This window comes from Danio aesculapii, chromosome 4, assembly GCF_903798145.1.
Source record: "Danio aesculapii chromosome 4, fDanAes4.1, whole genome shotgun sequence".
Taxonomy (NCBI): domain Eukaryota; kingdom Metazoa; phylum Chordata; class Actinopteri; order Cypriniformes; family Danionidae; genus Danio; species Danio aesculapii.
In genome coordinates, this window is record NC_079438.1 from 39,028,903 (window position 1) to 39,171,994 (window position 143,092).

The 143,092-nt window shown below is 35.0% G+C and overlaps 11 protein-coding genes across 22 annotated transcripts; 7 read left to right on the forward strand and 4 right to left on the reverse strand.

The window, feature by feature from the left end:
* Positions 1 to 3,639: 3,639 nt before the first annotated feature.
* On the forward strand, positions 3,640 to 17,415 carry lrrc17 (leucine rich repeat containing 17). Its single transcript, XM_056455613.1, has 4 exons — positions 3,640 to 3,881; positions 9,703 to 10,541; positions 13,824 to 13,979; positions 16,765 to 17,415. The coding sequence occupies exons 2-4, from the start codon at positions 9,806 to 9,808 to the stop codon at positions 17,190 to 17,192; spliced, it is 1,320 nt and encodes a 439-aa protein (XP_056311588.1). The 5' UTR covers positions 3,640 to 3,881; positions 9,703 to 9,805; the 3' UTR covers positions 17,193 to 17,415.
* Positions 17,416 to 21,078: 3,663 nt separating this feature from the next.
* cep83 (centrosomal protein 83) lies at positions 21,079 to 32,562 on the forward strand. 2 transcript variants are annotated; one of them, XM_056455617.1, is made up of 16 exons: positions 21,079 to 21,153; positions 21,803 to 22,008; positions 22,948 to 23,098; positions 24,883 to 24,975; positions 25,417 to 25,548; positions 25,629 to 25,880; positions 27,198 to 27,329; positions 27,439 to 27,553; positions 27,627 to 27,771; positions 27,871 to 28,020; positions 29,669 to 29,744; positions 29,825 to 29,982; positions 31,066 to 31,195; positions 31,306 to 31,409; positions 31,648 to 31,816; positions 31,904 to 32,562. In XM_056455617.1, exons 2-16 carry the CDS (start codon positions 21,803 to 21,805, stop codon positions 32,057 to 32,059), a joined length of 2,169 nt encoding a protein of 722 aa, XP_056311592.1. In that variant the 5' UTR covers positions 21,079 to 21,153; the 3' UTR covers positions 32,060 to 32,562. The 2 variants fall into 2 exon arrangements, with proteins under 2 accessions (XP_056311592.1, XP_056311591.1); XM_056455616.1 differs by lacking the exon at positions 21,079 to 21,153 and having other exon boundaries at positions 21,794 to 22,008.
* A 1,677-nt stretch (positions 32,563 to 34,239) lies between these two features.
* On the forward strand, positions 34,240 to 48,470 carry si:dkey-159a18.1 (sortilin). Of its 2 annotated transcripts, XM_056455615.1 has the most exons (21): positions 34,240 to 34,546; positions 35,511 to 35,573; positions 35,751 to 35,827; positions 36,025 to 36,127; positions 37,782 to 37,949; positions 38,068 to 38,141; positions 38,881 to 38,927; positions 39,077 to 39,213; positions 39,341 to 39,424; positions 39,686 to 39,746; positions 40,310 to 40,465; positions 44,029 to 44,126; positions 44,625 to 44,724; positions 45,092 to 45,263; positions 45,378 to 45,571; positions 46,876 to 47,062; positions 47,144 to 47,251; positions 47,339 to 47,465; positions 47,605 to 47,711; positions 47,825 to 47,930; positions 48,149 to 48,470. In XM_056455615.1, the coding sequence occupies exons 1-21, from the start codon at positions 34,319 to 34,321 to the stop codon at positions 48,161 to 48,163; spliced, it is 2,412 nt and encodes an 803-aa protein (XP_056311590.1). In that variant the 5' UTR covers positions 34,240 to 34,318; the 3' UTR covers positions 48,164 to 48,470. The 2 variants fall into 2 exon arrangements, with proteins under 2 accessions (XP_056311590.1, XP_056311589.1); XM_056455614.1 differs by lacking the exon at positions 48,149 to 48,470 and having other exon boundaries at positions 47,825 to 47,951.
* Positions 48,471 to 49,323: 853 nt separating this feature from the next.
* fam3c (FAM3 metabolism regulating signaling molecule C) lies at positions 49,324 to 56,312 on the forward strand. The gene is made up of 10 exons (XM_056455620.1): positions 49,324 to 49,393; positions 50,172 to 50,233; positions 50,481 to 50,585; positions 51,439 to 51,465; positions 52,714 to 52,837; positions 52,990 to 53,048; positions 53,218 to 53,268; positions 54,437 to 54,521; positions 54,622 to 54,748; positions 54,829 to 56,312. The coding sequence occupies exons 2-10, from the start codon at positions 50,218 to 50,220 to the stop codon at positions 54,916 to 54,918; spliced, it is 684 nt and encodes a 227-aa protein (XP_056311595.1). The 5' UTR covers positions 49,324 to 49,393; positions 50,172 to 50,217; the 3' UTR covers positions 54,919 to 56,312.
* A 235-nt stretch (positions 56,313 to 56,547) lies between these two features.
* On the reverse strand, positions 56,548 to 76,239 carry ppp6r2a (protein phosphatase 6, regulatory subunit 2a). The gene is made up of 24 exons (XM_056455618.1): positions 75,916 to 76,239; positions 73,504 to 73,651; positions 72,058 to 72,321; positions 70,662 to 70,848; positions 70,434 to 70,571; positions 70,012 to 70,077; positions 69,777 to 69,889; positions 69,521 to 69,634; positions 69,263 to 69,389; positions 68,026 to 68,178; positions 67,685 to 67,909; positions 66,475 to 66,539; positions 66,215 to 66,330; positions 66,041 to 66,126; positions 63,363 to 63,443; positions 63,185 to 63,282; positions 62,974 to 63,031; positions 62,757 to 62,884; positions 62,529 to 62,668; positions 62,312 to 62,447; positions 62,118 to 62,170; positions 61,492 to 61,666; positions 59,777 to 59,878; positions 56,548 to 59,686 (listed from the first exon to the last, which is right to left on the reverse strand). Exons 3-24 carry the CDS (start codon positions 72,282 to 72,284, stop codon positions 59,638 to 59,640), a joined length of 2,637 nt encoding a protein of 878 aa, XP_056311593.1. The 5' UTR covers positions 72,285 to 72,321; positions 73,504 to 73,651; positions 75,916 to 76,239; the 3' UTR covers positions 56,548 to 59,637.
* A 923-nt stretch (positions 76,240 to 77,162) lies between these two features.
* Positions 77,163 to 88,668, forward strand: dennd6b (DENN/MADD domain containing 6B). Of its 2 annotated transcripts, XM_056455624.1 has the most exons (21): positions 77,163 to 77,382; positions 77,580 to 77,618; positions 77,749 to 77,791; positions 77,891 to 78,003; positions 78,869 to 78,949; positions 79,080 to 79,185; positions 80,061 to 80,140; positions 80,371 to 80,433; positions 80,522 to 80,577; positions 80,668 to 80,790; positions 82,087 to 82,182; positions 82,801 to 82,895; positions 82,977 to 83,042; positions 83,332 to 83,396; positions 83,496 to 83,585; positions 84,446 to 84,499; positions 84,595 to 84,698; positions 84,822 to 84,924; positions 85,994 to 86,030; positions 86,120 to 86,194; positions 87,240 to 87,327. In XM_056455624.1, exons 1-20 carry the CDS (start codon positions 77,230 to 77,232, stop codon positions 86,164 to 86,166), a joined length of 1,614 nt encoding a protein of 537 aa, XP_056311599.1. In that variant the 5' UTR covers positions 77,163 to 77,229; the 3' UTR covers positions 86,167 to 86,194; positions 87,240 to 87,327. The 2 variants fall into 2 exon arrangements, with proteins under 2 accessions (XP_056311599.1, XP_056311598.1); XM_056455623.1 differs by lacking the exon at positions 85,994 to 86,030 and having other exon boundaries at positions 87,240 to 88,668.
* Positions 88,669 to 89,887: 1,219 nt separating this feature from the next.
* Positions 89,888 to 96,645, reverse strand: gcc1 (GRIP and coiled-coil domain containing 1). Of its 2 annotated transcripts, none has more exons than XM_056455622.1 (3): positions 96,534 to 96,645; positions 93,633 to 94,775; positions 89,888 to 92,023 (listed from the first exon to the last, which is right to left on the reverse strand). In XM_056455622.1, the coding sequence occupies exons 2-3, from the start codon at positions 94,725 to 94,727 to the stop codon at positions 90,707 to 90,709; spliced, it is 2,412 nt and encodes an 803-aa protein (XP_056311597.1). In that variant the 5' UTR covers positions 94,728 to 94,775; positions 96,534 to 96,645; the 3' UTR covers positions 89,888 to 90,706. The 2 variants fall into 2 exon arrangements, with proteins under 2 accessions (XP_056311597.1, XP_056311596.1); XM_056455621.1 differs by having other exon boundaries at positions 93,633 to 94,778.
* A 2,167-nt stretch (positions 96,646 to 98,812) lies between these two features.
* LOC130222472 (gastrula zinc finger protein XlCGF8.2DB) lies at positions 98,813 to 103,437 on the reverse strand. Of its 2 annotated transcripts, none has more exons than XM_056455037.1 (3): positions 103,215 to 103,437; positions 102,889 to 102,939; positions 98,813 to 100,082 (listed from the first exon to the last, which is right to left on the reverse strand). In XM_056455037.1, the coding sequence occupies exons 2-3, from the start codon at positions 102,932 to 102,934 to the stop codon at positions 99,259 to 99,261; spliced, it is 870 nt and encodes a 289-aa protein (XP_056311012.1). In that variant the 5' UTR covers positions 102,935 to 102,939; positions 103,215 to 103,437; the 3' UTR covers positions 98,813 to 99,258. The 2 variants fall into 2 exon arrangements, with proteins under 2 accessions (XP_056311012.1, XP_056311013.1); XM_056455038.1 differs by having other exon boundaries at positions 103,182 to 103,437.
* Positions 103,438 to 106,185: 2,748 nt separating this feature from the next.
* On the reverse strand, positions 106,186 to 108,912 carry lamtor4 (late endosomal/lysosomal adaptor, MAPK and MTOR activator 4). Its single transcript, XM_056455039.1, has 4 exons — positions 108,807 to 108,912; positions 108,539 to 108,619; positions 106,979 to 107,096; positions 106,186 to 106,388 (listed from the first exon to the last, which is right to left on the reverse strand). The coding sequence occupies exons 1-4, from the start codon at positions 108,807 to 108,809 to the stop codon at positions 106,291 to 106,293; spliced, it is 300 nt and encodes a 99-aa protein (XP_056311014.1). The 5' UTR covers positions 108,810 to 108,912; the 3' UTR covers positions 106,186 to 106,290.
* A 260-nt stretch (positions 108,913 to 109,172) lies between these two features.
* atp6v1f (ATPase H+ transporting V1 subunit F) lies at positions 109,173 to 110,959 on the forward strand. Its single transcript, XM_056455040.1, has 2 exons — positions 109,173 to 109,429; positions 110,494 to 110,959. Exons 1-2 carry the CDS (start codon positions 109,272 to 109,274, stop codon positions 110,693 to 110,695), a joined length of 360 nt encoding a protein of 119 aa, XP_056311015.1. The 5' UTR covers positions 109,173 to 109,271; the 3' UTR covers positions 110,696 to 110,959.
* A 2,775-nt stretch (positions 110,960 to 113,734) lies between these two features.
* Positions 113,735 to 117,320, forward strand: zgc:193726 (uncharacterized protein LOC561161 homolog). 7 transcript variants are annotated; one of them, XM_056455047.1, is made up of 4 exons: positions 113,735 to 113,846; positions 116,798 to 116,875; positions 116,952 to 116,987; positions 117,148 to 117,320. In XM_056455047.1, exons 1-4 carry the CDS (start codon positions 113,773 to 113,775, stop codon positions 117,263 to 117,265), a joined length of 306 nt encoding a protein of 101 aa, XP_056311022.1. In that variant the 5' UTR covers positions 113,735 to 113,772; the 3' UTR covers positions 117,266 to 117,320. The 7 variants fall into 7 exon arrangements, with proteins under 7 accessions (XP_056311022.1, XP_056311018.1, XP_056311019.1 ...); XM_056455043.1 differs by lacking the exons at positions 116,798 to 116,875; positions 116,952 to 116,987; positions 117,148 to 117,320 and adding exons at positions 113,932 to 114,006; positions 114,092 to 114,115; positions 115,006 to 115,397; XM_056455044.1 differs by lacking the exons at positions 116,798 to 116,875; positions 116,952 to 116,987; positions 117,148 to 117,320 and adding exons at positions 113,935 to 114,006; positions 114,092 to 114,115; positions 115,006 to 115,397.
* The last annotated feature ends 25,772 nt before the right edge of the window (positions 117,321 to 143,092 follow it).

Sequence of the window (143,092 nt, forward strand, 5' to 3'; positions counted from 1 at the left end):
CATGAACAATTTTAAACAAATATTCCCACTAGTTTTGGAGAAAGCAAAGACAAGAGCATGTATTTTTTGTCTCTAATTTACCAATTCAAAACAAATGTTGACCTGATTTTCCCCTTACAATTTCACAAGTTTAGGATAATTCATTGCAAACTTCACTGGTTACAATTATGGTTCTTGTCCCTCCAAAATGCTGAAGCAAAAAGTAATGAAGTTTTGTGGATCTGAATGAAATTTGCACAAAACAAAACAAAAAACAAGACAAGACAAGACAAGACAAGACAAGACAAAACAAAACAAAACAAAACAAAACAAAACATGTTCTAACATACATTTCATTGTGCTTTGCAGGCAATGTCCAGGCCTGTTTAGGAATGGGATTTAAAGAGAATGTCTGAATTAATCTTCATGCCAAAAGGTTCCTATTCCTGGGAGTGCATGTTTGATTACATCATGTCTTGAGCAACTAAACGTGGAGGAACGAAAAATCCATTTTCATTCCAGCTGGGATCCGGCCACAGTTTAAACCAATAGGGTATTTTTACACATTAGTAATTATAACAGTACAGTAAATTATGCATTACCATAAATATGCTTTTGTGCTGTCTACCAGACTGTCTGCCTTTAATTTTCCAGATTTCAGTATATTTTAATAACCTCAGATGACCATTAATAGAGGCTATATAAATTAACCATATCCCTATGGCTGCACTGTATCCATGCCAACAGCAGCAATACAATACAGTTACAATGGGCTTGTGAATAAACGCCAACAAAGGATGTGAGAATATTTTCAGAGAAACATGAAGGGAAAAAAAGAAAAATATAATTTGGTTTTGATAAAAAACATATTATGATCTAATCATTTTAAACATTACTGTTTGCATAAACAATTGTTCTTTCCACTAACCATTGAACTACACACTATAAATGATGAACAGCTGCTCGCTCAATAGTAAAGTCAAAATCTGAATCAACAAACATCTATTCATATTAAAACTACATCTGAAGACAAAACTTATAAACACAAACGTAATGTAGACTGACAAGATATCACTACATTCCAACATCTGGTTCATAATCATTTTGGGAATTTTACATATAAATTTGTCAAACGATTGTATCCAAAGTGACAGTGTATTTCAGATATGCATTTTAATCAGTTCATGCACATCCTGGGAATCAAACCTATGATGACCTTACTTTTGTTAGAGAAATTGTCAATCTCTTAAGGAGAATTTTACCCATAATTACAGCTTAAAAACTGCTGGCAGACTGCAAAGGGAAAGATCTAGCCCTCTAAATTTCTAGAGAGATTTTTACCCTGCACCGGATGGATATTACGACTGGCTTCAACTGTGAAAATGAGTCTGCCGTAAATAAAACAAATGGCTACAGAAGATAAAATCAACGACTAAATCGGATATAAACATGCATATGAATAAGTTTAGATATATGGCACTCTAAATTGTAATTGGTAAATTTAGCAAAAAACAAACAAACAGTCAAACAACAAAATAAAACATTTTAGGACAATTTATAGCTAAAAAATTGTGTAAATAATTAGCGTGACTATATTTAATTAAATAAATTTTTATTTATATAGCACTTTTACAATCTAGATTGTGTCAAAGTTGAGATTCAGTTCAGTGTAATATACTGTAAAAGTCACTGCCGAAAGCCCTAAACACTAAAAAGCAAAATCAATGATGCACAGCTCCATAAGTGCCAAACCAAGCAAACCAGTGGCAACACAAGCGAGGAACAAACTTCACCGATTAATAAAAGTAAAAAAAAAAAAAAAAAAAAAGGGGGGGGGGGTTACTTGGCATATATTTTGTAAATCATGCTAAAAATATGTGATAGCAGTTTTTTTGCAAATAAATAAATAAATAAATAAATAAATAAATAAATAAATAAATAAATAAATAAATAAATAAATAAAATAGTTATGATGCATGTAAAAAATCCTTTTCATCGTTGAGCCATGACCCATGAACATCTTATAAGGAACTATTTTTATTTGGTCCAATGAAAGACAGATACAAACATCCTTTGGGAAGAAACAGATCAAAGTTGTCACTGCAGGGCAGGTCGTATTTCTACACAGTGGCCCAGTAATGGTAGTAAGTGCTGCTCATTTACGAGGTGATATTAACAAACTTGTTTAAAAGTCTCAAGGGCACACCATAGATAAAAGCAAGTAAGTCTCCCAGTGCCTCAATCACTATTTCATTCACAAAAACAAGACATTTAGAAATGTCTTTTCATGTTTATGCAACTCTCAAATGTAAATCTAATAAATGCAAAACAAAACTGTCAAGTTTCTCAAGACCATCAACAGATGTCAACATTTCTGGCTCAAGCAATATTTATTCAACAATTAAAAACTTTTGTGCAAATCCAAATTTATGACATTTTCTCTTCCCCTAAAGTATGCATTTTGAATAATTTACTGCTTGTGAGCTGGTTAATTAAAACAAAAGAAAAAAATAATCAAAAGAACACATTATCACAACTGCCCTAATAAACATCCTAAGAAGAGTTAGGAAAGATATATGATGTTTCACTTTCTTAATAGTTAACACATGGTCATTCTAGGTAAACAGTACCCTAGTTTAACTAGATTAACATTTGGTTTTATCAATTAGCAGAGGTTAAAGGGACACTTTGAAAATAGGCTTATTTTAAAACTCCCCACACACAAAAATGTCTCTAGTAATAAATTGTTCAGGCACTATATGTAATATCATTTCAACTGTTGTAGCCATGGTACGGCAGCGAAGTCCCTTGATTATTATGCAGGAATGATATTTGCATACGCAATGTAACTACATATGAGTCAAACTTTAAATTGGAAAAATATTGAAACTGTTTAGTTATTTTTGAGTGAGATACTAATGGTCTAATCCAATTCAATTATATGCCGGTCCTGAAGATCAGCTAAAAGGATTTAAAAATGGTTAAACTCAAAGTTTTAACTCTAGCAGTGTTAAAAAGAGGAGCGTTCCATTAAGAATTAACCTTGGGTATTCTTACTGTTTCACACTTTCCAATTCTAAAATTGCAATTTATAAACCTTTCGAGTTTGCATATTCACAGAGCTATCATCATTGACAGAACAAATGCACAGTTAACATGTTTACATTAAGGCTCAAGTGCTGTGCATTCTCATAATATACAATGTATTGCCAGCTAGTTTATCCTAAATGGACCTAACGATTAGAATGAAGCACTGTCTTTTTAATAAAACTGGCATGTTTTTGTCACTATTTGAAAATTTCCTCCTCAAATCGTGAAATATCCTGCTTATGCAATTTACGCTGTTTTCGCTAAAGTCTTAAGCACAATAACATGATGTAAGTGATTGACTGTTCATTTCTAAGCATCCAGGCATAACATTAATTTCCACAACCTGGGTAAAAAAAAGCTATTTCAATCCCACTTTTTAAAATGTGAAACCTTCTGTTACCTTGGGTTAACAGGGTTTTATCTCTGATTTGAGAGAAGCAATTACCCATTAAACTGTGTCCACATCATTTGAATTGGGCTTCCTCATCCTGAGTAGACATCAGAATGATAAAGAGGCTCTAAACGCGCTGGAAGTTTGGAGGCGGTACAGTTGTAACAGGGACATGTGGGTCTGCTCTCCTGCACAGAGACGCAGCGTGTAATTTAAAACCAAGCACAAGCTTGGGGGCTGCACTGAACCTCTCTCACACACACACATATGCTCGTGCACATACACACACATACAGTCAGACCGAACGGCACGCTAAGTTCAGGCATCCAGCGCTGCAAAAAGCTCATGACAGGACAAAAAGCTCAGCCAACAGGACATATCCACATTGGATGAGATTTCGGATGCATTCCCCTGTGTACAGGTAAATGATGGCTTACATTAAACTTGTCCATGTTTGCATGTCTGTATGGTTAGCCTTTCTCTCAGTGCCAGTGCAGATGGACGTACAGTATGTCTGCTCTATTAAATGGACTGCAGTTTTGTAACAGAGAGCTCGCATGCCTGATTTTGGCTGGGACCTGGGCATTGACTAAAGTCAGTTTGTATGAAAATTTTGTTTAGCAATTGTGTCAAGATGCACCGTCCAATTCCACATGCTTGTTCCAAAAAGAAATACTGGGTGATAGGTCAAAAATGCATGTTTGTGGTCTTCTGTTAACAAAAAGCAAGTTCAAGTATTGATTTTGGTCAGTGTGAGTCCAGAGATTCCTCTGTCTAAATATATTCAGTAGGTATTTTATTTGAAAAGCAAGATTTGATCATTACATCATTTTAAAGCTAAGTTCAAGAATACTCTTTGATAGAAGTAAAAAAATGAGTCTTTTCCTCCCCGGGCAGGAAGTTCAAATGGTTTTAATTAAGCACTGCTGGCCATGTAAGCGTGTTCCCTCACAGACACACTGTGAGGAAGGGGGCTGAATTCTCTCTCTCAAGGTTTCTAACCTGAAAAACTTTTCTTTAGACCTGAACTAATCAGAAGCATTTTTTTAAAAACATGCAGGGTGACCTAGAATATGGGTGGCATGGGAAATTAAAAAAAGGAAAGGAGATGAAAAGAAAATACACACTCCCCCTCTGATGTTGGACAGTGAACAGTCCCTGCGTTCTGCTCCATTTCCCATTGACGTTTTCCATCTCTTCCTTCTCCTTTCTTTCTATTATTGAAGTAAACTAATGTCATGGTGGCAACCACGGTCTCACACAAGGCTTGCTTTATGCTGGATCATTCACCTGAAATGCTGACCACTTCCTGTTAATATCTGCATCATTAGAAATTCTCCGAGCCAGCTTTCTGCACAGCAGGCTCTTGTTATAACTGGAGTTACCCTGCATTTCTACCATCAAATTTTAGAAGCTAATGGTCATTGTATTATGCTACTGTATCATAATTTTGTCTTGTGTTGCCTTAAATTATAATGTGATCATAATATAAATACTATTTATTCATAATTGTGACCTTTTTTTAATAGACGAGAGATCATTTTCATTTCAGAGATCATAACATTTTCACCAGCATGGACCATGCCACACATTGAGGCAGTCTTTATTGTATGGATATAGAGATGAAAAGGGATGGAGGAGGGATGGTAAGGGGACAATGGGATGGAGGGAAATGGAAGTGGCAGAATAATGTAGGTAGTAGGTATAGGTGGGTTGGTTTGAGTGTCCTACAATGATGCCCAGAGACTCAGAATGAGGGTACCATCTCTGTAATATTTTGGTAGAGTGACTAAGACCCCCAGCTTCCACCCCACATTCAACCTAGGAGGGAAGAGAGGGTTTTAAGGATTGGTAATGGGAAACAGTGAAATAGAATGAGTGAGGGTGAGTTCGAGAGAATGAGATGAACAGTGCTAGCAGGCTGATCCGCCTTAAATAAGTTTAGGGAGTAGGTGATTGGATGAAGTGAGGCTTGGTCCTGCTCCTGAAATTCTGTTAACATATCAGCTCCATTACTTCCAGTTATCAACATTTCTTGATCTTACTACAAAAAATAACGTGACCTCGTTTTGAAAGAACAAACATTTTCTTGTTGTTTTTATCTTGTGAAGAAATTTCAGCATCAGTATCATTATATATCTGATCTGACCACAAACATGCAGGCAAAACCCAATTAAAAACATAAATATGACAATATGTAAACTCACATTTTGTATAATCTATATCACAGATGCCCAAACTAGGGCTCGCGGGCCAAAGTTATAAATGGGATTGTTTATGTATTTATTCTAATAAGTTATCATTTAAAAAGTTATGCTGCATTAGTTTTTAGTATGATTTAAATAATGTTTTCTATTTATTCTGAAATATTATGAAATAAATTAGGAAATAACCCATGGAAACTTTAATCTAGTATAGTTATATAGAATAGCCCTACATATAAAAAGGTTTGGGCACCCCTGATCTATACCTTTCATTCCATATAATTTTTCTTTCAGCTTTTAGTTTGATACAAGTATAAAAGCACAGTATTATGTATAAGTATTATGTAAAGTGACCTGCATAATAAAGCACTGGGAAATGCACCTTTGTACAGCAATGCATCACATCTATTCCCACATTTAGAAAATAGAAAATGGAAAAAATAAAACATAAAAAAAGTGTTTTGTGATTATCACACAGCATGTTCACATGATGTTTCAGTTGAACCATTTTGTCACTGGAAAGTGAAAACATGGAATTGTTCCTGCAAATAAAAAGTTGACAATTTAATTACATATTACATCTGTGAAAATAGCTGCAAAATAACGTAACTGTAAACTGGAAGAGTGCTGCTTGTCAGAGGTACAAGTCTTGCCAAGACCTGTTAGTAATTTTACAGTGTCTTGAAATACAGGGAAAGCCCCGAAGCCCCAAAATCCATCTGTAAATGACTGATTTTTACTGATATCATCAACTGTGAAGGACCAACGAATGCTACAGTTGTGGATGGTTACACAACAGTCTTTTCATAAAAGATTTTTAGGCAGATATTCAGCATAAAGATCAGGCTGGTGTTATGAGTACAGTACAGCATCACAGTTTGATAATTGCACTGGCCTTCCAGCTCACCCCATTTCTTCTGTTGATGAATCAAAGGCGTGCTCAAAATAGCAAACTGTTGTCTCATAGTCATAACAGATTGTGAAAGTATCTGTTAGCATTCCCATTCATCTTAATTGACATGCTGGACCACTCAAAACAAACAGAGCAATGTTTTCAGAGTGCTACAGAGCCACAGTCTTTATACTTTTGAGGAAGTCAATCAACAATTGGATTACATAGAAGTCTCGGCACAATAAAAATGGGAGCACAGCACACAGCACTGAATGTCTAAGAGCCAAGTCTTTGGAAGGTTATTATAACTCTAATACCGAGAGAAGAAAACATCAAGGAAATAAAGAGCACTTATTTGTCGTTGTTATTATATAATAGTAAAAAATGTAAAATGTCTCCCCACAAAGCAAATACTGACTTAGCAGGGCGTGAGCTCGTGAAAGGGATTAGGCCAGAAATAGGGTTGTAGTTCGTTCTGTCTTTATGAAAACACTGGGGAAATCATTCATCCAAATGCATTAGATCATTTTCAATTGTAATTAAAACATTACGCAGTCATGATCCTTGACATACAGTAATTAATTTTAAGACATTTTCCTACTCTAAGGACCTATTTATGACGGACTATTAAATTGCTGAACTTTAATACATAGCCAAGGTGAAAATTCAGCCATGATGTCAGGAGCCTGTACCATCAAGCTGAATTGGCTTACTAGTCAGTTGTTTCAGTTTAGTTTGCACCAATCTTGGTGTATTTTAGGTAGCAAGAAGACTTTAATCACTCTATGCTGACATGGTGTTAAAAAGTAGCTGAGCTGAGCTACCTTCATCTACCTAAAATCCAGAGTTGGTGAAAACTAGGCCACTTAATCTTGCTTTATGGTACAGGCCATAAAGCCCAGGTGTGCATTTATTTCAATAATTAAATGCCTATTCTAAATCAAATTATAACCTGCTACATTGTCTACAGAATGTGTTCATCTTTAAATTTGTTCCAAGGGGTTTCATTACTTTAATGATTCTGTATATAAGGGTATATATAAAGTTTCAAAATAATTATGGTTGTTTATTTATGTTTTGGGGCCTGAAAATGAAAAACTAACCCTTTAAATAAATATTTTCTTTTAGCTTATTCTTTCTTTTATTAATCAGGGGTTGCAACAGCGGAATGAACTGCCAACTTATCCAGCATATGTTGTACGCAGCGGATGCCCTTCCAGCTGTAACCGATCACTGGAAAACATGCATATACACTCATTCACACACATACACTACGGACAATTTAGCTTACCCAGTTGACCTATAGCGCATGTCTTTGGACTTGTGGGGGAAACCTGAGCACCCGGAGGAAACCCACGCCAACACGGGGAAAACACAGAAATGCCAACTGACCCAGCTGAGGCTCGAACCAGAGACCTTCTTGCTGTGAGGCGATTTTGCTACCCACTGTGACACCGTTACACTCTGAATAGTTCATATAAAATTTAAAATTCCGAAAATAGCTACTCATCCTCAAAATTTTCCTAAACCTTTGTCCAAAACCTTTGTTTGTCTTTGGAACACAGATAAAATATTTTGGATAAAATTCGAGAGCTCTCTGATTCTACATAGAAAACAATGGTCCTAACAAAAAAAAATCCTCAAAACAGTTCATGTGTCTTCAGTGGAACGATCAAAATATTATCCAAATACGAGAATACTTTACTTTACAACAATACAAAAATAATAACTAAATTCAACAGTTTTTTCTCTTTTTTTCTCTGGTAGTATAGGCTGCTATGTTCCTCTGTTTTAAACAAAGCATAGAAGCATCTGAGGTATAATTCAGCAGCGTTTCTGGTCTCTCATGAACACATGCCCTATACTGACACGGAGGAGAAGAAATTGTTGAATAAAGTCAGAATTTTAGTTTTTTAAGTGTGCAAAATCGTATTCTTGTAGCTTGAATATATTCCAGTACCAATGAACCCATATGGTCTGTTTTAAGGAGATTGTTTTTCGGGATTTTGAACAAGCCAGGACTATTGCTATCTATGGAGGATCGGGGAGCTCTCGAATTGAAGGTCTCAGGGGTTTGGAACAATCTGAGGGTGAGGAATTAATGTTCTTAGTTTCTGGGTGAACTAATCCTTTAACTGTTATCCCATTTTTGAGATTGAAAATGATATATGATATATGCATATTATATAGTAGTAGATAGTGCTGTCACCTCACAGCAAGAAGGTCGCTGGTTCGAGCCTCAGCTGGGTCAGTTGCCGTTTCTGTTTGGAGTATGCATGTTCTCCCTGCGTTCACATGGGTTTCCTCCGGGTGCTCCGGTTTCCCCCACAGTCCAAACACATGCGGTACAGGTGAATTTGGAAGGCTAAATTGTCCGTAGGATATGTGTATGAGTGTAAGTGAGTGAGTGTGTATGGATGTTTTCCAGAGATGGATTGTGGCTGGCAGGGCATCCGCTGCGTAAAAACGTGCTGGATAAATTGGCGGTTCATTCCGCTGTGGCAACCCTGGATTATTAAAGGGACTAAGCCGAAAGGAAAATGAATGAATATATTTGCTGAAGATAATCAATCAATAAATAAATGTACTGAAAACATCTGTAAACTCTGTAAACTACAAAAAAAGTGATTTTTATAAAAATGTGTATGTGTGTGTGTGTGTGTGTGTGTGTGTGTGTGTGTGTGTGTGTGTGTGTGTGTGTGTGCGTGTGCGTGTGCGTGTGCGTGTGTGTGTGTGTGTGTGTATGTGTGTGTGTGTGTGTGTGTGTGTGTGTTTGTGTGTGCGTGTGTGTGTGTGTGTTACATGTTCAGTCTGCAAGAATACTTGAAAACCAAGAAAACAATGGCAGATACTAGAGCCAGATGTGCTTCAGTAATGACTTTTGTATATTTGTAGTAGTTTTTGAAGATATGTGTAAAAGGGGACTGGTCATTGTCTCATCATATGCAGCGCTGTTATTAATTTGGAAAGAAACTGACAAAAGTAACATTGAATTGTAATGTGGTCAAGAAGATGAAATACTTTTTTATAGTTTAAGTTTAACTTGCACTGGTTTTACAGGAATTAACTGCCAGACAAAGGCTCTTTTCACTTGTGTGTGCATTCTTGGTTGTTTAGGAATTAACATTTTGTTTGCCTTTTCTCAGGGACTGTAGCGGTGCCTCCACACTCTGATTAAACAAGCTCTCGGTTTATTGAGATTGTGCTGAGACTCCACTTGACTGGTTAACCCAGCTGCTGCTTTTTGCCATGCGGCTGCTTTGCGGTCTGCTGTTGCTGTGCCTGGTAGTCTGGGCAGCCGAGGCACGAAAGGGTGGAAGGGCGCGTCGAGTACGGAGTCGAGACCATACCACCAAGCGATTTGCTGCAGACTGCAAGGAAACTTTAGTCAATGGGGAAAAGTACTTTGACTGCCAAGAGCGTCACTTGACAGCTGTACTACTGGGCTGGCCTGAGGATATTCACCACCTCCTGCTGGCACGCAATAGGATTCAGGTGCTGCGAGACAATACCTTCAGTCACTTCCGAAACCTAAAAAGCCTGGATCTGCAGCAGAATGAAATCTCCCGCATTGACGAGGGAGCATTTGATGGCCTGAGCAAACTCACCACTTTATTGCTGCAACACAACCGTCTGCAGGTGGCGAGCGAAGGCATGCTGATCCCAATGCCACAGCTCAAGTACTTGCGGCTCCATGATAATCCCTGGAGGTGTGACTGCCAGCTGGACAGCCTGGTCAGATTCATTCAAGTGCCCAGTAATCGTAACATCGGCAATTACGCACGGTGTGCAGAGCCCAGGGAATTCTCAGGGAGGCAACTGAAGAAGCTGGATGCAGAGATGCTTTGCTCCCCTGAGCAGGAGAAAGAAGCAATCCTGGATCCAGAGAACCAGCAACTACCGGCTCCCCAAAAAAAGTCTGACGCAACCTCTTTATGCCACACCTACATGCACCCTGTACCCCGCATGGACTGCAGGAACAGAGGTGAGAAACCGATTGCTCTCTATTGTCAGTTTTCTCTTGTAGAAGGGGCAGTGAAATACATTTGTAAAGTGACAGAACATTACGCTTGTTTAGGAAAATCCAATCATGCATAAACTAATTTGGCAAAACCACGGTGACCAAAATGGGGAATACAGTGTTTTCTGTTTATGCTGCGATGTTGAAAGTGTCTAAAAACAGGGGGTTCACAAGACAAAGTGACATAATTTGCCTGCGAGTTGTGTTAGCTCATTGATGTATCATGAACAGTTAGCTCTACCCAAATGAATTTGTTGGCTGAATGAGCTTATAATGGTTACTCTGTATTGAAAATAAAATGATTTTAAAAATAATATTAGACCTCACTAAACCTCACTGAAATGCTCAGTTTATTTAATTTATTTCTATTTCAATCATTTACATAGTTGTTTCATGAAACATAAATATGGAAAGATTTGTAAAGAAGGCAGCCAAATGAAATTAAACACTTAAGTCTGACACAAAGATGAAGGAGTTTAATTTGAAAATGTGTGGTTTCTTTCAAGCTAATTTAAACTCAAATAGGGTTATGGCAAAGTGTTCCACAGTAAACACTCACAATAAGTAATGCTTTCCTTGGATCCCTAGAAACTCCCTTTTAATCATTTACAATATTTATTTACAGTACTTTTGGCACACAAATTCTTTTTAAAGCTTTGTAAGATCATAGTTGAAATACCAAAGTCATATGCAATGTTTTGACAATGTTTTTGGTATTTTGGTATCTGGACTTTGAACATTGCTGCCTATGGAGGATGAGGGAGCTCTCCGATTTTATCTAAAATATTTTAATTTGTGTTCTGAAGATAAACAAATCTCTCGGGGGATTGAATGGGGGGATTAATTAATAACTACATTTAAACTTTGGGTAAACAAATTCTTTAAGAAACATACCAAGACATGCTGTAAAACTGAAGGAAAAATGACAAATTTGTCAACTTTATCTATCAATGGACGTATATTATTGATTTCTGAAGAGACATTTGTGAAACATTAATCATTTCTGCTGACTCAGCATGTGGTGAAATTCTCTAATTCACAGCAGAGTGGAACAAACGTCTGCTAACATGAAATATAAGATACAGGGAACTAGAGGAAAAGAAAATGAGTATCTTTCCAGCTTCAACATCTGGAGAGCCCTCTCTAGAGACACATTAATGCCATATTCAGACTGTTATCAAGACACCGTAACTTTTCTGAAACTTGAATCTCTGTATTATTTTTCAAAAGTCTGCAAAACTAAAGCAACGCTCAAATAAGATTCGCGACTCTGTCTTTCAAAGGCTCATTCATCTTCCAAAAGCTTATAGGAAATACCACATTGTTATGGCAATGCATGTGAATCTCCATGGGAATTTGAGGACAGTGCTGGTCTGTGTTTTATGCATGTCTTATAGCATTTTGGGGAAGAATTTGGGACAAGACGGGGCTTTAATAAAGAGCTGGCTGTAAGATATGACAAAGAAAGCATCTCTCAGATTTCACTCATAAAAAGACAGACATTCTGTAAAAGAGCTCTTTGACGCTGCTAAAAAGATTTCTGGTCCCACTTTATATTAAGTGGCCTTAACCAATACGTACTTACACTGATTTAATCAGTTGTTACAATGTACTTGTGTAAATACATGTACTTATGCTTGATTAAATACCTGCATGTAATTACAACTGCAATTATTTTCTGTAATTACATTTAGAATTACACTGTTAACCCATCAGTAGATTCTGGTTATTTATATATTGGGCTTCCGGGGAGCCCATCTCAAGCATGTTGGTTGTTGCTGAAAATGAAAACTTTTTTAAATTCATATACTGAACACTGAGAGCGCACATTTCTGTTAATAAATTTATTTGTAAAAACTACAAATATATATTATATACATTATAAATATACATTAAAAACACATTTTCAGCACATGATTCTTGAGTTCTCCATCTTGTAAAGTGAGGTTCCTTATTTTGAAAAATGAGCTAAATGTGTTTTGACAACCATAACAAGACTGAATACAGTCAAGCCAAAGACAAGTCATGTGGGTTAGATGAGGCAAGCAAAACGTGCGTGATACAAAACAGTCAATGTGAAATAAATGAAGTCAGATGGGTTTTGAAGTCAGTGGGATTTGGACTTGTTCAGAAATAGTGAGTCAGCAGTCTGGATCTGAGGGGGGCATTCTGAAACACTCCACTATACAAAAAAATTCACACTTTTATAGCATTACATCATCTGTTTCGGGACCTAAGGGATAACTGGAAATTTCTTTTGTCAGCATTAATTGCAGAAAGCTCATACAGGAATGTTGTGGCAAGAGCAGAAGGCTGAATGCCAAGTATTAGTGATCTCAGCTTCTGGGAAGGCTTTTCCCTGAATTAGTTAGTCACAAGAATAACGGCAGGATCATTTTTTGAAGACAATTTAGTCTCCATGTCCCAGAGACACAGTAAAATAGTGTAAAATCTCCTCTAGGAGTGGCTGTGGATAAAATCTCTGTTGATATAGATTGTTGAACGTAAAATCCAAGCGAGATCTCTTGTTGAAGGCGCTCTGGGGTTTAAAACAGGTGCTCTGGCGGATTCAAGCAGGAAGTGCAGCTGTATCTGTTCGGCATGCTGCATTGCTTTTGCACATGTCAAGCTGACGAGTCCCACGATAACATTTCCGAATATAACACAGACAGTGATGCCTCACAGAGTTTTGAGTGTTGCCACAAAACGTGTGCCATGTGTACGGTTTTAATAGCTCTCTCCGTGGTGATATAAATAAATATGGCCAGGCATGGTTTGCTGGAGCCCGCTAAAGTGTTGCTTTCGAGTGCCCAGAATCTTCCAAAATAAATAGTGCTCCCATCGCAACGATTACTGTCACACATGCTTTGCGTACAATTTAAGATCCATATACAGATACTACTTAGTTTGAATACCATCATCAGTACAGTAAGTGTCTGAGAAAATGATGTTAAAAGACCACCAACGAGGAGGCAACTGTTCAGAACTTCCAACAATTGTCATGACAGATGTTTCCATGTATGGTTAGCCTGCTGGAAATCATTTAGAAATATAGAAAGCTCATCAACGTTCTTTGTAAGCACATGGGGAATTTTGTACAACACAATATTCCTTTGAGAATCAAAGAGTGAAGCAGCGTTTGTTGCTGAATGCAATGCACTGTCAATCAGTCAAACCGTGCTAAGTATGAAAGAGCTGTTTTCAAAGGCCTACGTAATTACAGTGATTCGACTCTCTCTTCCACAGATCTTAAAACTGTGCCGGCTGACATCCCGCTGGATATTGTGAAATTGGATTTATCCAGAAACAACATTAAGCAACTGAGACAGAGGGAGTTTGTCAACGTTAAAGAACTTAAGCTCTTGAACCTGAGTGGAAACAGTCTGGAAAGCATCGACACAGGTAAGTTGAGGCCTTTTTTAAAGTTAAAAGAATAAAGAATGATGGATAAAGTGCAAGAAACATTTAGTCGCACGGTATGTTGGCTAGAAAATCCATGGTATGTCACTTAGAAAACATTATTTTTCCACTGGACCCAGAAAAATTCACATTTTATGTACTCCCATATGAAAAAATCCCATAGTAATTGAAAGTAAGTACTTTGATGCTTTTGAACCATGCTATAGTAAAGTACTTTAATTAAACTGTTGTAATATTTCCATAGTTGCTTTATTAATACAGCTTTATAACAGCTATATAATTATAGCTATACAACTATAGGTAATTCATTAATTCGTTTTCTTTTCGGCTTAGTCCCTTTATTAATCTGGGGTCGCCACAGCGGAATGAACCACCAACTCATCCAGCATTTGTTTTATGCAGCGGATGCCCTTCCAGCTGCAACCCATCACTGGGAAACACATACACACTTATTCACACACACATACACTACGGACAATTTAGCCTACCCAATTAACCTGTACCGCATGTCTTTGGACTGTGGGAAACCGGAGCACCCTGAGGAAACCCACGCGAACGCAGGGAGAACATGCAAACTCCGCACAGAAACGCCAACTGACCCAGCCAAGGCTCGAACCAGTGACTTTCTTGCTGTTAGGCGACAGCACTACCTACTGCGCCACTGCGTTGCCAACTATAGGTAATATAATATTAAAATACACTGCAGTTTACTGTAGTAAAAACTATAGTATACTCCATTGCTTATTACAGTTTTCAGTTTACTATACAGTTAATAGCATTCAGTAAAATACTGCTGTAAATACTATAATATATACAGTATAATAACACTTTATCATAGTATGGTTCAAAAACACAGTATTTACAATAAATAACTATAGTAATTAATTTTGTTATGAGGGCTGTATGAATTGCAGGGAATCAATGCTGGCTTCTACAAGTTTCAGAGGTTTCAGAGTCCCATGATCATTCTTCAAATAGTTTTGGGGGAAATAAAGAAAAGAAGTCATGAGAAAAAATCTAAGTGTACCTCAACTATGCAGCACAACAATTAGCCTTTGTTATTGTGGAGAAAGCAATAAAGATCAGCATGTTAAAATTCAAGCCTTTCAAGCAATTAAAGCAAACAGAGCAGAGGACTCACTGAATACAATTACTTGTAAACATTTGTAAGCATTTTTTTGCTGAGCAAACACATTTAGCAGCTTTCGGAATCCTGTAATCTTACTTCCATAAAGTACAAAAGGATTTTACAGCCTGTTTTCAACAAGTAGAATCTCTTGAGATGATGTATAATTTGAATAGACATTTGCTAATGATCTTAATGATTGCTATTATAAAGGTTTACCAAGACAGTAAAACTATGAATGTTTGAATCTGTTTTCGTTTAATTTTATTTCCAGAGTCTGTCAGATCTGTACTCCACCATGTTTGGTTATTCAAATCCATTTCAAATTTCCTCAAAGTAATTTTAAATGACATATGTTTAATCAACTGATCACTCTATTTCCCATTCCTGCATTTTTTCTAATTAAGTCCCAAAAAAGCTTCTGAAAACGTTTGTTGCGATACACAGAATTCACATTATAGTCTTTCTCTCACCATAGAGAAAAATACAAACAAAAACTGAGTACTTGCTGATGTTGCTATAATTATAAGACACTTAAGCCTTTCTAAACTGCCTTAAAAAATGCACTTAATCGCAGTCAGTTGGGCTCTGATGAACAGACCAGCAGGGTGGGTCGACTAATGGTTCCCTAGAGAGGGATGATAACACTGACTCAGGAGCCGCAGTCTTCCTTCTGTTGACAGCTCAGAAAGCAGACTGCATTTACTTCAGTGTTAAAGATACTTCAGTTAGTCATATATCCCTACTGAATAACTTAAATGCACAGTATGCCATTTTCGCCACTGTAGTGCGGGTTTTCATCAAAAATGTAGTTTGATGATGCCGTGACTGAGTGTGGAATCATGAAAGTTGTCATTTTCATTACAATCTTTGGGCAGGGGCGCTGATAAGCGGGGGTAAGTTAGGACGATTCTAAGGGCCCACATACTTTTGGGGCCCCCAGAGATACTATCATAGATACTAATCATACCCTGTTATGATTAACATGTTTTTTAGGCTTTCGTTCTGATAAATGATCAATGAACAACATTTAAATTTTATCACGTAAACTCAAGCATGTTTGCTTTGTGTTTAAAAAGCAATGAGGTTATCTTTTTGTGAGCTTTACATCTGATTAACATTGACAGTGATTGTATCTCTTTTTAAGAGTTGGGTTGATTCACATTAATTATTTTTATTACTTCTTAATATACTTTTGCCATGAAAATTTTGTGTGAATAATAGAAGGATAGAAATCTCTCATATTTGATCAAAAAATATAATAAATTGTTCTGAAGATGAGTCAAAGTCTACTGGGTTTGGAATGACTATTTCATTTTGGGGTGAACTAAGCTTTTAGGCAACATATACGTGTTGTTGACAGCATCAGAGACCATTTTAAAAACATGAATATAATGATTTCAATTTATTTTATTTATAAAATTACATTACCAGAAATCTGAATAGCATAATGTGTTTTGTATTATAAGTTTACTTCATTTTGGTAAAATAAAACATGCAGTCAATACAGATTAATTTGTACTTTGTCCTCAAATATTTTATTATTGTTGTTGTTTATTATTATTACCTTTATATATCAAAAGGTAAGAGTGTGACGTCTGTGTATTTATTGTTTCTTTTTTGTTTTTTCTGTTTCGGTAGCTGCCTTCACAGGCCTGCTGTACTTGGGAGAACTGGATCTGTCCAACAACAGCTTGCAATATTTTCAATATGGCGTTTTGGAGGACCTGTACTTCCTGAGGCGGCTTTCTTTAGGGGACAATCCCTGGATTTGTGATTACAACATCCATTACTTGATCTACTGGCTGAAACATCACCCTGGTGTATCCCACACAGGTCTAGTGTGCAGTGAACCAGAAGAGTTTCGTGGTTGGCCGGTAGAAAACTATGTGAAGACATACAACGCAGAGTGTCCTAAAGACAAGCAGCTGGGCCACCTTCCTGACACTGACTCGGCAGGCAACACACCTCTTGAGCTCACTGCTGAGATAGACGAAGAGGAGGTTACAGACTTGGGGCCCAGACCTTACAGAGGGCACAAGAAATTTGAAATCATCCGTCTGAATTAAACTGTGATGCTGCTGAGATTTTTTTTTTCTTTTTTTTTTCAATAATGTTGTGAACAAATGGTTTTCCCAGCAAAATTCACACTACAGGAGATGTCAAACTTTAACATGTTGTCACGATTTCAGGTTCTTTCAGAATCAGAACAGCTGAAGTTTACGTGTTGTGTTTTTATGCTATTTTTTCAATTGAATCATGATTAATAAAAGTACATATTGATTTTTTTTAGTTCATTGATGAGTCTGATGTTTGTCCACAATCACAGATGTGCAATAATTTAGCTAAAAACAAATATCTGTTTCCACAATATTAGCGTTTCTAAAATTTGATTTTAGTATGTTTGGGACATACTATGTCAATGCTACTATTTTTCTAAAACTTTCACTTTGAACCCAGTTTTCTAAAGTTTTAATTTTAGGCCCTCATTATAGTATTGTTTGAAATATAAATGAAATTTAAAAAGTGTTAATCTTTTTATATTCTTATCTTATTAATATCTTATTAGAATTTTAAAATTGATAACATAAATGTATATTTAATTCAATTAATTTGAAACAGTGTCAGTTTTCAGAGTTTAAGTTCAGTTTAGCTCAATTCAGTGTGGTTTAATATTCAGTACTGAGAGTCGAAACACTGAAGAGCAATCCATCGATGCGCAGCTCTACAGGTCCAGAACCATATAAGCCAGTGGCGACAGCAGTGAGGAAAATACTTCACCAATTAAAAAACCTCGAGAGAAACTAGGCTATATATTTTCTGAGAAACTCACATGTTCATTTGTAGCCCAAAATAAATCTTCAACATCTTGCACAAAAACAAACATGTACTGTCTAAAAATTGAAGACATGCATTTGCACAGAAAGTTAGTCATGTGATGTATATGTCTACAGAGAACATTGACCGTAGGTGACTGAAACATTAGAAAAGCATTTTTTCAGAGGGGGAAGGGTAAGCATAGTACCACAGATTCTCTCTAAGGCTGTTTTTTTTCGTCCTGTCTGAAAAGAAACAGATGCGAGAAGATTACGGAGTTGCAGTTTCTGTCACTGCTTTGAGAGAATGCATGACTGAAATATGTGGGGAAAATAATCTGCAGTTCAGGTTGAGGGCCATATGGGGACTCTATGCATTTGAGTAAAACATGGCAAAGAATCAAAGTAAATAAATGTCTGAAGAGCTCATCATTTGAATTTACTAATTGTTCTCAGCGGCACAGATGTTTTCAGCATTTCTGTGGCGTGATTCTGCTTAACTTTCCACCATTTGGAGAACTGTTGTCTTTTAACTCCCATATTCGTCCTGGTTTGTTCAATTGAATCTTGACTCAAAACTAATTACTGATCCTATAAAGACATGAGGGCAGTTGCTCTTACATGCAAAGCAAACAACGGGTTTGAGTGATAAATGCCCTGAGTAAGTGAAAACTGAGGCGTTGGTTAAGCTCTCAGTGGGAGTGAATACTTACCATCATACCGTGACCCACGATGCAAAGCAGAAAATGAGAGCAGCGAGTGCTGTTACATTTTCCACAGAGGCTTACTGGGAAATGGAAAGCTGATTCACACAATGACGGGAAACAATCAAAATGGGAAAAAAGTCAACGCTGTGCATTAAAAGACTTGATTGATAGAATAATCTTAACACAGTTATTGTGTTATATATTTTGTTTGTTCATTTTTGCTTTTTCTCATGCTTAACACATTTATATTAAATTTGCAAATTGCATTTAAAAATTTGGCATATGCATTCATCCAAAGCCACTTATGAAGGAGAAACAAATAAAAAATGGCATAAATAATGGCAATTCACAAATTACGCTTCAACGTCTAAAATTTAGGAGCTATTCTGCTGTAATATTTTTATCAAGTCATAAAATCTGAGCCATATTTTCAGACCAGTCTATGGTTCAGACAGTTTAAACAATTTCTCTTATATCAACATGGTTAAAATCACGTAAGCATGAGCACAATTTGCCTCCCAATTCGTGTCCTTGCGCCATTTAAATATGCTACTCAAAAATATAATAAAAAATAGAAGAAATGTGCTCCATCTATCCTGTTTTTGCACTTAATTAACCAAACAATCAATTGTGAAATTTTCTTAAGAAGCTTCAAAGGCATGTTTAATCCATTTGGACTGCAATGAATAACATTTAGCATACCAGAAAAAATACATAACCCAGTTTTGCACTTGAAATGTTTTGTAATAAAATAAATCTCTTCAATTCTTTATATATCTTATGTAACAATCAGCATCGCAAGCGCTTATACTTCTCTGAGCACCTGAATAAAAAAGAAAACACTGTCTCTCTCTTCACTCGCACATAATATATGTGTGGGAAAACAGCAGCTATTTCAGGAGTGGTTTAATCTCATGTCCTTTTAAAGATAAAGTATTACCAAAAGCTATAAATAACTTTCATAACAGCATGAGGGTTGGTGTGTGCCCAAAGATATCAAGAGGTTCAGGGATTGTAATGCCAAAATAAAACCACCAATGCCAATCTCAACACATCATTTTATAAGCCGTGTACTGAAGGCATTGTTGAAGGGACGATGACTACCCCTGAGATGTCAAAGAAGAAACCTCAACAAATACTAAACGCACGCATTGCTAAACTGGGCTTTTACTGTGTCCTGCAGTTAATACCACCCTGCACAATTCCAATACAACTTTAAAGTTATTTGTATGAATGAATATATCTGGCTGGAAACCCAGAGCAGCCTGTCACATTAAAGTTACACCAATAAAGAAAACTGCATATCTGAATGAATGAATTCATATACTGTTCATTTTCGCCCCCTTTGGCAAAATAGTGCTATTGCAAATACAAAATATTGCACTGTTCATCCAGAAAGAAGACTGCATAATTTTTTCACATTATCACATTGTTTCAAACTCACATGCCTTCTTTTCTTTACAGAAAAAAAGATTTGAAAGAAATCGAGTAAAATAAATAGTCAGCAATGATCCCTTTAAAAGAATGTTTTATCATCAAAGATTTTAGTGTAAAATTAGTTCATATGACTGATAAGATATTCTGTTATCGTTATGCACAATAAAATGTTGTTAAAATACATTCTAAGTTTACCATTTAATATTATTTAACTTTTATTACATTTTTGTAATGAAATAATGTATTACATATTACGTTTTTGAAACTTTAATGTTGAATAAAACGTAAAATATTTGGGAAAATTCATTAGGCTTGATCTATCTATCTATCTATCTATCTATCTATCTATCTATCTATCTATCTATCTATCTATCTATCTATCTATCTATCTATCTATCTATCTATCTATCTATCTATCTAGTTTGTCTGTCTGTCTGTCTGTCTGTCTGTCTGTCTGTCTGTCTATAAAAATAAGTGTAAATCAGCTTTTATTTGTTCTTCATACATTCGAACTACTTATTTATTGCTTCTTAGCAAAAAATATTTTAAAAGTAACTATTATACATTTAATCGGGATTTACATAAGCAATCAATAGTAATTTAATTCAGTATAATAACAACAATATACTGCAAAGTTAAGGATCCCAATGCAACCCCAAGAAAACAGATTTTCCAGTTTCCTAGCTGCTACCCCACAAAATAAAACTGAGTATGATTTATAGACTGTAAAAATAGTGGATTACTAATTATTTTCTATTAGTTACACTATTATTTTTCTACATGTTTAATTTTTTTATTTAAAAATTTTCGCTAAATGACGACGAACATTAGAAAACTTTCCATTTAGACGATATTTGTTATTTGAAACGTTAAACTAGATCCTTAACTAACATAATGTATATAAAATCACTTCTGTAAGGTATGAAAGCGTATTACTTCAACGGACAACAAAATAAGAGATCACAGCCCTTATCCCGTTTATAAAACACGAGTCTTTTATTTTGAAATGCGACTCCGGCCGCCATCATCAAAACGTAACTGTGCGTCGCTGTCAGTGAGTGTTGGATCAGGTAACTTCACAACAGCTGATCAAATTGTTTACTTTTTTCCTTTAATGCACGACAATATTTCAGTGTTTTGTACACTTCTGAGCGCATGGTGTGTGTTGCGTTCAGCGGAGGTGTTTATTTACGAAATAAGTACATTGTTTATCAAGAACTGTTTGCATGACACTCCAAGTTTAAACTCTCTATGCAGTGACCTCCACTTACAACCAGCACGAAATACATCATCTTGGGGCTGTTTTAAATGCACGAGGTCTGCTTCCCCAGTGGCTCGGTTGCTTTGACAACATGCACAGCCGTTATATGTTTATGCTGGAGTGGATCTGTATCTACAACACAGAGTAAATCACTGGAGACCAGCCTGAGCTTCACTTCTAATCACTTGAGAGCAGAGGAGCAAAGCAGGACTCTTGTGCTGCACATGTAGTGATTAGATGATTTGTTCGTGCTCTTACAAGTGATTTAAAACAGTCAGTCTTGATGAGATGTGCCTGCATCACTTGACTTTGGCTGTCTGAAGTGGAGTCATTTGTGCTGATTGAGATCTGTGTCTTTTTAAAGAGATCCCTTAAGGTTTTAGTGGTTTCAGAGGGAGGTATAAAATCTTTTGCCTTTGTTCCCTTACCCCTTTTCTTCTCTCTCTGCTATGGATCAGATGAACCCTCCAGCTTTAGGGCAGGCATCTGCCCTGTTCCCCAATCTGGAGCCTCCAGGAGGAGTTGGGAAAGCCACGGTCCTTTTGGGTGGCTCTACGGGACTTACCAGCTCTGATATGGAGCTCCAGAAAATGCTCATTGATGAGCGCATGCGATGTGAGAACCACAAGACCAACTATCAGACACTAAAAGTGGAGCACACCAGGTGAGGGACTGATTGAGGTAAAGTTGGTTTTATATTCGCACATTTGTACATTTTTGAACAGTCAGTGACAACTTCTGACACGGCCCCTATATTGTTTACCACGCTACTTTGAATATTCGGTCTAAAATCAAATGCAAGTATGACTTCAAAACAACATTAGCACTATTTGATTGACTGAACAATGTTGTACTTTGATAGTCATTGGCTGCTAATATGATTTTCCTATTTATAACTTGCAAAGAATACTTTTCTGAAATTATATTATTAAGGAGAAAGTCTGAATGTGCGAATAAAAGCTACTTTACTTCAATGAGGGACTGTGCTTGAATTTGGGATGGGATTAGGCATGGGCTATATGGGATAACCTTGAACAAAAATATGTTCTTTTTAAATGTCTTGGTAAAAAAAACTACAACTTTGTTCCCCATTAAACACAATATATTGTTTTTTAAGACGCATTTAAAATATTTTGGAATAGTAAAACATGTCCGACAAAATAATTACAATAAATAATTGACTTTTGTTGTCTTCGTTAGTTTCAAAAACACAGATTTCCTTACAACATGTAAAGGCATCACTAGGTATTTTTTTCCTTTGGCTATAAAGTAAGCCACTGCACTGTTCAGGTCTACAGTATGCTTGGATGTTGGTATATAAGTGATTTGTTTTCAAATGTTTCCTGAATTGTGGGCCGACCAGTAGCTTTTGATGTGGAGGGTTCTTTTTCTGTTGATAATGTTGCCCTAAAAAACCTTACATATATAGGAACTGTATAACAGCATTTTTTTTGTGCATAATTTAACATGCATAATTTTAAGTGGTTTTAAATATTGACTTTTCCAAACTATGGTAAACCTTGAAACCGGTTATCGCCCATGCCTAAATGAGATGCATTGTTGCATTATTAAGTTGTGTAAATGGGTGCGTGTATGTGTACAGACTGCAGGATGAATACACGCGTGCACAGAATGAACTTAAACGCCTGCTCAGTGATCGCCAAGTCACTCAAGAGAAGCAGCAGCTTTTGCTGGCTGAGCTGAGAGGAGACCTGCTGGATAAAACACGAGAGCTAGAGGAGCTCAAATTACAGGTACATATAACTGGCCTCTTTATATGTTTATAAATCTACAGCTGTGGGAAAGAAATAAGATAAGTGACATTTTGAAAATGATCAGTTTATCTGCATTTACTGTTTTTATTAGGTATGGGTTTGAGGGAAGATGTTTATATTTGTTTTATTCTATAAATGTCTGAAAACATTTCTTCCAAGTTTAGGTGAAATATTGCCATTTAGGGCAGTTTTGTTTTAGTAAATGAGAGCTGGTCAGATTAACAAATGTGAGTGTTGTGATTTGGAAAGCCGTTTTATTGCAGCAAATGCTGATTTCTTCTTAAGTTTAAATAATGGTATTGTGTTGTCTAACAATTAATTTGCAAAGAAAAAAGTTGTCAATTATCAAACTGCAATAATAAAATAATGTATATTTCCTGTATTTTAGTTAAGCTTAGGATGGTATCAAATTTCTTGTTGCGATTAATTGCAAAAGCTTTTATTATGGTATGTAGTATTATCACGATAATGACCTATGCTGCAAAAAAGGTTACTTTAGCAGGTACAATAACAAAAATAATTGGTGTATTGCTTTATTGAATATACATGTTCAGAATAAACAAAAGTTTCAACCAAATTCATTTGCAAAAGGATTATAAAGTATAACAGGTAACATTTTATATTAAACTTTTATTAGTAAATGTTAGATTTTTTTAAATAAGTTTTTTTTTTAGAAATTTGAATTTCTCTGGATTAAAATCAAAAGTTAAAATACAAATGAATTAGTTTATTAGTTATTAACTCCATTTAATAAAATTATTTCGATTTGTAATCAGATTACAACTACAGTTTTAACAATTAAAATAAAAACTCGAATTTAACTTCATGGGGCCTTGAATGTTTAAGTACTAAACATTCAAGGCCCCATGAAATTAAAATTGAGTTTTATTTAGATGTTAGTATTGTTTGTTTTTAGGATATCTATAAGCTACTATGCTCCAAAACAGTGACAAACTTTGCGATATGAAAATATAAAACTGATATAAACATGTAAAGCTTGTAGTTTGTCATTTCTGCCTAAATGGATCACCGTTAAATCTTGACCAATCAAATGCTCTCTAGTGTCTGACATGCCCCGCCCCCTTCAAGATGCTTTTCATTTGATGCGCTTGAGCTCAACCACCCTCACTGGCAGAGCTGTGGTAAAACAAAATGCTATTGGCTGTTTTTTTAAAAAGGGGAAGAGCTACACTATTCCAACCGGTTTCGGTTAAGATTACTTCAAACATCAAATAAAAACACAAATTTCAAAGGAGTTCACTGGACCTTTAACCTTAAGAATTTAAATCTAAGATTATTATTAGCTTTTGTAGTTTTCATTGTCAGTTTAGTTTAATTAATGTAACTGGTGTTAACGTACAGTAGACTTATAAATAGTCAACTGTATTTTCAATTAATATTTCAGCATGTAGTAGGCCAGATTAACAATTATTTTTAACATTAAGCTATCTAATTAAGTGTCATCATTTAACTCATTTGCACTATTATAGACATCACTGAAAGTATAATGTGAATATTGTTTAAAAAGCATTCTAAAAGTTTTAATAATAAATAATTATTAACTGTATTTTGAAGTACAAACAATATAAATATAGAGCATGTTTATTATGATGTATCAAATTAACGAATATCATATCATAAAATATGTTAACAAATATGTGACAATGTTGGTACTGCGTGCAATCATCTAAACATGCTTAATTTAGACATTTCACTGACAGACTAGCATTTGTTGTTGTGTTGTGTGTTTGTTTATGTGTAAGGTGCTGACCCCTCAGCGGCTGGAGCTCTTAAGAGCACAGGTGCAGCAGGAGTTGGAGGCTCCCATCAGAGAACGCTTCAACAAACTCCAGGAGGTAACAGATGCCCCTCTACACCAGCTGACTCCTATTAACTCCTATTGCCATGACAATCACATAAGCACATGCTATATGTCCATCCCAGATGAGAAACAAAGCGACTGTTTTGCTTTCACTGCCTGTTACAATATATGTTTAGTATTGACCTTATCCTTCACGTATGAGTGTGCACAGCCATTGGAACCTTATTGGCTTGAGACTTTTGGTCTCCTTCACTTGTTATGCTGCTTGATGTTGATGGAAATTTGTATTTTCTTAATATTTTATTTTATTTTTATGCATCATCATAAACACAACTATAGAAGTAGTTTTACTATTTACTCTTAGTCTTTTCTCCCATAGACAACTGAATCTGAAATTCTAAAACAATCACAGAAATACCTTACTTTTACACTGCAGGTCAATAGGTTTAATCCTTGAGATGTTGTTTTGTGACAGGAGGCAGAGCATTACAGGTCAGAGTATAATAAGCTCCGTTATGACCTCACATTCCTCAAGTCTGAGTTTGATCACCAGAAAGAAGAACACGCTCGAGTACTGGAGGAGAGACGGATACGGCACGAAGCTGATGTATGTTTTATCATTTTGATATTGTATTTTGATTTAGTACTGTCTCTTTATGAAGGATTGTTATGCATGTCATTCTGCAGGTGGCGCGACTGGAGCATGATAAGGAAGATCTGGCCACTCAACTGCAGAGTGGAGACCCGGCACGGGACGGGAAGCGGGTTGAAGCCCTGCTGAGGGAGAAAGCTCAGCTCCACCAGCGGCTCAAAGGCCTGGAGGCAGAGGTCACTGAACTCAGAGCAGAGAGAAATAACTCTGGTGCTCAAGCTGAAAATGTACAACGAATACAGATCCGACAGCTGGCCGAATCACAGGCTGCAGTAAAAGCCCTGGAGGTGAGCAGATATAAGCCAAGTGTAAGAAAAGGATCGTAGGTTTTTGATGATACAGGAAAATCAATTCTATTGAACAAAACAACTATACAAACAGTGTAGTTCAGTTTAAAATATCAGACCTTTTTTAGTTTTTCTGCTAACAGTGAATGTATTTTGGAAAAAAAACATTTGCTAAATATACCATTTCATTTTCTGCATTTTAATAAAAGCTTATTTTTATTAAAAACAAATTTTAAAAACTGGTTATACAAATATTATAGATATAAAAAATCATTAATATAATTAAGAAGTCATTAATATTTAATTTGAAATATTTAAAGAGATGTATTTTCTTCTTTTATGTTGAAATTAGTAACAGAGTATCTAACTTCAAATCTTTAAATCTTTTCCATAATTTGTGTTGCATTTTTTAAGTTTTTTTTTTAGCCATGTGTGAAATCTGCTGTGAGTTATATTCTAAAGCAACTTATATAAAGAGATTGAATTAGGTTCCATTTAAAGTAACATTAGCAGCAATTAATAAATACTATAATGAATGTATCGTTCATAGTTTGTGTACGTGTTTATTTAGATCCCCATTAGCCATGACCAATGTAGTGGCTATCCTTCCTGGGATCCAATAAATAAAATGACAAAATACATTACATTAAATACATTAACATTAAATGTGACCAATGCAAAATTACATTCTCACATGCTGTTAAGATTAATTTAAAATAAATTTTTTTAAGCTTTACATTTAGAATTTAGGTTTCACATTTAGACTTTTTGTTGTTTGATAGTAAATGGCACTATGATTTCAAAGAATTTTAAGAAAATAACTAGATTTTTTTGTATTTTTATAATTTTATTTTATATTATATCGGTAGCCTATTATCTTTGTTTTAATCACAAAAAATGCAGTTTTTACCCTTTCAAAAATACAGTACACAATATAAAAACATTTTGATGTTTCATTATGGTCTAAAGATTATTTAGCTCACATTTTTGATGTTAAGGCTGTTGTGGCAATTTTAAAATTTTGTCACTGAATAAGAAACAGACATGTCCAATTATATTTAAAGATGATTTTATCCTCTTTCAAGAGGGTCAGACAGTCATACAGAAACAAACACAGGTCACTGTAGAGGTTCTTCAAGGTTACATTACAAAACTGCTGAACTTTTCCATACAAGACAAGGAAATTAACAAAAATATTTAAAGACGTCATACATCTCATGCTAGGGCCACCCAAGCAATATCTATAGATAGAAACACAATATTTCATAACCATTCAAGTTTGGTAAAAATTCATAATAATAATTTTTCCTCCACAAGGCTGAGAAACAATCTATTCGTATGCAGTTGGACAGGACGGAAAGTGAACTTCGTTTATCTCAGGAACAAAACACCCTCCTCACAGGCAAACTGCACAAAGCTGAGAGGGAGATCAACTCGCTCAACAGTCAGGTACTTGAATACAGCCTGAATGACTGAATTAGTCGGATCTATGATTCATGTGCTGATGCTTGATATCTGAAATAATGCTAATGTTATAAGTGTGTGTTTTATCTGTCAGGTTGAAGAGATGAAGCACACACACAAGCTGGAGTTAAGTAATGTAAAGCTAGAGTGTGTCCGATCTAAAGGAGAAATGGAACGAGAACGAGATACGCTTCAGTGCCAAGTAGAGGGTAAACATCATCTTCCTATTTTTTGTTTTACATTAACTTGCTTTACAGTATAACAGAGATGTATTTCTTTCAGGTCTGCAGTCAGATATTGAGGTCATGAAATCAGCGCTGGAGAGAAATAAAGAACTGATATCTGAAAAAGAGCGTGAAATGGTACGCAGGGTTCAGGCAGCAAGAGAGGAGGAAATACACAAGATGGCCGCCCTTCAGGAAGAGAAGTTCGCATTACTATATTATCTGACGTGGAACTGATACAAAGCATCATAGATTGTTTTAGCATCTTTATGAATGTAAATTTGATTATATTTTGTCACCAGGCTGGAGTTAGAGAATCGTTTGTCCGAGCTTGAGCAGCAGAAAGCTCTTCAAGAAGCGACAGGAAACTCGCAGAAGGAAGAGTGGGAGGAGCGTCTCCGTGCCGCACAACTGGCGGAGGAGTCTGTTCGTAAAGAACTGCAAAACCTGAGGCAACCTCCTTGATTTATATAATCCACATGAAATCAAACGTGTACATTCATCCATTTATTCATTTTCCTTTAGCTTGGTCTCTTTTTTATCAGGGGTTGCCACAGCAGAATGAACCGCCAACTATTCCAGCATATATTTACACAGCTGATAAATTACTTCCAGCCGCAACCCAGTACTGGGAAACACCTATACACTCTCTCATTCACACACCCACTTATACATTTAGGCCAATTTTGTTTACCCAATCCACTTAAAGTGCATGTCTTTAGACTGTGGGGGATACCGGAGCACCCAGAGTAAACCCACGTGAATATGGGGAGAACATGCAAACCCCACACAGAAACGCCAACTGATCCAGGCGGGACTCGAACAGATGACCTTCTTGCTGTGAGGCAACAGTGCTAACCACTGAGTCAACATGCAGCCCCAAAATAGAACATAATTATTGAAAAAAGTTAAGCCCTGCCGTTTTCATTTATGATAGATTTAGGAACATTTTTTTTTTAATATTGTGAGGTATGAAATCAGAACTGACACTTTTTACTTTTGGTCAAATAGCCCACATAAGGACGGGACACTTAAAGGTGACAGTCAGCTGTTGAGCAGCTTCGGGCCATTGACCCGACTAGTAGGTTTCATATGTTTGTTGGGTTAATATCAGATCGACTTGGCCCGATTCAGCATTTAGAATTGGTGTTGGCCATTAGCTGAAAAGAGCACTCTAATTGGTTATGATTCAGAGCTCAAGAACAAAAACTGAAGTGACCTAACAAAAGTAAACAATTCAAGTAAAGAGAGAACACAAACAGGTCAGCTGTACTTTTGCTACATTTCTTAAGTGTTTCCAAATGATATGGATTATCAGACATATTTGCATGAGTGAATCCCTCTGTGGTGAGTGACAATTACCATGATTATGGTACTAACCGCTGCTTTGTTTATGGTTTGTTTATGGTTATGGCGGCTGAAAAAACAGACTATTAGCCCCCACGGGTACGGAAAGACATTCAGTCTTTTATGCAGGTGCAGTGAAAAGGCCGGCCTTTAAAATTTCACAGTCTCCTTTAATGTGTTGTTTAAAATAAAAACTGACCATATTTACTACCTATTCTTATTGACTAAACTGTTCTGCCTGAAACGTAAGTAGTGACATCTTCTAATTGTGACATTTAAAATAAAAACTGGCCCTAACTTACTTACTAGTCTTTTTGGGAAAACTAGGTCCCATCTTTTTACTTTAAAAAGTATTGATGAGGCAAAAGTAGTAACATGTCATTCTGTTTGTATTTTAATATACATCTATTGTTGATGAATGATGATTGCGATGAAACGAAAGTAGCGGCATCTTCTTATTTATGTATAAATTACAAACTGACCATACTTACTACATATTTACGCATTTACTTGCTAATCTTATTGGGGAAAATTAGGTCCTGCCATTTTTTGTTAAAGTCATGAAAACACTGTGTAGAAGCATCATCTCTGTTTTGATAGATGCAATAAAAACGGCTCTTTTTTATATCCTAGACTTCCCACTAGGTTTTGATGAAACAGAAATAGAAAACATGTCATTTAGTCTGTATTTTGATCAGAGAAGAAAACATCTAAAAAAACAATAGTAATTCAATGTGATTGTGTGTTATACAGGGCAAAAGTTCAGCAGCAGGGCCAACAGTTGGAGGAGCTGGAGACTTTGAAAGCAGAAAATGCTGACCTGAGACGAGTAAGAGTACAATTTATGAGAATAAAGTCATAAAGTATCATATAATTCTAATAACTTGTTTTGTAAATTGTGTTTATTAGCAAATAGCTGAGCTGAACTTACAGATAGGAACCCTCTCTCACTCTGAAAGCGAGTTGCTGGACAACAACAACAGACTGAGGGAAAGTCTGGAGCGTTTGAGAGAAGACCTGCGCAGTGCTCGAACACAAATGGAACGGACCCAACAGGAAGCCGAGAGGTACACCTTATCATAAACCCGGCCACTAGCATCATTGTCAGTTCAAATAAGGACCAAAAATATTTCAGAGAATGCTGACACCTTGCTGAGTGAGCATCAAAACAGCTTAAATGCTTAAATACAGATCAATTTGGTTTCAGAGAAGGGTTTAACTTAACTATAAAAGTGCTTGATAAACAATTTTCCCTTCAATGACAAATAAGGGTGATTTGTTCATAATGGTATTAGATTTTTTTTAGTTAACACAAAATCCTACAAAGGTGCCAGATAATCATATGTGAATATACACTGGACGCAACCCTTGGTACTCTCCTCACGCCACAATTGTTTGTCATTTGTGTCAGTATTTGATATATAATGAGGCATCAGTGAACTGTCTAAGATTTGTCTCTTGCAAGATTCCACATCCACTGTATGCAGAATAAGGGTTTAAATTAAGGTGTAGAAACAGTGTCAGTACCATGGCCTAATATTTACCACATATCTTTCATTTTGAGTCTTGGACTGGTGGGCAATGTTATTCAGATCCAGCTAGTGACTTTTCCTGATTCCATTATTTCCTGTTTACTGACTAAACAGAAAAACATTTTGAAACATTTGAAGAGAACGCATAATTTTTAAAAATAAATGTTATCTTTATGTTTGTGTATCATGTATTTGTTTGTGAACATTTGCTTTGTTAACATTTGTTAACAGTTTTGGGATGTCACAGTGGCTCAGTGGTTAGCACTGTCACCTCACAGCAAAAAAAAGTCGCTGGTTCGAGTCCTGGCTGGGCCAGTTGGCATTTCTGTATGGAGTTTGCATGTTCTCCCCGTGCTTGCGTGCGTTTTTCCCAGGTGCTCCAGTTTTCCCCACAGATAATGCTGTATAGATTAATTGTAATAACTAAATTGGCCATATTGTATGACTGTGTGTGACTGCGAGAGTATTTGGGTGTTTCCTAGTACTGGGTTGTTTATTGTGGCAACTCCTGATAAATTAGGGACTAAGGCGAAGCAAAACAAATGAATAAATAACAGTTTTTGTTTAATTTTGCATGGTATTAAAAAAATTTTAAGTTTTAATGCTGTATTGTTGCAGGTTGGTGGAGGATAGGCGAGTTGAATGGTTAGAGGAGAAACACAAGCTGCAAGACAGAGAAGCAGAACTTCGGGAGAAATACAGCCAGGCCAAAGAGCGCCTACAGAGGGCAGCATTTGCTCAGAAAAAGGTGAAGTTTACAGTTTTTCTTTTATGAACAAATAACAGCTTGACTCTCTTTTTGTTTGGTACAGTTATTTTTATAATATATTATATTTATTTGTCTGTTTTCTTATCCAGAGGAAAACAATGACTGAACTGAAAGAAAACAAACTCCAAGACAAGATTCAGCTCCTGGAAGCCAAGATAGCAGAACTTGAAATTGAAGCAAGTGCAGAAAAGAAGTAGGATACTTTTGTTTGCATATTGCTTCATGCATTCAAAACTATCTAGAGGTTTTATTTTAGTCAAATAAACAATAAAAAATATATAGGTTGATCATTTATTTTAAGTTTTTTATAAATAATTGATTTCAATGTATTGTTATTAATTACATTCAAAATGCACAGTAAAATATGGTATTAAATATTTACATAAATGTGCTGTTTTAATAGTGTTTCTAATGTATCTGTGTACGTTCAGGAAATCCTCATATTCTGAAGAGCATGCTCAGCTCAGCAAGCGTTTAAGGGAGCTGCAGAGGAGGCACAATGAGTTTCGCCGACTGTTGCTGGGCAACCAGATGACCTCCTCCACCCCCCTGGCCCAATCCCTCCTCATCCCGAACGAATCCATCTTTTCAAACATACAGGTGTCTGCAAAATGGAATACTCTCTAGTCAGCCATAACCAAACCCAGCAGATAAATCTAACTCTTTCTCCTTCATTTCCTCTCTCAGGAGGAGCAGCACCAGAGGGAGTTGTGTGTGTTGCGGAGACGCTTAGAAGAGCTAGAAAACAGTCAGCAACAGCAGCTGGAAGAGCTTGCTGCTCCTCTGGACCGAGATAGAGAGAGACTGTCAAGCCCACGGGACGCCCTTCCAGACATTTCTTAACCGATACCTGTGTAATTATGTTTACCCTGTGCCAAAAAAAAAATTCGGACATACTGTGACATTTACTGTGACATTTTGCTTTAAATGACTCCTGGTGCTCTGCAACAGTAAAGGTCAGAGATGTTTTAATAAAAACCTGTTGCATTATTTATAATTTATTTGTCTGATGGTATTTTTTCTAACTGGTTGAGAGGGTGGGTTCTTAAAGTTTACATAAAGTGTTGGTTTGTGTTGCAGTTTTTGTTGTACATATTGAGAATGATTTGTAACAAGAAGCCATGTTAGATATTTTGCTTTTTTGTTTCTTAGAAGACCTTTCAAGTCCAAATATACATTTTATAAAAAAAAGGAAACAAAACAAATAAAATGATTTGTGCGAACCTGAATTTCACAACGGAGTGACTGTGGTTTTAATGGATATTTGTGGTAAATTAATTCTGACAAGCATGTCTCTAAAAGCACTCAGCCATGAAACATGGTTTTAATAAAGATTTTTTTAATAATTGTGCCTTCTCTTGGTTTTTTGTTTGCCCTGGTTTGAATAATGAGTAAACTATGGATATAGGTGTATATATATATATATATATATATATATATATACGTAAAATCAGAATTATTAGCCCCCACCCCCCTTCATTTTTTTTTTTTAATATTTCCCAAATTACATTTAACACAGCAAGGAAATTTTCACAGTATGTCTGATAATATTTTGTCTTCTGGAGAAAGTCTTATTTGTTTTATTTGGCTAGAATAAAAGCAGTTTTTAATTTTTTAAAAACCATTTTATGGTCAAAATTATTAGCCCTTTAAGCTATATTTTTTCCGATAGTCTACAGAACAAACCATCATTATACAATAACTTGCCTAATTACCCTAACCTGCCTAGTTAACCTAATTAACCTAGTTAAGCCTTTAAATGTCACTTTAAGCTGTATAGAAGTGTCTTGAAAAATATCTAGTCAAGGATTATTTACTGTCATCATGGCAAAGATAAAATAAAAGAGTTATTAAAAATGAGTTATTTAAACTATTATGTTTAGAAATGTGTTGAAAAAATCTTCTATCCATTAAACAGAAATACATATATATGGGACAATTTGAATTGAATTAAAAGGTGTTTTAGTCAAGTGGCTGTTAAAAATTTAGCGAGCTTCCTATGTTGACTGTATAAAGTTCAAAGTTTACTTCTTTGTTCATGCATCATTGAACATGCAGCATTTCAGAGTAGCATAAGGCTATGCTCTATTTGTTTGCAAGTGCACGTTGTAAGCAGGCCCTCATGTACTGCATAATTAAGCACACTTAAGCTCCCCAAATAAACATGAAACATGCAAAGATTAATTTTTGTACTATTTATCAAATTTGTTAAATTTGAGTCATATGATTTCCTAAATTTGCCTAAACAATTTTTTGAAAATAACAGCAATATTTGTTTTAGTTTTTAGCAACCTCAGATGTTCAACCTCAAAGCTAAAACACAATATGTGTCAATTTATAGTTTTTTTGTGTAAAATGTTTTGTGAAATAAATGTACAATTTTCATTTAAGCTTTTATAGATTTTTTGTGATATATATATATATATATATATATATATATATATATATATATATATATATATATATATATATATATATATATATATATATTCATATTCTGCATTTAAGTGTAAATTGTTCTCTTTTAGCATTCAATATTTTTACTTTGGACATTTAATTGTCTAAACAAAAAATGTGCAAGAAAGAGGTCTTCAAGCATTAAAACTACAGCAAAAATATAATTTAGTATCATAAAATCTGTTAAAAATACAAAAGGTCAAATAAAGATATTGCAGTAATAAAGTGCAATGTAATAAGTTATCCCAGCATGTCTAGAGCATTAGGTAAGAATAAGTTTTAGTGGAGCATATCGTTTAAAAAGAAAACATACGAATGACATATTACATGTATACTATAGCCAAACACACACTAAAATACAAACTGCCATGAAAAGTGCAGAATACGCTCGATTTCTGCGAACCTTAAACATTTACTCATAAATCCTGCACACATAATATAGTATATACAACTGTACGCTCCAAAATATTGCTTTGCTCGACATTATAAGCACGTGCAGTAGATTTAGCTGTGCTGTGCTGACTCGGAGTGATGCGGTGGACAGATCACAGTCACTTTCACTCACTTCTTCTGAGCGCTCAGTCCTCTCTCCGCGCGCATCTTCTGAAGCATCCAACAAACTAAACTCTTTCTGTCATAACAGTCATGAAGTGGACCCTGCTCGTGCTCGGCAGTGTGTGTTTACTGGATCTGGTTGAGAACTCGTTCGTGCACGGCAAGCGCAACGCAAGAACAGTGACTTTCTCTCGGACTGGCCGCGGTCAGTCGAGACGCAGACGGGACTCCTGGACGACTGGACAAGTGCGGTTCACCGAGTGCAAGACTCCACTGTCGGCCAAAGACAGAGAGCTTCTGCTCAGCCACACACACGAGGTGAGAAGTTATTTATGTTGCCATTGTGCTTTTGACATTGAGAGGAATGTCAAAGAAGTGGGTCAATTTACTTTTAGGGCGGCAAAGGCTTGATTAGCAATTAACGATGATTTCTGTGCATACTTAGTGAGTCATTATATAATGTAATATATATTATATGTAATGTATATATATTAGTGTAATTTTGTATTTATTTGTATTCATTTTGTATTCATAATCATACAAATAATAATAAAGTCCTCATATTGCTTTGAAACAGCATGAGGGAGATTAAATTATAAGAATTCAAATTTATGTGAACTATATTGTTGTGTGTAAACTGTACAAAGATATTAGATACTTTACTTAAAATAGTGAGTAAACCTTTTTTACCTTTGACCTTAAAGGTGACTATTAAAAAAACATTGTTACTTGGAACTGTAAAGATGATTTAACCTAATTTTTACATTATGCACAAAGTTAATTAACTTAAATTTAAGGCAATAGGTTAACTCACTTTTTAAAAGTAAAGTCAACTAATCATTTTAAAAGCAACACGTTTACTCATTTTTATTTAAAAGGGGTAATTCAACCAAATATGTCAATTCCGTCATCATTTACTCATTCTTTACTTCTTTACTTGTTTCAAACCCTTATGAGTTTCTTTCTTCTACACAAAGGAAAATATTTTAATGAAAGCTGTAAATCTTTACCTATTGAAGTCTATAGTATTTGTTTTTCTTTCTATGAAAGTCAATGGTTACATATTTTCAGCTTTCTTCAAAATATCTTCTGTTTAACAGAAGAAAGAAACTCTTAAAGATTTGGAACCACTTGAGGGTGAGTAATTAGTGTGCAAATTTTCGTTTTTGGGTGAACTGTTCCTTTAAGTATTGTCAGCTAATCATTTTTACATTGTACTGATCGAACAGGAAAGTCCACCTAAGTAGTACGTGTGCAACTTTGTCCTCTGGTTATTTTCCAGACTGGTTTTCATGGGGATGATGGATCCAGTTTTACCCTCACATGGGCTGGAAATGGAACTGGGGTTAGTCTTTCTTGGCAAATCTTTCAAAATGATACAGATGTAGATATGATATTGATATTACACATCAGTTCTCTATTTTTAAGATATTGTGCTGATGGTAGAACATCGCATCTTTTCACTCATATTTAGTCTGTTTATCAAAGTTAATTTCATATCAAAATTATTTGTCGATTTTAGATAATCTTCGTCCTTTCCACAATCAGTGTTCCTTCTGATTCATTTTATGAAGGTGGTTCATCACGCCTTTATAGGAGGTCAGTAGTGAATTTTTTATAACTGTTCTCAGATCAAACCCATCTGGCTTTTACTGTACACTTTTAAAAATAATATAGCATACACAATAATAGGTTGATGGAGATCTCAAAATAGCCTGCTTTTTCCTACATGATATATTTCTATGCAACCAATTTCAACTTTCTTACTGTACTAATAACTTTAATCTTGTTTATAGTCAAGACTATGGGAAGTCTTTTCATGATGTCTCTCGTGCCATCAACAACACATTTTTAAATAGCTACTTTGGGATAAGTGCTGGACATGGGAACCCTCAACCGGTAAATAAACATGTTAACATTCCATTTACATTTATTGATGTAGCAGATATGTTTATCTGAAGTGATTTACAAAAGAGCAACAAAGCAATTCAGCAAAAAGAAGAAATGCAGAATAGATTGTATGTGCGTGTGTGTATGTGCATATGCATTGTGTGCATAAGTTCTTATTAAGGAGGTGTGTCTTCAGCTGTTGAATGTAAGGCGTTATAGTTTCAGTAAAATTAAGTCTGTATGATGGCTGTAGTCATCTCTGGGAAATGTATCAATAGTCTTTCATAGTCTTACACATACATTTACTGGCCTCTTTATTGGACTAAACTGCTCAACTGCTCATTACCCCACATATCTAGTATAATCCACTGATATGGCAGCAGCTTAATGCATTCAGGCATGTTGTGATAATGTGTTCAGTACACTCTGCAAACCCATCATCACAATGGTGAAGAAAGGGGATTTACAGTAAATGACTTCAAACATGGCATGTTTGTTCGTACCAAACAGGCTGATTAGGACAACCTAAATGCCTTGTTGATGCCAGAGGGAAATGATTAGGCTGCTTGAGGAGTCTTGATTTCTGCTACAATATTCAAATGAAAGTGGATTCTCTATGAATTCTCTATGGATTCTTCCTGCCATGTAACAAGGCTTCAATCTGGTATTGATGGTGAAACTGTATGGGTCATTGTTTTCTTCATTTCATATGGATTTCCATATGAGATGCAGCTTTTAAGCTGCCATCTCCAAAAAAAGCCTTCTATATAAAGTATTAAATACATTTCAGTAGTTCAGTACTTTATCCTTGTGTCATTACCCATAACTATTGTTTTGGTTTTTACCAAAACCTGGTCAAATTCCATGTCAACAGATCCTTTAAACATTCATTCATTCATTCATTCATTTTTTTTTACGGCTTAGACCCTTTATTAATCTGGGGTCGCCACAGCGGAATGAACCGCCAACTTATCCAGCATATGTTTTATGCAGCGTATGCCCTTCCAGCTGCAACCTATCTCTGGGAAACATCCATACACACTTATTCACACACATACACTACGGACAATTTAGCCTACCCAATTCACCTGTACCGCATGTCTTTGGACTGTGGGGGAAACCGGAGCACCCGGAGAAAACCCACACAAACACAGAGAGAACATGCAAACTCCACACAGAAACGCCAACTGACCCAGCCGAGGCTCGAACCAGTGACCTTCTTGCTGTGAGGCGACAGCACTACCTTCTGCACCACTGCGTTGCCCCTTTAGAAATATTATTCCTCCAAAAACATGATGTGTTTAATACTTATTTCCCCCACTGTTTGTCATGGCCAAAGTCTCTGATGAATGTTTCCACCATTGTCAAATACATACCAGGAAGAATTAAAGCAATTCTGAAGGCAAAAAGGTAAAACCATAGTACTTAGCAAGGTTTACCTGTTGTGTCAATTTCGTGTAAATGTTATATTATAATATGATCTTTGTTTAAAGTGAACTTTTTTGTTTAAATATGAACTTTCTTTAAAGTGGCTTTAGTGTGATGTTAGTCTCCTGCTGTAGTGCCATTGCTTTTTAGAGTAAAAAAATGTCATGACATAATTTTTGTTGATAGATTTTTTACTTATTTAACCAAAATGGTAAACATGTTGTTGCCATCATAGGTCATTTTAACAGCCAACCTGCCTTTTACTAAGGCCCCAGGAGGAAAGATTTTTACGTCGATGGATGCAGGTCTGACGTTTAGATCAGTGCAGCTTCAATTCCACCCAGCACAGGCCATTCAATTCTCTTTACAAGACCCAAAATACCTTGTGGTCATCAGCATAGATGTGAGTAAGGTTTCACCTCCTGTTTCATCAAGCTCCCTTAACTACTTGTGAGGTCTTTACCACTCTCCTTATTGTATTTTTCACTTAGCTGTCTTTATGTGGCATAATCTCTCTTTAGGATGGGCTATGGCTCTCAGAAGACTTTGGGAACAATTGGTCTAAAGTTCATGAAGGAGTTCACACATTCACATGGTGAGAACGATTAGTAAGAAGAGGCTATAAACATCAGAGAAACTGTTTTTAGAAAGAAAATATATAGTTGGGTAATATATAAATGATTCTAGAGATGTACCAATATGATCAATTTAAATCATTGATCATATATTGGATATAGTATGAAAAAGGCAAATATAACATACCAATATTTTATTCATTCATTGTGTGAAGGCAGAATTTTTGCACAAAATAAAATGTTAAATAGATCCAATCAGTGAAAATTGATAGTTTCTTTAAAATTGTATCAGCCAAAAAAAGCAAAATCCTACTGTATCCCTAAGTGAAGTTTTCAAACTAATTTCGAGAGGAGCACGTGATATGATTGACTGCAGCTGGCCACTCATCTACATTCACTAGTTAGCCAATCAGATTAACCCCAACTCACTATAAGTAGCCTAGCTAGAACTACTCTCTTATCTTCGTTTTCCGAAGAAACCCCCCATCCACCCCTTCTCCTCCTTTTTTCTTTTACCACGGGGAGCTCTCGAGAACCACCTGATCTCGTACTCCCCTCATATGCTCTATGGACCAGGCGGGAGCCCTGGGCTCACCTATCTCCGAGCTCAGGGTTCTCTCCCGGGACAGCATGCCAAACTTGCTAACAGTTGTCAAACAATATCTAAGTGTGAACTCTTGAAATAAATGCCAGTTATATATGTATAATTGTCTTTCATATTTTTAAGTAAATATAATTTTCATGTTTATTCTTTTCAAGGGGTTCTGAGAACACTCTTTTCTTCAGTTCCAGCCCAAATGGAACAGGTGCATCTATTTATTTTTTTTGTAAAATAACATAATACCAGTTGTTGTATATAATGTGTGCTCTTTGAGATACATTGTTTTATTTAGCAAAGAAGAATGTTTATTCAATATAATATTTATTAACTGACTACTTATTGGGTTTGATCTAGTGGAGGCAGCAAGACGAGGCGAGCTTATTCTGAGACGGACATGTGATTTTGGCAAAACCTTTGACACCATTGCCGAGAACATCTTCTCGTTTGGTCACATTGGTGGCTTCTTGTTTACTTCCGTCATGGAAAAACTGGTGTGGAACTTTATAGACAGCATGCATACTTAAGCATGTGTTAACCCACATGAACACACTCCATTTCACTTTCCCGTCTGTGGGAATCATCATAGCATGCTTGATTTATGAGATGTTGTGTTTACAGGGCTCTCCTCGTGTCATCTATGTGTCCACAGATCAGGGTGCCCATTTCAAAAGAGCTCAGCTACCATCAGCTACTACAGAGCAGGTGTGAAGAACAAACAATTAAATATATTAAATATTATATGAATAAATGTACGAATAATTTTTTATTATTATTATTATTTATTTATTTTTTATTTTTTTAGATGTTTAGGGTAATGTAGGCTGTGCCATAAATCTTTCTTATTTCTTCACATAGGTATTGTAGATATTGCTGATTTGGCAGAAAATACTGAACACACTCACACACACAAACAGACAGACACACTATGCAGCTCTATGACTCACTATTGATGCCTGATTGCAGTTCTACTCTGTTTTGGATGGCGATGAAGACATGATCTTCATGCATGTGGACAACCCTGGAGGTGCAGTTTCATCTCTATCTCCTCTATATCCTCTATCTCCATCATGTCAGAGCTGCAAAAGAGAGGTTCAGTATAATACACTGTAACAGCACCACCGCAGATGTTGTCAGTTTAACAGTGTGGTGGCAGAACTTGTCGAGCGAGTTCCCATTTGTGCTGACATTTCATTGAACATCTCTACAAGTTGCTAGATTCTTTTGAGTCAGTGTATATGCTATTCATCTTTCAGTCTGGAGATCTTTGGATGATCACTGGAAAGAGATAAGAGTGAGGATGGTGTTGTCTTTCAGTCACGCTACAGAAAATGCATGCAAATACACCCTCATTGTATTTACATGCATTCATGACAGTACATAGCTCAAATGAACATTTATCTTACTTCCCACAATGCGTTTGCATAATCTGTTTTTCACTGACCATTCGATTCTCATTTTGTCCTAGTTAGATGCTTTTGCAGTGTGTTTGAATAATGATAGCTTGGGCTAATCTCATCTCTTATCTCATCTAAGAGAAAGCTGTGTTGGTGGAGTATTTATGTATGATGTGATCTCAAATGATTACAGAAGACACATATTATGGGACAGTCTATGCCTCTGATGAACAAGGAATCCTGTACTCAAAGTCTCTGGAGCGCCACTTATTTGGCGGGGAGGCGAAAAGTGACTTCACTAACATCACGTCTTTGAGAGGGGTCTATCTGACCAACATACTGGAGGAAGGTATGAAGACTATTTTCATTCTATTTTAAGTGTTAAAGGATTACCCAAAAGATTTAATTTTTCTAGATCTATGTTCAAGCTTTCTTTTACCATTTTTGATTTACATGTTAACCAAAATTTGTTGTTTTTACATTGTATTTATGAATGTTTTAAAGTTTGAATCTACTGGTGCAAAGGACTTTCATTGGAAGGCAGTGGTGGAAAGAGTACTGAAAAATCATACTTGAGTAAAAGTACCATTACATGCCAAAAATTGAAAAAGGAATACTACTCAAAACATGAGTAAATAGTAGCCCTTCTAAAAGCACTCAAGAGTAGTATCATGAAAATTATTCCACCTTTTATTCCAAATTTCAAACTCTTGCTCACATCAATGCTATTCTCTGTTCTAAGTGTAAGTTAAATTATTTGCCATTCACTCACTCACTCACTGACTCACTCACTATCTTTGCTTTATCAGAGGTTACCACAGCAGAATGAACTGCCAATTTCTCTGGCATACATTTTATGCCGCAACTCAGCACTGGGAACACCCATATACGCCCTCATTCACACACACATTCATTCACTAGTGTTAGATGAGGATTTCAATATTAGTGGAATGTGCTTTTATAATTTAAGCAAATCCACCACCATTTACTCATATTCATTTTTTTTAGCAAAAACCACTTGAAAGAATCATGTGAAAATGACTAGGTTTTTTTGAGTGAGGGAGGATGACTTTAATATTTTTAGTGGAATATGCTTTTATAAATTAAGCAAATTAACCACTTTTTACTCAAATTTATTAATGTAAATTACTCATTTATAAAATGTAAAATATATAATCTATAATGAAATACATACACAATGCATTTTTTGCAAAATATCATTTTATTACATGTTCCACTGGTAACAAAATGGTACATACAATTTGTTAAACAAATCTATTTAAAATTTACAGCAATGTTAAGCTCTGAAAAAAAGTTCTTTAACCATGTCATGGAAAAAAATGTTCTATCAACTTTCTTTTGTAGGAATAATCACATTTTAGACACAATCTGACAGAATTGCACAACATATAAAACCAGTGTAAACGCTGTATCTCAAAATATTAGCAACACAATCAGTCAATGCAGTAAAAATTCCCCAAAAGTTTGTAACTTTTATTGTAAAAGTTTGTAAACTTATTATAAGTTTGTTCTTGGGTGATGTTAATTTGAGGAATACTTGTATCCAGTTCAGCAATTCTAGATTTTCCAAGCCAGCCATGACTCACTCATCCTCCAAGACAATGCAGAAGTCCTCATTGGTCATACCTCTGGCAGACAGCAATTCTCTGCATTCCCACACTGTAAAATAAACATTACGTTTATTATTATGAAATTATGCAGTTGTACACTGAAAAAAGTGTTGCATGCAAAACTGTTGCAAACAATTTATTTGTGTTGAATTTAAACAAACAAATTAAATTGAGCAATGTTCAACTTAATTTGTTTGTTTAAATTCAGCCCAAAAAAATTGTTTACAACCACTTAACGTAAAAAAATTCAGTGTACATTTCAAAATTTCAGTGTATATTTCAAATGTTTAAGGTATACTAAAACACATTAAGGAAATACATTAAGAATATAAACAATTTCTTTGTATCTCTGTGAACAGTAATTCTCCAAAGTGTTTGAGTAGACGTTGCTGACTGTACACAAGTACACAAGTATTTTGACTAATAATGGACAGGCTGTTTTCAAAACGTATACTAGTGTACAAAGAAATAAGTTTATAAAAACAAACCATATTTATACAAGGAATAGTGTGTTTAACAATGTAGTGTTTGTGTTATATTTTTGTTTTTTGTAAAAATACAAAAATATAAAAGGCATTTTTCTAAAAACTATAAGTATCTGAAACAGTTTAAGACACTTACATTGCACTCCTGGATGAGCTCTTCCTCTTTTTCTTACAAATACACCAGCAACAAAGGACAACATCTCTCATCTCGTTCCTGATTTAATGTGAGGTCTGATGCAAGAAAAATGTATAAATTAGTAATATTGCCTAATAATAATAATACACAAATAACATTATAAAAAATACCTGCTGTATGGCACCCATAAACTGCTCCTCTTTAGTAGGAAAATACTGTGAACATTTTCTTCATTAATTGGAAAAAAAATAAGCAAACAAATATTAGTATTTATATTCAGTATTATATATAAACACAGTTCATTAAATTACATCATCAAAGCTGTAAAAGGAACCTTATGAAATGGAAAAACACTAGCTGTGCATAAAGCCCATTAAATAGCTATACAGCTAACATACTAGCTTAGGCTAACCGACTTCACTGTTGCTTGTCCACCTCACTTAAATGCTGCCTGATCAAACTAGGCTCCCGAACAGGCTTGAACAGCATGTGTCTTTCCTGAAAGAGCTTATTTAAGACAATAGAAATGATAAACTGTTAATGCTTACCTCCTAACATGCTCGCTGTCGATCTGCTCGTTCAAAATATTGTTTGATCACTGCCGTTGTTGAGATTCAAATGCAAACATCTCAATCAAATCCACATAATTGAGTCAATTTCATTAAAATAAACTTGAAGCCATCTTTCCTCAATTTTATTAGCTTAATTGGTTTCTCAAATTAAGCCTAATAATTGCACTGGTTTGCTTAAAGATATAAGTAAAATTTATCTCTTGATTTTATTAGCAAAATCTTCTCAATATTTTATAATATATCCAGAATATCAAATTATAAAAGAAAATATGTTTTCTTTTTAATGAACATCGACTTTTTTAATGAAAATTACAAGCCTCAAGATTCATTTTTTACAGTGTGGGTGAAACCGCCCTATTTGCCACTCATGGACTTTAAATTTAAAATGTTAGATTAATGTGAGAACGCATTACATCATTATATACACCTATGAAAAGCTGGCAGAAATCTGGTTGATGCATTTACCTGTGGAGCAAAATCTGTGTCTAAGGGGCAAAAATCTAACTGTGACCATATTTTAATACTTAGGTTATGCGATTTGAAACCTGACGAACAACATACGAGTGTCCAGCAGTGGAGCCACAAACCACACTTGTTCAGCTCTGATAGAATACATGCAATTTGTACAAGTGTTCGAAAACATGGCATTTTGTATTGCATTTAGCTGTTGTTTAAGGCATTTGGTCATTTGGTGATTTCAGTCATCATACATTAGATATCTTCTTATCAGAAACAAAAAGTCGTTGCATGTAACAATTTTGCATGATCTTAAAAACTTGTAATGCCTCCATACCGTAGATGTTTTCTGCATTTATAAAGCATCTGTGTCTTGATGTTGGTCTGTCTGATGTGATTTTCTGTGCAGAATTTTATTGGTAATTTGAATATTTGTAATTTGTTACTTTTTTTGTATTTTTCAAAGATGATTGAAAGATTTATGGGTTTGGAATATCATGAGAGTCAGTACATGACAGATGACAGAACTTTGATTTTCTTTGAACAATCACTTTAAAGACTGAATGGCCAATCACAGTTGTAGTGGTGCTGATGTCATTATTAAACAGTGTCAAACTGTTCTTGGGCTGCAGATGGATGCATTCGTTCAGTCATCTCGTTCAACAGAGGGGGACGATGGAGATATCTGAAAAAGCCAGAGAATGTGGATTGTCCAGATATGTCGAAAAAGGTAATAACATATGGGTCGGACAGATGAGATATTACAGCATCTGCCAAGAAGTCTTGGAAGAACATATTAAATATTTTTGACTATTAGCCAATACTGGAAGAATATTTCTAAATTATCATGTATAAAAGATTTGTGTCAATAGCAAATGGAATGTAATATGAGTGTTAACATATTTTCTTGGTTATGCACATTGTTTGTTGATTAAATTTTGTATATGTTTGGCATACAAAAATGAAATAAAAAGATAAAAATGGAAAATAATATCACATTAGCCCTTAAACTTTCATTTCAAGATTTTTTTGACGAATTTCTTTGGTTAAACTCTGGTCTTGACACCACTCTAGTTTTAGTTTTTATTTTAATGATAACCTATGGGAAAAAGGTCAAGCAGGCAGTAGTATGGTGCCTGTTAAAGTGTTAGAAAATATTTGATATAGAAAATAAATATGGTGAATGCCACCTTTAACGGTTGCTGTAAATATATGTTTTCTACTCCAGTGTAACCTGCACATCCATGGAGAGCACAGTCATTTTAGTGGAGTCACTCCCATGACGCCTCGCTCTGAACCTACAGCCATCGGTCTGGTCATCGGCCATGGTACAAGCCCTTCCCTTGTATATCCACAACTTTCCTCAATAAAATAACATAAGCCACTGTTTACATATCTTGTATTAAGATGGATTTTGGTCAATCAGGTGCCCAAAAAGACACAGATTAAATATGCCATATATACCTGTTTTTACCTTTTTGTTCACTTTGACCATTTTTCAGATATTGGAAAACTCTAAAGTCTAAATACTGATTTCATCCACTATAAAAGCAATCAGATCAAGTGCTTTTAAATAAGCCCTGGAAACACTTTTTAGACCTCATTTACATCTGAATTAAGCATTGTCAACTTGTAAGTAAAAAAAAATTGAAATACCTGCTGTAATCAGAGCCTACATGTTTAATATTATTACAGGCAGCGTTGGAGACTCCATTTCAGCAGCCCGCCCTGATGTATATGTGTCTAGGGATGGAGGTTACACCTGGTGGGGGACTTTAAGAGGACCTCACCACTACAGCATCCTGGACTCTGGAGGGCTGATAGTGGCAGTGGAGGCGCGCAGAGACAGAGGGATCAGCTCCATAAAGTAACATTTATTTAAAAAAGTCCCCTTTCATAATAAATGGAGTGGTTTTAAATATCCTGAAAGTCATTTGTGGCTGCTGCCTCATAAAATTGTCATGCATCTGGATGTTTACAGATTTTCCACAGATGAAGGGCAGTGTTGGAAGACATTTAATTTCACAGACCACCCGTTCTTTCTGGCAGGACTGGCATCAGAGCCTAGCAGCAGGACAATGAACATCAGCATTTTTGGCTACCGCCTAGATGACAATCATCAGCCTATGTGGGTAGCTGTCACCATAGACTTTGAGCACCTGCTCACTAGAGAGTGTAAGGAACTTTTTAAAAATTATAGTCAGAATTACTGTAATAGATAACATACAATGTATTTAGGGACACTAAACTGTGATGTTGCCTTACATTGTCTTCTTTTGTGCAAATTAGTTGTGGTTATTAGTTGTGGTAATTAGTTAAACACACCACCTACGCATTTGTTCGGAACTTGATAGCATGGAAATTACTCTCCATACCAGCAGGTGGCACTAGTTGTATTCAATATTGCATATAAGCTAGGAATGTGGCTATACAAACTTTAAAAAGTTAAAAAGCTGATAAGCAAGCTGAAGACAAACACATCCTGAAAGCTTGACAATGTGGTCTCACCTTCAGCTGTCACACCCACAGATTTTCATTGGTATGCAAAATGGGAATTGGTTGAATTCTACAGGATTTCTGGTTGATATTGTGTGCATGTCACATTCTTTCACGGTCCACCTAAAAATAAAGATGTTGTGATGTCAAATACCCTCATGGAAGAAGAAAGCTGTTGTGTTTACAATTAGCACTTATAAGGATCAGCTAAACACTGGATTATCAAGTATGTGAAGTTCATGACAGACATGACGACTGAACACAACATTCCTAAATGAATGTTTAATTAATTATGTTTAATGTATGTGGTCTGTTCTTGTGGGGACATCAACTTTATACTTTCACACCCCTTAATATGAAAGAAATGTTTAAAATAGCCTTTGATTGGACTTTCAGGCAGTCTTTTGGATAGTTCTTAGCCTATGAAAGCTGGGATCAGTCTCTTGAAAATGAGTAGTGTGTGCCAGTATATATAGTTGCTAAGTTTTTCTAGGGTGTTGCTAGATGGTTGCCTACTGGCTAAAATCTCTATACTGTACTGTATACGTCTCATTTATAAAAAGAAGTCTGATTGCTTAGAAAATTAATGGTATTACAAACACATATCCACTGTAAAAGTGTATTACTTAAAGTCTGCATGAACCTGAAGTTGCTGAAACTTTTATTTCAGTTTTTGATGTACTTCTAACTTAAACAGACTACTGAGTAGGGGGTGGGGCTTATTTGAGCATCATTCCCTTGTAGCAAACTAATGAGGGGCGTAGTTAAGAATATTGAGGTTGAAGACATCAAACTGACATCATCAGACTCTTCAAATGTGTAAGCAAATGGTCAGGCTTGTTGATTAATAAAACAAACTTTTTTTCAGTGGATTAACTTAAGTAATTGTTCATATTAAGACTAACAATGTGTGCTAGCAAGATAAACATTGTAAATTTTGATTTATCATGGACTTTAAGGGTTTTTAAAATTCATTTTTATAGGTAATGATCAGGATTATCTAACGTGGTTGGCACACTCCGATTACAACTCTGACCCGAAAACAGATGGATGTCTCTTGGGCTATAAGGAGACATTTAGGAGACTTAAGAAACTGTCTGCATGTAGAAATGGCAGAGGATATGTGGTCAGTCGACAGCCGTGTATTTGCACCAGTGAGGACTACATGTGGTAGGAAACCTACACCATGGTTAGATTAATACATTTGCTTGAGACTAAATAAAAATGCTTACTGAACATCTCTTTCAACAGCGACTATGGATTCTATTGGCATGAAAATAGCTCAGCGTGTCTCCCTCAGCCCGACTTTCTAAATCAAACCCAGGATTTTTGTTTAAATGTAGACCTGCAGACTACAGGGTGATGAAATACATCTCCATTTCTGTGTTACACATTCTTAAACACACGTACACACATCACACTGTTATAATTCTACCATTTCTTTAGATATCGCAGGATCCCCGGAGATAAATGTAAGGGGAGTTTCAGCCCTCCAAGAAATGAAGAGGCTTTCCAAAAGCTTTGTGGGAATGTCAATTCATCTACTTCCTCAAGTTCACAAACTGAGATACCAGTGAGTGGTCCATTTTTCATAAGAATAATCATTCACAAGTGGGTAATAATCATGTACAGTGGCCAAAAAACACAGATATTCATAGTTGTGTAGAGAGACATATTAATCTAATAAAGGATTTTTGTCTTATCATTTGCAGCCAGCCATACTGGCTCTTATAGTGGTGTGTTCATGTGCGGGCGTCATTGGTTTGGTTACTATAGCAGCTTTCATGATCACTTCAAGAAGAATAAACTGTGGCCAAAGGTAAGGTCATTTGATAAAGTCTTGCCCAGCCTTTTGTCACATGTTACATCCATTTGAACTATTTTCTGTATCTCACATACTAAAGATTTCTGTTCAACTTCTGCCACCTGCAGGTCGCCTGAATATAACTTTTCTGTTCTGCAAATCCAAGAAGATGACCTGTCTGTTAACAATGAAAGCACCCCCAATGGTTTCCAGGTCCAGGAGGACTCAGATGATGTGAGCTCGATCAAACAATAATATCACGCCTCCATTTAGTTAATGACTAACGAAATAATTAACCCAAAAACCTACTTAATCTACTTACACTCCTCATTCCAACCTTTGTGTATTACTCGAGTTTTTATTTTGTAGGAAGTACTTTTAAAAAATTAAATTATTGCATTTGTTTGCTTTTATTTTTCTCTATTTTTCTTTCTTTTTTTGGTCTTCTTTAGGATCTCCTTGAATGAACAACATTTAAACTGTGGAAACTACTCAGGCTTTGAAAACATGTGTTTGCAGCCAGATATGCTTCAAATAAATTTCAATCCCAGTCACTGTAACTGGATGATTAAACACCTGAAACTAACAGCGAACTGCATTTATCAACCTGAGGCTCTTGTTTTGTCCTATCAAGTGTCTTATACAAGGATCTGAGGATAATGCATGTATCATTGAAAGGGAATTTACTTTCACCCTCTCTGTCTTTTGCACTGGATTTCAAATTCACTCAGGCTGCTGCTGGCATTACTCTTGAGCTCTGGGACTATGTATCTAGACAAGTCTACTGTTTTTGTTTGTAAATTAATTAAAATGAATTTAAAACAAACTGCATAATTCATCATTTTTCACTTTTCACTTTTAAAAAAAATGCAGAAAGTATTTATATATAGTAAACAAGTAAATGTTACTCAGCAATTTGAAAGTAGTTTGCATTAATATATATATATATATATATATATATATATATATATATATATATATATATATATATATATATATATATATATATATATATATATATATATATATATATATATATATATAGTCATACACACACACAAGATATTATAAAGAATCTTGGAAACAGGTAGACATTGACTTCCATAGTTTTACTATGTCAAAAGCAAACATTCTTTAAAATATCTCAATTTTCTTTTTTGATGGGTGAATTACCCCTTTAATATAACCAATACTCTAATAATAACATAATACCACTACAGACAAACGAGAAGATCAATCAGTTCTCACACAATCTCGCACATACTTTGAATACCACACCACCACGCAACAGAATGTCACACCTATTCGCTGAAACACCAGTCACTCTAGATTAGGGAATTAAAACAAAAAACAGGGTAACGTTATGCAACCTAAATGACATGTGTTTTCAGCCCATTGCATATGTATATACTACTTAATCATATTTAAACTTAAAACAATATATCATTTCATATTTAATCATAGCCTTCTTAAAAATGGATCGTCTAAATATACATATATTTTGAATGCCTTGAAAATAATGACAATTTCGTGGTCTTTCGGGATATATATTTTTAGTCCGTTTTGACAGAACTTAAGATCGAAATTAATGATTTATAGAACACGCCCCTCCCTTCTGACGTTTTCTCAAACACACACGTAGTGAACCCGGATGTGTCGGGAATAGGATATTAAGAGCTGTGTCGCCGTGGCACCAGGTCCGTAAACTTTCCTTCCTTCTTTAATTAATATTCGTCTAACGTTAATTGTAGATTTGCTGGTTCATACGGTGGTTTGCAGTTTTTTTTTTTATGTGTTTAAAGTTTTATTCACGTGTTTGTACATACGTTTCATGCTAAAAGCTACTACTAAAGTCAGCTAACACGTACACCAGTGCTCTTGTACAATGTTCTTAATTGTTTTACTTGTTAGATAAGTTAAATTTAAAGATAAGTTAGATAAGTTGGATTTGTTTAATGTTTTATGGGGAGAATTATTTCATACATCATGACAGATGAAAACTAATACAGACATTTATAATCTGTAAACACAAAAAGTCGTTGTTCAATATGATTTTTTTTTAAGACTAATGCTGATATTATCATCTTAAATCGTGTTATTCCAACCTTTGTGAGTTACTTCCTTTTTAATTTGTGTTAAGTATTTTTAAAGATTGGTCTATTGGATTTATTTGCTTTTATTGCTGTTCTTTTCTCTCTCTCTCTCTCTCTCTCTCTCTCTCTCTCTCTCTCTCTCTCTCTCTCTCATATAAGATGCTGAAAACTGGTCTTACACAGTATTTTCATGATAAAAGCACAATCCATTTGCCCATCATCTATAATAATAAGCATAAACATGATGACTACAAATGTGATCCATGATGCTAAAGCAGAGTTTTAATCAGCCTGGCAGTTGGTAGATTCAATAATGTAGTGTAGCTGCAATATGTAGGAATTAGGGGCTTTAGTTACATAATGATATTTGATATCATGTCAGGTGTTTGGATCTTATTGTGGTGACTGGTGCCTGCTGATCCCTCAGGATGATGCGAGCAGGAGGTGTGTCCTGTTTACTTTAATTCATATGCATATATCACAAGGCAAATATTTGCTTTTAGTCCATTTTTTGTGGCATAGTAGGAATAAAAGTAGTGGTAAAATATTTCAAACATATAATTAATCCTAGTAATGTTTTATTGTACAAAAAAATGTAGGTAATGTAAAGTATAAAACTATAGTTTTATTGAAGTAACGTTTGGTTTTGTCATTGTTGCTATCTAAACAGAAGTTATGTCTGTTTTAACAGGACTTTTGAAGCTGGGGGTGCTGATTTCTGTCTTATTTGTAGCTGTGTTCCTGGCCTTTGAGCTGTTGGAGAGCAATGTGAATTTTAATTTGGGAAAAGTTTTTAGTGAGTTCAAGAATGCAGAGATCTTCTGCCGTATCTATCTCACCAAATGCACATCCATCATGTTCACATTACAGCTAATTTTAGTTGACAGTTCACCTTTTACTGCTTAATCCTGTTCTGTGCACACACAATTCTGTAACATATCTGTGACAACTGCACTCAACAGTTGATTGAGACCTAACCTAAACCTAAAAAAAAAATCTATGCGATGTGTACAGAATTGAACTGATAAAAGAGTTTTTAATTACAATTTTATGTTTAAATGCATATCTATCATACATTAGGTGACTCTTTTATTACACAGGAATCAGTGAACATCTTGACTCTTTAGTGTTGTCAGATCTTGCTAGAAGAAACAGTGAATAATAAACTAGAACCAAAACGCTTTGTCATGGAAATATTCCACATACCACAAAATTACAACTTGAATCTGCCTGCTTTATTAACATCATATCCTGAATGGCTTAAGCCCAAAGAGGCTTAATAATCATCACTTATGATAAGTGGATGTGGTGTGGCAACACTTAAAGTCCACTGTATGCAGTCATCAAAAAGAAAAAAAAAACACACACACCTCTGTCAGTTGTGGCTTATTTAAAATCATGTCGATAGTGAGACCGGTTCAATCTGTACACACAAAACTATTTAGAGAATTCACTTTAGTATTTCAAAGTGGTTGTCACTCCTGAAGTGTGTAAGTGGCCTTTGAGCCGAAACTGCACGCATTTTCAGTTAGTAAAGTAACATAACATGATGGTTTAGTTAAGAAATATCTCAGAGTTACCATATCACACATCTTTCAGTGTTGACATGCCACATCACTATTGACTAATCAACCTCTGTGTCCCTACAGCACGATACGCACCTCCAGATCCAGTCCGTGAGTACATTAGTGTTTTTTAACTGCATATGAGAGCTAATTCTTAATGCACCTCTTTAACTTTTGTTCATAATTCAATATAAAATTGATCTAGAAAGGAATATGTATCAAGGGGCTGTGAAGAACTCAATCATTGCTGAACATTTTAAAACGATAAGAGTAACTTACTTAACTGTAGTGGGATTTTTGTTCTGGAATGTGAATAGCATGAAGGTGATACTTATGGAGATCAGGAACAATGGCTTCCAACAGGAGGTGTTGGATAGCTCAAACATGATAATGTAGGTGTGTTTAGGTGTGGTCTACATTTTAGCTTCACGTTAAGGGTGCTTTCACACCTGAGGGGTATTGCAGATAAGGGAATAAAATGTTGTTGTTGTTGTTTTTTAGTTTTTCTGGCTAAATTTAGGCCTGACTCAGTTCCATGAAAGCAGGCTTAATTATTCTGTTATTATGCTGTTCATGTGGCTGTCAAAGGTTTAATGAATGCATATTATTGCAGTTAGTGAGATTGTAAGAAATGGGCGATGAAGTTGCAAAGGCAGTTTCAATTAAGTTTAATTTGATATAAAAAAAACTGTTTCTCTTGCTGGGTCAGAGATAGTGTGTAAATATTTTTTTCAGTAATCAATTCACTTACCAGCCTGCAAAATGTTCGTGCAGTTAAACTCAACTTGCTGCCAGGTCCTTTTTAGACCAGAATTGTTTGTTCTTTATGAAATTGGTTGATAAAATAGATAAAGGATTAGAAAGAAATAGAAAGAAATAATAATAAATAGATGAGAAATTACAAATACCTGGTGGATCTTTAGTGAAAATATTTGTTAGTGAGTGAGCCCATTATTGTTGTTAGTGGATTTTAAAAAATGTTTTCCCATCAAATCCTGAATATTTTCTCAAAATGGGAAATTCATATAATGACCGATGACCTCTTATGTGTGTAATCCTGTAAAATAAACCATGAAACTCTGACCAATGAGAGGGCAGTTTCCTTACACATAAATTGTATAAACAATTTTGGCATGTTTTTCAATTTTGAGATAAGCAAATAGAGAATAAAAAGTAACATTGTAATAATTTTAATCCCTGTTTAAGAATAAAGCAATTGATCTACAGGTGTGAAAGCACTCGGTGTCACAAGACAAGTTGATTCATAGTGTGCATAGACATGCAATGAAAACAGAAGAGAAGAACATGATTAAATTATTCTTCCTAAATAAAAAACACATATTTTAATTATGTTTTTAGCCACCAGACCCCCACGCCACAAATGCGGCCTTTCAAAATCATGTCCTGAGGACCATTTTGCCTTTAAGATAACCAGTGGAGCAGCCAGTGTCGTCGGCCCAAAGATGTGTTTTCAGGACAATGTGTAGGTCTAACATGCTTTTCTTGCACAATACTATTGCATAAGCACTATAGAAAGGCACATAATACCTTGTAAAAGTATTCTAATGTTAGCTTTGTGCATCTTGAGTTGATTTTTTGATGGCTGCTATCGATTTATTTTTTCCCTTTTATCAGAATAATGAGCGGTGTGAAGAACAACATTGGACGGGGTATAAACATTGCTTTGCTCAATGGTACGCTAAATTTTTGTCCTCAGAAACATGTTGATGCTGAAACTTTTAAAGACTGAGGGTCGTCGGAAAATTTGTTAATAGTGATTAATAGTCAATTAGTGTGTGTATTTGTATATAGATACATTCTGACAAAAATCAGAGGACATTTATTAATGCAGTGTATTTATAGGGAAGACCGGCGAGCTCACTAAGAGTGACTCATTTGACATGTGGACTGGAGGTAAATCTCTTTTTGCACCCTATATCTGTTTTCCCTTTGCACATTTTGCATTAAAAGTGTTTTTGTAGTTTTTTTTTTTTGTTTAACCCTTTAACTGTCAAGCATTTACACTATTAAAGTAATACAAATGTGTTTATGACTACTTTTGATAGTGGTCAAAATTTGACATGATCAAAATGTTTTAGAGCCCATTTAAACATGTACTTAGAATAGTCCACTTGTGATCGGATCAATGAAAATGCATTGTATTACCTTATAGGCTGTTAAAAAAAACATGGATGTCGTGTCTGTGATGTCAGTCATAGGTTTGTGAAGAGCATTTTTGAACCACCAAAGTAGGCAGAGCTGGCTGTCACCATCTTGGTAGCACATGAATTACTCTCAGATAACAAGGGACAAGATGCAGGACATTGGTGGAGTTAGAGATCCTCAGTTTAAATGCTTAAAATTTAGATACGTTATGTATAAATAATATTTACTACAGTTTTAATACATTAAACCATGTTAAGTGTCATAATGGTTTTATAGAGAAAAACACTTATTGAATAATTACTTTTACATACTTTCAATATAGTCTGCATTAGTAAATAGCTTAGGCTATTTATGAAATTCAAAAAGTCTATGGTTTCATTATATGCTTCACTTATTTTGTTGCATCATAAAAAAGCTGCAATCTTGAATGTATATTTACTTTTTATTTAGCAATATTTTTATTTTTATGTTGGACCGGTAATCATATGAGTCATGCAGTTTTGAGTATATGTAAAAAAAAAAAAATATATATATATATTTTTTTTTTTTATGTTTCTCTTGGTTTCTCATGTTTATACAATTTTTATTTAATATTAATTAATAATTAATATCCCCCAACATATTAATTTGTATGTACTAAATTTTGCACTGTGATCGATTAGTTCCAGTTTTGACTTTGGTACTGCCTAATCTGATATATATGCACAAATGTATTATTGTATAGCATCCTATAGAAAATATTTATTTAAAAGAGAGAATTGTGAGGGGTTTACTCATTTATGCTTTCAGGATATGAGATGATAGCTTGTATAAGGATATGAGATTTTTGTCATGTCACTCAGCCCTAGCCATTTGCTAGTCTGTGAAATGTCAGTCACATGCAGTTAATCTTTTTAAATGATCTTGTATTGTCTAGATGTGAATCTTCTTATCAAATTCTTGAAGGAAATAGAAGATGGAAGCATTGTCATGATGGCCACTTTTGACGACCCTGCAACAAAGTAAATTCCTTAACAGTTTTTTTTTGGAGGGGGGTGGATCTTTACAGATCCGTCTGGGGTCTTTTATTAAATGCATGTAATTTTAATTTGTTCTGAACAGGATGAATGACGAGGCCAGAAATCTGATAGCAGATTTGGGCAGTTCAAGCATCAGCATATTAGGCTTCCGAGATAACTGGGTGTTTGTTGGAGGCAAAGGGATCAAGACAAAGAGCCCATTTGAGCAGGTAAATTCACCTTATATCTTGTTTTTAGATTCATATTCGGAGTAAAAAAGTATTTAATAAGCCGTTGCATACCTTTCCAGCACATCAAGAACAATGCAGAGACTAACAAGTATGAAGGCTGGCCAGAAGTTCTGGAGATGGAAGGATGCATTCCTATAAAACATGACTGAAATCAACCATATTTTAAAATAATTTTGCGGTTCCTGGTGGAGTTTGAAGGAAATTTAATGAGCAATGTGTTGTTGGATTGGCATTTTTAATGATGCAAGTAAGTGTAAAATATAGACTTTGAAGGACTGTATCTTATATCTTAAGGTTAGAAGTCCAGAGCATTAACTGCTCTCCATTTATATTTATTTTATGGGGTTCCCACTCCTTTTGACCAATGCATTTCCATTACTTCTCTGTTGTACATGATCGCTAGATTGAGATTTTTTAAAAATTAATTGCAAGTACAATATGTAGCCAGTGAAATATTTGAAAACTTAAATATTAAACATTTTTATTAACCATCTCAATTTCAGCAACTTCAAAAATTGTTGTTTACCACCCATGGAAAACATTATTTAAATTCCATGCTTGCGGGAAACCTGATTCGTAGGTTTTCTTTCTTTCTTATAACTGGTCCATAAACTGAGTGTTCTGCCATTTGTGAACCTCCAGTGTCATAAAAAGATGTTTGAATCAGAAGGTTTGAGTGCCTGTTGTCTTATACAGTTTTTTGTACTACAAATAGAGAATTAAGAAAGAGGGTTTGTGCTCATTTTAATCATAGCACCATGAAAATGATGATCAGAATGGATGGAAGATGCACCAAAAGATTTTTTTTTTTTTACATTATTTATTATTTTATGTTTATCGTAATGTTTCTACTTGCAAAGGCAGTTTGAATGTTGAATGGTAGATAATGAAGATTTTTCGCCCCACTTTGCATTTAATTTATAAGATTGTCTGTACTAAGAAACTACTGTCTTCAGTTTTATGATTTTATTTTTAATAGCTTCAGGGAGTGTTGTTACATTTTGGTGAGCTGAGCAGATTTATTAGTTGTTTTGTTCGTCCATCTGTTTTTTTTTGTTTTTTGTTTGTTTGTTTTTTGCATTTTGAACAGCAGCTGTTATATGCAGTTAGTGCTGATATCAAACTATTATAATTTCATAAAATTTAAGTGCTTTTATCCTTTATTGTGCGTTATGCAGTATCTGTAGTATGTCCTGTAATTGTGAATTTAGAAAGCCAAAAGATCACCTTGTTAATATTAATGATTCCCTCTATGATTTTAACTTTACTTACACTGTGAAGTTGTGCATGATACGTTCTTTTGTAAGAACCAGCTGTGTGCCTTATTTACTACCGTGATAAAATATGCAAAGTGATTTTGTCTAGACTTTTGTGTGGAGTTGTTGATTGCACGTCATGGCCTTAATATGTATAGCCGTTTTGAGTGTAAATTAAATTTAAATCAAGTAGATTTTGCATTTTGTGATTGTAGAGTCTTTCCTTATTGTTATGATTATAGTTTTTTTTAAAGGCGTTTCGTAATAAAACAAATGACTTGCTTTCATTCCTGGGTTTTGTCTTACCTTTTGTTTAGATTAAAGCAGATAACTCCCCAGAATAACCCTAGCATCTGTTCAGCCTCATCAAAGCATGATGCACACATCCAAAATGGTACATGTGTTTATAAAAGAGTTTGCAGATTCCTGGAAGGCGTCCATTGGCCTAAGAAAAGACCAGAGAAGGTTTCAAAGCACACAGCTGTGCAAGAAAAAGATGATGAACTTAGCTGATAGCTTAACTGATGAAGCTCATTTCACTCAACAGATTTATTCCATTCTGAAAATATCAAAATATATAGGTACTGATGTAGGCAACAACATAATGTACAGACACGGTCTATACAAATGTCAACTTGTTACTGGTTTAGAATTACCTTTTATGCCATCAGTGAATACCTTTTATTCTGACTAGTCACATGGGAAAATTATATCTCATCTTAATTTTGACTAGATTGAAGTGCTCTGAAACTTGACAATTCATTTATCCTGCAGCATGTGTCCTCGTTTCCCTGTTCAAATCCAGCATAATTATAATGGCATGTAGATATATGGCCACTATTAAGAAGTGCATGAAACGAAGGCCGTTGTATCCCTCATGAAAATCAACAATGGTTTTACCACAAATTAAGATACAAAAACATGATGACAACAAATTCAGCAGTTTAACCATGGTATTTTTCGTACTGTTTATAGAAATGTTGATAAATATACACAGGAAAAAACATTGTTACTAACGTTACACTGTTTTAATAAAAACAATGGTTAATTTTCATAAGGGATTTCAGAGGGAGAAATATTTTGGAGCTGTAACGTTAAAAGTTTCAGGTTTGACTCTGTTCGTTCCTATAATAACGTCAAGTTGACAAAAAACCTAACATTTATGCCAAACAAAAACGTCGATATCCGTTATCGTCGACTAACGTTATTGTTTATCACCTTGAGCAACGTACGTTATTGTGCTACTCAAGTTAACCACCGTCTGACATCATAATGTTGGCTTTAAACACGATACTCATTACACGTAAGTGGCATACTATATCGAGTTTTAATTATCTTTACCTGAATTTTGTAAATATAACGTTGTTATAACGAACACAAGATGGCGCCAGCCAGGTGTGCGACTTCAAAACGAACCTCCGGTTAAACACCGCTGCTAAATGGGAACAGAGATTGGCCAATCGCAATCAAGTATTTCAGGTCGCCCTAAATTTACATGGCTTATATTCTCGCTTAAAATTCAAATTAATACCAATAACGCAGAGAATGTAAGTGTATGCATTCAAGAGTAAAAGGATGTGAACATAACGCCTGTTTATATAGCCCGAAGAACGACTCAAAGTTGTTTTCTGTTGAAACAGAATCAAACCCGAAACAATATTAAAAGAAAAAAATATAGAAAATCTATAATGATTATTGTTAAATATCCTTAGCTGTGTAGCTGAAGATTTTCTTGGGTGAATAATAGGCTTTAAATGTACAGAAACAGTCCGGACACATGACCAGAATTGAACAGAGCAATATTTTGGTTGCTGAAGATCACATAAATTAGAATCTCTGCAATATGTAAAATAATATTGGTTAAAGTTAAAAATAAGATTTTTTTAAACGGTTAAAAGAAAGAAAAAAAAAGGCAAATACATACTTTTGGCTTCAGAAACAAACCTATTTGAACATGACATAAGATATAAGAAGCAGTTCATGGAGAATTTCCACTCCAGAGGCAAAGGTCATGAAGAGCAGAAGAAATGAAAACATGGTGTTCCAATGAATGATGGGAAACTCCATAGTAACACCTTAACCAAAATAAATAATGCAATATCCCAATCCTGTGATCCAACAGATTTGGTACCATCATAAGCTTGCAGAGATATGATGCGTGAAATGAAACAGCCAAAAAATTCCTGGAGGAAGAAGTGATCACATGATGTTCAAGATGAAATATTTCAAGAGGTGGATCTTGGTATTTCCAACATGAGCTACCGGAAGGTTCTGAGACAAGTTTGCAAAGTCTTTCTGACAGCATTTAAGAAGAGTTCTTATATAAAGAAAAAAATATCTGATGATGCGTAACACTGTCCTGTGGAGAATTACATAAGGGAGGGTATACTATGGACTTGGGGCAAATTTTCTTGGCCTCTGAGAGAAAAATAAAATATATAATTTAAGTTGACATACAATAGAGATATGAATAAAATTGTGGGGGCGCGGACCCGCTGACATTTAAAAACAGACAAAAAAGCCTGTTTGCTTTGAGTCAAACCCTTCTGTCCTGTTACAGGAATTCTGAAGGATTTGTAACTTAAGGCAAAGTTTATTATGATTAATTTTAGCTTTTAAACCCATGATTTAATTTTTGGAAGGCTCAAACAGAAGATGCACAAGAAAATTAGGTAGAAATTGCTTGGTTGATCCGATGGGAAAGGGGGTAAAAACTAAACAAATGTAATGCAATACAATCAGAAGGTCTTGACTGATGTTCCAGAATGTTCTTGGAAAAACAGCTGCTTGTATATGCTTGATAAATAATGTTACGCATGCAATGGAAAGACCAAAAATTCAAATAGGCACACCCCCACCATGAATGTATAATTTTCGAATGAGTCAAATTTAAATTAAAAGGCTAAACATTATTGCACAAGTGCCAACATGGACACCATGTCAAAGTATCGACTCTAAATTCATACATTTCCGCCCCAAAGCACTTCAGAACATTCAAATACATGATTCAATGAGAGTAGGCCATAATATGTTAAAAGAAAAAAAATCATCAAAATGAACTTGGCGGGGCGGTGACCTGTGCAGAAAAGTGTCAAGCATTACAGAACACTTCAGTTGTGCTTCAACATACAGTAAACTGTCACAGAGGCTGTTGTCAGGCAACGAGGCTTTCAATTTTGCATGGCGATGTTCAAGACGTTATGCCGTGAAGGATGAGCCTGTGCTTTCCAATTAGACCTTCACATCCCTGTTTTACATCCAAGACTGATCATGAAAAATAATCCAGAAAAATTATGTAAGGGACACAATTTGAGGGGGAGAAGAAAAAAAGGTCCTGACAGATCCTGTAATCACACGGTCACTGCTACATTTAAAACTGTGCATATCTCATACAAAGTTGAAAGGATTAAAAGACTAACACCTCTGAGCACTGTACTGGTTACTGGTTTGTGTTACATGCCCCTTTCTTCCTCCTCCAATGATGGGCTGATTGGCAGTATCCAGGACCAATAACATGGCAGCATTCTTTATTTAAACACCAAAAGTGGTATTGAGGTTTGGGGGTTCAGAATGGAAGAGGTGGAGAGTGGGTCAGACTCCAATCCAGAGCCTTCAGACCGGTCCGTTAGGCATGATCTCAGCTGAAGAGGGAGCTTCGACTCTGTGAAAGAATGAGAGAGAGAGAGATTAAGAGAGGGTGGAGGGAGTTTGTTGTTATCGTATAACAAGCTTGATATGTAATCACTGTTACCTTGTCTCTGTCACAGTGGTGGCATCTGACTCTTCTATAGGCGCTGAAGACTGACTACTGTCTGTAATGGTGAGCTTCTTCAGAGCTTCGGTAGGCACATCACTGAAAAGTGCAAAGGGTCAGAATCAGAATACTTTCAGATAGTAAAGCTATTGCTGCTATTTACACTACAAAAATCTGTTTGTAGGCGTAACTAAACCAGGGTTTCTGCAGGTTTCTTCAAGTCAAATTTAAGACCATTAAGATAGAAATGTATTTATATGTATATATATATATATATATATATATATATATATATATATATATATATATATATATATATATATATATGTATATGTATATGTATATGTATATATATATATATATATATATATATATATATATATATATATGTGTATGAGTATATGTATATGTATATATATATATATATATATATATATATATATATATATATATATATATATATATATATATATATATATATGTTTATGTATGTATATGTATATATATGTAGTATATGTATATATATATATGTGTGTGTGTGTGTGTGTGTGTGTGTGTGTGTGTGTGTGTGTGTGTGTGTGTGTGTGTGTGTGCGCGCGTGTGTGTGTGTGTATATAGCTGTTGTGAATTGTATCTCTTTGCAAAAAAAAAACAACCTAAATATAAAAACAAAAGTTTTGAGATGGATTTTTGGTAATTAGGTGTTGGCCTTTATTATTTTAAGACCTTTTTAAAATTATTTAAGACCTACAACTCAATATTTCAGGGATTTTAATACTTTTTAAGGCCTAAAATTATGTTTTTGTACTTATGTTGTTTGCGGACACCCTGTAAATAATCACCACAGCTTTTTACTGACAACATTTAACACTAAAACCATCAGGGGTTGCTAAATACCCAAGACCGCCTGTGCTGGTAAATTTTACCCATGCACGAATTCTGTTTAGTAATGGTAAAAACAACAACAACATTATTTCCCAGTATTATGCTACGGTGTTAAAGAACTGCCTAGAGTCATGAAAAGATCATTTCTAGTGATTAATTCTAGGATCTGGATCAGCTATTAGATAATATATTGATGCGACCCGGATAGATAACTTATTTCCCCACCATAAGGCTCTACATCGTTCAAGACAAGACATTTTGTGGTTCTAATACCTCTAAAAATTATTTTATGCATTATGACTTAATTTACTATAACCACTTATTTAGTGAGTGAAAGAAATTGGCGAACGAGTTCTAGTGTTAAAAATGGGAACATTATTCATTTCCCAATGTCATGAGAATCCTTTTGTTTCTAAAACTATTGAGAAAGAGTAGGCCATCCACACATAATGTGTTATTCCATTCCAATATGCTTCTTTTCTGTTGTTTTTCTGTTTCAAGTGCTAGATGGACATTTGGGACTGTTACACCGGCTTGCATCTAGCAAACGCAGCATTTTTATGACACTGTGTTTAGGTTAAAAGAATTTCAAGTTTTACAAGCAGCACTGCATATCAATGCCAGTCCCAAAGTAGTGAACTAATCATAAAAACCCTGTGATATTTCAAGCATTGCAAGCTTCTGTTTACAGTATTGAGTTAACATGAAAAGCAGGTGCTTTTCATTTAAAACCATTCCTAATCACTGCGTCTCATATTTTAAGACACTAAATTGCATTCTGTTTGAATGGCTCCGAATACTGCTATTGGTTTGCGAAATGTTCTTACCTTGAGGATGCTGTTGTCTGGTTGGCAGGTGTCTTAGGAGAACCCTGTGTCTTATTTTCTCCAGGGTCCTCCTCACTGTCTGAGCCACCAGACGAGCTGCTGTCTGAGGCCACCAGAGGGGCTTTTTGCCCAGAACTTTCTTCCCACGCTCCTGTAGCTGACTCACTGCTGGCCACTGCAAAAGAAGCAGGCAAAAATCACATAATTTCAATTTTCATTTTAGCTCTTTAACTGCATCTGCTTAATTTGCATTACTAAATGATGATAAAGACAAGTAAATTCTGAAGTATGCTTTCTTAATGCATATTATGTATGGAACATGTAACTTTCTTATAGTTATTTCACAAGTCTGAGTCCAGTTTTATTATTAATTTTACAGTCAATAGCTTGTGCTCTTTTTGGCCTTTAATGTAGCTGATATGTTAAATATCATGGTTTAAAGGTTTCTATTTTTTACCTGATGGTTTTAAGAGTTTGTTCATAAGAACATAAAATGTGATTTCTGTTAAATGTACTTCATCAGGTAACTTTAGAAAAGCACTCTGAAAATGGGCAACCAAGCACACAGTTTCCAATGTCGTGTAATAACTGATGTTATTCAGACAGATGCAAATGGAGCTACTCACAGTTCTTATCTTCTCCTTGTTGAGGTTGTCCCTCAGTTTGGCTGGACTCTGTGCTGTAAAGAAAAATCCAGTGGATCAGCACAGATAAAGGCATTCCCACAATTCAAAGATTCAAACCATCCAATAATTGCTTCTTACTTTAAACATTTCAAAATCTTAATTAGGAACATTATACAGAGGAGTGTTTTATTTACCTGCTGAAAGGCTGGAACTCAGTGAAACTAGCCCAGCCGGTGTCCTGCTGACCCTCACTGCCCTGCTGAGGGGAACCACCCCAGGAACCAGAGGAGCTCACCTCTGCCTCACTAAAACTCGCCGTCCAGCCTGGGTCTATGCACAACAAAAATAGGAACAATAAATGAAGGTAGCAAGCAGAAAGATTTAGAGTTAGGCAAATATTTCAGCACTCACTTTGAGTCTGAGCTCCTGTAGACTGCTGAGGACTTGCCTCTTCCTCAACATCCTCTTCCTCTGAGGCCGACCCGCGGCCTCCACCCCCATTCCTTACAGCACTCTTAGGTGAACTATCTGAAGAAAGAGACACCCCGAATCTGGAAACAAGAAACAGACAATGGGAGTACAATAAACTAAACAGCAAAACCCCAGCATTTCCTCAAGCATTTGATCTGTGTGCTGTACCTCGATCTGGATTTGATTTGTGTTGCATAGTTAATTTCTTTTTCATCCCAAATATCCTCCTCTTCCTCACAGTCATCAAACTGCTGGATTCTTTCTTTACAACACGCCTCAAAAGCTGCAGCATTGGCCTGCAATAACACAACGAGCAAAATAAAGCATCGGAACAAACAGATACACAGCATGCTTATGAATAGTGTTTTCAGTGGCAGCCACTTACACTATGATCATCTGCGTCTATATTGAAGTTAATTTCAGCAATCCGATCAAACGCAGCACTGAAAGATTGAAAGAGGTCTCTTAAAGATCACTGACAATCTTCACAACACATATCAAAGCAAGTCTATGCAACCTACTGCAAAACCTATCATTTGATCTGAAAAAACTCAAACATCTTAGACATGCAGACGCACAACCCATTTAGCACTCACTTGATATTTTCATCATGTTCACTGAACTCTTCATCATTAAAACCAAACTGATCCACAAAATTGGCCGTCATCTGCTGTATCTGGTAATCAGAGAATGCCTGAAAGAAAAGGCAAATATATATTAGATTACAAACGCTTAAAACACATTCATGCTAACTCTTAATGTCTTGCTTCTTACCTGTTGGATGGACAGATCATTGGGGAAGGGGCTCTCCATGTCATCATCTTCACTAGATGAGTGCAAGTTATGGGTGCTCACCTAGAACACAAAATTAAACCATTCGGAAATCAGCATTAAACAACAAGCTCAGAACATGACAACAATAAAGACTGACACTAAAACAAAAAGCCATTTGATTAAAAACTCTGAGATATTTTCTATTAAGATTAAAATATAATAGTATTATAAAAAATATTAAAAAATAAAGTATTTTACAATTAGACGATGGAGGAGGATTCCACGACCAATATAATTATAATTTACAGCAAAATCATACAAATTATATTAAAATATTATAAAAAATAAACATAACATAAAAAATTATCCAATATTATTCATCCATCTAATCCAATGGCTGTATAAAATATGGATGATGCGACAGCGCCATTTCCCATTGAACGCTTTGAGGGCAAAACACCTCCGTGACGGGTACAACTGTCGCAAAAGACTGCTGAAATTGGAGCCCGGTATGCGCAGAAGGACAGTCTAATGGAGCCAGAGGAGCCGCGGAATCGAGCTTCCAACCAAACGCTTGATGTAAAATCAACCACGCCCCATGCACTTCTCACTTGACCGCCGGTATCTGCACTATAACAAAGGCTTGCTGATGTAAATATAAGCATTTACATTTAAAAACAAGCAGTAATATACGGTTTAAAAACTGTGTGATGAAAGCTGTTATAATTTAATAAAAGCAATGCATGTTAGACTGCAGAAATAAACAATCTTTCATACACTCTAGCCTGAGTTAGACTAATATGAGCACAAAAAATATTCTCTTATAACAGGGTTGTTAGTATTTGTTATCTTCACAGGGGAAGAAATAACACTTGTAAAATATGAACAATAACATATAAACAACACATACATTTTTAGAAAGGTTTTTATTTTTAATTGGCAATCAACGGAACTCAAAATATAGCCTACACGCCATTTCCCGACTTACCATGCGGGAAAAATCATGCGTTTAAAAGATAAATACAGCAAGATTTCTAAATATAAGTAGGATATTTACACATCCCAACCCTGCAATTCATCAATTTGTACAAAAAACTTTGCAGTATTAATGCATCAACTGATGTCTGTCAGCTGCTGCAACATCGTTTGTATTGTTTATTATTTTTTGCTTGTTTTGTATTGTGCTTGTATATATATATATATATATATATATTTTTTTTTTTTTGCCTCCATTTTCATTTGGTTTATTCGATGCCTTAATTATATCTGGCAAAGAGGAATTTACATTCATTTTAATGTTTATTAGCAGTTTTCAAATAAAAAGCCATCAGTAAATGATGTATATAATTAATATATAACATTTACAGCTCTATTTGTTATATAAGATTCGGATTCAGTAGATTAACTCAACAACATGCCAAAACTGAAAATGCAGAGACGTCCTGTAAATCAAGTTCAAATAACCTTACAGGAGATCAACGTGGAGATCAGCTAACATTAGTTTTGCCTTCCTAATTATTATTTCAGACCCATAAAGGAATTACTGCTAGATAGCAATCACCTGTATTTTCCCTGTCATACTTAAATTTGTTTACAATGTGTCATTTCTCATGCAGCTTTTATTGTTATTTTTATATTAAAATTCTTGATTCTTGTGCACTTCAAAATGTATTCAATTTTATTATTATTTAATACTTGTGCAATCAATACAGGTTTATTATTATTTATTTTAGCCTTTATTTGAATATTTGCAATATAGATGTATGCTGTTTGCATTTTATTCAAAGGTTAACCTTAGTGCCTACAGTTTGCATTTACATAGTAGCCTGCGTTTGCTGTTTTATCAACACAAATGGTTGTAATAACGTTAACAAAGGTGAGGTTTTATATAATGAAGATTTAATCGCGCCAGCTCCTCCGGGCCGCAGCCCACATACTTTCGGGCTGATTCCAGCTCGGATGCGGCAGGGTCGGCTCGCTAACGGCCGCCGCATCTGGGCGAGTAGATACAGCAACGGAGTCGGGACGAGGGGTAAGTCTCCGGCAGGCGAGGATATAGCTAGCAGGAACTGACCCGAGTGTATTTTGCTATCAGGGTGGTTAGGCGTGCAAACTAATAAAGCCCAAAAAGCCCTGACCTTACCAAATAAACAGTGTTCCACCAGATCCTGTATGTCAGAAACTAGGGTTTACTGCTGAACTCATTTTATCGTGGTAAAATAACACCGAAATCGAATAATAACACTTCAGTCTCCTGCCGAAGCAGGACGGTCTGCTTTGAGAAACTGTCAATCGCAGTTGTCAATCACGATGACACGCCTAGCAATAAATTACTGTTTACAAAAATGAAGATCTGCACCTATATCAGCACGATAACCAGTGCCTTAATTGACCAGAACCATCTTTCGAGACATTTTATAGCAAGTGTAATTAATTTTTTTTATTTGGGCTCAAGTCTCCTTCATTAACACGATGGAGACAGGCTTTATGACTTGTACTGCAGCCAGCCCCCAGGGGGCGATCTAACGGCTGAGACCTTCACTCAAAAGCAGGCTTGCGGCACACTTGATCTAATCCAATTAAATGTCTGTGTGTGTGTGTGCGTGTGTGTGTGTGCGTGTGTGTGTGTGTGTGTGTGTGTGTGTGTGTGTGTGTGTATGGTTGAGTGCATTCCTCACCAAATCTACTGTGTTTCTTCTGTTAGTCTCTCTCAGTGTTTCACCCACAAAACTCTCCCAGCGGCCTCTGCAGTCTTCTGGTAGCTCTGTGGATACAACATGTCAGTAACCACACTTTTCCATTACCATATGCATAAACTCCGTGGCTCCTTTGACATAATTTACACTACAAACCTTTAATTAGGTCATTAATTTGAGAGTGAGCCAACCCTTTTTCTAGGTTTTGAACCACAGTGTTTGCAATTCTTGTCAGGTGACCCATGTTTCCTCTTCGTCTGCCCCCTTCAGTCCTGGAGATTGAAGTTAGAGAAACTTCATTCAACCAACAGACAGACATAAACAAATACTGACAGATGAGCTTCATGATACTATCACACATATTAAAGGGGGACAGCACATACAATCAAGACAGGGAATAAATAAGGGTGTCTCACTGGATTTTGTCATTTTCCTCCCAAGCATCCAGAATCCTTTGCACCAGCCGGCAATGCTGGAAGAGCTGAGGAAAGCATAATTATAATAATAATGAAGAAAAACAAGAAATGTGAGTAAGGAAAATGACAGACAATACAGGCAGAAAGCAAAAGTGATTCGTCCTTCCTCAACAAACCAAGAATACAAAAAAATCTAAAGTCAATAAAGACTTGGTAGTTTGTTTTAAAAAATTCTGTGTACTGCATTCACATTTTTACATATTAATGAGATTTTTAAAAATCCTTTGCATTAGGATCACTGATTTGAGCATATTTATTTGATTAAAAAAACAGTGTAACAGTTGTGTATAACAATTTAAATATTACAATATTACAAATTGAAGTGAAATTACATTTTCTTTTTATTTAAAAAACATCACTAATATGCTCTTATTGCTTATTTTTTATAGGTCCCATGATGTGCTTTGAGATGTGTATTTTTATTCAATGTTTGACGTAATCTCAACTAAAACAAGCAGAGGGTGGGACATAATAAGTAGCTCCTCCACTTTTTAAAAAACAGGCAATAGCCTTATGTTTTTAAGCACAGTGAGTGTGATTGAGCTTAAGCGCATCAATAGAAAACCAAGTGTCTTGAAGGGGCCGTAACAGATACTAGAGAGCATTTGACTGCTTAAGATTTGATGAGAAACTGAAGTATGAGGTGATAAATATTGATCCATTTAGGCGGACGTGATGAACTGCAAGCTTTGGATGGTCATATCAAGATTTATATCTTCTAAACACGCATTTTTTCACTGTTTTGGAGCACACTTTCTTATAGATATCTTTAAAACTATGATATTGATACTAACGTCTAAAAACTTTGGTTTAATTTCACTGGACCATTGATTAAAGCAATATTTCTGTTGCTACAGAAATCATAATTCTGAATCTGAGAAACATGTCCAATTCCAACGAAGTGTTACCACTTCAAAATTACAGTAATTATGAGATGGCAAAATTATTTATAGCTTAAAATGAAAAGTTCCAGATCCAGCTGATCAAGTTCTTCTAGCCTATTTAGAAAACAAATGTATGTTTTCTGAAACAAGGTTGAAACTAGGCCAAAGGGCCTGATAGGAGTTTAGTGTTAAACTAAATAAAACTAATCACAAGAAGAAAGCAGAAATGTCTGTAAAATAAATATGGCTTATAGCAAATGACCTACATTGGCAACAAGAGCATCTTGAATGGGTGTGTTTGCTGGATCTAAGCTGCTGTTTTGGCCAGGCGTTCCCTCCTCTGCCTGGATGTCTGTAGCTGGTCTTTCCTCGTGGTTCTGCAGACCTGGGTTCTGGACGTCTGATTGGGCAGAGTGGTTTAAGATAGATGCCACACACAGCTCCACTTGCAAGTGCAAGAAATTATTCCAGGTGTATTTAAAGAATAAATCCTGCAACCAGAGATAAGAAGTGGAGTGGAAAAAAAAATATTAAAAACAAGATCGCCCACCCACAGCCAGCTAATGATGAGTCTGCGATATTCAATGTGTGTGCGTAAGTGATTTACCAACAGCAGGTCCATGGTGTTGAGTCTGCAGATCTCTTGGCAGATGCTGAGGTCGCAAGTCTGCAGCAGGGAGGCCACCAGTCTGGCCACATGAAGGCGGGCGCTTCCCAGGGGCTGCTCCAGAACGCCCACTGTAGTGAGTATTGCACTTCTCTGTCCACAGCAAAATAAAGAAGATTGACATTGTTAGAGGCCTGTCAATCTCAGCATTGCACACTGATTGTTGAGACAGCAGCTCTGCTCCAAAACATAATGAGCTGCCAACACAGATTGGCACACTGACGCATCATTAAAATAAAACATAAAATCATGTAGTTATGCGGCAAATCATTCTACCTTAAGACACCTTATATTTGCAATGAAACAGAAGCAGCAAGAGCATAGACAGCATAAAACAGCATAGCATGTTTAACTATGTTCACTATATTACAACATGCATGTGTATTGGATTATTAAAAAAAGAGATAAAAATGTAGAACAAGGACTGAGTTAATAAAATGGGCAATGGTAAGAGAACATTGTGGGTTTTTTAGTTGCAATTTTTTAATTTATGTTGTCTAGTTTAGAAGGCAGAGAATATAAAAGCATTCGCGTACATAAGCATTTACTCTTCAAAAGCCATCTAGGGTAAATGTGATTTTGATTACGTTTATACCTGTATCTAGTGTCGTCTACTTGTGTTCAGATTGGCATGAACATCTTATTAATAGCCTTAAACAGGGCCCAAAATTGCTATTATTGTAGGATGATATTATAGTAAAACTAGTTATTGATATTATTATTTATGATATTATTGTCGAACTAGCTATTATTGTAGTAGGATAGTATTCTAGAACTGTTTATGGGCTTTAAATCCCAATTTAACTGCCAAACATCTAAGTACTTTTATATAGAAAATGTAAATACCCAACAATTTTGTGTGAGGCTTACAAGTTGATGTTCATTGAAATTGATGTTGTTGGCATTGAAACAAGCTGACACTGGATCACAGAGTCTTTCAATGAGCTTCTCGTGTCATGGTTTATTTAAATGACAGGAAGTGGTAGTCAGCTATGAACAGTATTTAAAACCAGTCACTTGTAAGGTTTCACTTCAGTTAAGTATGCAACAAAGCCGCTTATGTCTAGCAACAGAGCTGGTGTCATCTGTGCAATATGCTTTAATCTTACAAAAGACACAGTCAGAACAAATGGATCAAAAGCCTTAAGATGACATTTTTTGTTATGTGCACTGGTACCGTAGGAGGGTTCAGTAGGAGCTGTTGGAAGTCCTTTAGATGAGGCTCAATAGCACGTAAAATACTGCTGTTGACAGTGTAAGACCTTTCACATCCCTGAGAATACAGGTCCATCAGACCCTCCAGCCTAAAAAATGCCAGACAGAGATAATAGAGGGATCATAAGATATTTAAAAAAGAAAAAAAGAGAGAACAGCGAGTGACCGACTACAGTTGTTTATTTTAAGTTTAATTAGGCCTTGTAATGGTTGAACTCACCCTGACCTTCGTGACTCCAGTAATGTAAGAAGCACTTGCGTTCCATTGACGACAGATGCTTCAGTCCTTTCCCCTTCAAACATGTTCTTTAAAAGCTCAGCCACATTCTCTTGTCTACAAAGTCATAAATATAAGTGAATGCAATAAAAAAAACAATGACTACAGAGAAGAAACAATGTCTGGCACACAGTTTTTATTCCACATGGCTCAATTTAATGCATACATTTAATCTTAGCTAACCAATATGGACACTTACGACTCCAGGACAGCGAGTAAGGGGTCTGGATCTGTGACCTCTGACAGCTGATTGGCCTGGTCTCTACTGAGTCGGATGATGTCACAAAGAGTCTGGGATGCATTAGATTTTCTCTGCACAACAATAAAGTTAAAAACTATATTTATATATTTACTTGGTCCATTTATTAAACTTTCATAAGTGAAATCATATGGGCCTGGGGTGAAAAGTTCAGCAGAGTGAGTGATATTTGTACCTCTTCATCTCTCCCCGTGTGCATGAGCTCTGTGAGTCTCTGGATTAGTCTCTCTTCATTCAGCCACTGCAAACACACATTCATTGACAGATCAGAGTTACACCCCAGATGACAAGTGAGGGAGGATTTAGCCAGGACTCGGAGGATAACAATGAGGTTCAATGTGGGTCAATGTCTCATTTAAGCAACGGAATTGCTTGATGTTCCTTGAAGGTATCATTTTTAAAGTCAGGTCAATGTAAAATTATACTGACCAAAATAAACCATCAATGAATATCCAAATTTACTTTAAACGGGACCATTCACACACAATGTTTATAAATACAACATTCATAAATAGTTGTTGTATACAAGAAGTGGTCCCTTAAAATAGCAGAAATATGTTTATTCTCCTTTACATTTGGCAATATTACTGTGCTTACATTGAGGACCTCCATCCTCAAGGGGGCAGGCTCTACACAGCTGATGAGGCGCAACAATAGGTCCATCATGGCCGAGGCATCGATGTGATTCAGCACCAGACTGATAAAGTTGTGTTTTTTCCTTAGGAAAGAGATTACCTGCAAGCAGAATAGCAGACAACTCATTAAACTAATTATACAAACCCCAGTATTACCGTTGCACTATTTGTTGTGTTCAGGTGTGTGTACCTGGTCTGTTTTACGTGCAATCAAGTTGCCAATGGTTTTGCTGAAGAAGGAGGCCAGCAGAGGATTAAGAGGGGGCTCCTGCTCCAGAAAATGGTAGAGCTTCTCCAAAAGGGATTCGTCTCCACCCAGCTTATCATTGATAAGAGCCACATCAGAGGTCAGGAGCTCACAGGCAATGTTTGGAAACCTGGATAAACAGAACCAAAGAAAGAAATCTATATTATATACTGATACATGTGACAATGCTATCAAAAACAAATGCAACAGTCTATGGTGACTTGGCCTTTAACTAAACAAACAAAGGCAGTTTCTGAGTTTCCAATGAAGGCAACTCAAATGTAACAAAGTTGCTCTGCAGAACTACTTATCATCTGTCTCTCAGAAAGTACTAAAGCAAATACCAGCCAACTCAGTGGTGCACTGCTGTCAATGCCGCAAGAGAGGGTTATATACTCTGCATCAATGACTTATATTGTGGAAATGGTAAATTTGACCAAAAAAGAAAAGAAAAACCAAGTGAAAAATCTGGATCAGTGTTGGCAAGAACATATTTTATTCAATGTAATAACATTTCACAACACTTGGAGAGAAAAGACGTTTTGAGTGAATCCACTTGCTCATTTCAAGACAAATGATTCTGCCTCCTACACACAGAGAACCAAATGATTAGTTTTAAATGAACCGTAATCTTTTTCTCTCACTCTAACCATATGGTCCCAACAGAAAGTGCTAAAAATTAGAGATTTTGAGCAATGAAATTATTTCACATATTTTATGTTGAACAATACAAGACTCGCAAACACAGAAACTCTTGATTTAAAACACAGATCTACCGCAACATTATGCAGTTGCTGTTACACATCAGCTTTCAACTCAATCATTTCTCTTTTCCATTTCCTTTTCCTACATTTGCCAATTTAACATTCCCCTCTCCACTTCTCTGCTCTTCTACATCTTCCCTGTCAATTTTACAGCCCTCTCGTAACCAGGAGCTAAAAGCACGCAGTGCTTCCAGTGAACAATATGTCCTACCATTACAATTCAGCAATTCTCAGTAGCAGTCTGGATAGTTTTTACTGCCAGGTAGACTATAGTTTGCTTGCAGTGAATAAACACATACGATGTAACATTAGTGAATTATCTGCAAAACGTCAAAGGAATAAAATGCCCCACCCTGTGTAAATTTATTTCATCCTTCATTAAATAATTTTTACCCCATGAAATTTTGTAGAGAAAATGAAACGTGACAGAATCCCTAAACTTGTAATGTCTTGTAATAATGGCACTTTTCCAACAGGTTTCCGGCACACTTCCCCATTAGTTTGTGTCAAACTCATATCATTGATAGAACCAAAGCTGTGGTGTCCACAGCCAGCCAAACTAGTTTCTTTCTTACTTGAAGCGAGTTTTCTCCTCCAAATCAGCAGGAGGTTCCTCAGTGATTAGAGTGACCAGTTCCTGCATACAGTGATCCTTGGAGAGGAAGAGCAGGAGCTTGCGGTTCTGTGCTTTGCATTCCTGCAGGACATCCTCCTCTTCCATCAACTCTCTCAGAGTCACGCCCTCTCGATCCAGCAGCTGGTCAATATGGGAGGTGTTGTTCAGGTCAAACTTCCAGAACATGATGGCGGTGGTGGCAGCTGCTGCAGGAAGCACAAGCCTGAAAAGGAGAAGGAAAGAAAGTGAAGATAACAAAGACAAGTGAAGGATAATGTAAAGCGCACAGGGTTATATATATATATATATATATATATAATATAATATAATATTATATTATATATATATATTATATTATATATATATATATATATATATATATATATATATATATATATATATATATATATATATATATATAATATATAATATTATATATAATATATATTATATATATATATATATATATATATATATATATATATATATATATATATATATATATAAATATACATACATATATAAATATACATACATATATAAATAAATATACATACATATATACACACAATCTTATACTAAATATTTTAAATAAGAAATCTCTAGCAATAGAAAGTACAATATAATTTGTGCAATAAACACAAAGGGGTGGAGGGGAATTCAAGGTGGCTGATTCACTAAATGAAAGACAAATAATGGCTTAACCATTTTTCCCTATTTACAACTGCTTTTAAAGATGTTTTTTGTGAAACATTTTACGTTTGTCTACGTTTGGGTGGGGAAAAAATATTATTTTATCTTTCTTAGAAAAAAAATCAGTTTAGATTTGTGTTGCATTTTTAATTTAAAGATTATCTGAAAAAGATAAAGCACTCTGGTTCAGTTGAGAACAACCGATGTAAAAAGGGTTTCAAATCAGTCCCTTATGAAGATCCATGATGATTAGGAAGCTTCCCTAAAAAGCAGCTGTATGTATCCAGCCTAATAGGTTTTGGAACCAAGTTACAAAGCGAGTGGGAGGGGGAAGAATAGCGATGGAAAGCAGAACTAACAGATGAAAGGGAATCTGGAGAACAGAAGAACAAGGAAGGGGAGAAAAATAATTGATGGACCTTAAAAGCATCCAACTAACACATCCCACTAAAAACAAAACATGAGGAGCAACTTTCTTTACGTACTGATTGAAATCACCTGTGCTGTGAAGATTTTCTAACAACTCTGGTCAGACCTTTCCCAATAGATGACTGATACCCACGCATAACACCCTGGGCGATACATTTCACACAGTCTGATAGGCCTCACTTGCTCAAAGAGATGTGATCTTTTAGTAAGCCTATGTAAAAGACTCCTCGGGAACTATAGCTCTGGAACATTGATACAGTTCTTTAAATAAATATATGTTTACCAGCTGATGAAACGTGTGAATCCTTAGTTACACCTCCTCCACAGAACGGCAGGCATTTGAGTGGCAGAATGCAGACAGCACTGAATGACCTAGCATTAATCTGCATGAGATCCACTTCCCTCCAGGCCTTCCTCGAATACACGCCTCACTGGGGAAAGATACAAGTATGAGAATCTGCAAACCCTTCAAAAATCAATGCAGCCAGTGTGTGAAAACACTTTGAACCAACGTGACAAACAATGCAGTACGATACATCAATATTGCATCATGTAGTCTGGGAACCTTAGAACCAAACAAAAGACTGTGCAAGGCTAAAATCGAAACTATGAAAGGTCTTGTGAACTGAGAAAGTTTTTACAATCGTCATTTCCTTGACAACAGTGAATAAATGCACAGAAACACTCTCTTCCTCAAATGTACCCATGTGCTAACACTCTAACAAATATACAAAGTTATTTTAAAAGGTGTAGTTAGCTCAAAAAGTTTTGCTTTACTCACACACAGACCATCCAAAGTGCCTGTTTACAGTAGAACATTAAATAAATATTCTCTGCACTTTGAGAGTCAAATACACAAGTAAAACAAAACTGATACCCTGGCTCCTAATGATCGGTGGCTTTATAATTGAGTAAAAATAAAGATCCATACAAGAACATTACTTAAACATTAGTTGTCAAACTGCTCTCATGTAGGTTTCTTGGACATAACGCTCAGTTTGCTTCATAAGATCACAGTGGATCAACATGCATTCATTTTGTTAGGACTGTATATGTTTGACTCAAAGTACCAGCAGCAGCTGACTTGTATTTTATGAATCACCTAGTACAACAGTTTTAGCTAAAAATCTTTAAAAACATTGAACATCTCGTCTAGTTTGAAGGAGAGTTAATTAACAGGTTTTTATTTTCAGGTGAACAATCCCTGAACATGATACTACTGTTGTTTGTACAATGCATATATACGTCTTGAGATTGTATTTTAAACCAGTTCTTGCTGTTATGCAAATTTCCATTTCCAACAAAATAAAACAGATAAAGAATGTCGTAAATTTTTTCCCTATAACATTTTGAAAAGAGTACAAGATTTGCATAGTTGAACACTGAAAAGCAACTTGAATTGAAAGTTACTACTGCGATGTGCTTTTGACAAATATTTTGATGAAATTCCAGTTAAAATAGGTGTCACTTGACTTTTTTCCTAAATGAAATGTGCACAAGCTGTGGTAAAGGTGCACATATGGCAGACTCAAAACAGCAGCTGGTAGCAGCTTCCTTAAGCACTATATGCTCATCTGATGAGCATGCTCATCTGTCAGCACACAGAACATACACCGGAAAGAATATCTATCATTGATCTGCAGCTGTGCAAGCTGTAGCACTTCTTTCGTTTTAAGAAAAGTGGCCAAAAAACAAAGACAAGTGGGCTTGTTTCCTTCTTTTATGTGGACGTGATTGTGTGCACGTGCAACAATAACAAGCAGAGACTCAGAGAGTTCCCTGATGAACTCTAAACAGGAAAGCAAAAGTCTCAGCTCTACAATTCATCAAAAATAGCAACAAGCAGCAGCAGCATTTGCACACAATGTAAGCTGCCATACACAGCAGACACGAGCGGGGATGTTGCATGGGATCTCTGACAAGCAGCTGAGGTCAAATAAGTTGGCACTGATTGCACAACTGTCCAGAAGTTGCCTGCTTAGGAAGTTGATCCAGCAAATTGTGCTGACCCCTGGACCCCCAGAGGGGGTGTTCATGCATTACAAAACGTCAAACGTGACTGCTATCTGTCATTCTGAACGACTGTGTATTACAACTCAATAGTTGGAGAGGATGAACTGACTTCTGCATTGCTCTTGTTGCTGCTAATAACAACATGATTTCAATCAAATGTTTACAACAGACGGCAATAACATACCAGAAGGTTTTTCACACCTTATAAAGCCGGGTAGGGTAAAGAACACATATTACTCTCTAACTCACACAGAAGACGACGGTTTTAAAGCAAAATACCAGTTACAGAAGAAAATCACAGTGGCTGAATGTTTACAGTAGGGCCCCGCTAACAGGCGTTAGCATCAGCGGCTAATATTGACGAAAAACTGGTTTCCGTATTTTCATAACAACCCCAAACTCGACCTAAACTACTCCGATACACTCTCGCTTATAGCCCAAATGAGGTTCGTAGGTGCGCAAATGACGTTAGGCCTTATTTAACTTCAAAGAACATTATGTTTTCGGTTTGTTTGCTAGCTCGTCTGGCTAACTTCAGCTGAATCTCTCAGAAGTTTCTTCTCATCCGAAGGGAATTTAAACAACGCATTTTCTGAGCAAAACACCCGTAGACATGTCTTTATGGTGCAAAGCAGAAAGAGTCGAGTCCAGCAGCGCTATCTGCGTATGGGGGCTGTCTTACCTCCGCTGAGTGTCTTCAGACGGGCTGCTCGGTTGTCTATCGGTGCTGCTCTGGCTTGTGCAGCGGTGGCGCTGCTGCTGCTGCCCCGCGCGCACTGTGAAACCCCGCAGCTGCCACGAGACCGTTTTCCTCACACTATCTGCCCAAAGCACGAGCCATCGTCCTCAAGAAAGTTGTTTTACTGCTCTCTTTTGTGTATGAATTGATTTTTTTTAAATTAGTCTGCTTATAATCGCAACGAAGAGTTACCTCGGCAAGGCGACGGAAGGGGGGTCGGAAAATAAAAATCGTTCATATGTTTGTATTCAAAATGGCGAAACTCTGTCATTGACGCGCGCGTGCGCGTGCTGTCAGATTATTGCTTGCGCATCGAGTGCACGCGCACGCGTTCATTCCACAAACTTTAACCAAGGGTAATCAAATCATGATCCTAATAAATAAAGTAGATCTACAATAAACAGTAGAAAATGTAACATTGTATAATATAACAAAATATGCAATATTACAATGTTATAATTTATAACAATAAGTATAAGGACCTAATTTATACAATAATGTGACTGTAAATTATGAAATATAACGTATCTAAAATATTGAATTGAAATTGGTATTTATTTGGTTGAATATGATTTGTATTTATTATGTTTATATGAACACAATTGATTAGATTCTTATTTATTACATCTTATTTTTAGGTTTATGAAGTAAATTATTTCAATAAACATATTTATATGTTCATTCATTCGTTCAATTTCTTTTTGGCTTAGTCCCTTTATTAATCTGGGGTCGCAACAGTGGAATGAACCGCCAACTTATCCAGCAAATGTTTCACGCAGCGGATGCCCTTCCAGCCGCAACCCATTTCTGGGTATTTATATGTTATGCATTTCAATTCTGTGCACCCCAGTACTTCCAACAAGGGCTCATTTATTTTTAGAATGTCTATTTTCTCATTTTATTTGACTTTCCTTTACCTCATTGTAAAATTATTTGAGTTTTGTTGTATAAATGAAAATAAAAATTATCGGTAGATTACTTTAATATTTCTTTAAATATATACATTAAATATACATTTAAAATAAATAAATAAATAAATAAATAAGTAAATAAATGAATGAATAAATAAATAAATAAATAAATAAATAAATAAATAAATAAATAAATAAATAAATAAATAAGCATACTTTTCTACTTCCTGCTTGCTCATTCCTCCCCGCGCGAGGGCGCTATTCAGCCTCGAAGATTACTAAACGATGAGCGAGGACGTGACCGTTCACAAACACGAGCGGATCTCAAATGGCTCTTTAAGTCACAATGGACCCGTTTGACAGCTCCGATTCTTTGGAAGGCCCATCAAAAGCGGCTGCGACAAATGCAGAGTTTTCTGAGCCGTGGTCGCGCTTCTCCGCCTGGCTCGAGTGTGTGTGCGTCGTTACCTTCGACCTCGAGCTCGGACAAGCCATAGAGGTACACAATGATGTGCACGCACGCCTAACATCTGTTTGTCTATTTCTTTACTACATGCATAACCCTTTAGGGGCTAAATTTACATTGTAATAAGATGCAATGAAATAGCAACATCATAATTACAAAATCCTCATTGTAACCACAGCAACAGCAGCATCATCACTGTATGTGAGTAACATTCTTCATGTTGTCCTCAGCTTGTTTACCCCCATGATGTCAAACTCACAGAAAAGGAGGTAGGTGCAAATTAATTAAAATACTTAACCTTTTTTATTACCATCTATGGCATTATGCATGTGTAAGAGGTGTTACAAACACAAATTTCCTTGTTAAATACCTTAAAACTATTTACTATATGCTTTTCAGAAAACAAGCATCTGTTACTTGTCGTTTCCTGACTCATACTCAGGTAATGTGTTGGCAAAGACTGATTTCATCAGTGCTATCATGATAAACTGCTGAAATTTGAGTATTGTGACTCAGTCACATGAGTGCATGTCTATCCCAGGATGCCTCGGGGACACTCAGTTCAGCTTCAGACTGCGGCAGTCTGTGGGCCGCAGCAGTTCTTGGTTTGGACGAGAAGATGTGTACAACAGGGATGCCCCAGTGACCCTGCAGGTTAGAAATGGACTTTTGTTTTCTAGGCTGAGTCTAATGTTTATACTAAGGATTTGGGGCATTTTTGCAGGGCAAATCAATAGGATGTGATGTTTATACACTCAGTGGCTTCCCTTTTCCCAATTCGAGATGATACTGACAGAGCTATGCTGAAATGTCATTCATCATGCTCTGCAAAGAAGAGATTCATTCAAACTAGTCTCACATAGTTTGTAGTCTGAATTATGCTTCATAATCAAACTGTTTTACTGTGTAATTTGAAATCAAACTTTGATGTGAGATTATTGGAGCATTAAATCACATTCAGTCTCAGTATGAAGTGTGCACAAGCAATGATCTGTTGTTACAATTTACTTAAAGGGTTAGGTCACCCAAAAATGTAAATTCTGTCATTGATAACTCGCTGTCATTCTGTTTTAAACCCTTGACATCTTCGTTCATTTTTAGTACACAACTTAAAATATTTTAGATGAAATCTGAGAGCTTCTTGATCCTCCATAGGCAGCAACAGTCACAAGACATTCGAAGTCCAGAAAAGTAACCAAAAAACATTGTCAAAACATTTCATGTATCTTCAGTGGTTCAAATGTGATCATGCAGAGTCACATGGAGTGTTTTGACAGTGTCTTTGTTTCCTTTTCTGAACATCTCAGGATGTCTTAATCTTAATTTGTGATCTAAAGATGAGCAAAGGTCTCAGGGGTATGGAACCACATGAGGGTGAGTAATTAATAACAGAATCTTTGGGTGAAATAACCCTTAACCAATAAAATAATTCCAAATACTACACATAGCCCCATTCCCCAGAATCCTCTGCTTTGAAATGGTTCAAACCATAAATAAAGTGTGCATTTCTGTCTTTCAGAAGGAGCATGCCCATTTGCACGGCTATGTGTATTTCAGACAAGTGAAAGATGCGTCTGTCAAAAGGGGCTACTTTCAGAAGGTGTGTAACTGAAATGAAAGTTTGCTGGTGCTTTTTCACAATGAGCTTTTTATTTAGAGTTGGGGCCTTGTGGTCAATGTACAATGCACACATAGTGCTGTGAATGAAATCAGTCTTTCTTTGTCTCTAGTCTCTGGTGGTGGTGTCAAGGCTTCCGTTTGTGAACCTCTTCCATTCGCTGCTGCAGGTCATCGCTCCTGAATACTTTGAAAAGCTTGAACCTTGTCTGGAGACAGGTGAGGCCAATTAAGCTATATAAAACATACAGTGGTCAAAAGATAAGTCCAGCCAAATGTTTGTTTTTGCAATTTAGGCAAACTTACTGATGTAAATTTTTTAGGTGTATTGGTAAGTTTTTCTTGGAGAGTGTAAAATGTTTGTACTCATTTGTATACAGTACATGCTTTTTGATGAGTTACAAGAAAATGGCTGTTAATCAGATACAATGATGAACCAATAATTAAATGACTATATTTTAGTCACTTGATGCCACTTGAATGTTTTGTTTTTCTTTGCTTTTTTTGTTTAGTAAAATAAACCCATGAGCAATGTTAGTTTTCTTTATTTGCTGAATAATTTAGTCAGTTAAAGTGATAGTTTACCCAAAAACGAACATGTTCACCCTCCACATGGTTCAAACCCGTTTCTTTCTTCTGCACAAAAGAAAATATTTTGAAGAATGTTGGAAACCTGCGACCGTTGACATCGTTAGTATTTGTTATTACTATTATGGAAGTAAATGGTTGCCAGTTTCCTACATTCTTTAAAATATCTTCTCATAAAGAAACTCATAAATGTTTGGAAGCACTTGAGTGCATGCAAATATCAATTTTTCAGTGAACTATCCCTTAAAGTATTTTAACCAAGTTAATTGTTTTCTTTTTCTCACTATAACATATTTCTCATGTTTTGGTGGTCTGATATTAATTGAACTTGTATATAATAATATATGCATAAATAGGTTACAAAAAGCCACATTTAATTTACTGCAATTTATTGCTGAAATAAATGACAGTTTAGAGTATATTGAATTAGAAGTAGTTGTTTTAATTGTAATGTTTTTTTTACAATGTTACGGTTTTAATGTATCTTATTGGTTGGTGTGTTTAAGTATGTAATGAGATTGACCAATGGCCAGCACCAGTACCAGGACAGACCCTCAACTTACCTGTGATGGGTGTGGTGATGCAGGTAAGAATGTTATAGATAAAAAAGTATCATTATTGTTTTAGTTAAAAAGCCATTTATAACATGATATTTTGGATAAAATAACTCCACCTTTGCCTGGAATTTGACTGTCAAGCAATCTGAGCAATTAATAAAATTCACAAATTGACAGTGAAAACCATAGCTGGCAGTGAATGCTTTTCAATATGTTATGTATCTGTCATCCAATTTATTAAATGGTTGTGGATTTACAGGTCAGAATACCCTCAAAAGTTGAAACAGCAGAAGGAAGCCCTGTAAAACAACAACAAACAGAGGTGCATACCACATTTTTTAAATACAACAATTATGCCCACATATGCTTTTATTTGTGCATATGGTTAACATCTGGTTTCATGATTGCAGAATCTGCTCCCCGCTCCCACAGTACTCCCATCAGTTCATGAGCTGGATCTATTTAAGTGAGTATTGCACTGTTCTGCAATTACGAAGCCATCTGTTGATTTTACAGCCATCACTAATAGCTGCCCTGATTGACCTTCATTAATCAGATGTTTCCAGTCGGTCCTGATTCACGTGCAGATGCTTTGGGAGCTGATGTTGCTGGGAGAGCCGGTGGTTGTAATGGCACCTTCTCCAACCGTGTCCTCAGAGACTGTGCTGGCTCTGGTCAGGTATGAACTGTTCTTTTAGAAACACATATGCAAAATTTGTTATGTGGAGCTTGGGGATAATAACCTTAATGCTTGTCCATAATCTATTTTAGCAGATATTAGATTTAGATCCTGGTTGGAGGATTTTATCATCACTATTTTTGAGATATTGATAAAAAAAATCGTAAAATATACATATTTAAAAATCTAAATAATTAATCTTCATATTTATTATTTATTTAAAAGTTTTTGTCTGATTTTCACCAGTGGCTGGTTATATAAACTTCGGTTTTTTATTTTTCTTCAAGGCTTCCCATTACTTTCTAAAGTCAGTTACAGAAAGGTTGACTGCTGTGAACTGAATCCAAAAAGCAAGACGTTTGCAACTGGCCACAATAAAAAAAAAAAATAATAAAAAAAAAAATAATATATATGTATATAGTAGGTAGGTTATATCCTGTTTTCACAATGAATTAAATGTACAAATGTGATTTATTATACTTATAAAATATTTTTAAAAGTGTACAGTGTTTGTTCTAATTAAAGTTACAACTTGAATGTTTCATGAAACCTTTGTAAAAATAAAATAGCAACATGTAAGTGAATTATGATTTAGCATAACAGATTCATGAACAAATGAAACAACATACTTATTCTGACATACTTATTGATATCCAGTTAAAGTCAGAATTATTAGCTCTCCTTTGATTTATTATTATTATTATTATTTATCCTTTTTTAAATATTTCCTAAATGATGTTTAACAGAGCAAGGAAATTTTCACAGTATGTCTGACAATATTTTCACAGTATGTTTCACAATATTTTTTCTTCTGGAGAAAGTCTTATTTTTTTTATTTCAGCTAGAATAAAAGTATTAATATTAAAAAAGACATTTTAAGGTCTAAATTATTAGCCCCTTTAAGCTATATATTTTTTGATAGTCTACAGAACAAACCATCATTATACAAAAACTTGCCTAATTACCCTAACCTGCCTAGTTAACCTAGTTAAGCCTTTAAATGTCACTTTAAGTTATATACAAGTGTCTTTAAAAATATCCAGTCAAATATTATTTACTGTCATCATGGCAAAGATAAAATAAATCAGTTATTAGAGATGAGTAATTTAAACTAAAATCTTCTCTCCGTTAAACAGAAGTTGGGGAAAAAAATAAACAGGGGGCTTATAAACCAGGGGGCTAATAATTCTGACTTCAACTGTATAAAGAATAAGTGATGAAACCCTCTTTTCATCTTTGCTCCACATTTTTTTTTTTTTTACATAACACATACGTATCTTATGTTCACTGTTTCAGCTCAATTGACCCACTGCACTACTTTGGTGATTACCGACCATACTTTACCATTCATGACAGTGAATTCAAGGAATACACCACCAGGACTCAGGCTCCGTAAGGAAAAAAAACACACACACTAGATCTTACAGCAAAGGTCTAAAACTTGATTCCTGGAGGGCATCAGCTCTGCACAGTTTTGCTCCAACCCTAATCAAACACACCTGATCAAACTAATCAAGGTGATCAAGACTACTAGAGAGTATTAGGCAGGTGTGAGTTGGAGTTGGTTGGAGCTAAACTATGCAGAGCTGCTGCCCTCCAGGAATTGACTTTGAGACCACTGCCCTACAGTTTTTCTTTAAAGGGATTGTCACACAAAAAGGAAAATTCTGATTCACCATCATGTTATTCCAATTTCTTGAAATATATATACGTTTATGTGTGTGTTTTTGAAGCATGATCTTTTTTCAGTTAGGTTTTGGAATAATAATTAAAGTGAATAATTGAAGAATTTATGACTTGAATGTTTAAATAATCCACAAATGTTGTATGAATGTTTTTACAGTGTTTTTTTTTTTGGTAATTTATTATTTGAGTCATCAAAAACTGCAGTTAGGATATTCTTCAAATTGGTATTTTCATTTTTTGGGTGAAACCTTCACCGAATGTGAGCTACCTTAATTTGTATGTAGAAGAAACATCATTTATGGGGCATCTGTTTTCTGCTTTCAGACCAAATGTGATATTGGGTGTCACAAACCCTTTCTTTATAAAGACCTTTCAGAGCTGGCCTCACATTATTCGCCTTGGAGAACTGAAGATGTCAGGTAATTGTTTTTAGTTCTTACATCACTCCTGATAAACATGGTTTTGCCACAGAGATATGTGAAATCTGAATTTATCTGCAGGTGATTTGCCAAAGCAAGTGAAGATCAAGAAATTGGCAAAGTTAAAAACACTGGATACCAAAACAGGTACAAAACAAGGCTTTCAGTAATCTATGTATAGATTTATCTATAATTACTGAACACCTTTTCATAGAAAAAAATGTATAGTATAGTAAAATACTTGTATACTAGTAACTGAACTAAACTTCAACTGTGAAAACTGGACTGAAACTGTTTCAATTTCCTAGAAATTTATGTTAACCTGTTTTGACATCCTACATTGTAAAAAGCACTATAGAAATTAAGATGAATTTAATCATTAGGTATATAATAATAATAATAAAATAAATAAGTTTAAATATATATTTTTCTGAAGGTATCTACACTGCATACAAGACCTTCCTACACAAAGACAAAACCCTCATCAAACGACTTTTAAAGGTAGGCTATATATGTCTGTTGGAAAACTACACAATTTATTTAACCTGAAAGTAATAGTATGTTTGAGTTTTTGCTTGGTTTTTTCCATTTTACTTTCAGGGTATCCAGAAAAAAAGGCCATCAGAGGTGCAGAGTGCCATTTTGAGGCGACATCTCTTGGAGCAAACTCAGAGTTTCATTCTTCCACTGGTGAACTTTGTTTTTTTTTTATTATTTTTACTTTTGTTCAGAGCTTAAAGGCTGAGTTTACCCCAAAATAATCATGTCATTCCAAATATTAATTAAATTAAAATGTATTATATGTATATATTATAATAATTTATTGTATAATATTATTGTATTACAATATTTTAATAAAATCTCATATTTCTGTTTCTCCAATTCTATTCAGCCATAACTTTCTGACTTCAAAAGGGAATAATAAAAGTTGTTCAATTCAAACTCAAAGCCCTCTGAAGAGTAATTTAAAGTCTCTGAACAGATTTAATTTGAACTTCTATTGAGATGTAAATGTAAATTTCTTTGTAGCTCAACCAAATACTTGAGAATGAACTGCATTAGTTATTGCACATCAAGCAGACTCAGTTGTTATTTATTTAATCCCTTATGAATGTTTTGATATGTCTGTTTTGGGCAAACTGACAGAGATTTGTCAAATTTGCTAAAAAAAAATGCATTTCTTCAAGCTGTTAAGAGTGGCTGATTGTAGTATTGGTAACCTAGTAACCAACAGTAAACAAGACCAGTATAATGGAGACAGCTGGTTAGTAATGTTGGGTTTGTCTGAGTTTATTCAGCAAATGCATTGCCATCTCCCATCATTTGCATCAACCCTTTATTGAGATTTATGAAAAAAAAATCTTTATTTGTGTAGTGCGTCTAAAAAAACGTACAATTTCTTAAATTGTTTATAATGTCAATAGCGTGAATAAATAATGACAGTTTAAATTTCTAGGTAAACCAAGCCTTCAATGATAGCCACAGTCTTTAATTTTTCACTAAGCAATCATGAGCTTGATTTTGAGGGGATTTTTATTTATTTATTTCAGGAACGGTATTTGGAAACCCTCATGCCTCCACAGAGATCTGTGTCTCCATGGAAGGTTGGTTCAATATAACATAGATTTACAGTAAATGAGGCTTTGATTGTGTTACACCTGAAATATAACAGCCATTATGTGTTTTCTTTGCGTGCCAGACGCCTCCACAGATCCGGTCCTTCAATCAGGATGAGTTCATGAAAACTCTGGAGCAGGCAGGACCACAACTAACACTGAAAGGAGATTTTACAGGCCTGTACAGGTACTATAACACGCTGTTGTCATCCAATAATCTGCAGTCTTACGGGAAATGCAACCCAGGACATTTGGGAATTAATGACCGAAACTTCCTATTGATTGTGCATGTGATAAATGTGGGTTTCAGGCGTTTCTTCCGATCTCCAAACTTTGATGGTTGGTATCGGTTCAGGCACAAAGAGATGAGTCAGAAAGTGGAATGTCTTCATTTAGAGGCCATCTGTGCGGCTGTGAGTATGACACTAAATCCGGATTCGCTCTGTTTGAACTTCCATAATTATTACTAGTTCTGAGTTTGCACATAAAAAAAATAAAATTTGTTTAGTCAATTTTATAATAATCCCTCATGTCGTTCCAAACCCGTATGATTTTTGTTTCTTCTAACACAAAAGAGAAATTCAGAGGAATTGAACTGGTCACTCTTTTCCATGAAGTTGCACTGAATGTAAATCAAAGCTTTATAAAGGATGAAAAGCACCATGAAAAGGAACTATAATACGTAGTCTAATTTATAACCTATATAAATGACAGTGAAGAATCTTCAAAGAAAAACAAATCACTGGTTACACACAACTTTACTGATAACATGAAATTTCTCTTAAAAAAAAAAGCAAATCATCATATTATAATGATTTTGATGATATTGAAGACAAGATCTAGCATTACAAGAATAAATAACATTATTTACAGTAAACATATAGTAGTCAACATTTGAAGTGGATCAAAAATGTTTTTCAAAATTGTGTAAAAACAATAAAGAGTGTTGTTCAGCAGTTTTAGGACAACTTTGATTTAAAGGTTTTAAACCACTTCAAATGTTGACTACTGTATATTACAATAGAACACGGGTGTCAAATCCAGTTCTTGTGCAGAGCTGTGGCCCTTAAGGAACTGGATTTGACACCTGTGCAATAGAAGATTATGAATGCCATTTCATGGATTTTCTGGTATATTTTCCTAGATATTTCTGATCAAATAAGTGAGCATTATGCTTTTTGCAAAAGCAATAAAACAATCTTACCGCTTTTGAATCTGTATGGTCATATTAAATGTGGTATAGATTCATTTTGTTAAAAAAATTTAAAAAGTCTTCTCTTACAGACTTTTTTGGGAACAAATCATGCGATTAGGTATATTATCCTGGTTAATTATACAAAAAGAAAACCAAAAACAAAAGAACAAACCAATGCGAGCAGGTAGTCAAGATTTTCAGTGAATACCAACTATCAGTCTGTTTTTAGTTGCATGGAAAAGTGAGACCAGTACATTTCTTCAAAATTCTTCTTTTGTGTTCCACAGAAGAAAGAAAGTCCTACGAGTTCAGAACAACATGAGGGTAAGTAAACAATCAAGATAATTTTCATTCATGGGTTGCTCCTTTAATAGCTTAATAAGTTTGAATATGGTTGGATTTTATTAATTCAGGATCTGCTGACATGGACCAAAGACAAATCGGAGGTGGAGATTGTTGACCTCATCCTGAAGTTGCGAGAGAAATTGGTGAGTGAAACTGATGGGGTTATAATTATATGTTATAATATGTGTTTTGTGTTCAAAATTTGAATTCTGTCAACATTTATTGCCAATCGTTTCCATCCTAACATGAAGCAAATCTTCACAAAAAAGAAAAAAAAAAAATCACAAAATTGCATTTAGATGCATTTTCATCAAGTTATTAGAGTGGCTGATTTTAGGATTGGTAACTTGGTAACCAACAGTAAACAAGGCTAGCACAATGGAGACAGTGGTTGTGATTAGTAATGTTTCCTTTTTCGACACAAGTCCAGAACAGCATCAAGCGAGTGTGAAAAATGTTATGCCAAATAATAATCACCCTATGTTGATTAATAAAAGCATACAAAAAAATTGTGTATGGAGAGCACTAGAGCTCTAGCTAAGCAAAACATGTTGGTTAAATTCATAAACAGCCATCATGATCATTGAAGCTCAGAAATTAATCTCTGTTTACAGCAATTCAGAAGTCTGGGATTTTCAGTCAGTGACTAAGTGCCACTTATAACTACTTAATTTATAAGCTCAATAGAAATGGTTGATTATAATGTTTAGCACTGCAAAAAGGCAATTCAGTAAAAAAAAATTATATATATGTTGCAAGTTGAAAGCCTTCATTCAGTTTCACATTAGAGGCACAGTTCTCCCAAAAATGAAACATTACTCTCCATTTCCTCATCCTCAGTTATTTTTATATCTTTATTCTGTTGGACATAAATGAATCTATTTTGAAGAATGTTCCAGAAACCACTGGCTTCCACCTAAAAAAAATATTTCAATGCCTACTGCCACCAACATTCTTCAAAATTTAGTTCAACATAAATGGAAACTAAAATAGTTGTCATTGTAGTTTGTCATTTTTGCGAGAACTATTGCTTTAATTAAGTAGTTTTTTCTTTTTCTTTTTTCTGACCCCATTACATCATTAGAACAATACAAAATTGAAAAAAAATGATAACAAATTTCCTTCTTGCATGAACTGTCCTTTAAAAACATTTACCTGAAGCTTCTCTTTTTCTGTTGCCTTGGCCAGATGAGAGCTCGAAAGCACCAGCTTCCAGTGAAAGAACAGCTTCTGGAGAGATTAGAGCAGTCCATCCAGACCATCATCAGCTCCTTGCCTGAGGACCTACAGACAGTGTTACACAGACAGTGACAATCAGACCCGCATCAACACACTGACCAGCAGATATGTCCTGAGAGTACCAGCCAGATATGAACCCATAACACCTGCACAGGTATCAAACCTCACCTCATCCTCTGGTACACGCATATACCCTACCTGAGAGGCCTTTTATTTTTGATGAGTGAAACTGCAGACACTGCTGCTATCCTAGATGACACAAGAAGAACAGTCTCGGGTTAAGGTCATTTGAAGTTATCGTCCAGGCTTCATATGAGATTTTAAATGTTTGCTAAATGACATTTTAAATGAACAAATATCAAGCGTTTAAAGCCTGCAGTCAGTTAGGACTGCATGAACATAAGAGGTTTTTTAGAAGTCATTTACATCTTTAGTCAAATAGATTAAAGGGATAATTCACCCAAAACAGAAACTTCTGTCATCATTTCCTCACCTTTTACTTGGTTCTTTCTTCTTGAACACAAAAGAAGTTAGTTTGAAAATATGATGTAACCATTGTATGTTTATCTTACTATGGAAGTCAATGGCTACTGGTTTCTAACATTCTTCAAAATGTCTTCTTTTGTGTTCATTAGGCAAAAAAACTCATATAGGTTTGGAACCACTTGAGGGAGAGTTCATTTGAATTTTAGGGTGAACTATTTCTTAAATAAAAGGATGAACATTTTAATTGGCATATGCAATATTTAATTACCATATAATTTTCATAAACATGTAAGACATGTTTACTTGAAGCTTTTAGGATTGTTATAATTTATTTGATTTATTAAATATCAATGCTTCTATTCCGATGATGATATTAGGTGTTATTTAGGGACATTGTGTATTTATTTATTATTTATTTGAACGCTTTACCTGACCCGAAGTGCACAGAAGAACCACTACGGCATCGTTTTGCCTGTTTTTATTACTTTTATATATTAGAAGCTGATCTTTTAGCCAATTTTATGACAATTTAGGGCAGGATTAACACACTGCTTTAATCTAGTACAATTATGATTGATCTATAATCATCATTGACATTTTAAAATTGTCCTGCAGTATGAATGACTGATGAGTGGAAGTGAAACTTGGTCACATCATATTCTGTTTGCTAGTCACAAATGTTACTTTTTTAGCAACCTGAACCTTTTTTTAAAGGGAATGTTGTTGTTCTCTTCAGTTGTGACTATTTCTGCACTACTTTTTTCAGGTAATGTAGGTTTATATTGTATGATTGCTTGATTTAATTTAGCCATTTTCTCAGTATTATAAAATGTTTGAAAGTACCATGTTTTTATGGATGGGACTGTTTTATTAAAGCCTATGTTTGAATAAACCAGCAGTAAAAGTTTAATTGTTACAACAGTTGCTTAATCAATCAATGTTTTAGCTGTAAGTGTAAATGCAACATTTTCAGGAAAAAAAAATCTAAATATGCATTGGGAAATGCTTTTTTCTAACAATTATTATTTAATTAAAATATTATTATTTCTCACATGTAAGTATAGTATGACATTCTGAATCCTTTTTTAAGTAATGCGCCTATAATAAACGGTTGTCACATTTCAGATTCTTCTGTTAACTGCAGTTCTTATGAAATAATGAGATGAGCATTTAGAAGTGGAGAAAAAGTATTTATAATTGTTTGTTATCTTGTTTCCAAATGAATGTTCCAACTTTTAATAATTATTTAAAACATAAGCAAAGATGATTATGTGTGTGTGATTGAAAATGTAACCGAATAAAATATTTTGAAAATTTTGCTAAGCTGCTTCATTTAAAAAAAAAAAATTATATACTGTATTTAATAGGGCTGCACAATATATCATCGATATCACAATATGCACATCCGCAATAGTCTCATCGCATGATCGGCTATTAACTGATGATAATAATATTGACCAGGTGATTTATTTGAAAACACTTTGATTTGTCATTGCATTGTTTATTCATAAAGTTACCAAAACGTTTATTATTTATGTGTGTTTTTAGGGCCTGTGACTGTGAGCTAGTCAGTATAAAGCAGGGGTGTCAAACTTAATTTCAGCCCTGCTTAAACACTTGTAGGTTTCAAACAAGCCTGAAGGACTCAATTAGTTTGATCAGGTGTGTTTGATTAGAGCTAAACTGTGCAGAGCTGCGGCCCTCCAGGATCTGAGATTGACACCTGTGCTTTAAAGTATCCTGGCTTTAAGAAAGATTAATTGTATTTATATAAATATATGATATAACCTATACAGTTGTATTTTACCTTTGATTATCAAATTTATCTTTCTGAATACTGCTAAACATCCATATAGCATTTTATTTGTACAGTGTCATTGCTTTACTGTATTTATCAATGTTTGTTTTTGGTTTGTTATATTTTGAAATGTAATAAATCATCCCATTGTGTCTAAATTTATGAATTCTTTCCAAATAGACCTATTCATTTCATCTGAAGTTATACTCAATTTTGCAAGAAATATCGTAAAGAAATAAAATATTGCAATGTCAGTTTTTTTTTTTCCAATAACATGCAGCCCTAGTATTTATACCTTAATATACAACAGAAATTGTTTGAGGGAGCAAAGTAGTTTATTGTTTTGGTCAAAGATTGAAAATACACATTTATTCTGGCTGCTAAAATTTGAAACACTGAAACCGTGAAATGATTTTTCTCAAACAGAAACAAAGCTAAATGTGTATATACAGCTTATATAAAGGGTTAACTAACAGTGGAGTCTTCAAATGCCCAAGCAAAACACAAATCCAAATAAACTTTATCCCCCAAAAGCTTGTTATACATTAAAGTAACTCAAATTCTTCTTGAATTAAGTTCAAACTAATATTGGCTTGAAAATTCAAAGCAACGGATCATTTTACTGAAATATATGCAACATATCCTCTGGAATCTATGGTTAAATGTCACCATAATGATTATATATGTGTATATGTATAAATAAAAAGTGCATTACTAGCTGGTTTCCCTCTTAAAAGCCCGTTGGTGCCTTTAAAGAGCATTTTCTTTGGATTAATATGGAATTTAACCGTTCAGTCTAACCAAATAGTGTTGCATTACTTGCCAGTTATTATGCAAAATCAGTAACAGTATTTTGGTGCACCCAACTACGTTGAAAACACACTAGAGGGAAGTATTGAATTATGGTCCAACTCTTAACATTATTCAACACTTGACTCAAAACCATTCATAAAGTGTTTAGTATCCCTGTCATGTAATCATACTGTAGTAGGACTATGTATATATACACCATATTGCTCCTGTTATTTGGTACACACTGCACACAAAAAGTGGTCAATAAAAATAAACCAATATTTATCTTAGGACAGAAGAACCACAAATTCTCTTCAGATCAAATAAATACTGGTTTGCATCATCTCATTCCTGCCGTCCACCAACTGTGCTGCTGCTGCTTAAGCACCACTTGTTTCTCTTGAGGGCTAAAGTGCAAAATGGTCAAAATGGCTGTGAGAGTCTGCTGGCGCCCTCTGGTGTCTTGGAGCGTGAGGAACTTATAAATCACATTCTTGAGATACTCTAGGTTGGCCCCATCTCTCCCCTTGTCCCGAATACGCTTGTCCAGCTGGCCCCGTAGCTCCACAAGCTCTTCCTCATGTCTCTCGCCATTAGCAATTAGCTTCCCTTGTAGTTGGTGCAAGTCTTCTTCTAGGCGATGCTTTTGTTTGCGCAGGGCGGCCACTTCTACCTCTTTGCGTGCCAGCTGTTCGGCATAAAGCAATAAAGTTGGCTCGTTGGGCCCGGCTAGTTTCAGAGCTTGAGCGATGATGTCGCTTTCTTCTTGCTCTGGATCAACTTCATCAAGGTCACCACCTTCCAACGCTGTGCTGCTATTGATAATGTGCCTCTGGTGACTTCCGAAGCCCATCACTGCGGATGCCCTGAGTCGCTCCAGCTCAAGGTCTTTTTCTGCCAGGAGAGCCATTGTGCGATCTCTCTGTTTGTGCAACTCTTCCTCAAGCCTCACGAAATTCTCCCGGTGTTGAGCCTCCAGCTTTTCGACCTCCTGTTTGTGTGTCTGCTGGAGAGCTGCAATTCCCTGTTGCCGCTCCTCCAGGTCCCGTTTATGCTTCACTTCTGCTTCGTCGCTTAGTATCCGAAGGTTTATATACTTCTCTTTTAGCTCAGCCAACTGATCACGTGCTTCTTCTAACTCTTTGGCCTGGTTTCCATCTTTTGTGTTCTTGTTCTTCAGAACCCCCTGCGCCCTCATTTTGTAGCGCTCAAACTCCTCTTTTATCTGCCGGAGCTCTTGTTGGTAGTGGAGCGCTGAGGCCTTCTCACTTTCAGAGACTTCATGGTCCTTTTCTCCTCCCTCCAGCAGCTTCTCAATATCTAGGCTCTGGTCTTGAGATCTTTGTGCAGCCAGTAAGAGTAACTTCTTTACCTTCTCCAGTTTGTCCTTTAACGCATCTACGTTCAAGTTCATTTCGTCCATGTTTAGATCAGAGCTTGTCGTCCTATTGACTGCAGCGATGGCGAGGGTTTTGTTCTCAGTGTCGAGCTGAAGGATGCGTTCCCGTAGCTTCTGAGTGTTTTGTTGGTCCTTCTGTCTGGCCTTCTCGCAGGCACCCAAGAGTTCAGAGAGCTCAGATACTCGCTCCTCAAGACTTGCAACTCGGGTCTCCTCCATCTTCGCCTGCTCTCGGAGAAGCTCATCTGCTTGTGCCACCTTTAAATATGCGGAAAGGAGTAAGAAATAAGAATGTTTAGATCACTAAAAAAACACTTATGTCCAGTGTTTCTCCAGAAGGGATTCTGCTTCAAAATCTGTTGAATCAAGTTCTTGCCTCGCATTTTTTCTTTTCACTGTAATCAGTTATTCTTGGATGTACATCACCATATGGATGAAAGATTTATTGCTACTTCTGCTACATTGGATCTTGATCAACTGTAGCATAGAAAAGAATTCCACGCATAATGTCCATGTTCTTTTATACGTACATGTGTAGAGTAAGGCATTAACCAATAATAGTGTTGAAAATTTGAATACCAAGTAAAATAATATCCACCAGGGTCATTGTATACAAACAACCAGCCTGAGTTCACCAAGTAGGACACGTTCCTGAATTAACATCTATGTTGATCCTGGAGCAACCTTCCAATCAGAATTAAGGGATACGTTTACCATTTATGTTAAGATTAGGTGTATGCACTTCTACATAATTGTTATCTAACTATTATTCCTTCTGATTTTGGGAATATTTAAGGTTTAGGTTTTATAAGTTTAGGGGTAGGGAATAGGTATGGATTACATTTTCTAACAAAAATAATGTTCCAGGATCAACAAAGATGTTAATCCAGGATCGCATTGTTCTTGGCAAAATCATGACGTGTGTATACAAACCCATAGAATACCTGTGAGTAAAATTTACCTTTGCTTATATAACTGGTTTTGGTAAAGTTTAAAAAAATGTATTGTTATTGTATCATGCCATTTGTCTTCAAAAAGTTATAATTATTGATTTTTAGATATCAACTACATTGCTGAGCTGACCGGCGACAAAATCACTCATCCCAAATACCAACCCACCATTAACCATGGCATGTAGTGTATTTAATGCCCGTTTGGCATTCATAAATCCGCTTCTTTTATCCAAATTGTGACTAAAACTGGTTACCTCCTTTCTCAGTACGTAAAAGGTAGAAGGCCTAGTAAAATGGCAAGTTAAATCAAAGGCTATGTGAAAATTGCTGCACTAAAGTAAATGCATTCTATATGTAAACTTGACATATTGGTGCTTATAGATATAAATGCCTCATTTTTATTCTGATTTTATCTCAACTGTTTTTAAAGGGATAGTTCACACGTCATCCTTTACTCACCCTTGACTTTCTTCCAACCAGTTTGAGTTGTTTTATTGAACACAAAAGAAGATCTACTGAAGAATGTAAGAAACTTGCAACCACTGACTTTCATAGTATTTGTCATGTTTTCATGCATTTCCTACTAAAAGAAATAAAAAGCTTAAAGGTTTCCACAATCTTCAGTATATCTTTTGGGTTTTACAGCACAAAAACAGGACAAAATAACTAGTTTAAAACAAGTAAAGGGTGAATAAATTACTGAATTTTTCTTTTTGGGCAAATGATCCCTTTAACAACAGAGGGTTGTAACAATAAATTTTTTTTAAAAAGTCAACGCTCCAAGACTTCTATATTTTATTAAAAATCTGTTCTTTGACAGAGAATTGCCAGTCTTCATTATGACTACAACAAATATTAGGCATCACGTGGACTTCCATCACTAAACGGTAACATACGACCTCTTTAAAACATACCTTTCTGATTTCCTGCTGAAGTTGCTGATTGAAGTGAGCTTTGAGGTCTGCATTCTCTTGCTGGAGCTCCTCAACACGTGGGTCAGGTTTACTGTTCTCCACCGCTGCAGCCTTCAGGCTCTTCTTCAGCTCCTCCCGTTCCTGAATGATCTCTTTCAGCTGCGACTCATAATCTAGCCCTCGGTCTGCTGCCTGCATGGCTTCAGCCAACGTCGCCCGTGCGTCCTCCAGTTTGAGTTCTGCATCCTGTTTCAGTCCCCTCTCCTCCTGCAGAAGTTTCTGGAGCTCTCGGAGCATGAGTGCATGATCGCCCTGCTCCTGCTCCCGTTCATGCTGCTGGGTTATGACCCTGGCTTTGCTCTCTGCAAACTGCTCCTGCAGGCTTTGAAGCTCGGCCTGGTGCTGCTTCTGATCTTCCTCCAGCCTAGCCTGCAGCTCCTCCAGTTCCTGCTTCATCTTCCGCTTGTCCGCCTGAAATGAAGCTTCCATTCTGGACTTTTCTTGGGTAACGGTGGCCAAGGAACTGGTCAGGGTGGACAGCTGCGTCTTCAGTTGGATGACACGGCGATCAGTGTCTGCCACTTGTGGTGTCGGCTCTGAACATGCACTGCTGCTGGTGCTGACGCCACTTTCAGACCCACTTGCCTCCTCAGATTGCTGGGGTGAAGTGTGTACAACACCCCCAGCCGTGGCTCCATCAACAACACAGCTTTGGTCATCCTCTGTTTGGTCTCCTTTAGTGCTGTTGCTCGTCACACTAGTGGCTGTTTCAGCAGAGGCTGCTGTATCCAGGCTGTCTTCACTATGAAGTGAGCATCGGTCATCTCCAAGATCAGAAGGCAAAGCTCTGCTTCCTGAAGCTCCATCAAATGAGAGGTTATCAAGACGCTGACTTAAGTCGACCTCTTGAGAAATGGTCAGAACCTTCAGACTGGCTTCCAGGGCTTCTTTTTCCTTAAGCAAGCTTTGGTAAGCCCTGACGACATCTTTAAAGCGGGTCTGATACTTTACAAGCTGCTTCTTCTGCACCTCAATGGTTTCCAGGAGTTCTTTCTTGCTTGGGCCTCCACCAAAGCTCATGCCGAACTTCTCCATGATGTATCACCGTCAGTCAGGTTTCATACTCTCTGATATGATCTCCACCTGCTTGGTAAACACAGATTAATTATGACTGTGAATTTAAGAAAAGCAATGTGAATCAAGCAGCATCTTTCTTAATATGAATAGTTCTGTTGCAAAAACCTCTAAATGTCGTTTGTTATTTTACTCTTGCGTGCAGGCTCAGTAATTTTACCTATATAGTGGCAAATAAGTTCTTTTCATTGCCTTTAAAGTAAAATAACTGAACATGAACATAGGAGGCTAAAAATAAATGCTTATTTTAGGAGACAATTTCGGATGGCATTTAGAGGTTTTGGCATCTGAACTCTTCATAAATGGATATTATATTGGATAAATATTCCATGTCACAATGATTTGATCATTATTGTTTGGTTTACACTTCACTAAAATCATGTTTAACACTATTTTGTATTTTTGTTAGTCCTTGAGATTGTTATTATCTGGTTGATTTAAAATAATTCTGACTATTATTTACTGCTATTTATGAACAATATTCACACTAGGGCTGGGCGATTAATCGAAAAGTAATCGAAATCAACATTCAGAACCTATAATTGATCTATTTTTTTCCAGGACTATTTTTTCAGTTACTTTCCCAACTGAGTGTGGAGTCACGTGACCCCGCTCTGTTAAGGCTGATTTATACTTCTGCATACATCTGATCTTTGGTCAAGTAGGACAATAGAACCATTCTTGAAGCTTACATTGCACTACATTGATGATGATTGGAAGCTGCGCCTTGAGACGGCATATTTTCCATTAAGTTAAAATGATTATTTACATGAAAGTATTTGTTTACAGAAGATGCAAGAAATGCACTGTTTAAAATATTAATTACAGGATATACAAGAGTTATTTTTATTAGAAGAGACACTGCTTATTTTCTACTTTTAATATGAAAAACACTGAAAATAATTTACATTGTATCTAAATGTGCAAGTTATTTATTTTCACCTTTCAATAAGAAAATTTGGTTTTAGGTAATGTGTGTTTTAATTTCAGTTGTTCAATGTTGATGTTCAATAAATAATCATAGATAGTAGAGTGTGTTTTCTTAAGTTATTTTAAAATCATGTAGCCTTCATTCAAAAATCATTCCCTTGTAATATGTGAGCATATTTACTGTACAAAACTTGTCAATTAAATAAATAATATAATCGTTCATTAATCGTAATCGAGTTAAAATGTTCAATTAATCAAAATTTTGACTTTACACTAAATCGCCCAGCCCTATGTCACAATGCTTTTATCATTAGCATTAATGTTAGTTTCACACTTCATTAAAAACACGTTTAAAACTATTTTGTGTTTTTGTTAGTCTTTAAGATTGTTTTTGTCTGGTATATTTTAAATATTTTTGACTATTATTTACTGTTATTTATGAACAATATTCACACCTTATGGAGTGGACCGCACGAACAGGTAAATGTAATAGCATTAACAAAAATTCTTGTTTCTGCTGGGTTTTCTATTGCTCCTGTCCGGCAAGTTCGGAAAATGCTGACTACTACTAACTACTTTTATGAATAATAGATAATAAGAAAGCACTAGGACATAAAATAATGAGACAGAATAATTAGACAAGCATGCTTAACTGTTATTTGACTTTTCTTGTTTCTTTCTTATTTTGTTCGGTGTAATAAAATAACGTTACTGACTAACGTTAATTACAGTTCATTTGTTGTCTGTAGCTAGTTAGCAAGTTGTAAATGTATAACAATAATGTATCAAATCTCACATCGTGACATACAGGTTAAATGAAATGTGAATCAAGCATACCTGAATGTGCTTTTAGGTTAGTTTCATGATCAAATAAATGTATTTAAAGGCAGAAAAAGCCTGAAATGTTGCAGTAACCCGAGTACGTGTCGTGTTTACTTCCAGACGTCGCTTCCTGGTTGGGAACTGGGAAGTGACGTTTGAACGTTAGTTAAAAGCTTGAGAGAGTTACAAAATAAATCTTACCAGTTCATAAATAAACCACAAACCAATGTATTTTGACAAATTATTCTATTTTAAAATGTTTTGAATAAATAAATGTGCCGGAGGAAAAAAACATTCCGAATTACATTTCACGATAAACTACGAACTGATGAGTTGCTGTTGAGATGTAAGTATTTTCGTTGATTTGTGTTTATATATATATATTAAATGCTAAAACACTTACGTGCATGTTATTCAAAAACTTTTAGGGTTGATTTAAGTGTCAAAACGTGCTGACGTCAAGTTTGTTGTGTGCTCTTATTTATGTATTAGGTATATTTTGTGGTATAATCCCTGGTGTTATGCTGAAATATGAAAATGTTATTTTAGGATATAACCATCAGATTGAACATCCAGATTTTTTATTAATTTAATCTTGTTAAAGTTTTGGCTAAATGTTTTATACACAAGTGTACATTTTGTAAGCATAAACCTTTCTTTCAGATTTTTCTTGAAGATATAAATCTTTATATGTCTTTGATTTCTGAATCTACTAATAAGAAATCTGTAAAAACTGTGAATCTGTTTAAAGGATACATTTTTGCTTCCTGGCATGTAATGTGATATAATGCAAATGTTGCATTTTATTATAATAATAAAACAAATTCAAATAATTAGACGCAGAGAGTGACAAAAAGTGCGATAATTTATTATGGTTACTCTTTTTCTTCTTTTCAAAATAACTGTCATCAGCACCAAACACCAATATAATTTCAAGCATTGTAAATAAGAAAAGTTAACTTGTGTGACATTTACACAAAAGCAAGATTTGAGCAGTTGTTACACACATTAACCAGGCCCACATTGATGATAATTTGTTGTATTTGTTATTAATATGCACAAAGAATAATATGAAAATCTGATATCATGTGATGTAAATCAACAATATTTTGTAACAGTAGAATACATACATAAAATGCTGATACATATCGGTTGTCATTCTTTAACTTATGTCCCAAATAAATCCTCTCATTGTGAAAAAAATCAAATTCTTCTGAAGGATGAAACATCTAAACCTGGTTGTATCAAAAACAGGCATTCATAAAAAAATCATTACATATTACAGCATAATATACAATACTGGTCAAAAGCATGAGGTCCATTTTTATTTATTTATTCATTTTTTATTATGATGTTCATTGAGGCACCATTTATTAAATGTAAAAAAATTGTTAAATTGTTAAATATATATTACAATTTTAAATAACTGCTTACTTATTGTATGTAGTTTTAAATTAAATTGTTACTCCAATCGTTATTGATTTTATCACTATTGCCATTAATAATAATAAATAATAATAATAATTAATATTTGAGTGATTTCTGAAGGATCATGTGACTCTGAAGACTGGAGTAATGAAGCTGAATATTCATCTTTAAAATCCTTGGAATAAATGATAAACTACTTTTGAACAATTATTTTATAGTGCAATAACATTTAACAATTTTACATTTTGTTCTGTATTTTTGATTAAATAAATGCAACTTTGGTCAGGAGAATAAGCTTATTTTAAAACAATTAAAAATCCTACTGACCCCAAACTTATGTAATACATATAGACAGCAAAAACATGTTCATCACAGCCTGGAAGTGCAATACTGAACACTTTATATTTGCTAAAAACAATGGATGCACTATGAATCAGAGAGCTTAAGGCATGCGGTAATTGTGTACAACAGGATTTTCAGCAAAGTTTTGGACATGTTGTTCATTCAGAGGCCCGCTCTAATGTTTCAGTAAACCATTTCAGAAATGCACACTTTTTACTTTTTTATTTATAAAGATTGCTCTAAGTACCCTGATTGTATTGAGCAATTAGTCTTTTTTAAAATAAATATTTGCTGAAATTTTATTTCAATTTCATTACATATATATATATATATATATATATATATATATATATATATATATATATATATATATATATATACTGTATATATATATACTGTATATATATATATATATATATATATATATATATATATATATATATATACATATATATATATATATATATATATATACATATATATATATATATATATATGATGAAATTGAAATAAAATTTCAGCAGTTATTTATTTTCAAAAGGACTATATAATTGTACAGTTGAAGTCAAAATTATTAGCTCCTGTGAATTTTAAATGTCCCAAGTGGCGACACGGTGGCTCAGTGGTTACCACTGTCGCCTCACAGCAAGGTTGCTGGTTCCCGACTGGGTCAGTTGGCATTTCTGTGTGGAGTTTGCATGTTTGCATGGGTTTCCTCCAGGTGTTCTGGTTTCCCCCAGAGTCCAAAGACATGCGCTATAGATGAATTGAATAAACCATAGCCATGAATTGGCCATAGTGTATGAGTGTAAATGAGAGTGTATGGATGTTTCCCAGCACTGGGTTACAGCTGGAAGGGTATCCGCTGTGAAAAAAATGCAAACATTTCAATAGTGTGCTAATAATTTTGCCTTCAACTGATCAAAAAGTTAAATTTTTCACCCTAAATATTTTGTTCTCATGTATTGATTTATTGTACTGTAACCAATGTAATGCACTTCTTCATCACAGAGCAGTGTTTCTTCATGTGAGTCTGCTGACCAGCCGACTGGCTGAAGCTCTTTCCACATAAAGTGCAGTGATATGGTCTTTCTCCAGTGTGGACTCTTTCATGTGTAGCCAGTGATGCTCGGTGAGTGAAGCACTTTCCACATTGTGTACACTTGTACGGTTTTTCTCCAGTATGGATCCTTTGGTGCTGTAGCAAATAGTACACTTTAGTAAAGCAGCTGCCGCACACAGAGCAAACATGCTCCTTCACACCATTATGTAACTTCTGGTGCTCTTTCAAACAATCCATCCGAGTAAAACTCTTTCCGCATGAGGAACACGAGAAGGGCTTTTCCTTCAAGTGAACCGACTGATGTCTTTTCAGTTGGAAAGCTGAAACGAATGTTTTTTCACACTGGTCGCAGCCGAATGGTCTCACTCCCGTGTGTAGGAGATTATGCTTTTTCAAACTCTTTTCATTACTGATTTTCTTCCCACACTGAGGACATGAAATCGCCTTTCCGTGAATTAGCATGTGATCTTTCAGGTACTCTTTTTGTTTGAAGCTCTTGCCACAGAACGAGCAGGTGAATGGTCTTTCTCCAGTGTGGACACGTACGTGAGCGTTCAGGTGTCCTCTATGTGCGAAGCTCTTTCCACACTGGAGGCAAGTTACAGGTTTCTTGGCTTGTGTTTTTTTATACGATGAGCTGTTTTCAATTTTAGGCCAACTTAAAAGTTCTTGATAAGGAGGTTTCTCATCCACATTTAGTTCTTCGGTTTCTTCTTTGACTTTCATCATTCCTGAATTGAACAAATAAAATAGTCAAAGATCAATGAAGGAACAGCTAAAGATAACAGTAGCCTCATTTGGGTACAATTTCATGAGTATTCTTACTTTACGCAATTATTGTGAACCAACTTCTTACTATAAAACACATTAGAGGACTAAAATGTTATTGGATATTGCTAACAAGCTACATAAAAACTAAAACTTTCACAAAGATGAAGTTTGTATGGTCAATGACCGAGGGCATAGATTCGCTCTTGACATTGGTGGGGACATATATCCCTAGAGCGCATGCACTGAACAGCACAAATTATGTTTCACGCTTTTAAAAACATGAATAAAGTACATAACGATATAAAATAAACACTTAATAATACAAATAACAATCCCGTCCCATACTGCAAAAGTCAATTTACATGATTTTACTGCAGTTGGGCTTTGAGGAGGTATGAATGTAGAGAAATTTAGAGGTGTGTGATCCAATTTTTCATAATCATGGAGGTCAAAATCGAACCTGAATTTCAATTCACTGAAATTTACTCAATTAATTGCACTTCCTTGGTTAATAGTATTACAGTGAACTCGTAGCAAATTTGACTTTGTACACGCGTAGGCTACTGAGGGTTGACGGAGCATTGTTTTATTTTGAAGTTGATTAAATTATTGGTAGGGACATTTCAGGAATTGGTAGATATTGGTGGGGACACGTTCCCTCCATCCATGCCAATTCTATGCCCTTGTCAATGACAAGAGTTTTAACCTTTTAACTGCCCTACCAAGAAAAAAATATTTGTATTGAATTTCCTAACTTCTCAAGTCACTAGTTAATAATAATTAATAATTCACTCAATGCATTTTTTTCAACATCCCATAATTTCTCAAATATCAACCTCTACCAAATGGTAGATTTGTCAGTTTATGGTGTAAGTACCCAAATTAATACAAATACTATGAAAATCAGAAAATATGAAGTATACAACCAAATTTATTTAAAAACATAATCAAAACATTTTGAATACTAAATCATGCCATAAAATATTTCAGATTCTCAATTGACATGTTTTTTGTTGTTGTTTTTCTACAATAAAACCAAAATCGGGTGTAGTAGTGCAACAATTATGTTTGGTTTTTTGCAAACCAACAATGCTGTGTAGTGTAAACCATTATTTAAAATGTGGTCAACCATTTGGTAGAGTAGGCAGTTAAAGCAATTAAAGCACAATGGCAAATAATAGTTTTTGTGTAATTTTTGTTTTTAATTGTTCCTGCAGATTTTATAAAGGTAAATGTAAAACTTTAAAATCAGGTCAAGATAATTGGACGCTTAGAATATTTTTTATTTTACCTTACGAGTACAGTACACCATAAAATGGGGGTTTTATGTCATTGTCTTTCCAGAGCAAAATGTCTAAAGATGATCTGGGAATCATTTGAAGAATTAAGTGATTTCTGTAAAACACTATAAAAATGAATTGAAAAAATATACTTTAAATGGTCTCATATTTTCTGTTGGCATATAAACGTACTTAAATTTGTTGTTTTTCAGGAAACATCAGAAGACTCTATATGAAGAGTTTAGATGCAAAAACCTGTAAGTGCCGTCTGAAATTTTCATATAAAATTAGCATTTTTCTCAGTCTGTTGTATGTGTAGTTTCAGTAATTTTACTTAGTGCAAAAAATAGGCTATTTTCAGTGCCTTTAAAAGGAAATAACCTGAAAAAAATAACACATTTTAGAGAAAAATTCCAGACGGCATTTAGAGGTTTTTGCATTTGAACTCTTCATATGTTAATCTTTATGGTAAATGTGCAGTAACCATGGTTTTATAATTAATGTAACAAAGCCTTTGTTAATTTACCATACCATACTATACTGTTTTTTTTTTTTTTTCATTAAATAGTAAAATCAATCATGGGTAATTTTCAAAAGGCAAATGTATCTAGATTTAAGGATTATTAGATATTTGTATAGGAAAACAAAAACTGAGTATTAAAAGTATTATATTATTTCATTTATTTATACATTTTCATTCGGCTTAGTCACCTTATTCATCAGGTGTTGCTACAGCAGAATGAACTGCCAAATTTCATTTATTCATTCATTCGTTTTCTTTTCGGCTTAGTCTCTTTATTAATCTGGGGTCGCCACAGCGGAATGAACCACCAACTTATTCAGCATATGTTTTACGCAGCGGATGCCCTTCCGGCTGCATCCCAGCACTGGGAAACACCCATACACTTTCACATTTACACACACACTCATACACTACGGCCAATTTAGCTTGTTTAATTCACCTATAGTGCATGTCTTTGGACTGTGGGGGAAACCAGAGCACCCGGAGGTAACCCACACAAACACGTAGAGAACATACAAACTCCAAACAGAAATGCCAACAGTATGATTCCATAGTACTGACCCAGCCGGGACTCGAACCAGCAACCTTCTTGCTGTGAGGCGACAGTGCTAACCACTGAGCCACAACATCACCCATATTATATTTTTTATTTATTTTTTATTAATTGCAAAGCTAAAAATATTCCACTCCATGAATTTAGTAATTTGTACTCTGATGTAATAAAAATAAACTATTTAATCTAAATCTATTTAATCTAAATCTATTTAATCTCTCTATTTAATCATCCTCATGTGATTCCAAACCTTTATGGATTTCTCTTTTTAGTAGAAATGTGTGTATGTTAAACAGAAAAAAGAAACACCAACAGGTTTGTGACAGAACTGTCCCTATAAATTGTGGAGGAGAGAATTAAGAGAGTTTTAGTACACACAGAAACCCTGGATTAGGTTGCCTGATACTGACTTTTCTCATCTGCACTCAGTTCTTCACTTTCCTCTTTCACTTCCATCTGGCCTAAAATGAACACATTAGAATCAGAATTACTTTACTTTCATTGTACAGGTGTATAATGAAACTCAAGTGCAACTCTAAACACACACAGAACAAGCAAAATACAAAACAAAATCTCTTGCATCTCGACATGACAGCAAGAATAGATAGGCAGTAGAAAGTGTACTGTACAGTATTAAACAGTCAAGTGTATATAAATATGATAAATAGTAAAATAAAAACATCCATTGAGCATTATTAGTTACCATAAGATGTCTGCTTTCCATTAATAAATTTACCTTTCCAAGCGACAAGATCCCAGGGCTTTAAAAAATAATCTATTTTTAATAATGTAAAATTAGGAGGCTGATTTAATGGAGAAACTGTTTATTATTTAACGCATCGACTGTCTAACGGCTAATCTTCAGCATGTTTGCTATTAAGCATTCGCTTTGGAGATTGTTTAGGTGGGAGAAAATGTTATTTTATAAGAGAAGTCAAAAGCGGATCTGCAACGGACCGTTCTGACCTTCTTTGTTGTTGTTTTTACACAGCGATTCCCAAAATTAAAAGCGCACCACCGCCATCTATTGTTGCTGTACCATGCGGCACTTTTCTTAAATCAAGTCAATATCATATCTTTCATATAAATTTCATTCAAGATTAGTTTTTAAATTCTTGCAAAGTTGTAGAATCCATGCATAACTTTATCAGGGTAAACATTAACCGAACTTGAACATTTCATGTTTGACCTTTTTTTTACACTTACATCTATAAACAATTTTAGCAGCCTCGTTAAAAGGCAATGTTTAAATAAAGTATTATTGGACTTCCATAGATCACGTTAACCACAGGTAAAACCAAACACAACCTCACTTCAATAGTATAAAGTTATTATATTTGGATAAATGATAAATGAAAAAATTCTAAATTATTTCTAGCAGTCTTCAGAAAGCATAAAGCACTGGTCTGTCAACATTATCAAACCATTAAAAATGAAGAATTACTAAAATAATGGACTAGTTTGTGAATGAAGTGCAGTAAAGGAAATATCGAAACAGACTTTGCTTCTTTAAACTTTTGCAATAAGTTCCTGTTTTAACGTCTTTCTGCATGTTGCTTCCTCATTTTTCTTTCCTGTGTCACCCTTTCCAGTTTTACTGTATATATTTTAAAATCACATTATTAGTCATTTGGCTTTACACACATTAAAAGCAATAACAGTGGAGGGAAACATAAATTAAAACCTTTTTTTGTTTTTTTGCCATCTGATAAATAATTTAACTATTGATATCAATAATATACCAAAAGCTGGAGCATTTAAAGCATCAGAGAATAAAAAAAACTATAGCTTCGATAGCAGTTATCTTGATAGTTAAATAATTCTCTGACTCTCCAGACTTTCTCTCATAAAGCATACGGCATTAAATAATAATAATAATAATAATAATAATAATAATGAAAAAGAAACTATTCTTGTTCCACACAGACAAACAGTGGAATCATCCAAATATATTGTTATATTTTACGTCTTAAGTAAGTATAAAACATAAGTTGTTTCGGTTTACATTAATTTAACAAGATAAACATACAATGGTATAAAAGAGGTAAATAAATTAAAATGTAACTAATCTATAAAATAACCAACAGAGACCCTAATTGTGACCAATGTAATGTTGAGCCAGCTATACTTTCTCATATGATTTGGTTCTAAAATTAAAAATTTACTAGAGGCTAGAAGGTTAATCTTGTTCAAATAAGGAAAAATCCTCTCCAACCGTTAAGCAGTGGCTTATTGATCTTTTACACCACTTGATCTTAGAAAATACATGATATACTATATGATTTATCTTTCTTGGCAACCCATTTTAGATCACAAAGAAGATGGACCTTTCAGTTATTTTAGAAGAATAGAACTTTCTCTTATTTCTTAGTTCCTTTTGTATAATATCATTATTTATTTGTATTTTAGTATAATATTATACATATATTTTTATAGAACGTAAATGTATATGTGTGCGAGGAGTTTTGTTTGTTTATTGTATAAAAAAACTGCCTCTTTGAACTTTTACCTTGTGGTCGACGCTACAGAGCACTGCGCACCAGAACAGCCCGACACAGAAACAGTTTTTTCCCCTCAGGCAATCCATCTCATGAACACTTGATGATAATTATTGTGGAACCAACATCACTACTTGCTATACACTTTTATACACATATCTACTTATTTAACAACACACTTTACATGCCAATTTGCACATAACAGCTGCACGTATAACGTTGTATATAGTGATATACCTGTACAGACACTTGCCAATTTGTATATTTGCATTCACTACTTACTTCTATTTTTTTTAAAATATATTTATCATCTGTTTTTTTTATCCTGTCTCTGTAATCCTGTTGCAGTTTAGAAGCTCTGTCACGAAAACAAATTCCTCGTATGTGTGAACATACCCGGCTATAAAGCTCTTTCTGATTCTGATAAAGTTAAATCTGCAATATGTATGGCATTTTTCAATCTAGCATGTTCAATAAAATCACTTTTGAGGAAAAAAAACTAAAATAATCAACAGATTAGATTAAATAATTCAAATAAAAAATTCCAAATGTAATTCAAATGAAATATATATTTTAAATAAATAATACAATTAATAAGTATTATATTGCCCAAAAAAATTAAAAATACACTTGTTTTTTTTCACAAAAAAATGTTAAACCCATCCAAAAAGGTCAAATGTGCATAGTATTTTATTTAATACATTAGTTTTAATGCAATTATTCAAAGATGTGCAACTGCAAAAAGCCTTCAGTGCACTTAAGTTACCTCTTTCATTACAAGCTCTCACACTTTACATTAATAACGAAATATGAAATCCATAATGAAAATTGCAGTTATAACATCATCATTATATATTGATGGAGATAAACTGCTTCCGTGGCATAATTTCTGCATAAAATATGATGCAATGAGTCCTTATATTGTGTATTGGGAATCTTCAGCTTAAATGGACTATAGAAGTTAAATGTTAATGCAAATCTATAATGATGTCCAGCAATGCTATAATTGTGACCACTCAAGCATGAAGGGGACTAAAATATAGAAAGCGTTTAATCTTGTATCCAAACAAAAACCATCAGATGAACCTTGTAACATTATAATCTAATAAGAGAAATACATGAACTTACTCTAGCTCAGGTCAAATACACATCAGGTCATCACCAAAAGGCCCCATAACATTGCAATAATTTAAAAGAAAGTGAGTGTGATTGTGCTAAACATCAGGCGGTTGTATTGACAGGGTCATTTTTTATGGAACGGCACCATTTTGAGCTTGTAATAGTGGGAAAGATCAGTCCATATTATCCTCTTTATTACACGATAACAGGCTCCCGCTGGTTGTTCTGCCTTTTCACTACAAAAACCTTCTGTCCGGAGATGGTCACAGCATAGACGTAGTCTTCAAACATCACTGACATCAGACAAAAAAAAAAGAAAAGAAAGAAAGAAAAAAATACAGATTAACATTAGTATATTTTTGGACGTTATGTAAAAATGAAGTACTGTATTATAGTAATGATCATACATGCACAATTATTTCTTATTGAAGAAATTATTTAATTGAAATCAACAAATTAAGGAGGGTTATCTAAAAGCTATTTTGTTTCTTGAAATAAAACCAAGATAATCAAAAAACTAAACTTGAAATTATTATACATTAAATAAAACTTTAAAACCTAAAGAAAAACTATATGACAGTTGTTAGACCCATTTAAAAACATCATTGATGGAAACTCATAATTGCTTAAACTTTAAATAGAAAAAACACAAAATGTAAAGATAAAACTATTTAAACTGTAAAAACAAATCATATCTGAAAAACATTAAAACCTAATGTTACAAATAAACAATAATACGACAGTAATACCTGAATAAAATCTAATGTAACAAATGTTTACTTGAATGATTCACATCACTTTTTTGATAAAAGTGAAATAATGTTCCATCATCCTTCAGTGTAAGATTTTACACATTTCTGTAAAAATGAAACACGTTTCTTACCAGACATGCGTTTGAATGGGGGCTCTGCTGTCCCATGTAACCTGAACCGACAGGCTGTTCTGACCATCTGCATGATCACTCCTGCTGTGTGTTCGTCATTCTCCAGCTCTCCTGCTGACTGTCGATTACAGAAAAACATTCACTTAATGCTTAACCGAGACAAGTGTCTGCATTTAAATATTAAATACTGGCTGATGATAGACAGAATTACAGATATATACAGTTGGAGAAAGTCTTATTTTGGCTAGAATTTTTTTAAAACCATTTTAAGTCAATAATTCTTAAGTTAATAATTCTGACTCAACTGTATATGATAAATTGATGATATGATTGAAACATAGAACTTATGGAATAGAGAGAGAGAGAGAGAGAGAGAGAGAGAGAGAGAGAGAGAGAGAGAGAGAGAGAGAGAGAGAGAGAGAGAGAGAGAGAGAGAGAGAGAGAGAGAGAGAGAGAGAGATTACCCCTTAGAACAGGGGTATCCAAACTCGGTCCTGGAGGGCTGATGTCCTGCATATTTTAGTTCCAACTCCAATTAAACACAGCTAAACCAGCTAATCAAGCTCTTTCTAGGTATACTATAAGCTTCCGGTCAGGTGTGTTGAAGAAAGTTAGAGCTAAGTTATGCAGGACACCGGCTTTCCAGCACCGAGTTTGGGGACCCATGCCTTAGAACAAATGACAAATAAAACACCAAACAACAGAAAAACAACCAAACAACAGTGATAGATATAAACAACTGAACAAATAATAATAATAATTTGAGCGACAGAAAGCATTAAAAAAACAAATGACAGTATGGTAGATAAAACAAACAAAAAAAGAACGAATAAACAAAAATTTAAAAGATTGAAGACAATCAATAGCCAGACAGACAGAGGCAAAAATTATTGCCAATAAATCATTATTATTTTTTTATTATTATTTTCATAAAGGCTGTTCAAAAGGAGAGAAGTTTTTTTTCCAACACATTTTAAATATAATAGTTTTAATATCTATTTTTAATAGAAATTTTTTTAATAAAAACAAATTTCTTCTGTCTTTGCCATGATAACAGTACATTATATTTTACTTGATATTTTGCAAGATATTAGAATTCAGCTTAGAGTGATTTAAAGGCTTAACATTGTTAATTAGTTTAACTAGTCATTGAATAACATTATTTTGTTCTATTGTCTAATAATCCTGACCTTTAAAAACTGCTTTTGTTCCAGCCAAAATAAAAGAAATAATTTTTTTTCTCAAGATTAAAATTATATTTTTATTCTTATATTTTTAAAATAATTAACACATTACAAGAGGCCTGATAAGTTTGCCTTAAACTGTAGACAGGCAGACAGAGATAGAGAGAGAGAGAGAGAGAGAGAGAGAGAGAGAGAGAGACAGAACAATCAGACAGACAGACAGACAGACAGACAGACAGACAGGCAGACAGACAGACACTGCATCTTCTCTTATTCATTATTTGTCATTTGCCCAAATCAGGATTCTCTTTTTAACGCATTTCACCCTCATGTCATGTTCTCCTAATATGTAAAGTTATGAATTTTAACAACTTACCGCGAGTACTCCGTCTTCACTAATAACCAAGTACCCAAGTTGATCGGGTATTCTCTCCAAGCCTTGAGTCAGAGCGGTAGTCTGAAATTCAACACAAGATAATTCAGGAATTAAACATTAGCAGAGCTCATATGATATTTTACTGCATTATCTATCACATTATTTACAAAATCTATCAGTTATCTGTTCTATACGCACCACAACAAAACCTTTCATCAAAAGAAGCATTTAATTAAACAAATGTTTTAAAAGTAAGAATTATATTCACCATTTTAGACAGTGCAGATGAATGTACACTGTTGTCTTCCTTTACACCCCGCCTCACGTGACTGACATCAAGCGTCGCGTGTTTATAACGTCATTTCAGGAGATTATTTGCTTATTCGACATTATTTTTTATGTTTTTATGCTTTGGAAACGTACAAAATGTGATAAAAATCTTAGTGTGACTAAAATGTAGCACTTTGTTATTTAATTTGCCAGTATTTAGGCAGTTCTCGCATTTCACAGAAATGATCTGTATCAGGATCAGATTCGCTGTCGTAATCACAGCACACAGGGCGGTCGTTAACGCGAGTAGCACAGATCTCAGGTCAGCTAAATAAGGCGCTCACGCGACTACGCAAAGCGGAAGTGAAGTAGTCAGCTGATTACAGCATATGATCCTGCTGAACGGAAAACATTTCATCCGTTCTCTGTCTTTTATTTGAATAAAATATAACACAAAGTCACAATGCCCGGACGAGGAAAATTAATCGCAGTTATCGGTGATGAAGACACGTGCACCGGATTTCTCCTCGGAGGGATCGGAGAGCTCAATAAAAACCGTAAACCCAATTTCTTGGTGGTGGAAAAGGACACCAGCGTTACAGAGATAGAGGAGACCTTCAAGTAAGTGACACGATCCAAAATGTCTGAATGACTTAACATCATATATTACAATCTAATTATCAAACATACACGTTCATAATAAAACCTGCGGTGCCATTACAAATATATGTATGAAGACTTGCTTTTAAAAAATGATTTATATTATCTATCTATCTATCTATCTATCTATCTATCTATCTATCTATCTATCTATCTATCTATCTATCTATCTATCGTTTTAAATGTATTTTTATGTAGTAATAATTATATAAATTTGTCAAGAAACCCACTTAAATGTCTTTCAGTTTAACAATACTTTATATACACTAGTAAATTATCAATAATATTTGCAAGAATCTATTAAAGACAAATTAAACTATTAATATTAAGGATTACAGTGCAGCCCCAAATGACTACTGTCATTTAATTATTCTTTGTCACTATTTTACAAACTACTGATCAATTTTGAACAATTTAAATATAAGAAAATGTTTGTCTGATCTCTTCTTCTTCTGTCTATAGACCATTTTGAGGGATCTAAACAAACAAATGTCCCAACGTATTTTCTGTTTTTCATTTTTAATTTCTATAGCTTCCGAGAATCCAAAAAGAGTCACATATTGATATATAATGTTGTGATAGCTGTTTTAAGTTATGATTCAATTGTTTCTTTGATATTAAGCATGGGCCAATGACATCACCAGAATGAATTGGTCTATTTGAATAAGTACAGGTCAGAGTAAATATGTTGTTTGGTTTTTACATAAATTTGCAATAATGTATGTCATCATTTCACCCAAGCTAGCATTTAAGTTTCAGAAGAGTTATTCGTGAACATTAAAGTAAGCACTGTACTAGCATTTAATACAACAATAATAATACTTAGTAGACACACAGAAAAAAAGTCTTCCTAAACCCATATATTATGCATTAATATATACAATATACATTACTTTTCCCAATAACCTTTGAATTGTAATTTTTGGATAAACAAATGGAGGCAGAGAATTGTATTTTTGTAATTGTAATATTTTTTATTTCTGTCAACATTAACTACAGTATGTCTGTCATTTGTGATTTAACAGGAGTTTCCTGGCTCGCAGTGACATTGGCATCATCCTCATCAACCAGTTCATCGCAGAGATGATTCGACATGCCATTGATGCCCACATGCAGTCCATCCCGGCTGTGCTTGAGATTCCCTCAAAGGAGCATCCATATGACGCCTCCAAAGACTCCATCTTGCGACGGGCCAAGGGTATGTTCTCTGCAGAGGACTTCCGGTAACCTGTTACCACCAGTGCAGGCTCACAGTCTGTCCTGAGCACATGAAGGAATTAGGTATTCTCATCCATCTGGCTCAAACTGAAAACCATATTATGAGGAGTATATAATGATGTGTGTTTAATCAATGTTCTGTGGTGTATATTTTGCCATTCCCAAGGAAATTTTTTTTGTCAGTGCTCCTACTGAAATTATTTTAAAATATATATGTACAATATAACAATGTATAATATTATGTCATTATATAAAACATAAATATATTATGAATATCCTTTTTAAGTGTTGTCACTTTAATATTTAAGTTCCCGAATGTCTTTCTCAAATATTGCTAATATTAGTTAGGAAAAAAGGCTGGTTACTTATTGATTTGACATCATTTGTACTGTTTAAACAGCCAGCTGAAAAACGTTGTACATCTACATCTGTTACTGTAAAATGTTGTGCTATAAATGCACTTTTTTGTCATTGTATTGGTCAACATTTTGAGCATTTCAAAGATGCGATCAGTGTGATGTAATTAAAACGTGTCTTCAAAGTATGTGATTTGCAGTTATTAAAAGTGATTGAGTCTTACAGTGTTGGTGCTGTGTGGTGAATATGAGGTGGTAAAATGATTAGGGTAAAATATTCAAGTGCAAAAAGCAGACAAGTATGATAAACACAGGAATACAAATAATACATACAACACAAACACCAATTCTTGTAACAACTAAGGTCTAGAGGACATCTCTCAGATACAAAAAAAAATGTCATGGTAAAATATTCAGGTACAAAAAGTAGACTAGAATAATAAACATAGAAATACAATAATACATATAACACCACACAAATGCAAGCTCTTGTAACAACCAAGGTCTAGAAAGCTATTAGAACATCTCTTATATACAGCACATCAAACCAAAAGAACTACAGCAGTAGAAGACGAGCACATTGGTGACACTGCTGTTAGGTAAAAATAGTAAACAGATTACATTTCACACGCATGCAAGATTTGGACAAAATAAAACTGGAAAAAAGTTGTCTGAAATGATGAGTGTCTAATTCTGGTCTGACAATCACATGGTAGTTTCAAAATTTGGTGTAATGGTGTTAAGGATTGTTCTAATATGCTTGACATTGAGATGCATATCTGGGTCCTTGTTCACAAAACGTGTTAAGGCTAGAAGTGTTAAATATCTTTAATTCTTAAAAATAATAGGAAGGTCAGTCCTAATTGTATGTTTGCTCTATGTATGCATACAATCTCTCTTGAAACATAAACATTTATTCATTTTCTTTTCAGCTTAGTCATTTTATTAATCTGGGGTCGCCACAGCGGAATGAACCACCCTTCCAACTGCTACCCAGTACTGGGAAACACCCAAACACTTCCATTCACACACATACACTATGGACAATTTAGCTTACCCAATTCACCTGTACCGCATGTCTTTGAATTTGTGGGGGAAACCAGCGACTTTCTTGCTGCGAGGCGAGATCGCTACCCACTGCACCACCGTGCTGCTGAAACATAAACATTTTAGAAACAGTAAGAAACATCACCATAATTGTGGAGGTATTTGGTCAGAAATATGTTTTCATATTCTCAAAAATATATGTACACAAATATTATTGTTGTAATCTTTATTTTAATCAGGAAAGACACATTGAGATTAAAAACCTCTTTTACGAGAGTGTCCTGGCCAAGATTAGGCAGTATACATGTCACATGGGCCTAACAGACAACAAACAAAAACAATTGACATTTAACAAGAATCACGCTGACAAACTACTCAAAACATCTACAAGATTGTGTTTCAGTTTCCCCTTTTAAAAGCATTTAGTGAAATCAATTCTTTAAACGGCAACTTTGTTTGTGACCAAAGGCCATAGCCATGGACAGTTTTTTGTACAAATGTAAATCTGGAGATATGATGGTAGTAAACCCAATAAAGATTTGTAAGCAAAGATATGCCAATTCTTGAGCCTACGAATGGACAAAGTAGACCAACCTACTCTAGTATATTTAATATAAAGGCATTTAAAATTAGTTATTAATCTTAGTGCACCATCATAAACACTATCCAATATATGCAGACTCTGAGACGAAGCATAGATAACATCACCATTGTCTAATATCGACATAAATATTGCACCAACCAGCTTCGTTTTAGCATCAAAATAAAGGCAGTTCTTCTAAAATATTTGTTCCATAAAAACTAATTTGGCCGTTTTTAAATATTTTAAAACATAGTTTGAAAAAGTATTTAAATACATTAATTTGTAACATCAGAAGACAATCTTTATTTAATGTCTAATACATTAAAAGCAAGAACATGCATTTTTAGAATGAAAACTTTCACTTTATATTATATGATACAACACATTATCACACTCTTCAGAATTTCCATGAATTAATCTATGACAGACTCCTCCCCTCCTCTATCAGCCAGTCACTTTGTGAAAACTTAATAATCATGCTGACAATGGGGTCAACCCTTCTCTCACTCTTAGCTTGAAATGTATCTATAATCCTTAGTAAAAATGTCTCTCAGCAACTTTGTCAACACATTTTAATAATAAATTCTTAGCTAAATCTTTTACTGCTATTTAGGAGGTAAGATCAAATTGTGAATACAAGCCCAGGTATATCCATCATGCTGGCAACAAACACGCACAATGTTGGTTGTATAAACTGCTTTGTTTGTTGCAGGTTCCTGGAAATCGTATGTATCATCACTAACTGTACAGTCAGACTATGGAAGTCTAACAGAAATCTAACTACTAATACGTCTCAGTCAAACATAAACACTGATGAGACCAAGTGATTCATCGATTCTTCTGTGGTTTTTACACCGCCACTGTCAGACTTGAATATTTTTGGGAACATTGGTCCCATCTATCTTGTCCATTATTTAAACTGTCTTATTTGAGGACAAAATCCACTCTTGCCTCTGGGAATCACACACATAAACAGATCCATAGTAGATTAAAGAGCATTTAAATGGACAGAGGATAAAATATAAGCTCAGATCAACATTGTTCTCCTTCATTCACCATCACTCTGTTCAGTAAATTAGTACTGCTGTTTGATCAACAACATGATTTCTGTTTGGATTTTAAGTACTCTGATCCTCAGCTACACTTTAGGGGGTCCCCTCTTCAAAAACACAAGGTAAGATATGCATATCTTTATGGTTGTATTTTGTTTATATGAACATTTTCTTTTCACCATATTGAATTACATCTATTAATTTCAGCAGTGGTTCGAATATGGAGACTTCTCCCAATGTTACAAAGACGAACTTCACAGAGTTTACTACTCCGACAAACAGGTAGAGAAAACGGATATTGCCATATAGTTCTAGCGAATGACAAAATAATGCTTGTATCTAACTCAAACTTTTTTTTTCTAAACAGATCTGTAAGGCTTCCAAAATTCTTGTAAGTCTCTTGTAATTTTGAAAAAAATGCTGTATATTATATTATATTATATTATATTATATTATATTATATTATATTATATTATATTATATTATATTATATTATATTATATTATATTATATTGCTAGTGTCTAATCCAGTAGACATTAACCATAGACACTAGCTTCAATGAAACATGTTGTAGTTTAAAATTTTTGTATTAAATAAAGGTGTATTAAATAAAAAATTTCTCTCTCTCTCTCTCTCTCTCTCTCTCAAAAAAGGGAAAAACCTCTTACTCTCTCACTAAATTCTCTGAGCACAAACAAGTTCTCTGTATAACAATGCTTCTTGTGTGTATTACCTCTTCTTGTTTCATCGCTGAATGCCTTCTCAATTGCAAGTCGATTTGGACAAAATCGTCTGCTGAATGACTAAATGTTAATGTAACTCAAAGTTAAGTAAAAATGATTAAAACATAAATTAAAATAAATGTTCACTATGTTAATTCGTAACTGTGTAATTAGTTCATTAATATGCATGCAACCCTTGTGACACTTCAGAAAGAATGCTTGTTTTGTTCCTAATTACACTCATATTAAATATATCTTGCGTTCCTGGTCTTTGTTGGACCACTTTAATCTTTTAAAATGCCAAGCTAAAATAGAGCCATTGACAGCTCTGGATCGTTTTCACACACAAATCAAACCTAAAACGACAACAATAAAATCAAACAAATGACTTCCTGTCTTGTTCTTCCTTTGGCATTTTCTGCATCACCTTTTCTTTCTGACACACACCAGATTTACAATTTACCTCACATAAAAATAGCCTTTAAATGATTTGATTATAGGGACAAAAGGATCCTTTTAAAATATTTCTATTGTGCCTGAAGTTTTCTTTTATTTCAGGCGAAGGTGTCTTCTTTCCACTTGTGGCTTGTGGAACCTGGGGGCATTGCTACAGACTGGAAATGAGGTTGCAGGGGACTTTACCAATGATCCATTTGGATTTGGCAAAAAATGATGCATGTGTTGATGCAAATGATGCAATAATGAAAATGTTTGAAGAATCAGGTTTTGATTAAATATATGAGGATGTTGCACTAATATTGCATTACATTAAAACGGCTTAATTGTCTTCTTTTATGTGCTGTAATAAAAATCTATATTCTTTAAACAGTACTTTTATGATGATGTTTCTGTTTTCAGTTGGATGAAATCCAGCAATTTATTTCCATCCCCTCCAGCCAATTTCTGTAAAACTGTACACTTGATTTTATTGTATACCTATTACTAACCATGTTACCACACAAATTATATTAGTATAATTGTTGGTCTACTGTGAGTTCTTGTGAAATAAGTTAAATGTATTGATTTGCATTTAAATCATATTTGATTTGCTTGTAAATAATCAAAATTAATCATTTATAAAGGTTTTGAAATCTAGAAATGCTGTAAAATCAAGCCAAAGATATACCCGGATTATGTCTAGAATATCCTGTCACAAATTTATCAATGTGTCTTATGTTACTTCTATAACAAAACAGACACCAAATATGGATTTGCAATTATCAGAATATATCAATTATAAAATATAGTAAAATATTTTTTGTAATATGAAACTGAAGTATTTAAAGTACTCTTTCCATGGTAAGGTGATGTGCAATTGAAATAAAAAAAGGTTGTCTGAAGGTTATTTTTGAGTATAGAGTATATATAGAGTATTTATTTTAACTTATATAGATTGTGAGTATTTAATCAGGTGTCACACAATTAACCATTCAAATCAGCCATTTGTCTGTTTAATGTCAACCTCACAATTAACATTTAAACAAAAGAGAGTTTGTGGACACACTATTCCCTTTCAAGCTATTTTATTAAATAAAAAAAATAAATAAAAAAACTTTGTTAATAATCTGTAAAACAGACAATTCACCCAGGAAAAATTTACTCAACATCCACTTGTTGCAAACTATTATGATTTTTAAAAAACTTCTACTAAACACGTTGGTTAGCTAAATATCATATTTATTTATAATATTAATGATATTGATAATATTGGTATATCATCAAAAAAAGAGATAAACATTCTTAGTTACCCCTATATATCCTCATATTTATTGATATTGTTTAGCAGAAGAACAAAAACTTATGCAGATTATAAACAAGGATGGTGTGTAAATAATGACAGAATTTAAATTTTGGGGGGAACATTAAGAACTAAAACTGCTTCAAACTATGCACACAGGTTTTTCACAGGTTGAGGTTCTCAAGACTATTGTTCAACATTGTGACTGTTGACATTTATTTATTATCTTCTGTGTTTTATTTCCACTCTTACTCTGATAATATCTCGTCAATCTTCTCTGTTTGTGGTTTAAATATTTGTTCCGGTCTTTTTCAAGGACAAACCTCTATTCAGCCTGTGGGAAACAAACACATATACAGATCCTTGAAAGAGTAATGAGAATTTGAATGGACGAAGAATATAATATAAGCTTAGATGTACTCTGTTCTGCTTTATTCACAATCACTCTGTTCAGTAAATTCAATGAACAACATGATGTACGTTTGGATTATCAGTTCCCTGATCCTTAGCAACACCTTTGGGCACCCCATCTTCAATAACACAAGGTAAGACATTATCAAGAATATCTAAAATATTGTCCTCAAACTGATCAAATACTTTATTCATTAACAGCAGTGGAATTCACATGGAGGGTTTTTCTAATGTCACAGAGAGGAACTTAACAGAGTATAAAAAAACCAATCAGATCAGGTATACATTTTGCTGCATTTAAAAAAAGATACTTTTCTGTTTTTTATACTAACATTAATGAAACATTTTTCCACAGACATGATTTAGGACAAGAACATCCTATACAATTAATGTAAGTAATTTTATTTTCAAACTTGCGCCTTTCCTTGCAGATTTCTATGAATCCCTGTCCTTTCTTTAACATACTATGACTTTCTCTGTCACATACTTTAGAAAATGAAAGTAAAAAAATCTGTAATTAATAAAATTGTTTTTTTAATTATTGATTTCAGCAGTTTGGGTTGTCCGCTGCCAACTTGTTCCTTGTCAAACCTGGAATCATCCTTACAGATCGGGGATGAGATTGCTGGAGATTTGGTCCGAGATCCAATGGGAATTGGCAAGAAATGAAGACAATGTAAAAGAAAATAAACATGATCCATAATAAGAAAATCCTTTCAAGCCTTTTGTCTTTTGTATGCTTCTTTGACTCTTCTTTCAACTTTGACTGAATTATGCAGTTCTCTAAAAAATTTTTTTGGTGCATATCAAAGGGAATTGAATTCAATACAATTAACCAAAATCTAACTATGAGGAAAAACTAAATCAGTTAAGCATTAATAACAAGAATTATTAACAAAATAAACAAAAAATGTTTACAACTGTATTAACATAAAAAATAAATAAATATTGCAAGCAATGATATTTGTTGAAACAAGAGTTTTATTTATTTATTTATTTATTTAATAATAAAGTGTTTTATTTGCTTTTTTTAAAATGGCATTTTGGCAACGCAGTGGTGCAGTAGGTAGTGCTGTTGCCTCACAGCAAGAAGGTCACTGATTCGAGCCTCCGCCGGGTCAGTTGGCTTTTCTGTGTGGAGTTTGCATGTTCTCCCCATGTTCATGTGGGTTTCCTCCGGGTGCTCCGGTTTCCCCCACAGTCCAAAGACATGTGGTATAGGTGAATTGGGTAAGCTAAAATTGTCCATACTGTATGTGTGTGAATGAGAGTGTATGGGTGTTCCCCAGTGATGGGTTGCAGCTGGAAGGGCATCCGCTGCGTAAAACATATGCTGAATAAGTTGGCGGTTTATTCCGCTGTGGCGACCCAAGATTAATAAAGGGACTAAGCTGAAAAGAAAATAAATGAATGAATAAAAAGGCATTTTCTCAATGCAGTGCACATTTCCTCAGATACAAAATGTGTATGCATGTACGTATATGTAAATCTACCCAGGCAATAAAAAACATTCATCTCTTTTTTTGTACTTTTATTTTCCCCCCTAAATTAGCCATTTAAGTACCCTAGTTTACATAACCAACACGTACATTGTTTCAAAAAGCTAAAATGTCAGTAAAAGTCACTTTGTTAAATTGCTGGGTTACTTTTTCAATATCAAAATCTGTTGGAGCAGAGAAAATGTAATTCATAAGTGTAAATAAAAAAACTGCACTCTCAATAACACATTTTAACAATTTTGTTATAATATACAATCACTCTTTGTTAATTCATTTCATTTTTTACCCTGTAGGTCTGTAGTCTGTACAGATGCTGTTAACTATGTAATTATGTTATTATACTATAATGTATGGGTTATTAGTATTAATCTTTTAAATTTAATAGATCGTTCAACCAAAAAATAACAAACATGCTATTTACGCACCTTCAAATGGTTCAAAATGTTTATTTTTTTCTGTTGAACACAAAAGTACTATGGAGGTCAATGATTACTGGTTTGCAAATGTCTTTTTTTGTGTTCAACAGAAGAAAGAAACTCAAACTGGTTTTTGACAAGTGAAATGTGAGTAAATGATGATCAAATTAAAAAATTTTGTGTGAACTGTCCTTTGAAATAAACTTATACTTTCACCACAGTTGTGTGTCTCTTATCATTTTATGCAAATATTTTTTTTTGTTTACATTTTATTAATTCCATGACTGCAAATAATAAAGCCAGGAACATGGTGGTTACTTTTATTTGATCATTTTCATTGTGCATTTGATAAATTGCTTTTCCTTTGAATATTACTTACATTCAAAGGTGTTATTAAACATTTTTATTATATCCTGCAAACAATAAAATATAGAAATGTATGTATTCAGCACAGGAGTTTCTGCTTACAGTGCAAATGCAACCATTAGAAAAAGTGTCCGGGGGAAATGATGGTTAGTTCCTATGATTGAGTACATACGAGTGTTTTAAGGAAAATGGAATATTCTTGTCAAATACCACACTCTAGAAAAAGCTGTGTTTTTCATACCAAATTTGGGTTAAATATAAACAAAACACATCGTGGTGTTAATTTTATTCAGACTTTATAGCCCAAATCTAAAGCAATTGTTTTGGCTATGTCTGTATCCATGACGTCAAATTTGGGAATTTTAGGCTGAATTAACCCAGCATTTTTCAAAAAATTCTGAGTTTAGTAACCCAGCATTGGCCAAAATATGGACAAATTCAATATTGGGTTAATTTTTTTCTCATTCAGTTTAAATGACACTTTTTAACCCAGCAGATGGGTTTGTCCATATTTGACCCCACGTTAGGTTACAACAACCCAGTATTTTTAGAGTGTGTAAAATTCATACATGAAATATGTTAAAAAAAGGATAGTCTATTTTCCTGAAAGAACTACTTTTTCTTTTATGATATTATGCTATTTCATGTATTGGCGGTGATGTGACTTGGTCTTAAAAATCCTCAGTTTTGTCATTATAATACTGAGTCGGAGCCTCCATTCTCCTGATCTTCAGTTAATATCAGCCACATCTTGACCAGGTTGCTTCCACCAATATCCCACAAGCTAAACTGACTAAATGTTATATGCTGCTTTTATAAGTGAAACATGACAGCCACAAACATGCAAACAAACTAGGTCAACAGTACAGTTGATCATCCTCCATATGTTTTTTTAGGAAGTCACATGTGATCAGATTCTGAAAGATCTTGTCACTGTGAAATTGTTGCTATGACTGGCAGGTGTGTGGTTTCACGGTCGCATATAGTGTGTGTACAGAGAAATTGCTTGAAAGAGCCTTTATTTTCTCATGTGTTCCAGACCTTGAAGATTATAATCACAATTTTGGGCCTGATTTGAACTGCTCAGGGATCAGGAGGTCAATAGTCACAAACAGTTTATTTTTTTGCTTTAAAATCTCTGCTATCTTAACTCATAAAAATAATGCATTGTTCTCGTTTCAGCATTGTATTTGCTTAGTAAACTTTCTTCAATCATTCCTTAAGCATGTTGTGTTATCACAAATTATTACACCGGTCTCTGGCATTTTAAGGTATGTTATTCCCAGATAACAATCGCTGAAACAAATAACACAGGTTCATCTGGGGACAAATCATCTTGACCTTTCATAAATATATTTATGTACATATTTGTCTGTCATGCTGCTGTTCTTGGCTGTTTGGCACATGTTGTGACTGAATAATACGTATACTGCATTTAGCACGTTTATTTATGTTTAATTAAAGAGTTAGTGAATTATTACAGCTCAGATCGATGATTTATGTCTATGTTTTTACTTTTGTGTCAGGATTATGTACATCTAAGGGGGTTGTTTTCACAAATGTGAATTCTTAAGCCGTATTCTGCAAGAACAACAGCTCTTCAAGCATTTTTTTGTGTAATTTAGTGAGAATGTTTAAAAAAATAACATCTGGTGTGAATATAGGCTGAAGTGAAGTGTAACTATAATTAATGATAACGACAAGGTCTCATTAATCTTTTAAAAATGTGTGTACCTGTCTTTTTCAAGGACAAAACCCACTCTTACCTGTGGGAATCACACACATATAGAGATCCCTTGAAAATTAAAGAGCGTTTAAATGGACAGAGGATGAAATATAAGCTCAGATCAACATTGTTCTGCTTCATTCACCATCACTCTGTTCAGTAAATCAGTACTGCTGTTTGATCAACATGATTTCTGTTTGGATTTTAAGTTCTCTGATCCTCAGCTACACTTTTGGGCGTCCCATCTTCAACAACATGAGGTAAGATATGCATATTTTCATGGTTGTATTTTGTCTATGAAAATTTTTTCATCATATTCATGTATTCATTTCAGCAGTAACTCGAATAAGGAGACTTCTCCCAATGTTTCAGAGAGGAACTCTACAAAGTTTACTACTCCGACAAACAGGTATAGAGAAAACACAAGATAAGATATTATCAAGCATAACTAAAATATTTACCACAAAACTGTACAAATTCAGATACTTTGGTTATTTTCAGCAGTATCACGTATCAGATTCTCAACAACATTTCTAGTTTTTCCAACATCAATAACATAAGGTAAGGTATTTTTGTGGAATTGCAAGTGTACTTCCAAATTCTTGTTCATAACCTTCTTGTGTTTGTGTTCTGCATAGAACTTATTTGAATAAACACACACACACGCACACACACATGTTTGACAATAGAAACTGTATGAATGAATGAATGATGATTGTGGGGAACCAACAGACAACAGAGTTTTTTGTATTTTGTGCTTAATTTATTGAATGCAGAAATATATACACATTTGAAAAACGTATCTTTACAAACAAATCTTAATGTAAATAAATACTTTTTTAAATGTTTGAACATGTGTTTGTTTCTTAGCCTATACAGAGAAGATATGTTTTTGTTTCACGGTCCTAAGGGGTGAGAATTTTTATTTAACACTACAAGACTGAAATATAATTTAAGCATTTTAATTCTTGATAGTCCAGTTTGCTGTTATATAGCAGTTATATGTAAACTAATTGTTCTGCTTTTACATCAGGACATTCTGCCGGTTACCGTCCTGTGCCTTGCATAATCTGGTTGACAGCATGCAGACTGGGGATGAGACAGCAGGAAAAATTACAGAAGACGCATATGGACCAGGAAAAAGATGATAATTTAAAGAAATTTAACTTTTAATTTAAAATATAACTTTTATTTGATTGTTTCGAATTTTGCTTCTAAAATGGCTTTTCTTTTAACATTGCTTATATATTCAAAATCATTTTTTTAACTTGACATGTATTAATGTGTAAAGAGCAGTTATGTGTTTAACAGAATGTTTAATTTCAACACACCAAATACAATATATATATATATATATATATATATATATATATATATATATATATATATATATATATATATATATATATATATATCCTTCTGTTTTAAAAGACATTTCAATGATAATCGAGAATCATGCTGTTTCTTTAATTACACATCTAAAAAAAATAGCTGTGTTTTTTTTAAATATAACAAACATTTAACACTCAAAATTACAGGAAAGATCTATAAAAAATACAGTAAAAAGTCATTGTGCCAAATATAAATGCTTAGCTGCAGTTGCATATGATTACCAGAAGAGGGTAATATATTATTAGAATTCAAGCATGAATAACACCCACGTTTAATTATTGGTCCATGTGTAGCGACTATATATATTCAATGAGGTGCTTTGCCAGCATGTTAGAACTTGATTATGGCTGATGCCCTCTAAGTACTGGCACAGCTGGCACTAGAGTACATTTCACTACTTTATGTGGACACAAACATTGTGCAACTGTGTCAATCTCCTGTGGTTGTCAGGTTTATGACACTATATGAAAACCGTACAAATAAATGAAGAGGTCAAGCATATCTGTTATGCTAAAGTGGTTCTCGTAAGAAATTAGCAAAACAACTTTTTGAAGTTTTATTCCACCTCAGAGGAAAAACAATCAAAGATAATTGTAAATTATTCATTATCTCACTACAGTAATCAAATTTTTTTAAATCTCACTCTTTGACTTAAAAGCTGCCGGTTAATTTTCAATGAGGTGTCATGATTCTTTCTCAGTTCATCCATCCAATATTATCAACAAACTACTTTGAGCAGACCATGAAAATCCCCCAAAACTCGAAACTATATTTTTAACAGCAATATTATGGACATATATTAAATATTGGAAATGCTTTCTTAAAAGGACAATCCAAAACTGAAAATTTACTGCGTATTTACTGCATTTATGACTTACTTTTTCTGTTGAACACAAAAGAAAAAAGTTTGCAGAAAGCTGAAAACCTTTAACCATTAACTTTCATAGTAGGAAAACAAATATTCTGGATATAAATTGTTCCAGGTAAACGTCCTTCTTTTCAAAAATACAAATCTGGTTTTAAAGCCATGGAAGCATCAGCCTCCAGATTTACGAGAACGAGTGCTGTGGGAGAATGAGCTCTGGCCGATTAGTTCCACCATCTATCCCACCTTCCGAACGAGTCCACTAATTCTGCTGCCACTCACACATGCTGACGACCAGCAGATTTACTGAATATTGAGTTCTCCGACAGGCAAGACGCCATTATCAGTGATTGCCTTGAGTTATTTAGAGGGTCTTCACCATCAGATCCACTTACTGTATCAATCAAACGTGAACATGATACGAAATGTAGCATAATCAACTACCTTAAAAGGAAAGAAAAGACGCCTCTATATAGCTGTTAATATATTCTGTAAAAACTGCTGACAGTGACTAAGACGTCCATAATGCTGATAAGACTTATCAGAGCTGACATCAAGCTAGTCCAATTAGCCTTAGTCATACATTTGTTTAGCAATTATGGATTGGCACTTTAAGGGTAAACTTATTTCAGGTAACAAAAAAAAGATAACAGCTTTTGGGTTACATTTAAGGTTAAGTAATTCCATTACCCCTCTCTATTTCACACAAATTAATTTTGTCATATCTCCTCTGTTTTGTATCTTTGGCAACATTTACACTGAGTATTAAAGAGATCCCATCATCAATTATTCACACTCCACTTGATTCATATTAAATCTAGGTTGAAAACGTATCTCTTTGATTTAGCATTTGATCAGTGAAAATTGTCTGTTTTAGCTATAATTTTATATATTTCTTTGTTTTTATCTGTTCTGATTTGTACTGTGCAGCACATTGGTCAACCTCTGGTTGTGTTAAATAGTGCTATATAAATAAATAAATTGACATCCACTTGTTACAACCCTCCTTGAGTTTCTTTTTTCTTGTTGAACACAAAAAATATATATTTTGAAAATTGTGGATCAATGCCTTCCAGTTCCCTCACAAAAATCTTTTTTTTTTTAAAGAATACTGCAGTTTTAGTTAACTTCTGTAAAGTGCAGTTTTTGGAAACAACAAACATTATTACATGCATTATTTAAGTATATTGCAGAATTACTGCAATACAACTAAAGTATGCAATACAATCAACTGCAGTACATCTGCTACAATACAACTGAAGTACTTCAGTACAACTACTGCAATAGTACTGAAGTGATGTTACTGCTAATGCAGTACAACTACTGCAATGGAACTGAAGAACTACAGCAACAATAATGCAGTACTGCCACTGCAATACAACTGAAGTACTACTACAGTACAACTGCCATACCGCTATTGCAATACAACTGAAGTACTACAGTACAACTACTGCAATAGTACTGAAGTGATGTTACTGCTAATGCAGTACAACTACTGCAATGGAACTGAAGTACTACAACTACAATAATGCAGCACTGCTACTGCAATACAACTGAAATACTACAGTACAACTGCCATACCGCTATTGCAATACAACTGAAGTACTTCTACAATACAACTGCAGTACAACTACCACTTTTCCTGCTCGGTGGACAATATTTTCCAAAGGAGGTTTCAGTACTTCAGTTGTATTGCTGAAGTACCACCACAATATATCGTATTGCACTTTTCAGAAGTATAACTAACTACAGAAATACTTCTACAATACTGCAATACATAATAACACTGAAGTGCACTTTTAATACTTATGTACCTAAGTGCAGTAAATTATATAACATATTACTATATTGCTCCTCTCAGTTTATTTTGTTACTTCAGTTGTACTGCAGATTTCAATGCTGTTGAATATTAAAGCATTGTAGTTGAACTCTGTTTATACCTCATTATACTGCAATTTTGCAGTTCCATTGAAGTTTGCCACTGTTATCCTTGTATAGGCTACTGCTGTTGTACTGTTCGGTTCACTGCAATTATTTTTTTACTATTTGTTTTTGCAAATAAACTCTTAAAATTCTAATTAGTAAATTACTTGAATCCAAAATACATCCCTGAAAAAAAGATAAAATATTCTTGGAAGATGTTGAAGAACAAACACCTTGGAACAAAAATGCTGTACAGTTCTTACCACACTATTGGCATGTTAGACTACAGCAGCACAAGTGCAGTAAAGACGGAGTTTACTTGTTTTTACTCCAGTTTACTGCAACTTATACTGCTGTTGAACTTTATTGTACTGTATTTGAACTGTGTTTATATTTCATTGTATGGCAATTTTGCAATTGTACTTAATTTTACTTCTATATACTGCACTTATACTGCAGTTTTACTTCAGTTTACAGCAGTTAATTTTTGTAAGGGTTTTCTTCAAAATATCTTTTCTTGTTTGTTTAACAGAAGAAGGAAGCGCATAAAGCTTTGGAACCTCTTCATGGTGAGAAAAAGTGAATAAATATTTACTTTAATGGTCAACTTTCCCTTTAAAATTTGCTTTAATTTGTCCTTGATGGATGCTAAGGATGTAAATAGTGTCTAAAATATTTTAAGCTTGCCTACATTTAAGTGGGGTTTTAATTTTGTAAAATCTTATGTGGTTGAAGGCATTACAACAGCCACAAAATACTCTATAACTATAAATAATGACTTAACATGATTGTTATGGGATTTGTTGTGAGAAAGTGAATCAAAATAGATTGTTTATACATACATCAAAATACAATTAACAAAACACAATTACAGTCGAATTTACCATCCACATACATTTAATTCCCTGTTCTCCTGCTTATTTGTAAGGCACATTACATGGATTTTTTTCTTCGTATTTCACACTGAATGCTTCAGTGAAATTGAGGTAAAGTGTGAAGAATTCTTGAGAAAATGTGAACACAAGGGGTCCCAAAGCATGTTAATTCTTGGTGACAGCAGTGCATATCGGCTTACCACTTGTGATGAATCAATAAAAATGGCAAGTGGAAACTCAGAAAATATTTTTGATGAAAACAAATATGCAAAATATTTGCAGACATCAGGATAACAGAATACAATAATACAGCATTATGACCATTTCACAATCAAAAGCACATTTATATTTCATTTGATAACATGCAAAAAAAGTCTTTACAAAGGGTAGAAATGTCTGATTTACCCATTAGTATTAAGCTAGAGATGCTGGTGTTTTTAGTCAGCTTTCATTTGTATTCAGTAGTTTCTTCTTTCTCTTTTGACTGATGCATAGGCCCAAGCCATCCAGCAAGGATTTTTTTGTGTGTATAAAAGGCTATTTTGTGTGTGCAAGCATAGCATGGCTAAAATAAGACTAAATTTAAGTTGTCAGTTCAAATAGACAGACTTCAGATGTAGTCATTCATTCCTGTCTATTTGATAAACAGTCTATTTTTGGACTATTGTTAGATGCCTATTAGATTTTCACCCCAAATTTAGCATCGTTTTTGTCAAGACATCTGTTTGGATGTATTAGAAGTCTTTTAAACACAGAATGCTTGGTATGTTAGCCCAAAATAGTGCAAATAAGAAAAACAAAAAACAAATTCAAAACACAGTATGTGAACTGTGCACATATTTGTTATTAGAAAAATTATGATTAATTATGATTAGGGTATAATAAAATATGCACCATACAGAGTGTACACTAAAAAGCAAAACAAAAAGAAAGTATACTTTGGCCTTGTTAATGCAATATGTTACCCTATTATATCACATAAACTTGCCCTCTATTTTATTTCCTAGAATACATTTTGGTCTGATGCGAGCAGCCACCAAATCCAGCAAGGTAGGATTAAAGGTTAAGTGAAATCCATTGCTTAAATTTGCTGACCCTGCTTTGAGATCAGCAAAGTTTCCTTCCATGCACCTTGTCTTGTACTCCTTTCATTCTTCTTTTTAATCGTTTCTTTCAATAAACCTAAGGTTAGTCTGACACATTTTGATGGTTTGGATTACTTTCCACTGTGGCAAACAACAGCTTTTCATGCCATGGTGAGGTCAACACAAAGTGGATTAAGACAAAGTGGCGCTCTCATGCTGGGCTCTGAAAGTGGACGATTGGCACACAAACATAAACATGCAGACACACACACCTAATCACAGCTGAATTCTGTCACATTTCACAGCCAACAGGCCAATTTCACTTCATTACCAAAAATGCAGATGAAAAGATTTCAGTGTTTTTAAACGTTGCCATGAGCATACTAAAATAAAAATGACAGAAAAAATACACTTTCTGGAAGCTTCTTCCACTCCCACACATTATATTTCCACTTCATGGTTGTTTTTCTGTAATCAAGATTTGTTAGGTTCAGTTTAAAATGCCGATCACTGATTCATTATGATCATTGGACAGTCACTTGAGTTGCCTAGAAACATCCTCAATATTTAAAAATAAGCCATGCCTGGTCGATGGTCCTCATCATTGTCGTCTCTCTTCCCTATCAGTCCATCCTTCTCTCCTTATCTTCATCACTTTCTGTCTGATGAAGCAGTCAATGTAGGCATGTATCATTAGGGGTTATAATGAGAGTGTACCTGTCTGAGCTCACACCCACTGACCTGCCTCTCTTGGCCGTGAGTCACTGAAGGCCTTTTCATTTTATAAAGAACAAGCCAAACCCTTCCTCACCCACGTAGGGAAGAGTGCACAAGGCCCTGTCATTATGGATGTGTGCTTGTTTGTAATTTGCCTCTAAGCAGATGCTTCTTCTTATCCTAAGCAATTTAAATGACACTCACCCCATTGAGGAAAATGTGGACTAAAGTATTGTGCTGGTTTTTCTCAACCATGTTCCTGGAGGACCACCAATATTGCATCTTTTGGATGTCTCATTAGTCTGTCACATCCATTACAGGTCTATCAGACTCTGCTAATGATCTGAATCAGGTTTGTTTGGTTTGGTTTGAGACATGTAAAATGTGCAGAGCTGGTGGTCCTCCAGGAACGTGGTTGATAAACACTGGGTTAGGCTACATTCACACGGCAATGATCAAGGTATGATGGACCATACAGTATGCAACCATACTGTTTCAAGAAACCTTCTTTAGCTCGGTGAGTAGACCAATGGTTCCCAAAGTGGGGGTCGGGATAATGAGGGGGGAGGGGTTGTCATCAAATGAAATGTCATCAAATCAAATTAATTTTATGAAACTATTAGAATGAGCACATTTTGTCCATATGCTACAGAAGATAAAACCTAGTAATAGTTATAAAACAACACACATGTTTTCCATGGGATTACGACCCCTGGGGTCTTATTATGTTAGATTAAAGACACAGCAATAGAGTCAGATGTAGCAGATTGATTTCATGGCACCAGGGTAAACTCTCTGACACTTTTACATCACTCGTATACATTAAAATTAAATTCAGGCCACAAATGAACATGGAGGATGATCTCAGAGTGGTGATTAAACAAATAATAGATTTGGGCATATTGGTGTGTATGAGCTGTTTTGCGTTTGCAAGGTTTGCATATTTATAACCACCTCATAGGATTTCAGGGGTCACAAGTCACTGACATTGTTATTTTGTGGCTTGGAAAGGTTGGGAACACCTGAAGTAAAAGCTCTGTAATCTTCCATTGTTGCCTTTAATTATTGTTATGTGATGTTTTCTTCTTTCTTCGTGGTATCATTGTGTCACCTTTCAGTCTAATTTTATCACTCTTTACAAGGCTCAGTGAGGGGTGGTTTCACCGGAAGCTGGATTGGCTACTGCCAACCTCAAATATTCCTTCATAGGGCCCAAAATTGATATTGGCAGCCTTGCTCGTAATCTCATTTTATCTCAATGCAACTCTTGTATCTTCATTGGAAGTTGTGGAATCCGGGATCCCTAACCATTCATACCACCAGATGAAGCTGGCTGAGGAGTTGAGGGACTGCCAGGAGCCAGCAAAGATTGGACCAAAGTACAGTCTGGGTTTGGAAGAGGATGCAGGAGAGGGAGGCTGCGTGGGAACTCCGGAGACTTTAGGCTGAGTGGAGCATGCAGAAACACTGAAGATCCAGTGCTGGACAAAACCAGCAGAGATAGAGGAGATTAAGAGCTGGACAGAGCTAGTGGAGACAGCACTGCACACAGCACACATAATTTATTCAACATATACTTTAAATAACTAATTTAGGAACCAACAAGTTATATTGTGGATGCATCAGAAAGCTTAAAAATGTTGCCCTCGGAGGCAGCATTCCAAGTTTGGAAGGCACCAAGGGACGCTCAAATCCAAATTCTGCTTCACTTCTGATTGAAGATTTACATATAGGATGTGTACTTCGATTCCTTCGATATCCCACAATCCTGTATATTCAACTTCTATTCTACAGTTGAACAAAAAAAAGTCTCAAAGTGCCACTGCCCTGTTTGGAAACATGGGTGTTTGATTTTTCTTCAGCTTCCTCAGGAATCTCAGTCTGGTAATATCTCTCTTCCTTCATTTCACTTCATGTTTTGTTTAGTCTGATTCTCATCATCCCCAGTCCACCTCAACTTTTTCTGAGTCTCAAATCCTCCCCAGTCCCATCTATAATGTCGATCTGATATCTTGTAGATCTCAACCGCAGCTTCATGACTTTAATTGCATGTACCCTTTTCTGTTCAGTCATAAACCTGGACCGTCAGTGGGGTAATTATGTGAAAGATGGAAACAAATTATAGTTCATTTCTGCAAATGAATCACACAGGCAGCTGGCTGTCAGCCACCTTGGCAATGATTTCACACAGCTCACAATCAAATGACCAAATGCCTTCACACTCCCTACACACATATCCCTGCCAACCGAGCCTCCTCAGTATCTGAGATGTCTCTCCCACATATGAAATATGGCAAACATTATACAGTGATTCAAAGTAGAGCCATATGCCCACAGAGATTGTTGGGATGCTAAAGTCTCTGCCAACATAAGAGTGACTTAACTTGAGAACTTTTGATGGTTGCTTACAAAAAATGTTTAACAGTGCTTGATACTGTAGATTACTTTGTCTATATTGTTCATTACTGATTACAAACTACATAATGATAATTGTAGAAACAACTAGATTACACCTTTTAGATAATGTATCTGACTACTTTTGTGATTATGTGCATTTACACAGCATTTTTATCACATAAACAATGTTGTTGTGCCACATTAATCTAAAATACAAAGAAAATGAATAAAGGGACTAAGCCGAAAGAAAATTGAATGAATGAAAATGGTATTCATTCATTCATTCATTCATTCATTCATATTCTTTTCAGCTTAGTCCCTTTATTAATCTGGGGTCGCCACAGTGGAATGAACCGCCAACTTATCCAGCATATGTTTTACACAGCAAATGCCCTTTCTGCTCCAACCCAGTACTGGGAAACATCCACACACACTCATTCACACACATACACTACGGACAATTTTAGCTTACCCAATTTACCTATCCCACATGTCTTTGGAAACCGGAGCACTCAGAGGGGTGCTCACTCTAACACAGGGAGAACATGCAAACTCCACACAGAAACACTAACTGACCCAGCCATGGCTCGAACCAGCGACCTTTCTGCTGTGAGGCGATTGTGCTACCCACTGCGCCACCGTGCTGCCCCAATATTGTAATCATCTTGTCAATTAAAAAGGATCTGTAGTGAGTATTTTAAATGTAATGTAATTTAATTACAAGTACTTAATTTTTGTAATCCGATTACATAATCCATGTACCCAGCACTTATGTGAAATGAATTGAAATCCAACCACAGGTTATTCAGAGTTAATTAAATGCAGCAGTATAATTGTAAAGAGCAAGGACAAAAGGAAGCGACAAACACTGGATCATGTCACCTTCTTGTTCCCTTCAGAGGACAAGAGGCGGTAAACAGCGAGTGCAAATTACAAATCCTTGATAAAAAGAAATTGGCCTGTTTTTATGCTCATAGCCAGGCCATCAGCTCCATAATACATAATCCCTTTTTCATTTTCACCGCATCTCTTCATTTATTTCCCTCACATTCATCTGCTTTTCACACATTATTGACTCATCTGCTTTAATACTCTGTTACTCTCCCCAGGCCCGAGCCCGTGGCCTCTCTCCCAATCTTCATCTTTTGTGTGATCTCCCTATAGAGCCCAGATGAATATAAATGTGAAATGTCAGGGTGTCGCTTCTCAGCTGTGTTGGACACTTTTTGTCACTCTGCTCCTCCAGAGCAACATATGCCCGCTCCCAGCCAGAAATCTACCCCTCCTCAGGTGTTTTACTGTCCCGCCCACAGATGTCTAGAAACCCAAGCCGACAAATGAATGTGGGCGCCAAGTGTTGCTGTTGGCCTGGCCGACAGTCACATCCTTCAATGCAGAAAGCAGTTAATCCATCCAAATGTTAAGGAAACTGCTACGTTGGTTAATTATAGGCTTCTAGATCAAATCTTCACCCTGAAATGGTAGCTCAGCAACATGCTTTACAAACACTAAACATCAGATTAGGTACAAACAGTAAAATACATTATGAATTATATTGTGTTTGTTTGTTAAAATTAATAATAGCCTACAGCAGTTAGTTCCAGTCCTTGAATTTGATAGGCTGAGTGACTGATGTGCAATATTTATGATGCATATGTTTATTATGTCCACTGAGACTTTTATCATTCTGCTTGTCAGTGTTGGATATTTCAGACAGACTTATAAAAATGTCAGGTCTTTTTTTACCAAGGTTTTTACCAAGTTTTAACCGCAAAAATGGGTACTGTAGTTATAAAATTAAGAATGGTTTTGATTTTGAACGCTAAACATACAGGTTTCAAATAGTTTCATGGTTAAAAGGAAATTTTCGCTCTTTTTTGCAGGCAAAATTGATTCGCCAATAGGTGGCGACATATCGAGAGAGTCACCTGCTCACTTTTTCTTGTGATTCTGAAGAATGTGTGGCAAAACATACACGCGCCAGAATAATTGGCGATTCATTATACTGTGGTGCCTTCTAATACAGCGAATAAGCCGAAGCAAAGTGAAGGAATGTTTTCGAATTCATCAGATAATATTTGTTAGTGAGTCATCAAATCATTTACTCGATTCATTTGAAACACTGATTCATTCAGGAACAAAACACTGCAGTTTGCTGTTTGAAGTCAGGACGTTTGTATCTGCTTCAACTTTGAGCGAAAACAGGTACATGAAAGTTATATTATTCAGTTACTTGTTTGTTTACTGTTGTTTAAAAGCAGTATCATGCTTAGTTGAATGGATATCAAAACAAAAGCACATGTCAGAAGGCTAATTGTCTGACGTAAATGTTATGTCATGAAAATTCCCCACTATTTTTGTTAGCCTTTTACTGTAGTAATTTTATAGTAAATACTATCGTGTTTTTTAAACCATATTATTGTAAAGTGTAATGTATTATACGTGAAGTATTTACAACTATAAGCATAAGCTATGCACATGTGAATTACTATTAACTAATTGCAGTGAACTGAAAAACGGTATAAGTAGTTAAAATATAATACGATAATAATAAATAATAATAAATACAATAATAATACAATAAATATAAATATACCCTAGTTGTAGAACACTATCTTACTATAATAGTTGTGCTACCACAGCAATAATATAATTACTGCAACAGACTAATTCAAGTATGGTTCAAAAAGTGTTATTTACTATAAGTAATATTATAAGTATTGCGGTGTATTATTATTTACTATAAATTACCATACTATTTTTTTTTCAAGTGGGTTTAAGCACAAGTGCCAAGTTCGTCATGAACTTCTATTGAACTTCCTCCATTGTCTATTGTATTAGTGAAGCAATTATCACACAGACTCCTACTGAAAAATAAATTATGCCTGTAAATTTTATCATGCAATGGTTAATAATAACTCACAGTTATTGTTTATCTGTGAAATATAATGTGCAGTGAGTGTGTGTGTGCGTGTGCGTGTGCATGTGCGAGAGAGTTTATTGAAATTGAGAGTTTATTTGTGTATCCTTTATGTTGCAATATATATAAAAAGAAAGATTATATTTGCATGTTCATTCTCAATTGGGAAGCTTAAATCTTCCCAGATGGCCAATGTTTAATATATTTCATTATGTGGCAGGAAGCTCATACTCATGCCAGGGATGTGGATTAAATGTAATAATGTTGTGAATAATGTTCAGTTACTTGCACAGACTGATTGTTTTACTTAGTAAGATTTCAATACACCATCAGAAGCAATATTAATTTGGTTTTGAATTTATTGAATGCCTGCATGCTTTCAGCTAAAAATCGTCTTCAGTGTTCTACCAAAAAAGGTCACCTACATCTAGGATTATCTGGAGTGGGTGAATAAATTAACAGCAAATTCTCATTTAAAGGGCTTCTTAGGGTGCTTTCACACTAGCACTTTTGGTCCACACCCAAGTTCGTTTAGCTAGTGTGAAGTCTTCTGAACTCGTGTGTGCACATGTGAACCGTACCCGAGTCCTCCTGAAAGAGGTTGTCTGGGGTACAATTTGTGCAAACTGTGGTCCGGTTCATTTCTGTTATGAATGCAATTGTACCAGATAGCAGAAGTGAACCGCAAACAGTACAACAAACTACTTTTATAACATTCATTTGTGTGTGTGTGTGTGTGTCTGTGTAACACGTACTGTACCTAGGTGACAAGTGGGACTGAGCCAGGGCAAGCAGCAAAGTGATAATGTTTGCTTGTCTTCCCCAAAACAGCTTCTGAGGACATTGTGTGATGTTCTGAACGTTTATAATATTTTTTTTTGTGGCAGATAGATGCGAGTGGCTTTCTGTATGTCCAAAACCAAAAGTATAGGCAGAACGACCACGATGTGAGTAAGTCTTTCCATTTTAGCACTTTGCTTTCATGGCCGTCACCTAGGAAGAGTCATATACACAACAGCAGCTCGATGACGCAAGGCTACCGGGGTTTAGAAGGAAAAAAGACGGTGTGAGCACAAACCAGCCGAGAAGGTGGCAAGGGGAGATAGGTTCCAGGCAATTGAACCAAGTGTGAAAGCACTTTGATTTACCTCTTTATTATTATAAGTCTTCTGTGTCTCCAGAATGTGTCTGTAAAGTTTCAGCTCAAAATACACATCATATCATTTATTATGCCCTCCTGAATATGCCCATTTTAGACTCATATAACAGTGTAGCTGGTTTTGTAGCCTGTGTCTTTAAATGCAAATGAACTGGTTCTCCCACTATTACAAACATGCACTGTTTAAAAACTTTTTTAAACTTGTAAAACACAATGTTGAGATGCAGCTGTGTTTCTTTGCAAATCCTGTTCTGTGGACGTGTATATGCGTTACTAAGGAGACATGTTAATACATACCTGTCAATCATTTCGGTTGGCAGGGAAAACCACATTCCTACATTACATTGCAGTGGGCCTGAAAATTGCTGGGATTTAGATCCTATTTTAATATCAGCAATTAAAAATAAAGACTTTTTATTTTTATATCACTCCAATATGACAGTGCACTCACCATACCTACACAGAGTTCTGTTCAAACAGCTTCCAAAAGTTGGTTTTGCATCATAGGTGCCCTTTAAGTGTGAACTATTCCTTTAAGAAAGTTGCAGATGTTGTACAGACCAATGCAGTCCCTTTAAGTAGCAATATGAACAGTTTCCCAATATAATAGGACTTTCCAGCCACCTCATCATCACTTCTCATAGTCAGTCATGGTCTTCCAGTTTTAATTAGTGGTGCTGATGGCAGCTGCACTGGGTACCTACAGCTCAGTGAGTGAATCAGGGTGAAGGAGGGTTAACTGATTGGAAAAGCAATCACGGCCCACCGTAGCTGCCTGATTAGATGATTATCTGCAGGGGGGTTGCAAGCTCCAGCAGCAATCAGCCGTAGCTGAGGGGGAGATGGGAGCAGGTGCGAGGGAGCGAGATGTGAACATGGATGCTGACGAGGCCTCGAATACCAAACATCTAAAACGTAGCGTGATCAAATGAACTGCCTCCAACTGGCAGCCTGATGTAACAAGTTGTTGGATTAGGACACTAATGGGAGGGAGGCAGGAAGAAGAAGGTAACGTGATCCAGATGGTGCCTAGAAAGCGAGCAAACGTAGAAATAGCTCAGCTACTTCAGTTAATCTACACTACATTTACACAAGCCAACTACATTTTAGGTTTTGCAGCTGTTTTGAAAAGCTGTTGCTTTTTCAGTAACAAGTTATTTTTGCCATTGCTGTGTTCTATGCTGCATTATTAGGTAGACATCTTTGCGTAAAAGTTTAGATAATGAAACACTCTCGTAAAAAGTCATAAGTTAAGTGTTTTTTTTCCCTCCACAGTATTTTTCAACCCCTTCTGTAAATCAACATCCTTGACATGTATTTGACATCTGCTTTTTGAAAGCAGATTTAGATATTTTTTTATATGATTATGTCTTTCAAGAGTGACTTCATACGATCTAATTCGTACAATTTAGTACGATTTGCTCATCCACCAATGACGGTTGGGTTTAGGGGTGGGGTTAGGTGCCACGCCTCCTTTTTAAAATCGTACACTTTCGTACGACTGAACTCGTACGAATTAGCCACTAAACTGTCAAAACGTAAAATACTTACGTTTTCTCGTGAGATCAGGCTGGAATAGGATGAACTAAATTGGCCATAGTGCATGTGTGAATGCGAGAGTGGGTGTTTCCTAGTACTGGGTGGTGGCTGGAAGGCCGCTGTGTAAAACGTATGCCGGAATAGTTGGTGGTTCATTCCACTGTGGCGGCCTGTGATAAATAAGGTACTAAGCCGAAGAAAAATGAATGAATGATCATTAATTCCTCAAAAGTTGCTTAAAATATACATCTTAAAGCAGGGGTGTCAAACTTGTCCAACAGCTTTTAGGCTGAAGGTCAGATTGGAGAAAAAAATCTTTTGTTTAACCTTATAGTTTGTCCAAAATTACATTATTATTATTATACATTAATTATTAAATATAATTTACAGGCAAATTGGGAAACTTTGAAAGAAGATGCTAGATCAATTTAGGGGCTTGTCATACTGACAAGTATGCATGGGCCAGTATAAGAATCTGACGGTATGATAACCTGGGATAAAAATATCACGGTTTCACGGTATTATGATTACTGCTCTAGATATATATTCCTTTTAAATGTCTGGGCAAAAACATTTAAAACATTTTGGAACAGTAAACATGTCAGGCAAAATAAGTCAAATCAACGATTGACTTCTGCTGTCTTCATTTGTTTCAAAAACACAGATTTCTTTACAATTTAAAACAGCATTTTTGGAAATCTGTTCTACTTTGGATACTGTTGTCCTAAAAGACAAAAAAATGTAAATAAAAAATCTTGCACATACCTTAGGAAGGATATTGCAGAAATTTTTGCCAGTTTTAAAACCTCGACTTAAAACGTGGTATACCTTAAAAAACAGTTATCGTTCCATGCCTACTGAAAAGTGTGTTTATATTGCTGTCTTATATACACAGCAATTATCAAAGCACACTCTTTGCTCCATAACATTTTTCTGTCCTAAATTGTCCTGTGTGGCTCGAAGTATTGTTGCAAATCCAAAACGCTTTCATTTTCAGATTAGACACCTTTGTGGGCCGTATCTTTAAAGAGATCAAAGAGTTCACCAAAATGAAAATTTGCTGTTAATTTACTCACCTTCAGGTCATAATTATCCAGTCCTAAGCCTGTTCATTTTTATCTTGGATGATGCAACTTATGGAAATGCTGAAACAAACAGCATCAGCATTCAGCTCACGTGTAGTTCTGCTCCAGACTTTTTAACATGCTAAGGCTGTGGTTTGTAAGCAATAATGTTGTAAAAATGTCAATGTCAATATCTTGCTTAGAATATTTGTTTAGATTCAGACCTCAATATTTTGTATGGAGCCATGGGTATTAATTTTGTTTTGCCTGTATTTTTCTCTTAGAAAGTTTTGGTTGCCACAGTTTCAGCCACCATCTTTGATGTTCCACTGAAAAAAAAGTACAGCTTGGATGATCTGAGGGTAAGTAAAGCAACAACAAATATATATTTTTTGGTTGATCCATCCCTTTACAATAATTCCACTTAGCTCCTATTGTATATAGCACTTTTAAAAGAAATATATCTAATATAGAAGCCAAAGGAAAAAAGGAACACATTAGAAATATGTGCTTCAGCCTATATTTTTGAGAAACCACAAAAAACGCTACTGGGCAATATGAGACTAACAACTTTTGTTTCTTTTCACACTAATTATGTTTTAAGGAACATGTTATTAACAGATAAAGGATTTTTTTTACATGGAGTTCTTTGTTCAACAGCAAATAAATACCACAAAACAACATAATGTTTAAGATTTTGCTATGATGCCTATGATACGAATATGTTTGCCTCTCATATTTATCTCTATCTCTGTATGGACAACTTTCTGGCTTGGTCAATTTGCTCAGTTGCTCACTTTTCCACAAAATCGATAAAAACAGTGGAAATCAAGTTTAAACTAAAAGAAACATCCTGCTATTGTCACAAATAGTGTTTTAATGACACACCATCAGTCGGCCATACCTGCAAACACTTGCGTTTTTCCCGGGAGTCTCCCATATTTCACATGCATCTCTCACCACCCTCTTGTTTTGTTATTTCTCCCAGAAAATTTCGGTAATTCCACTTTTTGTTATACTCTCCCACACCGTATGCCCCCGCTCCTCAACTTTGGTGTAGTATTCAAACCCAGGTTCATAGTACATTTACTAATATCACAAACCCTGCAACACCCCCTTTCTCAACTTTATTACTTGGATACTACACCACCAAACAATGTTGGCAGGTATGGGCATAGAATGATAGAATGTAAAAAATACCACTAGACTGAAAGAAACTTGCATATTTTTCTGCTTATTGCTGCTGAAGATGATCAATTATTACCATCTTTTAGGCTGGACTAATTGGTCACACAAGAAAAAGCATATATAGACTACCAACAATTACAACAAAATACAACAAATCAAGCTGAAGATATTAAAAATTATTAAAAAAAAAACTTCTCTGAGGAAAAATTAGTGGAACTAAATGTGTCTGTGGTTGGCCAAACTGAACCAGGATTTCCAGAGCAAGAATCCTGAAAAAATGTTTCTTTGTTCTTATCATTTCTACTTAAGTGTGTGAAATATTAGGTTAATATTTTAATTAATATTGCTCATATCTTTCTTTTACCACCTACTAAATTCAGTATGTATAAACATCACACCCCTTTCCTGCGAAGTCCTTCTCCATATGATTTAGCAGCTTGCACTTGTTTTTTATTTCTATGGTTTGGACAGCGTAAATAGGCAGAACAACGTGTTTAGTAGCACATAAACTAGGGCTGCAAAATTTCAGAAACATCTAACATTGCGATATTTTGTTATTCTACAATATATATTGCAATATAAATACAATTTCACCAGGTGACTTGAATATCTCCATTTAAAAGAAATAACAATATTATATTGATTGGGATTATTCTGTATTGGAGTGCATCTGCATAAAATCAAATACATACAATAAAGAACATGAAATAATTGAAATAAAAAGTTTTATTGTTTTCCGTGTATAACATTTATTCAGGCACAGTAATTGAATTATAAAAATTCTGATTAATTCAATAAATTTCATCGATATTAAAGTTACAATTTCTTATGCCTGAATGCTTTTAATATCATTATACAGTCGCAGGCCTAAAAAGCACATGGAAATGATAAGTTCTAATACAAACTCAACATTGCATGTCCTGCGATGTGACTATTGCCGATAATCACATTGCGATATCGATGCTGAAACGATATTGTGCAGCCCTAACATTAACCACGCAATCCTATACTGTTTATATCCAAGTATCACTAGTATTACTGCACATAAAGGCAACTGACAAAATTGTGACGTAAGTGAAATCCCTCTATAAAAGCACCGTAATCTGTAACTGTCTTGAACCAGTTTCTTATATAGTTAGCATAAATAGCAGGACAGCAGTTTAATTTAACACGGAAATGGAGATGCCAGTAAACTGCCATTCCTGAGAAATACGAGGAAACGTGAGCCTCCATCAGTCACTTGTAAATGGATTGGCTGGGGAAGCCATTGACTGACACCAGGGGATTTTAAAATGACTGTCAATATCTCCATCACAGGAGGACGACTAATGGACATTGTGTGGTGCAAACACCATTTGGAAACTCATAAAATTTATTCTACCACAGTAATGACTGGCCAAAGGAGAAAAGAAACCTTCATCCCTGCGCATTAATGACCAGACCGCCATGATTGACATTTTTTGTGCTAGTAATGAATGGACTAACTGCTAAACCCTGTGGACCGCAGAGGGTCATCCAGCCCCTTATTAGAGGTATCACTGAATAGATATTGTGAGAAATGAGTAGATTAAATTATATTCATATCTGAAAGGTACTCTCATGGGAATGACAACAACAATTATCATTTAGATAGATGCCTCAGCATTCAGTGTCCCTCAGCATAATGAAGTTGGTCTTATTTGAGAAGTATTTACAATTACATTTCTAAAGTGAATATAATGCCGTTTTGGAAACGCAGTCGCCAATTATGCAACCGCCTTCATGTGTCTGCAAATACTGCAGTGAGCCTCATTAAATGCAATGTGATTGCAGAGTGATTAGAAGCTCATTACATACATGCAGTGTTTATGGGATGATGAATGCTCTCAGGTCTAGATGAATTTTCTGAAAGGAAAAGTGAAGCATATCAACCATGCTCCTGCTGCTGCTTTAACTGGTGTTGGTCTGTGATACAGCCTACTTTGTTTCTGTTAGCAGGAGATATGCTGCATCAGTCAGTCTTCTTTAATACGATATTGTTAATTTATGGTGACATGTTTGAATCAAATTTGCATTAATATATTCAATAACGTGGAATTATATATTTAGCCCATTCTTGAAGAGCAGATTAAATTTTAGTTTTTATTCATTCTGCAAACCAAGTAAATCTAATACACTACCTGATAAAAGTCTTGTTGTCGATCCCAGTTGTAATAGCAACAAATAATAACTTGACTTCTAGTTGATAGCGCTCCTTCTCATACTGATGATGAAGATGAATTCAAAGGATCTAGATGAACTCTGGGAGTCCTGCAAGAAGGCTTTCTTTGCCATTCCAGATGACTTTATAGATTAAAGTTATTTAAGTCATTGCAGAGATGCAGTCGTCCAAGCTCATGTGAATCAAACACAATAAATTTTTTTTTTACTGCACTATGAGTTTATATTCTATACTGTACATTATTTCTGTTAAATGACAAGACTTTTGTCAGACCTTACTGTAATTAAATAATTAAAAATCAAGGCATGGTCATATTTTATTTTGGTCAAATAAGCATAATCTAGATGCCTTTGCCTTTTATATAAGCCACTTCTGATACCAAATGATCAATTAAAAGTCAAGTTATTATTTCATTTATTCATTCATTTTCTTTTTGGCTTAGTCCCTTTATTAATCTGGGGTCGCCACAGTGGAATTCAATTCAATTCAATTCAACTTTATTTGTATAGCGCTCATACAATGTAGATTGTGTCAAAGCAGCTTCACATAAACGGTCACAGTAAATAGGAACAGTGTAGTTAAGTTTGTAGTGTTTAAGTTTAGTTCAGTTGAGCTCAGTTCAGTGTGGTTTAATAATCACTACTGAGAGTCCAAATATTGAAGGGCAAATCCAACGATGCGCAGCTCTACAGATCCCGAACCATAAATGGAATGAACCACCAACTTATCCAGCATGTTTTATGCAGCGGATGCCCTTCCTGCTGCAACCCATCTCTGGGAAACAAGTTATTATTTGTTGTTTTTAAAAATTGGAGAAGCGACAAGACTTTTGTCAGGTATAAGGTTCATATTCTTTTACATTAATTGTAGATGCTCTTATCCAAAATTAAATTCCTTTTTAAAAAATCTTTAAATAAAGCATCATTACCTGCTTTTTTCTGGGAATCAAATTTGACACAAGAAAAACATTATTTGAGAAATACATTTGGAAAAATATTACATAATGTAATTTTATAATTTTATACATAATGTTTTTTTATATGATTAGTCAACATAATAATAATAATAATAATAAAATGAGCATTTTTTTAATCAATTTGACTTTTATAACCTCTAAATATAATATGCAGTGTTATTTTAAGTGTAATATTCTGCTTCTAATAAATACATTTTAATCCATCAATTTGGACTATGATGCGTTAATGTACCATTCAAATGTTTCAAATGTTTACAGCAAGTCTTGTATGCTAACCATGTAGCATGAACATAATTAACTTAAGACGAACTTAAATAAAATATTGTGTGAAATTTAATTGATACATTAGATAAAAAAAAAACATTTTTAAAAAATAAATACCATTAAAGAACTCTTCATATATCCTAAAACGTATATTCTTGGGATTGCAAAGTTTTTTGGTTAAATTTTCAGTCTTTAGTCACATTATGCTTCTGAAATCATTGTAATATTTTTGTAACAATTTGTTTCTCAAGAAACTTTTGCATTACACTCTCTGAAAAAAGATTTACACCAGAGATGCCCAAAGTAGGGCCCATGGGCCAAAGTTGGCCCATGGTAACCTTTGATTTGGCCCATCATTCCATCTGAAAAGAGAGGGAGAATGATGGGAGGTGGTTGGGGCGAATGCATTTGACAGAGATTGTTATTTCCCGTTTAACATAACCTTTTGTTTCTTTGTTTTATATTAGAGCTACAAAAAAGCAGACTGAAATGAAATTATTTAATTAAATGTTGTACATGAATCAGTCTTTTAAAATGTAAATACTGTCAGATAGAGGACAATGCAAAAGATATCTGCGAGCAAATCAAGATAAAGGCAGCTCGACTAGTGTATTCCGCAATGAACTCCATTGTGTTTAAAATGGGATTGTTGATGTTTTTACTGTAATAAGTTCATTATTCAAAGATACATAATTAGTATACATTATTAAAAGATGCATTAGTTAATATTAATTAAAGCAACATTTTCTAGTTATTTTTAAATATTACCCAATAAATTAGGAAATTATGCATGGAAGATTTATTATATACGGTTTGGTATATATATTTGGCCTACAGCCCTCAATCAAGTTTGCTTTTTGGCTTCATAGAAAAAAGTTTGGGCACCCCTGATCTACACAAATTGTCACTGGTTGTGATATATTTTTTTTTGTTGTTGTAAATACTTTATTCAGAATTTGTTGAGGAACTATATGTTAAAAATAATTTTATATACCATCAGAATGATACTATCTTTATTGTAATGAACTATCATGGACTATAAGAATTAGTTGTACTTACATTCTTTCAAAAAAGTGTAGTATATTTCAGAAATGAATTTCCACAAAATTCCAATAGATTCAGTTTTATTTCCCTTTAAGATAACACCATTCACTTTTAAAGTTTTTTACTTATTTATAAAATGAATGAAACTTATTACTAAATAGTTACATAAACCTGCAGCATTTAAAGAATATATATAATTTAAGCCTTTCATTCAAAGACCTGCATGTATCTGGAACATTTTAAATCACATAGCAATATATAGGTTATTAGAAAATTACTGCCACTGCCAACAGGATTTTTATCCCTGGTGGCTTTTAACCCTCCCCTCCTATGGATCAGATATTGGGCTTGTTTTTTTTGAAAGAAAGATGAGATTTAGCTCAGGAAATTACAGCTGTCCCTTCTCTCTGAGCTCTAAAATTCCATTTCACAGTGCGAGTCTAATCCAGATGCCCTCATCCAGGGTCTGGTCAGGGTGTGAGTCACCGTGTCCCCAGCTTTTACACACTTTTGAGTCTCTTCTTCAGACCCACATAAAAACCAGCCATCTTGAGTGACGAGAGCAGAGCTTTAGTGCTGTATCTAAGGCAAAAAAAGCATCTGCTTCAGCTACAAAGCCATTAAACATCCTTGCAGCCAAAGTTCAGACCAGACGGCAAGTTTGTGAAGTAGTTTTTTGATCCATGGAGAGGTTGTGACATTTCTCCATTAACCTCTCCCGCACTTTATCACCTTTCCCGAAGCTGTTTTTAATGTCACACCAATTTTGGATGACAGCTTCTTCCCTTGCCTTCACTTTTCACACACGCTTGGCTTGAAAACGCACTAATTATTGCTCTAGCACACGCTTTTCCTGCTGGAGAATCAAATAAGCCCATCTG

What these genes read in the sequence shown, in the direction of transcription:
- ppp6r2a (XM_056455618.1), bottom strand. Translation starts at nt 72,284, where the DNA reads ATGTTCTGGAAGTTTGACCTGAACAACACCTCCCATATTGACCAGCTG. An exon ending in AATTAATGACCTAATTAAAG is followed by an intron (nt 66,127 to 66,214) that starts GTTTGTAGTGTA and finishes TTGTATCCACAG; the next exon opens with AGCTACCAGAAGACTGCAGA. An exon ending in ATGATCTGTCCATCCAACAG is followed by an intron (nt 63,283 to 63,362) that starts GTAAGAAGCAAG and finishes CTTTTCTTTCAG; the next exon opens with GCATTCTCTGATTACCAGAT.
- si:dkey-159a18.1 (XM_056455614.1), top strand. Translation starts at nt 34,319, where the DNA reads ATGAAGTGGACCCTGCTCGTGCTCGGCAGTGTGTGTTTACTGGATCTG. An exon ending in TCATCACGCCTTTATAGGAG is followed by an intron (nt 35,828 to 36,024) that starts GTCAGTAGTGAA and finishes TCTTGTTTATAG; the next exon opens with TCAAGACTATGGGAAGTCTT. An exon ending in GTCCAGATATGTCGAAAAAG is followed by an intron (nt 44,127 to 44,624) that starts GTAATAACATAT and finishes TTTCTACTCCAG; the next exon opens with TGTAACCTGCACATCCATGG.
- lamtor4 (XM_056455039.1), bottom strand. An exon ending in GTGAAGACGGAGTACTCGCG is followed by an intron (nt 107,097 to 108,538) that starts GTAAGTTGTTAA and finishes TGTAATCGACAG; the next exon opens with TCAGCAGGAGAGCTGGAGAA. An exon ending in CCCATTCAAACGCATGTCTG is followed by an intron (nt 106,389 to 106,978) that starts GTAAGAAACGTG and finishes GTCTGATGTCAG; the next exon opens with TGATGTTTGAAGACTACGTC.
- atp6v1f (XM_056455040.1), top strand. Translation starts at nt 109,272, where the DNA reads ATGCCCGGACGAGGAAAATTAATCGCAGTTATCGGTGATGAAGACACG. An exon ending in GAGATAGAGGAGACCTTCAA is followed by an intron (nt 109,430 to 110,493) that starts GTAAGTGACACG and finishes GTGATTTAACAG; the next exon opens with GAGTTTCCTGGCTCGCAGTG.
- LOC130222472 (XM_056455037.1), bottom strand. Translation starts at nt 102,934, where the DNA reads ATGGAAGTGAAAGAGGAAAGTGAAGAACTGAGTGCAGATGAGAAAA. An exon ending in ACTGAGTGCAGATGAGAAAA is followed by an intron (nt 100,083 to 102,888) that starts GTCAGTATCAGG and finishes TGTTCAATTCAG; the next exon opens with GAATGATGAAAGTCAAAGAA.
- lrrc17 (XM_056455613.1), top strand. Translation starts at nt 9,806, where the DNA reads ATGCGGCTGCTTTGCGGTCTGCTGTTGCTGTGCCTGGTAGTCTGGGCA. An exon ending in CATGGACTGCAGGAACAGAG is followed by an intron (nt 10,542 to 13,823) that starts GTGAGAAACCGA and finishes TCTCTTCCACAG; the next exon opens with ATCTTAAAACTGTGCCGGCT. An exon ending in TCTGGAAAGCATCGACACAG is followed by an intron (nt 13,980 to 16,764) that starts GTAAGTTGAGGC and finishes CTGTTTCGGTAG; the next exon opens with CTGCCTTCACAGGCCTGCTG.
- cep83 (XM_056455616.1), top strand. Translation starts at nt 21,794, where the DNA reads ATGGATCAGATGAACCCTCCAGCTTTAGGGCAGGCATCTGCCCTGTTC. An exon ending in AAAGAACTGCAAAACCTGAG is followed by an intron (nt 28,021 to 29,668) that starts GCAACCTCCTTG and finishes TGTGTTATACAG; the next exon opens with GGCAAAAGTTCAGCAGCAGG. An exon ending in CCATCTTTTCAAACATACAG is followed by an intron (nt 31,817 to 31,903) that starts GTGTCTGCAAAA and finishes TTCCTCTCTCAG; the next exon opens with GAGGAGCAGCACCAGAGGGA.
- zgc:193726 (XM_056455041.1), top strand. Translation starts at nt 116,600, where the DNA reads ATGTACTCTGTTCTGCTTTATTCACAATCACTCTGTTCAGTAAATTCA. An exon ending in CCCATCTTCAATAACACAAG is followed by an intron (nt 116,731 to 116,797) that starts GTAAGACATTAT and finishes ATTCATTAACAG; the next exon opens with CAGTGGAATTCACATGGAGG. An exon ending in AAAAAAACCAATCAGATCAG is followed by an intron (nt 116,876 to 116,951) that starts GTATACATTTTG and finishes ATTTTTCCACAG; the next exon opens with ACATGATTTAGGACAAGAAC.
- fam3c (XM_056455620.1), top strand. An exon ending in CGCACCTCCAGATCCAGTCC is followed by an intron (nt 51,466 to 52,713) that starts GTGAGTACATTA and finishes TTATGTTTTTAG; the next exon opens with CCACCAGACCCCCACGCCAC. An exon ending in ATGTGTTTTCAGGACAATGT is followed by an intron (nt 52,838 to 52,989) that starts GTAGGTCTAACA and finishes CCCTTTTATCAG; the next exon opens with AATAATGAGCGGTGTGAAGA.
- gcc1 (XM_056455622.1), bottom strand. Translation starts at nt 94,727, where the DNA reads ATGGAGAAGTTCGGCATGAGCTTTGGTGGAGGCCCAAGCAAGAAAGAA. An exon ending in TTCAGCAGGAAATCAGAAAG is followed by an intron (nt 92,024 to 93,632) that starts GTATGTTTTAAA and finishes GCATATTTAAAG; the next exon opens with GTGGCACAAGCAGATGAGCT.
- dennd6b (XM_056455623.1), top strand. Translation starts at nt 77,230, where the DNA reads ATGGACCCGTTTGACAGCTCCGATTCTTTGGAAGGCCCATCAAAAGCG. An exon ending in AGCTCGGACAAGCCATAGAG is followed by an intron (nt 77,383 to 77,579) that starts GTACACAATGAT and finishes TGTTGTCCTCAG; the next exon opens with CTTGTTTACCCCCATGATGT. An exon ending in ATGCCCCAGTGACCCTGCAG is followed by an intron (nt 78,004 to 78,868) that starts GTTAGAAATGGA and finishes TCTGTCTTTCAG; the next exon opens with AAGGAGCATGCCCATTTGCA.